General features: G+C 46.4%; 1 protein-coding gene across 5 annotated transcripts; it reads left to right on the top strand.

Annotated features, from left to right (window-relative positions):
- Positions 1–29,487: 29,487 nt before the first annotated feature.
- ENPP6 (ectonucleotide pyrophosphatase/phosphodiesterase 6) lies at positions 29,488–114,784 on the top strand. Of its 5 annotated transcripts, none has more exons than XM_074353310.1 (9): positions 29,488–29,663; positions 36,330–36,457; positions 78,066–78,245; positions 90,113–90,224; positions 93,908–94,049; positions 94,795–94,974; positions 97,875–98,012; positions 106,689–106,812; positions 111,311–114,784. In XM_074353310.1, the coding sequence occupies exons 2-9, from the start codon at positions 36,394–36,396 to the stop codon at positions 111,523–111,525; spliced, it is 1,155 nt and encodes a 384-aa protein (XP_074209411.1). In that variant the 5' UTR covers positions 29,488–29,663; positions 36,330–36,393; the 3' UTR covers positions 111,526–114,784. The 5 variants fall into 5 exon arrangements, with proteins under 5 accessions (XP_074209411.1, XP_074209410.1, XP_074209412.1 ...); XM_074353309.1 differs by lacking the exon at positions 29,488–29,663 and adding an exon at positions 31,489–31,871; XM_074353308.1 differs by lacking the exons at positions 29,488–29,663; positions 36,330–36,457 and adding an exon at positions 48,692–49,006.
- Positions 114,785–115,066: the final 282 nt, after the last annotated feature.

The raw sequence follows: 115,066 nt of genomic DNA, 5'->3' as shown, positions 1-115,066 counted from the left end.
CCACCACAGAGAAACGAGCCGCATAATCCACTGAACTCAGTCGCCCCGCTGGATTAGCAAGGCTCTCAGGTGGTGTTTTTCCATTCACCGTACCCAGCACAGTGCTCCAGAGAAAAGCCTGGGAGCTGGCACGAGTACAATACAGTACAGGCTGGCGGGGATGGGGAGTGGAGAGGAAAGAAAAGAACTTATATGTTTTTGAAAATCGCTGCCAAAAGATAAGGTTGTTTATTCAACTTCCAACACGGATGGTGGGGGTGTGCGGAGGACTCTGTGCAACCAGGACAGAAAGAACTTCAGTCAGCGTATAAATGCACAACTCACATCAGCCAGCGAGCGGGCAGAGAGGTGAGGGAGGGACCGAGTCCGTAAATAGTCAGCCAGTAATAATTTTTGAAGGCATATCTGGGGCTAGGTGTCTGATTTAATTTTGTTTGCACGGAGTGATGATTTGAAGTCTACATTCAGAAAAATAATTTATCTAATGAAGTACCAGACAAATAGAAGTCTCTTAATAGACCCTGATGGGTGGAGTCAAGTGACTTTCCATGTCCCGGGGGCCTGAGGCTCTGCCGCTGGCCTTGCACTGACCTCTGGGTCACAGAGCCTTGCCACCAGGGAGGAGGAGCTGGGCAGGCACTGAGGGAATTATGAAAGGAGTCAGTCATCTCTATGAGTCCTGCCTGTTACTAGGAAGTGATCTAAAAAAATTGAAAATAAATGTGCATATTAGAAACTGGAACAGGTCTTTTACTGAAAAACTGTTTGGAGAAGTTCACTCATTTCAAGGTATTAAAACCCACTTTCTCTCAGCGTGGAGACACCCCTGGTTGCTCTGCGCTCTGAGTGTGACCAGACCCTGTGACCCGGGACCTCTACCAGGTGGGGTGGGCTCCAGAGGAGGAAGCCTTCCTTTACAAAAGAGCAGAGACTTTGATGAAAGTTTCTCAATGACAAGCTCCTTCATCTATCACTGGTGTCCGGGAGGCAAGTTCCAAAATTCTCCGTAATCGGAACTTAAAGCGATCCAAGGATGTTGTCATGAAGCCTGGGCGAGTCATCCCTAGGCAGACGGACATGGCAGCAACAGAGGAGACTGTGGATGTGGGACGCAAATCCAGCCACGGACAGGCTTTTCCAGGACAACACGCTGCTCTGCTGGGGCAGCTCTCCCAGGAAGATCCCAGCCCAGAGCAAATGGTCTGAGGCGTCCGAATATCCTTGTGATGTTCATTGACATTGTCTAAAGCTCAGGGTGGGGACACCGTGAGACTCAGGGTTAAGATTTAAATGTTGGCAGAATGCTTATGTATGAGTTTTATTTTTAAGTTGTGACTTCCTTCCTGCATGTTGTGGCCAGTGCCTGAGCTAGAGGGGACAGAGTTCTTATCCCCTTACAAGGGATGTTGCCCCAGATTTCTGGGTGGATTCTTGAGTCAATAGAAACCTGACACTGCTGAGAGGTAAGATAGCCCCCCAGGCCCGGGCTCGGGGGCCCCGAGACAGAGTATCACGCTCATTCTTCCACCCACTTCTGTCTGGAGCCGAAGACCCCAGAACAGTGGGAGAGGTTGATTTCTGCAGCGGCATTTGCTGTTCCACAGCTGAAAGAGGAACTAAAATTGAAGGCAGGGAAGTGGCATTTTGAAAATGCCTATGGAATTCACTGAGCATTATAAGGCAATCTGTCTTTAAAACCTCCTGAGAAATCACTACTGGGGATATATTTTTTCGAACTCTTAAGAAGATCTGTTGTGTAGCTGTTGTAAAATGGAAAAATTGCCCAGGACCATTATTGCTTTTCTGATCACCTGCTGAAAATATGGTGGACGTGAAATAGTGGAGTCAGCACCAAATTCCTGGCCAGGAGGAAACCCCTTGTTAGTTGCTTCCCTGGAATAGTTTTTCATAAAAGGATGTTTAAGACCATTTTTCTAGACATGATAATTCACCTCAAACTGAAAACTAGGCTAAAGGAGTTTATTTTGTGGCCTCAGATTATCTCATTTTCTTTCCCTCCTCTCTCTTTCTGAGTTCTTTTCTTTTCTTTCTTTCTTTTTTTGTGAACTATTTTTATTTTTTTTAACACTATTTATTATGGTATGATTCCTTGTTTCTGGGATATGTTTGACATAAATGTATAAAGCTTTTGAACATTGAGATCTTTCATAGAACTAGGTTAAGAGGACAAAATGTTGAGATAGAAAGAATTTTTAGCCAGCAATTTTCCTATAACACAAGATTTTCTTTCTTCTTTCCTTCCTCTTCCTTCCTTCCTCTTCCTTCCTTCCTTCCTTCCTTCCTTCCTTTTCTTTCTTTCTTTCTTTCTTTCTTTCTTTCTTTCTTTCTTTCTTTCTTTCTTTCTTTCTTTCTTTCTTTCTTTCTTTCTTTCTTTCTTTCTTTCAAAGCAAACTTCTTGTTCTTCTTTAGAGGAAAGCAGGGTATCTGGGGTGAGGACATGACTACAAGCTCCCCAGGCAGGAAACACTGTCTTGCAACACCAAATTTTAAGAGGAAGAGATTTTAGAAAATGGTATATGTTTATGGTTTACTTCTATCATTTTGTTTGATGCCACGGACTCCTTTAGGCTTTGTAGTCGCTTGGAAGGTTGCAAATCTCAAAGTGAGCCCAAGAAATTAAGTTTCATAGCCATTCTTTTCCTAAAATGCTGGGAATTTTTCCTTTTAAAGGTTAGTGTGTTTTTTCAGTTGGTCAGAAGATATTTATAGGCCCTCCCCGGGGCGCAAAGTGATGTAATGGGTCTTTAGGGATAGCAGTTAGAGAGCAGGATTGGGCCCTGCCCAGCTGTGTTTACAGCCTTTTGAAAGAGGAGGCCTCGTATGTAATGTCAGATGCTTGCCCCGTGGGGCCCAGCGGATCAGATCGGGGTGTGGGCACAGGGGCTGGCCCAGGGTGAGGGGAGAGCAGCAGAAACATTTGACTGGGACCCCAAATTCAATCTTACCCTGGTTTCTGGAAAAAAATAAAAGTAAGTGGCTCAGGCCTCTCTCGGCCTCTGAGAGACACAGGCAGGGAAGAGCGGACGACTGTGCCAAATGCGTAGCTGTCCCAGCCCCTTCTCCCTGTTTCTACACATTTCTGTCCAAACCAGCCATTCAGTTCCTGCCCTCTTCTGCCCAGCACTCTTCCTGGTCCTTAGATGCTTGTATCTTAACTCCCAAAATAGACTGGGAGGCAGCTGGTATCAGGGAAATAATATGGCTTTGGAATATGTCAAACCCGGGTTCCAATCCTCTGTACACACTGATCATGTTAGGCCCTCTGTTTCTACTCTGAGAAGGGGGAGCACCAGTACCTATGAGTCAGGGCTCAAGGCCAGGTAGGTAATGTGTGTCAAATGCACAGCATGGAGCCTGGCTCATTACAGAGCTCACTGAAGGTCCCTTGTCCCTCCACCCCTTTGGGGAGCCAGTCACAGGCTGGCCCACACCAATATGCACGGGTGGAATAGACAGGCGTGCAATCTGGCGCTTTGCTGACCAGATGTGAGGTCCCCCAGTTTCCCTGTTTCTAAAGAGGGTAGAAGGATTCCACTGGTGTTTTGCAAAGTGGAGTGTGACATGCAAGCTTTTGCCCACATTTACATACCCCCAGCCAACTCCAAAGGGGTCGATGGCCAGGAGGAGGAGGGGTTTGCTCATCTGATGGTTAAACGTGGGCTGATAGAGTTCTGGTAGAGGTTTTGAAACATTCCACGTATGTTCCCTTTGCTTCAAACAGACTCGAAGAGAAAACATTTGGAGACACGCACACAACGACGTGCCACATCCATGTGTAAGTCGCACACGGTGCTGGTTATTCGTCTGTAGTCTCTCGACGCCACCTCCACTCTCCCTACCCTTCTCAATAGGGGGCTGGAAGCCTGCAAACTACTTTTCCCAGACTCCCCAGCCAGCTGTCTTCCAACTGAGCTCTACCAGTGGGAGACACAGCTGACAGATGCACAGGTGGGTGGAATGGAGAAGACGATGTTTTTTTCTAATTCTGCTGAAGTCTTTGGCAATGGCCAGGGCCGCAGCCGAGGCAGCAGTGGGGGATGTGGGCTTGTGCTCAGATAGTTGAATTTCCGCAGCAGAGGCCCCTGGCTCTGGTTCTGGCAGCAGCTGCATCAGTGACAGAAAACCATGGGTGGGAGGTCAGCCTCTTGGCTTCCCCAAATGACGTTCCAACAAGAGCAGTGGCGTAGCGGGTATGCCAGCAGCCTCAGTAGTAGAGCAGTTGTGAATTCTGGATAACATCGACTTTTTTTATTTTTCTCTGCTCAACGTCATTTTCTCTTTTGCTCTATCAGCCCTAGGATGATGGTAGCTTCCTGCAGTTACTAATCTCTGAGTGATCTCAGCTTCTCTCTGTCTCTTTTTCTTTTTTGGCCAACCCTTCAGCATCTGTGTAGCCAATATCCTATGTTAATGCTCCTTTATTTGAAAGTCCTACAGCGGTTTCTGTTTTGCTGAATGGGCACTGACCAATACCCACACATATAAGCTGCACACAAAAATGGAAGGCAAATCAAATTAAAATTTTGACATGTTTCATCTCCTACTCCCCTTGCATTTTATTGCTCACAGTAAGGAAGGGATAAACAAGACTTTATGGGAAGATTTGACAACAAAACTCAGTTCCTTGTCATGTCTTGCAGGCTCTACCAAGGAAAAGCACTAAAACTTGAACCGACGCCTGTCCCGTCCACTCTCCACTGATCCAGGTTAACTCCCTAATTCCTTCCCAGTCTAGTTTCCTCACTCTGTTTAGCATCTTGAAGATGCCTGACCTTTCTTAACAAGCACTGAGAAGAGCCAGGATCTAGAAAGCCTCATTAATGGGTATGACCTTCCAAATGCTATCCCTGGCTTAGGATTTGAGACAGACCTGTATCCAAGCTCGTGGGAGCATTCTCACGGCGGACTCTGACTAGACGTGCAGCTAAATCGTGGTGTTAGACTACTGTCACATCCACCTTAAGTGCTTCTGTTATGCAAGGGGTTTCTCAGAGCACCAGGAGGATGGGTAGCTGTGCTCTCATTGAGTTTACAGAACTGGTTGTACAACTTTTTGGTGCCTGCTGGCTCCCAAATGTTCATTTTATGGCCAGGTTCAGTCTGAGACTTGCTTTCATTGTAACACAGCACCTGATAATGAGCTTGAGGAGAGGAGACCTCAGCCGTCCCCTCAGTTCTGTTGCAGGCACATAGGCCCGCATATGAATGTTCCCATCCCTTAGTTTAAGGAAGTTCTCAGAGGCTCTAAGGGTTGAATGAAGCATGAATCTATTGTTAAGGATGCCATTGCAGCAGCAGACATATTCTTTATTTCTATGACCCCTTATATTTCTACATACTGGTTTTCCACCATCAAACCCTTCGTTGTAAGCTGCCTCAGTTCTTTTATCAGAAGGACTTATAAAATGAACTAAATGGCATTGAGCTAGGAGCAAATTAAGGAGCGCCCTGCTGTTCCAGGAACCATTTTTCAAATGGGTGTGTTTGTGTTTCTAGGATAATATTTGTGATGAATCCGTTTCAGATACGTAAGATACTTAAGGCAGGGCTGACATCCTGGCAGCCAACAGAACCCCCTAAAGCTATAATTTCTCCCTCTTGGGCTCGTTTTAACTTCAAAGGCTCAGAAAACCTGCCCCACTCCAACTCAGGTTTGCACTGGGTCCGTTATTTTATTTATTTGTTCTTTTGCTGTCTCTCAGCACCGCCACCCGGGTGGTGTCCTTTTTTCTGCTCCCAGTGCCACCTCTCTGTACCATGCACACGCCCTCGAGTGGCTCTTCCCTTCTGTGTCGGTCCACCTTTGTTTTGGTAAGTGAGAGCGCGCTTACGTGGACTATGGTGTGAAATTCCTTGCGGGAACCCCACCAATAAAATAAATAAGACCCTCAGGAGTCCTTCGACTCGCTAAAATTCCAGACTCTCTAAAAACAATATTTCCTGTCTAATCCTAATGTTAACGAAATGATCATTTGAGAGCCAAAGCATGATTGTGGGATGAGCTATTTTGGACATTAACGGCGTGACGTTTAGAGCGGCCAAGTCACTGTCTACGTTAACTTGTCAGCGTGAAATGTCTGTTTCTCTGATATGAGCTCATATATACCCCCACGCCTGTGTGTGTGTGCTGTGTAAGTGTGCACCCCCAAACGGTAGAGGAAGCTGATAGTTTCGTGTCACTGCAGTGAGAATTCACGTTGAAAATCTACCACCCATTTAACTTTTTTTCACCCCTGGCCTTGAACTCAGCTTCGTGATCACTCTGTGAAAACAAAACCATCCTAGACACAAATCGGCATATGTTAAACGATTCTGCAGCGGTGTTCCTGGGCGGCAAACCGCGTTTTCAGAAAGGGCCTTTGCTCTTTGTTAGAGGCACAAAATATGTTTCCCTAGGACACTTACTTCTTTTTTAAAGGCCAGAGGATGGGAGCAGGGGACCGGGGGTGACTGTCGGACTGGGACCGGTGCCAGAGGAATGCAGGCAAGTAAGGGTTTGCGCTCACCCAGCTGGGCGCGGCACTGTTCAGAAAAGCCAAGGAGATTTTTGGATGCATCAGACTACAGTGATCTTTCTTTCATAAACACTTGGACTATTTATCATTAGGTCTGATGAAGTAGAAGGGTTCCTGGATGTTTAACCAGAATGGTTAAGGACAATCTCTGTTGTTGGATCCGCTCAGCTTGGGTTTGGCAAACAACTTTTGGCTCAAAGACTGTCACCCCCTCATCTGTCTACTTATTCGATGACTCCACCGTTTGCTGTGTTCCTACTGTGTGCCACTCACTGAATTTTATCGGTGAGCAAATCAAAGCTCAGTCATTAGATAATTTCCCCGATGCCAAGAGCTACCAAGAAGCAGAGCTGGGCGTTGAAAGCATTTTTAAAGTTCCTTAGACTTTAAGCCCCATGCTTTGTATTCAGTGCCTCTAATTTCAACATCTAGCAAATGTTTAAAAACTGGTGACAATTGACCTCTAATTATGAATGGATCATTTCCCCCTTAAATGGACTTTTCCAGCCATTCTATCCAATTGGCTATCAGTGTTACCTTCTTAAATATCTTTATCTTCTCTAGGCCAATAGGCAATCAATTCAGGAGGAGAAAATTAGGTTTGAGATTGGAAATTGGGAATATTGGTGCAGAGTGGGCTGTAATTACAGGGTCTCCTGCACCTTGGATGATACTGTGGGGTAGGAAAAACTTGTTTCCTCTACCCTCCTACATTCAGTAGCCAGGAGCCCTGCAAATTACATTAACAAAAGATGGGTTAACAAGAGAGGAAAAACAGATTTCATTATGCGTGTATGCCTGGGAGTTCATAAATCTGACTTGAGATGTGGATCAGAATTTGGGGGCTTATATACCATCTTAGGCTAGACCGAGAAAGGGGGTTCAAGCTTCTGGTGTAAGTTATGGGACGGTGGGGGAAGGACAAGGAATAGGGTGGTTTCTTAAGGTTTGTTATGCAGATAAGAGGCATCCAGTCCAGGGGCTGGAGTTGTCTCTGGAGTAGCTCCCCTTTCGGAAGGGAGGGTGACAAGCCTCTTACAAATGGGAATTTGTGTCCTGCTTTTAGACAGAAAGGGAGAGAGCAGAGAGCTAATTGCCTTCAGCTCAAAACGATTTTTCTGCTAACGTGGTATATGTTGGTGGTATATTCACACCCAAGCGCGCGAATCTGTAGGTATTGGTACCTATCGCCTGCGTTGCTGTTTCTCTTGCAAGGATATCAGCTACTCTAGGAGATGAGAAGTGGTTTATTTGGTTTTGTGTTTGTCACACTACCCCTTAAAAGCTACCCTTTGTTCAGCACCCGTGCTATGCCGCGTACTTTATACGCACTCTCCCCCAAACACCTCAAGGTAATTTTAAAATCTTCCTTTTACAGGTGAAGAAATCGGAGCTCAGAGAGATTACTTAATTGATTTATTGAAATTGTTCTGCAAATATGTAGCAAAGGACCCAAGATTTGTCCCTAGATCTGTGTATTAGTCAGGGATCTAGAGAGAAACAGAATTCTGTGAGCAAATTCCTCAAAATAAATCTCTTTCTCTCTCTCTAACATTTTAATGTATATAAAATATGTTAATATACAATGTATTATAAGAGATTTGCTCACACAATTATGGAGGCTTACAAGTCCAAAAATCTACAGGGTGAGCCAGCAGGTGAGAGATTTAGGAAGGAGCCAAGGCTGCAGTTCAAGCCCAAAGGCGGTCTTCTGCAGAATTCCCTCTTGCTTGGGGGAGGTCAGTCTTTTGTCCTATTCATGCTGTCAGCTGACTGAATGTGCCCACTCATGTTATGGAGGGCAATCCACTTAACTCACAGTCCACTGATTTACATGTTAATCTCATCCAAAAACACCCTGACAGAAAAATCTAGAATAATGTCTGGCCCAGCCAAACTGACAAATAAAAGTAATTATCACCATCTGTTAACAGCAGATTCCACACTCCTTTTCATTGTGCTGAGGCTCTTCTCAACATGGGTCAATTGGTGACCGTGAGTCACATTCAAGCTGTGCGCACTAATCTTGGGCAAAAGCTTCCCCATCTTATATGAACTGTATAATCAGTTAAAAGGTCTTCATTTACAAAGAAAGTCCTTAAGGGATTCTCTGCCTCCTGAAACTTAAAAGGCGAACCTGACATGAATGGGTATAGAGAATGCAGACATCCTCTAAGCATGCTAGCTACAGAGCCAGCTTTGGGGGTCTCTGGGTAAATTTTGGAAAATCATCTAATACGAGGAAGTAAACAAGATGAGAAGTTAGGTTCTTGTATTTAAGCAAAGCCATTAAAAATTTTTTAATCGAAATTTTTAAATTTTTAAAATTTTACTTGGGTTGGGGGTAATTAGATTTGCTAACTTATTTTTAGAGGAGGTACTGGGGATTGAACCCGGGACCTTGTGTGTGCTAAGTATGCGCTCTTCCACTTGAGCTATATCCTCCCCTCAAAGCCTTTTTTTTTTTTCACTATTTTTTTTAAATTGAAGTATAGTTGATTTACAATGTTTTAATTTCTGGTGTACAGGATAGTTATTCAGATATATATATATATATATATATATATATCTGAATATAGATATATAGATATATTCCTATCATATTCTTTTCCACTGTAGGCTATTAGAAGATATTGAACATAGTTCCCTGTGCTATACAGTAGGACCTTGTTGCTTATTTATTTTATATATAGCAGTGTGATTCTGCAAATACTGAGTAAGCGAAGCCACTTTATTCTTACTTTCTGAAATAAGAGAAAAGGAAAATAAAAATAGATTGATCATAGGCTAGGAATTGATACCAGGTGGAAGGAAGTTTCCTTAGAGTTATATTTTAGCCTCCTTTAAATAGAAATTCTGCTTTTAAGGTATTTTTAAATTTTTGATTAAAACCAAAAACGAAGGCTTCAAGCAAGCCATTCTCCTGAATGTGTCTCTCTGATTCCCTGGAAGCCTCTCTCGGTGAGGCTGATAGGAGAAGTGGTGTTGCCGGGTTGGCAGAAGTGGTCCGGGAGGGACGTCCAGCCAATAGCAAGTGTTTGCAAGTGATCTGTGATGGGAAAGCCTTGGACACGTGGCCTTGACTGTCCTTTCAGCAAAAGGATCCTTCTTGGAACTCAATGCCCAACTTATCTCAACTTTTAACTTATTCCTATTTTTGTATTTTTTTTATTGTGATAAAACATACATAGCATGAAATTTACCATTTTAACAACTTCTAAGTTTACAGTATGGCGGCATGAATCCCATCTGCAGTGTTGTGAGACCATTACCACTAGTTCTAAAACGTTCTCATCATCCCAAAAGACTCTGCACCATCACGTAATAACGCCCCACTTCTCTTCCCTTCCATCCCTGGTGTCCTCTAATCTTTCTGTCTCTGTGAGTTTGCCTGTTCCAGGTCCCTCATGTAAGTGGAATCTTACGATTTTTATCCTTTTGTGACTGGCTTCTTTCTCAGCATCATGTTTGCAAGTTTCCTCCAAGTTGTAACCTGTGCCAGAACTTCATTCCTGTTTATGGCTGAATAATATACCATTCATTTCTCAACCTGACTTTTTTGGGGGGAGGGGGTATTTAGGTTTGTTGTTTTTTTAATTAATTATTTATTTTTTTTATTTGATGGGGGAGGTAATTAGGTTAATTAATTGATTGATTGATTGTGTATTTATTTTAATGGAGGTATTGTGGATTGAACCCAGTCAGTGTTGGAGGGGATGTGGGATTTCCCAAAGCTGGTCCCTTTTTGTGGTTCCTTGAATATTTCCAGGTCAAGCAAGAGAGATACCCTGTGTATCTATGCAAAGAGAAGTTAAATAATTGCGTCTCCTTTCGTGGTCTCTCTAATGCTCAGAGTGCCCCAGGTGTTCTCGTGCCATGGGGACCACCCCTGCCCCTGCCATCTTTGATTATCCAAGTCTGAAGTTTTATTGTTTAGCTGTTATCATGCTCCACCTTGCAGTCTTTCCAAACACCAGCATAGACGACCTGATGTTAACAGGTGCTCAAATCTTAAGATTAAAAAAATAATAATTTTATGGGAAACATTCTGGAAAACTGACCACTTAAAAATCACAAGCAGGTGTTTCTGGAAAGATTGAACTTCAGTTGCCTTTGGGGCAGACTGTTTCCGTGTGACTACTGGGTCCTGACCATAAACCAGAAGTAGCCGTGTGCCCACTGCTAAGGCTCTGTCTCAGCCGCTGTTTTGGTGGCACTGAGGGAAGGAGGCCCAAGGCTGGTAGAAGTGCTTCCGGCTTCCCACGGACTTAGGTTGAGTTGTCCAGAGCTGCGCTGGACAGCCTGCACTGCACCCAGCCGGTTCCTCTTGTCGTGAGATTGTGGTCCTCTCTGAACAGGTGTCTGGAAGGGCTGGGAAGTTTCGAGAAGTCTTGTACAGAAGGTTGAGTGGATGGCTCATCACCCATATCAGAGGAGTGGGTGTCACCAGCACTGGCTTTGGCCCAGCTCTCCCCTGGATTGGGTTTCTGGGGGCCACTGAGTAAGTGTGGTCTCACCGAGTCAAATGCCTGCAGGGGCCAGGCAAGTAGAATCAGTGATTAAGAGACTGGGTGGGATTCTGGCAAATTGGAGACTGTGGCTCTAAATGGAGGGAGGAGCTGCTTCTGAGCTGGATCTGACTGCTGGCAGGCACATGTGTGGGTGCAGGTTGCTCTGCCTTCCTGTCGTTCAAGAGAAGATGGAAATCTTGATTTTTAAAAAGCGTGACTATCTCAATTGGAATATTGATAACAAGGCATAGTTTTAAAAAAACTGCATTGCAAGTGTATTACACTGAAGTGGAAAGTCTTTTATCTCAACACTCTGTTCTCCTATACTGTCTACAGATCCATCCCGGACAACAGTAAGAAAATTGACCTGAACTGCCCCTTTCCTTTTAAATTTCCCAGGGCTTGGAATACATGACTTCAAATCCATCAGTTCTTTCAAATGTCCTGCTAGGTGGGCCGGGGTGAGACGCCAGCAGTCTACCCACGAAGCAGACTCCCGGCCCGGAGGGCAGGCCGGGTGTGCCACTGCCCCGCGCTGCTCCCCCTCGCTCCCATTCAGCGCCCCCGGGGGGTGGGGCAGACACCTCCCATTGCCGAAATGCAACCCCTACAGAGTGAGATGGGGCCTGGGGTTTCTACTGCATCAGTGATAACGCCATCTAAAGGTCAAAGAGAGGAAGTAAAAGAAAAGCTCATCAAAACCTATCCAGACCAGCAGGGAGATTCCATGTTGTCGGGTTCTGCCCACACAGGTGGCAGCCCTGCTCTGCGGTGACCCCAGCTCTGTGTCCTGAGGGGTCTCTGAAGCGTCAACAGGAGGTTGACTGATTGAGGCGTGCTCCGGGCTGGCTGAACGTGCCCGTGCAAATGTCACCACCAGCCCCGTCATAATGTCATAGTCTAAAGGTCAGCAGATGGGTCCCCTGGCATCTGGGGTCTGCAGGGGGGCGAACGAGCACTGGAAACCCCCGCAGTGTGCGGACCACGTCCATCTGATTGGCTTCCACGGGGCCTGGGGCCAGGTGGGGCGCCCGTGGCGACAGGTGAACAGCGTTTCAGGACTGATGGGTGCGGAGGCGGCGGGGCATTCAGCCAGCCCAGCCGGCGTGCTGCCCTCCCGGCCCCAGGATGAGTCCTGTTCCTGCAGAATGCACTCTCTTCGCCTGCTTTCCTGCCTACCTTGAGCACAGTGTTCAAGGCAACCTCGCGTCCTCTGAGAGGTGATAAAAGCAATGAGACCGAGATGACAGGACTGAAATAGATGTTTTTACTTTGAGCAGATCCCCTATGTGTGTCCTGAAGCGGAGGACCGGTCTGGGGCCTGGGGGCCCATCCTCCGCTCCTGTCTCCTTTAGGGAAGGTCTGTCTGGAGACTTGTTCCTTCGGGATCCTGTCTGCCCTGATTCTCCCTGGGGTCTTCATAGCTCTGCACACTTTTGCTTTACTCAACCAGAGAAACAGCAACGGGAACAGAAACACGACACAGATGTCCACGGTCTCCTCCCCAGCGTCACAGAACTACGCACTCCCTGCTAGCGGTCTTGAGGAATGATGAAAAACATGTGGTTTTACCCCAACTTCCAAGAATTAGAGGCAGATTCTAGGAGGGTGGGGATTGTCTGGGCTTAAAAATGGCAGTACAACACATCTGGTGAGGAGCCACGGTTGCCCATTCAGAGAACAAAGCAAAAGTCAGCCTGGGGGGCAGTACCTGTTCCTGCAGGCCAGCCCCAGCCGGGCCCAGCCCTGGGGGTGCCGCCTGCCCTTGAGGCTGAGGGCGGATTCAGATTTCCCTCCACTTCTAATGTCCACAAGCAGTGAGCATCCTGGTGGTGAGTCATAACCCCCTGTAATCGATCCCCACTTTGTCAGAGAGAAGCTTCTAGAACTCAAGCCTGACCAGCTAGTCACTCCCTGATTTAAATTCACTTTATTGTTTCCCAGACTCCGTAGGTTATACAAGACCCTTCATGATCAGACTCCAGCTTATCTTTCTACCAGATGACTCACAGGTCCACAAATAGTCCATGTTCTCACTTGCTGTTGATTTGTCCTGTTTCTTCCAATTCTCTCACATTTCAACACTCAGGCACTGGCAGATTTCCTGCCTGGCACTGCCCACCCCATCCCAGTAGGCACTCAGGACCCGCAGGAGCTGGACCACCCGTGGCTCTGACCCGGTGTTAAGCATGCACTTTGAATTGTCTTTTTCCGTCACACCATGAGATCCTCAAGTGCAGAGCCACATCTCCTCTTTGTGCTCCAGAGTACAAATATTTCTCTCAGTAAACACCCCTTGAGCTCCTGTTATGCTAAGCCCTGTAGACACAGTGGCAAAAAAAAAAAAAAAAAAAAAAAAAAAAAGCAGAGATAAAGACATGACAGCTGTCTGCATTAGTTTGCTGGGCACCGTAACAAAGCCCCTCAGACTGGGCCGCTCAACAACGGAAGTCTGCTGTCTCACGGGCGTCGGGAACGTTGGCTCCTTCTGAGAGCCCTGGGGAAGCATCTGCTCTGGGCCTCTCCCCTGGCCTCTGGGGGTTTGCTGGCCCTTGGTGCCCTTGGCTTGCAGACGCATCTCCCCCATCTCTGCCTGCATCTCCACATGTGTGCCTCTGCCTCCAGATGTCCCCGTTCCGTAAGGACGTGTTACATTGGATTAGCGCCTACGCTAATGACCTCATTTTAAACTGCTTAGCTCTGTGAAGAGTCTGTCTCCAAATAAGAGCACATTTTGGGGCAACAGAGGGTAAGCCTGCAAATATGAGATGGAGGGACACAGTTTAATGCGTACACCTGCCCTCATGACACTTGTGATTGCGGGGGAGGGCGGGCAGCGCAGTACAACCAGGACCGGCCCACATGTGGCGTGTGCTCACCCGGGAGGCACGCTGAGGTTTGACACGGTCCCTGGGAAGAGGGACTGGCCCCTGAGTCCTTAGGGACAGTGGGAATTCTTCAAGTGAGGGGAAGGAGAGGGGTGGGAATAGCCATTGGGAGCAGAGGGAACAGCATGGGTAAGTCCTGAGGCAAGAGAGAATAGGGCTCATTGTAGAAGCAGAAAGAAGGTTCGTAGGGCAAAAGCACAGAGCCAGAGGAGGGACTGGAGGGGTGAGTGAGGCTGAAGGGACAGGACAGCCAGGTTTCCGCTGTCAGGAAACCAGGACTTTGTCCTGAGGGCAGGGAAGAGCCCTGGAGGGGTTCAAAGCCGTGGAGAGATGTGAGCTGCCTCAGCCCCCAGGAGCCCGCAGCCTCGTGGGGAAAACAGATCCATGAGCCAATCAGTCAGACCAAGTCATAAGGGCCACGTGTGCGAAGGCAGAGGAAGCCTCCAGGCCGGAGGAAGTCCTGCCTCTGCAGAGGGAGGGCTGAGTCAAAAGGGACCCAGGTGGGAGGGGGGCCCATCAGGAGAAGTGCAAAGTAGATTTGGTTCCAGAACTTCTGCCATGGGCAGAGGGGCCCCAGGAAGCTGCTCCTGAAGGTCTTTGCACAGAGGGGTTTACTGGGGGGCTGTGTCCCCACCTACACTGGGGCCACCCTCCGGCAGGTTGCGGCTGAAACACCGAGTCCTCGCCGAGGGGGGTGGTGTAATTATTGTTGGGGTGGGGGGTGGACGTGGACTGAGCAAAACTGCGTAATCTGATAATCATCCAGGCCAGCCCTGGTGGCCCTCGTGGGGTACCCAGAGGAAAGGGCATTTGTTCCCAGTCACCAGGTCACATCACGTAAACATGTGACTTGAAATCATGGCAGGTGGTGGGGGTATGTGATGCGCGGGTGCTCCTCCCTGCAGAGCCCCGGGAGGGTCACACCCGAGGGGGTGAGGGAGGTGACTAGGAGAGGCCAGGGGTGGGGTGGTGCTGAGGACGTAACTGAAGGGACTGTGCAGCCCTGAGAGCGAAGGTCGCACAGGGAGGGGCACGTCTGCTTTCCCCGTCACCAAGCTGGACTTGGGCGCTGGCGAGAGGGGCCGGGTGCGGCTGACTTGCCTCTGTGTCATTAGGAACGCGATCCAAAGCGTGTTTTCTCACCCACTGCTTCACTTAAGCCTCAGCTGGCCCTCTGGGTGGGTGGGGCAGGGATTATTGATTCTGCTGCAGGTGAGAAAACAGAGCGAGGCCGGGGCCAAGGCCTCGGGGATGACAGAGCTGCGGCCACACCCGGGCTGACCTCTCTCTGACCTCTGCCCGCCTGCGCAGGGCTCGCGTCCCCTTCCGGCCACGGTCAAGGACACGCGGGGCGTCCTCGTTTCCCCAGTCATGGAAACGGGATTGCTCAGACCGGCCAGTTACTTTCAATTGTACCTTAAAAAAACAAAATGCAGAGAAAAACAGGGCATCTGTGTGGATGTACCCAAGGAAACGGTGGCTTGAAAACAGTGAACAGAACTGCATGGGTGCATCTTAGGAGCGCAGGGCTGAGAGAAAGGCGAGAAGCAGCGAGAGATACGGGGACACAATAGACTCCAGGTAAATTAAACGCGTGCAGAAAGCCGTAATATTCTTAGAGAACTGGCACAAGTAAAAATCCACCCTTAAGCACATTCTGATGGTTGTATCCATGGGGAGGTGAGCCGGCGAAAGGTAACGAAGGAATAACCGAGGGGAAGGCCAGTGTGCCACGCATAGGGACCCCTCTGCCCTTAACCTCCACAGCCAGAGACAGAAAACCAAGGCAACCTCCCTCAGAAATACTGCGAAGAGGTACGAACAGTGAACTTTGCTGGCAGTGAATGGAGGGGCAGAGCGAGCAAAGTGGGCCTCCTTCATTTGTTCGCAGAGAACTCGCTCCCAGTGTCTCCTCAGTGAAGGTGTACACCATCCATCCATCCGCACGTTTCTCAAGCGCTCCTACGTGTAAGACCCTCTTCTTGGCACTGGGAGGGGCAAAGAGATAAAGAACCATCTCCTCTCCTCCTTGTTTTCAATCCAGTTTAAGGACTAGGGGAACTTGGGTTTGCCTGTACATACACACGGGGACAGGTACATCGTAGGTTGTCAGGGTGACGACGGGGCTCAGCCAGGGCTCTCCTCCACACGCTGTCCGTGGGGAGCTCTCCCCAGGCAGTAGGCGGGGCCAGTCATGTGACTGCCCTGTCTCAGGTGGCCCTGCCTGTGATGCTAGTCAGTGTCTGAAAATCGTTGCTGTATAAATTTCATCCATCTTTTAGTTGTTTCAGGCAAAAGGGCAAATCTGGTTCCTGTTACTTCATCCTGTTTATAAGCAGATATCTTGGTAAATTGATTTTTCAGTCATTTTCCGGTTCTGTCCTAGGAGCCACATCTGCGTGCTGTCGTCTCTGAGTGCCTGCTTATCTGCAAATATCTTTCTCTCACTGTAACAGGGGATGAGATCTTGGCCGCATCATTTCTTGGGGTGCAGCTCTTTATGTTTAGCATTCTGTCACGTTCCCTAGAATTCCTTCAGATTCCTAGTGTTGCAGGAAAGTCAGACATCAATTCATTTTCCCCTTTGTATGTAACTTGTTCTAAATGTCAAGAAGTTTGTAACTTATTTCATTTAATCCTTGGAACTCAGAGTTTTTTAAAACTAGGATATGCCTCTTTGGATCAATCCAGCTTAGAACATATTAAACTTTTTCAAACTATAGACCCAGCCTTTCTTCGAGCCAGGGACAGCTTTCCTCTACTTCTTGCCTTCATGCCCACCCTTTTCCCTCTACTGGAAACCCTCATATAGGGTCACCATCCCTTAGCTAAAGTTTTTGTTGTAGTTGTTAGTTTTTTAAAAAAATAAATTTGAAGCAAACGCATTTGGTAGAAAAACATAACCTAAACTAATGTGAGGTTGTTTTTGGTTATTAAAAAATAGTGGTATAAATAGTCATATGTTTTACTGCTGAAAATATTTGATTTCAGAGTATGTTCCATATCTTCCTGGGGATATTATATAGTATATATTATAGATATGTAAATACATAGCGTAAAAATATGATGTATATAAAATGATGAATACATAATACATAAATACATATAATACATCTGTATATGTACCTATATACATATAATACACAGTGTTATTTCTAAAAGCTGAAACAATGTAAATTCCATAGTTCTTCTGGCTTCAGTGGTTTCCGGTGAGAGACTGTAGGTCTGTAATCACATGTTGCTCCCCTGGATCTGTCGTCAGTGCTAACCTTTCCCTAAGTATTCCTCAATCTCTGAACTTTTTTCTTGAAGTTTTCATCTCCGTCACTACCTGACCTTTGTCGCTACTCATCAGACCTCAGTTCTTAACGTTACTGACTTCGCGTATCTGTCTTATCCAAACAATTGGAAATCATGACTTTGTTGATGGTGCGGTTCAACCTCTTTTCCGATCTTTCTCTCCCTGTTTTGGATAAAGCTGTTGTATGCTTTCTCCAGGAGTTCCATTTTATGACGAAACTGTAATAATAACAGTCTTGCATAACAAGTTTTATAATAAGTCCTGTAGGAGGAAGTGTTTGGTTTGACTGCAAATGACTGATTCCCTCCCATCCCCAAATAAACAAAAACAGCTACTCAAACACGACTGATGTTTATCTTCATATGCAGACTCCCAGTGATCAAGGAAACAAGTCTTTCTATTTTGTTGTGTCACCGTCTTAACATTCGGTTTCCGTATTGTAGTTGGAAGTGGCCATCACACCTGTAATCCAGCCAATGGGACTGAAGTACAAAAAAGAAGCCAGGCAGAGAGCTTTCCCTTTAAGGATGTTTCCCTGAGGTTGTGCATGTCAATTCTGTTTCTGTTCCATTGGCCAGAACTTAGTGACCAAATTGACTACCTTGCAAGGCAGTCTGAGAAACATTGTCCACATCTGGGTGGTCAGGTGCCCAGGTAAAAATCTTTACAGAATATGGGGAGAAGGCCACTGGGAGACTCCTGGCAGTCTCTCCCTCTGACTACCTGAGTACATTAGTGTCTCTTCCCTGCTCCTTAACTCTATTCACCTTTTGTGCTTAGATCAAGTTGTTGGAGTGTTATATGACACTCTACCTGACTACCTCTTAAGATGTACATCTTCTTTGAAAATGGTAAAAAGAATGGAAGTATAGTTTTGCCATCCATGGAGATAGTAACAGGAAAATATTTAAATACAAAAAGTTTAGAAGCAGCAGACTTGACTTAAATGAAAGGGGAATAAAATAGGAACATTGATGATAATAATCTTCACGTGGCACTTTACAATTTTCATATTTTTTTCTACATTTTCAGTGAACACTGTTGTGCTTGATAATGAAAATGACCACCATTTATAGAAAGGTCTATTAGTTTCCTATTGCTGCTGTGACAAATTGCCACAAACTTAGGGGCTTAAAACAACACAAATGTATTCTCTTACAGTTCTGGAAGTCAGAGCGTCAGAAGTAAGTCTCATGGGTCTAAAATTAAGGCGTTGGCAGGTGTTTTTTCTGGAGACTCCAAAGGAGAATCCATTCTTCACCTCTTCCAGCTTCTAGAAGCAGTCTGCTTTCCTTGGCTTGTGGCTGCATCACGTCAACCTTTGCTTCAGTGGTCACATCCCCCTCTTGTACCGCTTGTTCTGACACCGTACCTCTCTCACATAAGAGCCCTTGTAATCACAAGCAGGCCCATCTGGGTAATCTCCCCGTTTTAAGATTCTTGATGTAATTACACCTGCAAGTCCCTTTTGCCACGCAAGATAACACTCACAGGTTCCAGCAATGAGGATGTGGACATTTTGGGGGTCATTATTCAGTCTGCCACAAAACGCAACTCTGTTCCCCATGCTGTGGTCACTGTTTTCCATATACCACCTCTGATGCTCACGACACGCTGTAACGTATTCAACAGAAGTGTCATATTCAGTCTGCAGGCGAGAAGTTTGAGGTTCAGGGATATTCAATAACCAACAGGTGTCACACATTCTCTAAGGGGTAGAGAAAGGATTCAAAGCCACATCTGCCCAGCTGAAGCTCATTCTCCCCCAATAACTATCAATATATCTCCATTTCACAGGTCATGATGAACTATCACTGAAAACAGCCCTTAAACAGAGCAGGGAGGCATCAGTGACTTCATGAATTCTTTTGCCCATTTCCACCATGCTTGCAATTAGCCCAGAAATCTGGGCTGGTGTGAACCATCCGTGTTCGCTTCTTGAGAAGAAGTGTCCCTGAAAGGCTAAGGACGTGAGCAAGACTACAGAATACAGTGAAACTCGAGACGGAGAATCAGCTCCCATGCTGACAAAAGGGGACCGTGGTCGTACTTCTCTGTGCGGGGAAATGCTGATGGAGTCGGGGATGGCTCCTCTCCGTGTGCGGAGGTACGTCCTGTGATATCCTTGGAAAGGGCGTGGCTGTTTTTCTGCACGTTTTGCAGTCATTCCTGTCCTTTGGTCTCAAGGACAAAGCACAGTCATTAGTAACTACCTGAGCTATTGACTCCCTTTCCTTCAGTAAACACTGCTGGGAGGTCCTTTCTGCTTCCTCCTCGCAGCCATAGTAACCGTTGCTGGGTAAGCCGTGGTTGCCAGACTCTTCAACTGAAGTGAGTTTTAAAAAAAAACCAAACACCTACTGTCATATCCAGGACAAACAAGAAAAGTCCTTTTAATCATCTCAGACTCTTATAGCGACAGTGTTTCAGAAGAATGTGTACACCCCCATATGTTTCTGTCTACTACTTTGGAAAGTATAATACACACACAGAGATCTGTTTTTATTTTGAGATTAGATATATTGTATAAAAAATGCTTGTTGCGCCGGAATCCATGGGTGGACTCTTTCAGTTAATCCTCACAGCTGTGTTAAAAATAGGTACTAACATGATTCCCATTTCACAGATGAGAAAGTTGAGCCCCAGGTCAAAGCTGCGTGTCAGTCGGGGTGGAGCTGGCATTTGAACCTGCCATGAACGATTTCAGGCTAGCGTCTGTGCCAGACAGCAATCTTGTTAGTCCTCCTTCACACACGTTTATTTCATTACCAACTAGCTTTCTAGTTCTAGAACCTTATCTTTTCCTCCTTCAGATAGAAAATAGACTTTCAAGACACAGGTGAAAGCAAGGCCGACCTTCTCTGGGAGAAAGGGAGGATTTTCTGCCCAAAGAGAGAAGTAAAAAGCTGCGGTCGCCCCTCCAGCTTGGGGACCTGCAGTGACCTGGCGTAAGCCACTTGCCGATCCTACAGCAGGACACCGCTGGCGTCTACTCACTCACAGACATCCAGGCTCCGCGGCTCATCGCGACGCTCTGCCAGGCAGCTTCACTGGTTAGGAGACAATACAGAAGCCAAAGGAAGACGGCCATCTTAGAAAGTTCTAGTTATTTATTTGAGTGGTTCTAGTCCCCAAAGTGGATTTTCCAGGGGCCCCTTTAGCGGCAGCCTGTTACTACACTGTAACGAATTTATATTATTATAAGGAATATTATTATATATTATATAATAATATGTTTATGTATTATGTTCTATATTAATACACTAAGAATAGTATTTTTATTGAACTATCTGGACCTTATTGAATCCTCAGATGTACGTTAACATTCTTTATGCGTGTAAAGAAGTCTTATAAATGCACACAGAAATAAAGATGAACGACCTCACACAAAAATGGGAGAAATAAGGAAAGAAGCCACTCACAAAAAAAAAGGAAATATAAACTGCCCCAAATTATAAGGAAGTAGACAATCTCATTCTTAACGAAAACAATTTAAGACAAATGAGATGCTACAGTTACCTACAAAATTGCCAAAACAGCAACAGATTTAAAACTCAGTGCTGGAGAGAGTATGAAAAAATAGAATTTATAGACTCCGAGTGAGAGTTTACATTGCATATCCTCTGACCCAGGAACTAAACTTTCAGGAATGGGACCTAAGAAAGCAAATAAACACAAAAAGATATTTAATCTTTTAGAAATCAGGAAATGCAAATAAAATACCATAAGATCTATTTTTAATCAGAGAGGCAACAATCAAAAATTTAATCATAGAAAGCGTGGGTGAGGTGGCAGGGACGCACATCCCCTCACTGGTGGCAGTGTGACCGTGCTCCTACTTTGGTGGCCAGTTTAACAGGGGCTCTTAAAAAACGTGCCTCCGTTTAGATCCAACAATTCTACTTCTCTGAATCTCGCCAGAGAAACATTTGCACGTGTGCGGGAGGAAAAGATCTAATGCAACATTGCTCGTCTTAGCAAAAAACTAAAAAGAGCTCAAATACGCAGCAATAGGGAACTAACTCAATAAACAGTGATTTGTCCTTATTATGGAATCCCACGCAACAGTTCCAGAGAAGGGTGCAGATCTTCATGTGGTAACGTGGAAGTGTCTCCAAGACATGCTGCCGAGTGAATATATATAGCACGTGAGCATCTGTGCACCACTCCCCGCCTTGCAAATAAAAACCATCCAGCACTATATACTTTATTTAGGTACATGAAAATATATGTAAACACATTAAAAAAGAGAAGGATTCACATTAACCAGTAACAGTAGTCACCTCTAATAGAATGACAGTGACTAGATTGAAGTTGGTCATTAATTGGGACTTTGATCATATCTGTAATGTTTTGTTTTCACCAAGTGCATATGTTCATTTATTACATACGCATTTTAAAAATACTTGAAAGAATGATTGCAAAGATCTTGCTACACAAATATTTGTTGAGGCATTATTTGCAGTAGTGAAAATTTGGAAATTACCTAAATGTCCAACAGCAAGGATTACTTTATGGGAGATCCCATGATGGATTACAACACAACCATCAAAATGATGTTTACAAGTCTACTAAATAACAGAGGGGAAATGTACAGCGTGATTGTCAAGGGGGAAAAGCAGATTGGCAAACAGTGTGTACATTATTAAATACTTAAGTAAAGGGTCCAAAGCAGAGATGTCAGATTACAAAATCTGTGAGTGCTGGCCAAAGGCTTTTTAAAGTTTCACTAATACCAAAGTCAACAATATCGGTGACTGAAATGATGATCCCACTAAGACAGTGGAATAACTGAGGGCTAGAAAAATTGAGGAAGGAAGGAAGCTTGGCCAGGCAGCTGAGTGGAGGATGGAAGCCAAGAGCTAATGGCACCACTGAGGACGAATCCATTGCAACCTCTCCTTGTTCAGGACTCTTCTCGAATCTGGGATCAAACTGGAGTTGGCCCAGCTGTACCCAGAGGGTCTGATCCTTCTTCACTGGAGGTGACCTGGTCATTTCCCTTTAGCTTCTTCAGCAGGGACTTGGTCAGGCCAAGGACACTGGCATCCTCCTGCTGGAAGATCTTTTCAGAGTAGAGAGTGTGACACCCCACCCCTCACCCCGCCCCGCTTTGCTGTATAGTAACGTGCATTCCAGATGCAACTCCATGGAGCAGAGGGCCCCGTGCCAACTTCTGAGGACAAAGCTAGGTGGGTAATACCTTTCTGTGGCTTATCCAGAAACTAGTTCATAGTCATCAAATTGTGAAAAGTGTAACACAGTATGGTGGGCGAGGGTCCCCCTTGAAAGTAAAAAATGAATGTTAGAAAATTACATAGAATTAGCCAGACAGAAAGCATTTAATGGAATAGATTTTACATTATGGAAAAGGAACAGAAAGAAAGAAGAGAGAACAGAAGAAAAGGGTGGATGGGAAGAGGAAACAGGGAGGGAAAGAGGAAATAAGGAGAGAAAGAGAATATAAATATGGAGGAGAAACAGACCAGAGAGGTTTCCATACTCACCAATGACGATGCTCTTTCTAACTGCCTGTGCCCAGCAGCCCTGGAACTTAAATGACCTTGTGCCACTTGGTGGAGGGCAGGAAGAAAGAGGATGGGATAAGGAGTCAAATTTGAAAACACAGGTGGAAAATAATCTGGGTTTTAAGCACTAGGCAATTGTGGCTAAAACAATTAAAATAAGCAACCAACTAAACAAACCCAAATCTCAATGTGAGTCTGGAGATAGAGAAGAGGAAGAATAAACAGGGGAAAACAAGGAAGAAGCATTTCTGATGCAGGAGGTGAATGTCAGGTGGTTGGAATGATTCCAGGAACCATGAGCCTGTGAGTTCAACTCATTTCTTTTGTTGTTCATTTTTCCTCTTCTGTGTTTAAATCTCTTCCCCCCTCTTCTGTTTCTATACTGCATGAAATAGTTACTCTTAGTGGAGGGGACAAACAGTTCAAAGTCCCGGATTGATTTTATAACAAGTGGACCCTTGCATGGAAAGGAAGCTTCTGGAAGGGGCAGATGGGGTGGGAAAGCAGCTATTTGCCCTTGTTCTGTAGACTTGCAGAACTGCAGGTGTGCCCGAGCCAGGTGGGGGAACTGGCGAAACCTGCAATGCCAGCTTCAGAGATCAGAATAACAATTTGCTTTGTTTCTGCGGTCGAGCTTGCAAACATATTTAAAAGCTTTTCTGGGTGATTTGTCAAAGGATTTACTTCAACGGTTTACCTCCTGGCTCTGAGAATAGGTCTGTGTGTTTGGGCAATACTGACACCCAGTGTTAGAATTTTTAGGGCTGAAAGGAAAATAATACGAAGGGAGGAGGGAGAAACACAACAGCTCTCACTCCTGGAAGCTCACCCCACCAGCTTAGATTCGGAAGGATGCAGTGGTGATGAGCCGGGCCGTCTTATTGCTCTACACGAGGCTCGCTCCAGTTTGGTTTTAAAAATTAGTATTCAACTTACTGAAGTTTACAAACATATAAAAAGAAGCTGTTTTCTTTCTTAAGTTTTCAACTTCCGAATCCTATTATTTTATTTATTAGTAAAGTACATTTTCAACAACCATATCATTGACTGAAAGAACAACACAACGTAAGATGTGTGAGTTTCAGTTTTATTCAGGGAACTTACAGCGGGATAGGGGGTGGGGGGACTGTAGCCTGGAAAGCAGCCTCTCCATAGCTCTGAGGAACTGATCTGACGAGATAGGGGAGGAGCCAGTATATATATGAATTTTGGGGGCTAAGAAATACATGTGGTCAAACACACATTTTGGTCGAAGATTACCGCAAATCACCGAGAACAGTCATCTCAGGTTAATGACTTTAGTGCTTTTCTATGTATGGGAAGATGCAAGAATCTGGAGTCATTGAAATTCTTCCTGAGATGCGCATTTTAACTACCTAGGGGCCATCTATGCAAAGCACAGAATGCTTCATCCTGTTTTTTCCACTCATCCATTGTTTTTTTCTACTGCAGTGAGTTGTGACTTAAGCCTTTGTATAGCTGGATGATGGGTGCCACTGTTCTTCCTTTGTGCGCAATATCTACTTATTTGGGAAATCTGTCAATAAGCAGTTGAACTACTTAAAAAGAAATCTGAATATTAAAAAGTAGGGAAATGCACTTAAAATATTTAAGGCAGCTAGTTAAGTTTGTCAGGGGATCCCCTCAAATACTACAATTTCGCTGATAAATGTATTATATTCAGATATCTTTTTTAGCACATCTGACTGAAAAGCCTTTCCAAGCATCTTGCAATAACTTAAAAATCAGATAAAACAACACTCTGAATAAGACAGTCTGTTAAGCTGCTGAAATGACCCAGAATTGTTTTCAAACTTAAAAGGATTATCTCGTTCCTTTCCATTTAAAACCATATGTGTAAACAACTCAAAAGCGCGTTTTAAACTGGAGTCCTAAGGCTCATTAGTTGGATCCTTCAATAGGGCAAATTATCTTTAACACTAGAAATACATTAAATTCCAAGTGATCACAGATTGCCCTGAAATACAATACAATAGTATTAATAGTGAGTTTCATTTACATATGAATCCAAGTCTTCCTGGTGTTAAAAAACAGCCCTACCCTGTAAAGAAGTTGTTATGGCAACCCAGCTCAAGCCCATTCTGCTTCCAATACTGATGCCCCGAGGTTAGTCATCAGACCAGTGGGGCCAGAGCACGGATCCTTGCCGAGGACAGGGATGGGACCCAGGAGACTTAAGTTCATGCCTTCCAGGTGCTCTGGGGCAGGAGTCCACGCCTCTGGTTTTGACATATTTGGTTGTTTTTTTCCTTCTCAGTCCTCACTAAGATTGTAGTTGACTTGCTTTCCTGCCTCAGCTGGACGGCATTTCTTTGACACCCTTGCGTCTCACTGCCAACTTACAATGATTTCTTATCGTGTAGAATTTTTGTCTTAAATTGACTGAAAGTCCTCCCTTGGACCTAATCATTTTTTTAATATTAACCACCTTTGCCATACCTAAAAAGAGAGTAAATGTAAACTGAATCAGTGAAGGCATTCCTAAAACGTCTTCACATTCAGGGTCTAATTCTTCTGAATCCCTTTCCCACTTAGTGGTTGACGCGTATGCTTTTCAAAAAGTTAACAAAAGAATGAACGACTGTCAAAGCTTAACACAGGAACCAGCAGGATGGTAAGCCTGGTTCAGAGGAGAACTCCAGGAACAAGGGTTATATGGCCATTGAAAAAAATATGTTGGAATAAGACTGCTAGGTTAGAAACAAAACTAATCAATGTCCTACAGGGGCAATAAAGCATACTTTGTAGTTATCTTTTCTATTAGCTAAAGATCATTTGCATCGCTACCTGGTGAAGACCTGTAGGTTCACATGCAACTTCACAAAATGTGAACCTTTACCCAGTAGTAGCTAGCAAGCCAACCTAAAGTACCTTCCATTAGACAATCAAGTGGACTATATGAACTTCAAAGGCTATGCCGCTCTCCCTTTGCCTTACTTCTAAGTTTTGGATAATTTTTCTTGACATCACTACCGAAAACACTGGTGATGCAGCATTTCTTAAAATAATCCACTGAGGAACCAAAGCAATTGTTCTGGCTTCTAAACTGGCTTTACAATTACGTAGCAACAGCTCAACTCATGTCTCCTCCTTCCGAAATGCTGCTGAGCACATCTGCTTCACCTCTTCCCCCACCTCCTCCTCTCCACTGTCCGATTCCTGTGGTTGAAAGTGCGTTAGACTGTTATTTCTAGGACTTCCCTCCAGGTTTAAGAGTTGGCACTGAGTGAGGGAGTGAACCCAAGCCCCTGAGTTTGTTCTCCTTTATCTCCTTCCCTTCCTCCTGCAACCCCTCAGTTCTAGAAGGGACGTGCTCTGGGCTTTCCATTTCCTTCATGTCACAACATCCTGCTGCCAAGGATTACAGCCTAACCAGCTCAGCTGTCACTGAAGGATGTGGGGGGCGGGAGGGGGGTAGTGGAATTTCTTTATCTATGTGGGAAAATGATCTGGGTCACCTAATTTGGTTTTTGACCTACTGAAAAATTGAGAAAAATCTCTCCCATTAGAAATCTGCTTTCAAGCTGACTACCTTGCCACAGATACAAACAAAACCCCAGTTTGATGGTCAGCGTGGAGCAAAGATGTCATGGTTATGGTAGATAACTGCCTTTCTCCTCGGGCACTCAGTCCCTGTTGTTAGGGATGGAAGCCTGGAGGACTCACTGCACAGAAATGGGAGCATCAGCCCGGGTATGACCCAGACCTGCCATACTCTTGGGCTGTTTTATGGGTGACTTACTGCGTCTGGGGTCAGGACAGGAAAGAAGGAAAGAAAAGTGAGAAAGGGGGCTCCCACCACCCACACAAACTGCTATTATTCCAACTCATCAAGAGTCTCAAACAGTTGCTGGAAAGTACCTTGAATGATCCTTTCACAGAAGCCAGAGCAGAGAGGAGAGACTGCATGGTGACTGCTGGGCACCAGGCAAACCTTCTCCCATTAACTATCCTGCTTTGTCCTCCCTTTGTCTTGCTTCTCCCACTGGCTGAGCTTTAGGTCCCATTTCTCCTGGATTCTACTCCTCCTCTCAGTGTTTATGAAAACCAAGTCCTGTTCCCAGCGCCTCTAGACAATGCTCCTGGCAACTCAAGGAGGGCACAGCCAGGCGAGGGACCAGGCAAGGGATGGAAGAGGCACAGGATTTGGGAGGAGGCAGGACCCCGTCTGAGTCCCAGGTCAGCAGATGTATGCCCTACATCAATTTATGTAATGTGAGACTCAGTTTCCCCATCTGTAAAATGGGATTATTATCTCCTTAATGGGCTGTTGTAGGGATTAAATAAACGCATGGGGATGGAATCAGCTGTCAGTTGCAGAGACATGTTGCATGGACAATCTAAACCTGCCTCCAACTGTGCAGTTCCCTGCAGCTGCCACAGCTGGGCTCTGGGGGACATGGTGACGGCTTCTTTTGCTGATTTTTTTTTCCTGGCCACTGCCTGTGTAGTTTCAGAAGCAGAGTTTAAGTTCATCCTTGGGAACAAATTGTTTTTACAGTGAATTTCACATGTGAGAGTTGATGAATGTGAGAAACAAGAGGTTCAGCTGCAAAGAGCTCAGAACCAGGAGTTCAAAAGCCAGCTAAAAGCCCCAACTAATATTATGACTTTGAGAAAATCACCCAACTTCCTGGAGGTGAGTTTCTCTATCTGCAAATGGAGGCTGAGAGCCAGATGGTCTCTGAGGTCCCTTCAGCTATGACACGCCTTGATTTCTCATAACATTTAAGAAGGCAGCGGGCAGGCGTTTTTGTCTTCCGAATGTTCTCTGGACAGCAGTTTGATCACCAACTCCGTGGTCTTGCTCTTTACTGACATCAGACTCCTGGTCCCCTGCCCTCAGCCTGTAGGTTCCATAGTCCCCTCCATAGGCTGAACCCTCCAACTTCCCTTTTCAGTTCATATCTGCAAGGGAGGTTATGCTAATGAGAGCCAAGAACCAGATGCTAATTCAGCAGCAAGATGAGCCCAGTGGCTCCCTGTTATCTCAAGACCCTAGCTTTTTCTGGTCTACTGAAAACAGTCTCTAACACTTCTCCTGAGATATTCGAGAACTGTCTCAAACAGAGGCTCCTTGGATCTTCCAAGAAACCCATTCAAGACATTCTTTTAAACGGTAGCCAGATCCTCAGTTCATTAAAGATCCATACAGAAATGTCCCAACTCATGTCTCTGTCAACATGTCTCTGTCTTGGAGACGGCCCCACGTGGTACTGACTCCAACAGACTATCCATTGGCCAGAGAACTCTAGCTCTGACTTCAAAGGCAAGAGGAGATGAAATTACAGGCTGACCAGGATTTCTTATGCTGCCTCGTTGTAAAATGACAAATGTAGTAATGAAAATAATTGTGATACCTGCATTTTAGTGTTTCCAGAGGCATCATAGAAAAAACCAAGGTAATCTAAACCATGCTATTCAAAGCGAGGTCGAAGGATCGATCAGCAGCAGCATCCATCATCTGGGAGGTGATCAGAAATGCAGAGCCCCAGGCCCCACCCTAGAACTATTAAATCAGAATCTGCTTTTTAACAGGATCTGTAGATTTCTAAGGCGCATACAGGTTTAAAAAGCACTGATCTAAAAGGCCCTGAGAAATTAGAGGAACTCTGGGTTGAAAGGTCAAGATGTAAATTGCTAGCTCTTAAAGCAAAACAGTATCTCCTGGGAAGATACTGTTACATGTGCGGTTAGATTCATATATGACAGAGACGGGTATAGAAGACCTTCTGCTCTTCCTCCCTTTCAGTGGGAATACGGAAAGCTGCAAAAATTGAAAAGTTTAGTGCAGGCAAAGAGAAAAACAGGAGGTTCCCTTGGGTGGAAAAGAATAGCTCACAAACTTGGGAAGGGGTTAGGGAGAGAGAAAGATGAGAAATTCTGGTAGAGTGGCTTCTGGGATTAGAGAAATTTAATGAAATTTTGCTGAGGTGGGTGATGACTTTGCTCTCATTGCTTTTACAGTTGGATTTATATTTATTTTGGATGTAATGCTGCAGGGAGATGGGTCATAAGTGGTAGAAAGAGTCCCAGAATTCTCCAGGACTCACATGTAATCTCTCCATAATTCCACCTCTTACGCTACCAATGTCTGCCCAGAATAGTGCTGGGAAAATATAAACATGTGAAATGTTGAAATTTTATTTTAAAGTTTAAAGATACTTTGGAAGTCATAACTCTAATAATCTCACATTACAGATGAACATCCTTCAGTCTACAGACCCAAAGTACATGCCCGAATTCACAAGGAAGAGCCTGGCTCAGATGCTGGGCTATGTATGCCCTTGACGTTCATCACAAACTAAACCGAAGGTACCCAATTCTGCTTCTGAAAACTTGAAAGCAGGAGATATATCTGGTCTTGTGCACAGCTTGGGAGGAAACACTAAGCTATCTGGAAATTACCCAACTCCATGGAAACTCCCAGTTGACACCCCATCTGCAGATACATGAAGTGGTTTTGAAGAGCAGGCAGCTAAGAGTGAAGTGAGGACGCTAGCTCTGAAGAGTCCTCCCCCACAAGGTGGCCAAGAGCCCAGAAGCTCTGCTTCCTGCCCACCCCTCGTCCCCAGTGCTGGGCACCTACCTCTGCAGGGGCTGCTCCAACCGCATGGCGGCTGGAGCGTCCAGCAGCACCTCCTTTCTCTGCAGCACCCAGTTCCTGGGCTTTTAGAAGTATGCTGCTTCCTCCCAAACCCCTTAGTAACTGCTCTGTAAAATTTGAAAGAGCAGGGCTCGGATGGGCCATTTCCGTGACCTGAACATCCATCTGGCTGAGACACTTTTCTATTTTCATGCCACAGCCCAACTCAGGCAACTCTTCCTCCCAGAAGTGAGAGGCGGAAACCCAGAGAGAGGTGTCGGAGAGACATCAGGTAGGAGGCTGGGGGAAGTGGAGGCCAGGGAGAGTGGCTGCTAGGACTAGTGTTGGGGTTGGGACAGTGGGGGCAGCAGCAAGTGTCAGGGAGGGGGCAGTGGAGTATTAAGAATGGCAGTCACTGAGGAGTAACTCTGCCTGGCCCAGCTGACTGGTGTCAACGACAAAGAAAGCTGGACCTTGCTAAAGTGGTAAGCAAGAATTTTAATCAGTAATATACCACTGTAATAGGGAAGAGTCCAGCGTGAACTGAAGTCAACTTTGATTTGGACAGAAGTCACTGAGTGTTTTAAAGGGAGAATGAGGCAATATGGAGGGGGGTGAGCGGGGGCTCAGAGGAGTCAGGGAAGTGAAAAATTACAAACACTGGGGAGGGGTAGGGGCTGTTGGTCCATATGAAACCCATCTGGGTTTGTCAGCTGGCACTTGCTGAAGTCAGCCTTCCCCAGGGGCTGGGAGACAGGGGCCGTGCCTTGAGGTCTTGGCCTGAAGACAATTCAGTCAATTCTTTTGGAAGCCTGAGTTTCCTCAAGCTGGCACTTTCAGGGGAGGCTCAGGGTCACTGGGAGGGAGCCTTGAGCTGTTAGAAACTAGGTTAGTGTTTTGTTCAAGCCTTTATAGGACAAGGTTGAGGCTTGTTAAGAAGAGGCTCGGAGGAGCCTGGCTAGAGTTTGGTCCAGTAGAGAACCTTTGTCACTGGCCTGAGGTGGTCCCCCTCAAGTTGAATATCATCAAGGGTGGTTTTCCAAGCAGCACTCCCTTGGATTCAGAGGGCAGCCCCACGAGACACAGACAGCTGATGGTCAAGGTGGTGCTGTGCTGGGCACCCTGACCACGTGATTCCTCCTCGCTGGGGGAGCGTTTGGGAGGGTGATGCCCCACTTTCAGGCCGCCCCAGGATGCTCAGGGTGGGGAGGATGCCAGCCCACTCAGAGGAGCCATGGAAACAGCTCGATCTTGACACTGGAACTTGGTCCGGATCCTGATTCTGCCACTCATTGTGCCTAAGCTTCCATTTCCTTCCTAAAAACTGAGGGAAAGGCCTCTCTCCTTGGGCTACAGGACTAGACAGAATCATTTGTAAGGTGGGCAGTGTATAATGAACATTCAGTATGTGCTCATTCCTCTCCTCCTCTTTTAGAAGTTCAGAAAGTGCCTAATTTAACAAAAGGGCTAAAGACCAAAATTCCCCTTGTAAATTAGAAACAGAATACATTATATTTAGATTCCCAGGACCACTCACAAACACTCAGTTATGCTAAATACAGATGGTTCCCTACATCCTGGTAACAAAAGTGCAGAAGCAAAACCCATTTTGGGCCAGCAGTTTCAGTGTGCCAGATGTTTACAAGTGAGGCACCTGTGCTGTGACGGGTGCCCGCGGTGAAGGCTTTTCCTGAGAAACCCAACTCTCGTCAGCTCACCTGGGATTTTCTCTGGAAGTTAAGAGAACAAATTTTAGTGCCTGGCAGACTTGAGTTCACGTCTTGACTCCCCTACTTTAGTAATTATGATGTGGGGCAAGGCATTTAACCTTGCTAAGCCTCAGTTCCCTCGCCTGTGAAATGGGCTAATAGGGGAGGGAGCAAATGAGGAAAGGCAGAAGTGCTTGGTGGAGTGTCCAGTCAGGTGCTAGACCAAGTGCCCCCTCAGAATGTTCATTTTTGTGCCACAAGACCTCGTGTATAGCCGCCGCTCCGGGAAAGTTTGGAGAACTGATCCAAAACGGGAGGGAGGGGCGGGGAACTCACCCCGCCCGCACGACAGCTACACTTCCGGCGGCCGCGCTTTACGACAGCAATACTTTATGACAACCTCACTTTACGACAGCCACTGATCGGGGCAGATCGTGGGGTCTCCGCTGGGCTGTTTTTTACAGACCGAATAGGTGTGGAGGGAGGGACAGAACTCTGGATGAATTACTGGTCTTCCAGGCACGTGTACAGATTCTCTATGGAAACCTGTGCAGGAAGCCGTATAAGCTCCGAGGTCTCCGAGCGCTGAAGCATCCCAAGCGTCAAAGCTTTGGGCCTGGCCAGCAGTGACTGAGAAGTGGATGGTACCCGAAAGTACACATGCACAAGAGGAGTTTTTATTTCATCTCACTAAAGGCTTAGAGGAGGGGTGAGATGCTAGAAAACAACTACCCATTGTTGATACCCCTGTGAGGCATCAAGGAAACAAGAGGCTTTGGCCTGCAACCCTGGTGAGCCTTAGAAATGTAACAGTGTCTGCCATGCCGTTGATGGAGTCTGTACCTTCCATTGGATTATCTGTCAAGCCTAGTCCTGGTGATGGTGTCAGTGTTTGTTGTTTTTCCCTAGGAGGCTGAGAAAAGTTGCATTTTAGGGTTACTGATCAGATCTCACTAAAAACCGAAAATATATTGTTATTTTTTTGTACGTGAGACACTGACATGATTTTCTTTGAAGTGGCATAAATCATTATTAAATATATACTTTTTCTCAACCAGCTGTATGTTAGGAACTAGCAGTAAAGGAAATTAGAAGAGAAGTTTTATATTTTCATATCTGGTTGAAACTGTTTAAAGCCTTTTCCTCACCGCTACAATAGACTCCTTTCTTTTCCTCTGTGCTTTCTGTCCTGACTGAAGGAGCATCCATAGCAAATGCCTATTTCTCTCTCTCATTTTTTTTTATTTATAACATTTTTTTAAATTGAGTTATAGTCATTTTACAATGTTGTGTCAAATTCCAGTGTAGAGCACAATTTTTCAGTTATACATGAACATACATACATTCATTGTCACATTCTCTTTCGCTGTGAGCCACCACAAGATCCTTTATATATTTCCCTGTGCTACACAGTATAATCTTGTTTATCTATTCTACATTTTGAAATCCCAGTCTGTCTCTTACCGCCTCCCCGACCCCCTGGCAACCACAAGTTTGTATTCTATGTCTATGAGTCTGTATCTGTTTTGTATGTATGTATGTATGTATTTATTATTATTTTAAATTTTTTTAGATTCTGCATATGAGCGATCTCATATGGTATTTTTCTTTCTCTTTCTGGCTTACTTCACTTAGAATGACATTCTCCAGGAACATCCATGTTGCTGCAAATGGCGTTATGTTGTCGGTTTTTATGGCTGAACAGTATTCCATTGTATAAATATACCATATCTTCTTTATTCAGTCATCTGTTGATGGACATTTAGGCTGTTTCCATGTCTTGGGTATTGTAAATAGAGCTGCTATGAACATTGGGGTGCAGGTGTCATTTTGAAGTAGGGTTCCTTCTGGATATATGCCCAGGAGTGGGATTCCTGGGTCATATGGTAAGTCTATTCCTAGTCTTTTGAGGAATCTACATACTGTTTTCCACAGTGGCTGCACCAAACTGCATTCCCACCAGCAGTGTAGGAGGGTTCCCTTTTCTCCACAGCCTCTCCAGCATTTGTCATTTGTGGACTTTTGAATGATGGCCATTCTGACTGGTGTGAGGTGATACCTCATTGTAGTTTTGATTTGCATTTCTCTGATAATTAGTGATATTGAGCATTTTTTCGTGTGCCTATTGATCATTTGTATTTCTTCCTTGGAGAATTGCTTGTTTAGGTCTTCTGCCCATTTTTGGATTGTTTTTTTCTTATTAAGTCATATGAGCTGCTTATATATTCTGGAGATCAAGCCTTTGTCGGTTTCATTTGCAAAAATTTTCTCCCATTCCATAGGTTGTCGTTTTGTTTTACTTACGGTTTCCTTTGTTGTGCAGAAGCTTATAAGTTTAGTTAGGTCCCATTTGTTTATTCTTACTTTTATTTCTATTGCTTGGGTAGACTACCCTAGGAGAACATTCTATTTCTCTTTAAATTTAATCTCTCCTCCTTTTCTTTTCTGTTTTCATTATATCTGAACAAATATGGGCTGGAGAAGCATAGATTTAAAAAATCTTAAACAGGTCAATAAAAAGGCTATTCTGTTTTTTTAGGGGTTTTGGTGATTATTATGGAGAAAACAGACCCACAGGAGTTAGAAAGAATGTATTTTATCACAGAGAGAAATTTAAATATACATTTAAAAGTATTTTACTGTTTAAATATATATTGAGTATATTACATATAAATTTAATATAGAATATATTTAAAAGTGTTTTATATATAATTGGCATTACAAACTATGTATTTTTACTCAACAGTAGAGACTTAAATATATAATATATACAATTATATATAAAATACAGTAAATATATATCTAAATTTATACTCTATATAATTATATGTAACTATATAAATGTATTTTACATTTTATTTATGTAATATATATTAAATAAATATTTTACAAGTTAGAATATGTTTTAAATATGTATCTTGAATTCTCTGCTGTTGAGATAAATACATGTTTGTAACTCCCCTGTTTCTGTTTTAAATATGTATGTGTGTCTCCATTGTATTTACTTTTTTTTTTAAATACATTGTATTTACTTATAAAATAATAATCTAGGGACTGAACTGGAGAAAGTCCAGCTCATGGCGGTATTACAGACTGTAGACTGTAGACTGGCATAAAATCTGGATGGGAACCAGTGGGTTTGGTGAGCAAATCCTGGCAATAAACCTTCGGTATTGTCAAGCTAAGGCCATTTGAGCTGAGAGCCAGTTCAGAGCTAAGGGTTTGACTTTATTTTGAAAATAGAGCTCCACCTAGTGGCCATTCAAAGGCTGGTGTCTAAAGTTGAGTTCTAAGAACCTGCCGGTTTCTGGAAGCATCTCTCACAATTTGTTTTCTTTCCGCTGTTGTTTTCTACCCCTATACTTGAGCTAAATTTCAGCTTCCACTCGCCCCCTGGGCTGGGAACCCTTCTGTGTTGTTCTTACATCTGGAGGATGAGGACAGACCCTTCCTAGAGTGTCACAGATGGAAGGATGAAGGGTCCCGGCTCACTTTGGCCGCTGTTTGGTGGTTATGAGAGGCCTCTAACACTGGAGGCTGGCGGTGGTGGTATACCTCTAATACTGGGCTGACTCCCAGGACACCCAGGGCTCGGTCCTGGCTGTGCCTTAGCTGTACACGTGTTTCCCCTCCAGGGCTCAGAGCCATGATCTATGTAACCAGAGGCTTGAAGGCCGACTCTCTCGAGAGCGCTGTCCATTCTGAGATTCTGGGTTCTAGGAGGTGTTTGGCGGGGAAGAGGGACTTTAGAGCTCGGCATCTGCTGTTTCTCAAGGGGCCCTCATTCCACAAGCTTGGCTCCCTCTGAGGTCAAGCCACAGGGCTGGCCTGGGACCCAGTGAGAAAATGTCCAGGCTTGCTTGGACAGCTCCCATCACTCCAGGGAGGGGGAGCCCGCGTCCTCTTCACAGGGGACATGCGCCGCAGATGTTGCTGATGGAAGGGTTCTTGGAAGAGGTACCCAAGGGGGAGGAAACTCAGTCTTTAGAGTGGGCAAGCCCGATAAGGGGCTGTATTTTAAATCTATCAAACTAAAAGTTTGGGGTTTTTTTTGTTTGTTTGGTTTTGGCTTTTAATTATGCTCAGTGCAGGCAAGGGTGTGGCAAGATGGGCATATTGATGGGATATAATCAGGTTGACCTTGTATGGGCATCTTGGCAACAAGAGCTGTGAAAATGATTACCCTTTTCTTGGAATTTCAACCATAGAGGCAGAAATGTAGGTAAAGATTTCTTCATACAAAGCTGTTCATGCAGCCTTCCATTACAATAGAGAAAACTGCAAGTAACCTTAATTTTTAGCTTTAGGGACAAGGTTTAATAGGGAAGGATCTGAATGTTATTTTTGTAGTTTACCATGGAGCCTTTCTTCAGGTAGACTATTAGGTGAAATTCTAATATGCAAATGATTTGACCAAAGTGGGGAAGGGGGTTCTGTTCTGACGCCCCACCTGGACTGGAGGACCCAGTCAGTCCCCGCTGTCCACCATGACAGCTCCTTGGTGTCTGCATGGCAAAAGCAGGACTCCACGGCACGGCTCAAAGCCACTAACTTGGTCAAGCTCAGGATATCAGTGCCAGCGTTGCCCTCTGCCCAGGGGAATTCTGGATGGTTCTTCCTTGATTCTTTTACTTTTCTGTACTTGTACCAAATTTTTCATCATGATCGTATTTTTTTGTTGTTGCCACTATGTATTTGTTTTAAGAAATTTAAAAGGATGTCAGTTTGCTATTTTACAATTGGATGTATAATTGTCATACACTTCTATATCCAATTTGTGTCACCCTGGCCACCATACTCTTTTCTCCTTGGCAGATCTTCAGGCTTATGTGAGAAACCTGAATAACAGAAAAAAAAATAGTAAGAAAATAAAAATCACTCACGATCGCACCACCTAGAGAAAACTGTTTGTTAGCTTTTAGTGTATTTCTTTATCACTTTCTTTTCTATGTGATATGTGTATGTAGACGTAACATATGTGTACTATTAAATATATTATGTAAAATAAATATGTATCTTACATAAGACATTTTATTTATTCTAGTTTTGCATCCCATTTATTTTTGTTAACATTATATTATATATTCCCAAAACATTAAGTTTTGATAACATGAGGTTTAATGGTTTCTTAATTTTCAATTCTACTGATAAAATGGAATTCTATAACCAGTATTCTTGCTGTATTAGACTGTGCTAATGTGAACATATCTATACATGAATCTTTTCTCTATATCTAATTATTTCCTTAGATTGGATTCCGGGAGAGAAGATGACTGGGCCAAGGATTATGAATGTTTTCCAGGCTCAAGAAGCATGTGGCTAAATTTCCCTCCCATCAGTGATGATAATACAACACTTAAGAAAAAGTCTGCCCAAAGTAAGTGACCAAGTGACCTTTACTTTGGTGGTCAGTGATTGATTTAGGATTAGAAATGTATATGAAGTGTGGCCTGTTTATTAGGAAATAAGTTTGTTTAGATAATTATAAAACTACTAAATTGATTTACACTTAAATGTTTTTCATTTGCTTCAAATTGAGCTATAATCTGTTGAATGTCAAGGAATCCTTGCTTTTATCAGTATATGGCCCATTAATGTTACATAGGTCGTTAAAGCTATGTAATGTTTTCTATGACTCGCTGCAGTCAAGCGAAGACTGACAGCATTCAATATTGGACAGAGAATTAAGGCAGAAGCAAACAGACAAGCCTGCCCAACTCACTGAGTGCAGTCTTTTGCTTCACGAAACTCTGTGTCACCGGCTCTGTTTTCTGACCGCTCGTTCTCGGAAGCCTGCCTTTCCTGTTGCTCCATATTCTTGAGCACAGATTCCTGTAAACGGAAGCTCAGGTCCTGGCTTGTTTCCTTAAAGGCTCCCTCCCTGCCCAGAGGCTCTGCACATCCCTCCTAAAGGGCTTTCTTTCTCTGAGCCCATCGCCCAGGGAATCACAGGAGCTTGACCTCCTGAGTGCCTTGCTTCATCCTGCTTCATCCTTTTTCCAGGCCCTTCATTTGAGGACCATTTCTGGCACTTATTAGCTCTGAGGCTGCAGGAGAGTCTCTTAACGTCTGTGAATCTTAATTCTCTTACCGCAGAGTGGAACTAACAGCACGCACCTTGCAGGGCTGTAAAGGATAAGAAGCAGTGCGTGTAAAGTGCTTTGTGTATGTTTGGTACAAAATAGATGCTCAGTGAATAGTAGTAGTATTTTTCTCACTGCCACTGCCACTGCTTCTGACATGATTATTGCTGCTCCTCTGGTGATGCTCTGTGTCTCACACTCCATGTTTTGGACACATTTCCATTACCCAAGTTCTCTGGGACTTTGACGATTTGGACCTCTGTAATCTACCCTGTAAACTGAGGGCTGTTCCCCAACTTCCCATGCCCATCCTGGCTGGGGGGTGGGGGCTGCAGTGAGAGGTAACCGGTGATCACTCTGCTCATTTTCCAAGAAGGGCCCTGATCAGGAGCAGTGAAACAGCTCTGGGTCCTCAGGCCTGCCCCTCCCCAGAGCCAAGTGATCCAAGGGTGGGCACTGTACCCAAATCAGGCCAATGAGACCACGGCAGCCCTGGTCCCAGTGGTCGGTCCTCAGCATCTACCTGTGTAAACCAGGCCCATGAGAATCCCTCCTGGACTCTTAACTTGGAATGTGGGGAGGGAATCAGTCCTGCTGATTGGAAGAGGGACTCAGGAGCTGACGGGACAGGCTGGTATCCAGAAGAGCCCATTGAAGAGTCTGGAGCCAATGGCAGTGATGAAACTTAGGCGATGGTAGGAGAAGCCTGCTAGGACAGGCGTCACGAAGCCCAGTTGCATCCTGCCCCTGTCTGGGGTACACTGAGATCTCCACGCTCCCGAGGATGGCCTCCTTCTTCACCTAGGCCCCCCCAAGTCAGCTTTCCTTCTCTTGCAGCCACAGCAGCAAAATTCCTAATGAATACTCCTGGAGTCTCCAGTTCCAGGAAGGGGAAATCAGATACTCTCTGTCCCTGCTCCATGTAGAACAGGCCCTCATTTAAGGACAGGCCTAACTCTTAATGGTTTATATCAAATACTCAAGACAAACACACAGGTCCATCGACAGATGACTGGATAAAGAAGTGTGGTATATTTACACAATGGAATACTACTCAGCCATCAAAGACAATAAAATAATGCCATTGGCAGCAACATGGATGGACCTGGAGAATGTCATTCTAAGTGAAGTGAGCCAGAAGGAGAAAGAAAAATACCATATGAGATCACTCATATGTGGAATCAAAAGAAAGAAAAAAAAAAAGACAAACTTATCTACAGCTGAAAGTTCAGCCTCAGGCCGGGGTGGCTTGTCTGGAGCAACACCTATTGTTTTCTCCCCTTTTTCTCCTGCACAGAAGGGATTGGATTCCCAGCTAAATGTCCGGGAAAGCCTTCCTTGTCTTGGTTGGAGGGAACCCATCATGGAACAGATAGAGTTGCCGATGCAGGAGTGTCACGGTTGTTACTGTATCAACGGCTTGAAAGGCTCAGAACTTGCAGAGCCATAGAATCTGGAGAGCTGAAGAGGACCAACAGGATTCTTTAGTCTAACCCTCTCACTTTGCAAGAGGAGAAACAGAGTTCACAGGCCAATGGGCTTACTGCTGGGCCAGGCTTCCAGAAGAGAGTGGGGAGATGGGGAGGAGTGTGGAGTAATTACGCCCTGGAGGGTCCATATTCTTCCGTCTGAATCTTCATCAGATTTGAGTCTTCTGACCCAAGGCGAGGCCTACTGTCAGGTCATTTCCAAACAGAGTAAATTCAAGGTCTAACAGTATTCTCTGTTTCTTCCAAGATAGCAGTTAAGGCATGCATTAGTTCCCTGTTGCTGCTGTAACAAGTTACTACAAATTTGGTGGCTTAAAACAATACAGATTTATTGTCTTACAGTTCTGGATATCAGAAATCCAAGGTGGGGCTCTCGGGGCTGAGATCAAGATGCTGGCAGGACTGCATCCATTTCTGGTGACTCTTGGGGAGAATCCAATTCCTTGACCTCCCAGCTTCTAGAGGCCTCTGCATTCCTCAGCTCACGGTCCTCTTCTGCCCTCCTTAGGGCCAGCAGCAGTTCTTCAAGATCTTCTAGTTCTCATGACACATCACCCTGACCTTCTCTGCTCCCCTCTTCCACAGTTAAGGACCCTTGTGATCTCGTTGGATGCACCCCAGCGATCCAGGATAATCTCCCCGGCAACTTTGCTTGTATCTGCTGTGTTAATTTCTTTGCCACGTAACCTACCTTATACACAGACTCCAGGGCTTTAGGACGTAGACACCTTCGGGGACGGGGGCATTATTCCACCTACTGCAGGGCCCCCAGTTCCCCAGTCCCAAAGGTCAGAAGCAGTCCCTACAGCTGATCTTTGACTTCCATAGTCTCAACTTCCAAAAATTGGAAGGTTCTTGGTTTCATCTATTTGGAAGTGATAATGAGGGCTCATGACACATCATTGTTTTCAATTCGGCTTCTATGCTGCTGCGCTGTCACCAGCACCTCACCAGGGAGCCTCGTCAGCCTCCCAGCTGCAACATCGCGGTCTCCTGTGTTGGTTTCATTTGATGATGCTCAGATTCGTTCGGTAACCCTCTGACATTGGTTTCATCATTCCTGGATTTATAGTGAGAAAACTTAAAAATTACGTGCTGTAATGATGTTTCCAACTAGAAGGATTATTTACATATTTCCCACAAAATGGTAGTGGTTTTATGTTCTTAGTGGACCCAGACTCCTTCGCAGGCTTCTGTCTTTTTAAAAATACCTTTGTCCACTAGAGGGAGATAGCTCTTTGAAGAACTGAGGCCATTTCTCAGGTTGGGGGTATAGGCAGATGAAGTCCTATTCATGTTTTGAAACGGTATCCAGGGCAGACCTAACAGGGGACAATGAAAGGGACAATACCCACGCTTATCTTCAGCCCAGACCTCAGTGAGCAGCTTTCCCCATCACCTCACGGCTCCCTCTTCCACAGTCACCTGTACCACTCAAAGCAAAGGTCCTTTTTCACTTAGCCATTGGCAACTTAACATTTAAAAAAATCTTCTCTTTCTCCCTGACAGTAAACTTGGTGGCGATAAAGCCCAATGGACTATTAGAACTGATGCTATGTGAAAACATAGAATCCCAGAGATTTCAAGAGCTGTCACATAGAGTCTAAAACGGAGGCTGTTACCTACTCAGACCAACCCTGTTACAACTGCGCGTCCTCTGACAATATCATTCTGAAATGGGAACTGGGGTGATTCTGCTCTGTTAGAGTTCTGGGTTCCCTGACGCAGTATTTGCTCCTAGTTTAAAAAATGCAAATTCTGTAGTAAGGAGGTTGCATTCCGTGAGTTCAAATGTCTTTTTTGTGAGATTATGAATGCATTTTACAAATATGTTCAAGGAATCACTCTGTATTTTGGTTGTTTTCAGCAGGCAGTTCAGTCTTGGTATTCAGTGCATCCAATTCCTAGACCTGACACCCATGTCATGCTCTTTGACGGTTTTGTTGACTGTACGTCCATAACCAGATTGAAAATGAAACTTCAATTGCAGGCAGCGTCCATTGTCTTGGAAGATACATCCTCTGATGTGTGTACTTCACTCCTTTAGAGCAGAAGGTCTGAGTGCTGTGCTCATTTTTTTGCATGATAACAGCTTTTGGTGTTCAGAACTAGTCACTGGTTTCAATAAGTTAAAGTGTCTCTGTAATGAATTAATATTTGCAAATTGCTTCACTGCACGTATCTCTTCATTGAGCAGACTCCCAGTAACCAGACATCTGGGGTCAGCCCCTTGCAGTCAGGGGACAGCCTGGGTCAAACCAAGACTGAACTCTTCTGACTGGACATACATGGGTCTGAAGAGTGTATTCCTAGGGGGTCTGGACCGCTTCTGTTTCCACTTGAACCAGTTCAGGCAGATACATAGTTAACATTCATTAAAATTTCTCAAGGAGGGAAACTGGAGACTTCTTTCTGGAACCCTTGAGTGAGACCCTGGGCAGGAAAGAGGTACTTTGTGTGACTTGGCAGCTAGCAGTCTTAGTGGTGGTTGTTGGTGCAAAGATCCATCTCACTGAGACCCCCTTATGAAAAGGGGGCTCACAGAAAGGATACCGTGGACCAGAAATGGAGCTGGCAGGGCCCCAAGGCAGAAGTAGGACTGGCTATACCCCTCCTTTCTATCTTTCTAACAATGTTCTACACAGATGGGCCTCGCCGAGCCCGGTAGACTGAGAGCAAAGTGTGTATCTTTCCCTAGTACATTTAGAGTTTTCTCCCAAACATTAAGCTTACGTCCCTGTCCACCATTCTGGAATTCAAAAACCTCTGAAGACATTTTGATAACGTACTTGAGGAAAATCCTGATCTTACCTGACACTGACTGGGTGGCATACACTCACCTGGGTCTGCTGTGAGGCTATTTATGATCTTTAGTTATCCCACTTGGTGTGCACATGTGTACGTTTTTCTCTAGAAACACTAACACATCTGATTACCGGCCGATGCCTCAGATGCTGCAGGTGCTTATATGATGTACTCTGTGTGCACCGCGTTACCTTTCCCAACTGGAAGAGCGCTCAGCTCAACACAGCTGGCCCCAAGAGTTTCAGATAGGGGATTGTGAACCTGAATCATTGAAAGCAAGTAATAAATATGTGCACAGGCAGATAAGCAGTGAAAGGGGCTGGGGTGAGAGGCAGATTAGATAAAGTTGAAATCTAGAAAAGCATTAATATGGGAGACGATACCCACTCCGAACTCTGCCGTTAATTTCCCTTTGCGATCCTGTGGGCAAGTTCCGGTGCCTGTTTGACATGCAGCTTTCTCTGCTCCAGAATGAACAGATTACGACTGGATTATTTCTGCACTCCCTTTCATATTCACGGCTCTATAATTCTGTGCATCTAGTTCCTTTCTTCAAAGCAGTTCCTCCCATCTAACAGCAACCACGATGTGGCAACTCTTGAGCGCGGTTTACGTGCCACTGCATTTTCCCTTCATATTTTATGTATTTAACGCAAACTCAAATGTATTCCTTCGAGTAACCATTTTTTCAGTTCCCTTACAAAGAAAAACACTGAGGGGTGGGGTTCTGTTGGTTTTACGTGAGGTTTTACATTCAACTTTCATGTAATTATTAAATAATCCATTTTATTTCCCTCTGCACACATGATGATTTCTATTTATCCAGCAAAGACGTAAAGAGAGAACATTAGGTCATTTGTACGAGAGTATTTGAGCCAAGGCTCAGAATTGCTCACTCTTGACGGCTGTGCTGAGATCACTTCCCTAGTTCTAGTCTGAAGATAAAGTTCCTTTGTTACCTTGGATCATGGTTTGAATTAGGTTAACTTCCCTCTTTTTTCCGATTTATACGATGAGGTGATTGCTTAAAGATGGCAATTCTCCTACAGTACCGGTCTTGACAAATGGTACCACTCCATCATCTAAGGCAGAACTTGGGACTCATCCAAGACCCTTCTCTCTCCCTTACCACCCACATGTTCAATTAATCACCAGGCTTGCTGATTTTTTTTTTAAAGTTATAATATGTTTCTGACCTGCATAAAATCCAAGAGCATAATATAAGCAACACCCTTGGACCAACCCTCACGTTTGTAAAATTGTAGCATTTTGTCAGATATATACACTGCAGGTTTTTATTTTGTTTTTTAAATGAATAGAACATTACTGACAAAGTTGAAACCCCCCGTGTACCTCTCTCTCTGATTTCATTCTCCTTTCTCTCTTGCAGAAAAAAACCTCAATCCTAATTTTGGTGTGTGTGATTTCTGTGGTGTTGGTACTATTGTTATATGGTGTATTGTGCTGCATGCTTTTATGTTAAGATTTTATACTGGGTGTATCCATCTGCAACTTGTTTTTCTCGCTTCACGTTGTTCTTGAGATCTATTCTAGAAACTAGACATTTACTTCCAATTCATTCTTTTAAAATACTTTGTAGAGTGTTCTCTCTCTTTTTTGTTTTGATTCAATATAATCATGAAATGATTATCATAATAAGGTTAGTTAACACCACCATCACCTCACAAAGTTCCCTTTGTGTGTGTGTGGTGGTAACATTTAAGATCCACTCTCTTAACAACTTTCAAGTATATAATGCAGGATTGTTAATTACAGTCACCAGACTGTACATTAGATCCCCCAAACTTACAACTGGAGGTTTGTTCCCTTTAACCGGCATCTCCCTATTCCCCCTACCCTCCAGGGCTACCTGGCAACTACCATGCTATTCTGTTTCTGTGATTTTGGTTTCCTAGATACCACGTGTAACTGAGAACATACAAAATTTGTCTTTCTCTGACTTACTTCACTTAACATGATGCCTTCAAGGTCCTTGCGTGTTGTCGCAAATGGCAAGATTTCCTTCTTTTTTTATGGATGCTATTCTATTGTATATACCTACCACATTTTATACTTTCACTCATTGACGGACACTTAGGTTGTTTCCATGTCGTGGCTATTGTGAATAATGCTGCAGCGAACATGGGGGAGCAGATATCTCTTCTTGATAGTGATTTCATTTCCTTTGGATATACACCCAGAATGGGACTACTGGATCATATGGGAGGAACCACCATCCTGCTTTCCATAATAGTTGTACCAGTTAACATTCGCACCAACAGCGCACGGTGGCCCCCTTTTCTCCACATCCTGCCAACACTTCTCTCTTGTCTTTTTGATTATAGCTATTCTAACAGGTCTGAGCTGGTATCTCGTGGTTTTGAGTTGCATTCTTCTGATTAGTGACATCGAACATCTTTTCAGGTACCTGTTAGCCATTTGTACATCTTCTTTGGAAAAATGTCTATTCAGACCCTTTGCCTATTTTTAATTGGATTGTTTAGTTTTTTGCTATTGAGTTGTTGAGTTCCTTACATATTTTAGATATTAGCCCCTTATCAGATTGATGGTTTGTGAATATTTTCTCCCGCTCCATAGGTTGCCCTTTCACTTTATTTATTGTTTCTTTTGCTCTGCAGAGCTTTTTAGTTTGATATAGTCCACTTGTTTATTTTCCCTTGTGTTGTTTGTGCTTTTGGTGTCCTATCCAAAAAATTAGGACCAAGACCAAGGTCAAGAAGCTTTTCTCCTATATTTTCCCCTAGGAATTTTATGGTTTGGGGTCTTAAATTTAAGCCTTTAATCCGTTTCAAGTGAATTATTGTGAGTGGTGTAAGACAGGGGTGCAGTTTTTGTTTTGTCTTGTTTTTTGTATGTAAAGATACAGTCTTCCTATCATCAGTAATTGAAGAGATTATCCTTTCCTCATTGAGTATTCTTGGCTCCCTTGTCAAATATCAGTTGATTGCATATGTGTGGGTTAATTTGGAGGCTCTCAATTCCTTTCCATTGGTCTGTGTGTCTCTTTTGATGCCATTACCATACTGTTTAGGTTATTATAGCTTTCAAGTAAGGTTTGAAATTGGGAAGTGTAGTGCTTCCAGCTTTGTTTTTCTTTCTTGAGATAGCTTTGTCTATTCAGGATCTTTTATAGTTCCATATAAATGTTAGGAATGTTTTTCCTATTTCTGTAAAAAATGCCATGGAAATTTTGATAGGGACTGCACTGAATCTATAGATAGCTTTGGATAGTATGGATATTTTAACAATACTCAGTTCTTCTGATGTATGAATATAGTATATCATTTCATTTATTTGTGTCTTCTTCAGTTTTTTATCAGTATGTTACGATTTTTAGTGTACAGATTTTTCACCTGCTTAGTTAAATTTATTCCCAAATATTTTATTATTTTTGATGCTATTGTATATGGGGTTTGTTTTTTTAAGATAGCTTTTTCTTTTTCAAATAATTCATTGCTAGTGGATAGAAATGCAACTGGTTTTTGTATGTTAATTTTGTACCCTGCAACTTTACTGAATTCATGTATTAGTTGTAATATATTTAGTTTAAAAATTTTTTTGGAGTTTTTAGGATTTTCTATATATAGTATCATATCATCTGCATACAGACAATTTTTCTTTTCCTTTCCAACTTGGATGCCTTTTATTTCTTTTTCTTGAGTAATTGCTCTTGCCAGGAATTCCATCATTATGTTAAGTAGGAGTAGTGAGAGTGGCATCCTTGTCTGGTTCCTGGTCTTAGTGGGAAAGCTTTCCCATTTCACTATCAAGTATGCTGTTAGCTGTGGGCCTGTCGTTTCTGGCCTTCGTTATGCTGGGGTAGTTTGCTCCTCTGCTGGCTTTTTAGCTGTGCCTCTTTGTGCTATTTCTTAGTGGTTGTTCTGGGCATTACAGTATATATCCTTGTTATGGTTTACTTAGAGTTAATATTTGACCACTTTAGTTTTATTTTTTATATCAGACTTTTCCCATTTCATAAATGAAAAAAAAGTGACAACAGTTTAATTCCATTTAAATGTCCTACACCTGTCTTTTAAGCTACTGTGTTTTATATCTTTTAATTCTTCATAAGTTATAAATTATACATCCCATATAGTGTTTTTTTACTTTAAATACTTTTTAATGACATTAAGAAAAGAAAAATATATAGCCTTTTATTTTATCCATCTATTTACCAATTCTGATACTCTTATTTCCTTCCTATAGATCTAATTTTTATCTTATATTATTTCCCTTCAACCTGAAGGCCATTCTTTAGTATTTCTTGTAGTATGTTGGTGACTAATTCTCTCAGCTTTTGTGTATCTGAAAATGTCTTTATTTCGTCTTAGTTTTAGAATATTATCCTGGATCTAAAACATATTCTGTAAGATTTCAGTCCTTTAAAATGTATTAAGGCCTGAGCAGAGAGAGGGCAAATGGGACACTTGGCATGGTCAGGGTTTGGGGCAAGAACTTTGAGGATCTAAGACTGCTGATTTCTAGGGAAGGTAAGGGTTGACATGGACCAACATGGACTGACGAAAATGGGATGGATTAACAGGATCAATGGAGTTTGATGTTACCGATGTGGATTGACTTGGGTCACAGCTTTTGAATCTGATTGATTCTATAGCTGGAAAGGACCTTAAAGCCTCTGTCACTTTTCAGAGGGGAAATTAAAGCATGGAAAGGCAGCAGCTTTCTCAGAATCCCACAACTGCTTACTGCCAGAACCCAGGCTCTAAGAGTCATGTCCTCTTTCTCTAAACCCAAGACTCTTTCCTGCCATCTCACCTGCCTCTCCATGGAGGCGAGGCACCAGAGTGCTGACAGATCTGGACAGCACATTCCTGAGAGCTCATTCCTGTCCCTGGCAAGACCTGGAGCGGTTTTCAGGGCAAAGGTCGTACCAAGTTCTGGAGGAAGCTTTTTACTTTTCTGCATTTTCTGGGTTAAACCCCTGTGGATAATGACCTTAGAGCACTGTTAACCCTTGAAAAACAAGTGGCAAGACGTGCTTTTAAAAAGTATTAGACGCTGATAACCACCCCCAACTGAGGACATCCAATAACAGACATGTTAGGTCTTGGACCACAAGACTTTGGGCACTTCATATTAACCACATTTTCTGATCTGTTGCATTTTAGCTTTTGTATCCAACCTTTTCTAGGCTGCAAGATATAAGACCAGGAGTCTGACTACAGGCAGTGCTGGTATTTCCTTGGTTTGAATTCCATCCTTTCTTTCTTCATATGTTGGTGTATATATTAAAGGTGCTTCTTTGCAATAATTTACTGATCTAAAATTTAGAGAAACTCTCTAAATATTGTCATAAAACACTATGGTCATCATATAACAATATAGCACACATCAGCAGTGCTCCCCCGCCGGACACATCACAGCACTGTCTCTGGAGCTTTGGAAACCTCTGGCGACCTGTGGCCACTCTAATTTGGAGCCTGTTAGCTAAGGATCGCCCTCCTCAACAGCTGGGTAAGGCTCTCAGGGAGCCATATTCCGGGTTGTACCTCCAGCTCCAGCTAGTGACAGAGGAAAGCTGGATGCCACTTTTATATTCATCTTTAAAATCCAATGTCCTCACTCTCTCCCCAGCAGAGCCCAGGGGCCACTCCCGAGGCAACTCGTGGGTTTGCATGATCACACCATCTCCATAGTCCCCCAGCCCCGGAACTGCTCAGGAACTGACAGCACATCCAGCCAGCTTTGCCTGCTGCCCCCTTGAACCCTCCCTGAGGAAGGGAACTGGATCAGGATGTGTGTGATGGTCACTGCCAGGGCGGCCCATCAGCTCGGCAGCACCTTTTCTTTTTCTTTTCTCTTTTCTCTTTCCTTCCTTCCTTTTGTTTGGAATAACAATACAATGCAACTCAAAGAAATAAGAATCACATTGTGTTTGCAAACTAGTAAAAGTTAAGAATAATCTCTCCTATTTCTCTAATTTTTTAATTGTAAAAAGCATTCGTTTTATTAGAAAAATAAAATCTGATTCCTGTCTCAGCCAGCTGAGATGGAAATGGTCATTTGGCCAAGGTGTTTCCTTGTTTTTTCAGCACAATGTAGAAGGTGACCAGCGTTCTCACTTAAACGCAGTAGAACAGGAGAAGAAGAGAGGGCCCAGGCAGAGGGCAGCAGGAAGGGGAAGCATGCTAGAACTGATTGAGGTCAGAGTGGCTGGTGTCTGACTGCTGTCAGTCCCTGTAAAGCTTTGCCCTGAGCCTTGCAAGTTTCACCAAGTTCCAAGCAACGTTAGAATGCTAATAAGTTAGCATTTGTTAAGTGCTTGCTATGGGCCACGCACATTTTATAAGCCTTTACGTTTAATTTTCTGCCAAGGGTAAGTCCCACCCTAGGGGACCCAGGGCTTCTGGACTTGGTGCTTTGTGTCCGGGCCCCCCTTCATCGACCTCCTGCTCAGCCTCTGAGTCCCCCCTCTGCCTAGGCCCTCTTGGCATAAGGCCTGCATGGTGATCTCTAGCCCGGCTTGTCCACCTCCAGCTCCCTGCCTCCAGCTCCGTCTCGTGGGGCTGTGCTTCCTCAGACCCGTCTGCCAGTAATGACCCAGCTCTGCGGTCCAGCTCTGGGACTTTCTGCTCAGAGCCACCTCCTCCTCCAGCTGCGTTTGGACACGGGCAACTTGAAAAATAAGACAATAAATGCTGTTTCTAAATGTATACGAGGAAATAAGTGGCTGAGGCACAGACCAGCAATTTGTTTTTAAATGATATGGAGATGGAGGCCCTGCTGAAAAGTTGACAGATACGCCCACCGAATTTGATTGTCTCTTGTTTCCATCCTGAGTGAAGAGGTTTGCGTTACTAAATTGTAAGTGGAAACGTCCGTGAGAGAGTTTAAATTGGGCAGAGCCGTGGATAACAGCAAATTAAAAGATTACCCTTTTCCTTGGCTCCTCCCTTGGGTTAGCCCAACGGCAAAGTTAGGGTTGACTCCTGTCATCTTCTAAAATTCCACCTCTCTGTGGGTACTTATATTTCTGGAACATTCTCACCAGATAATAAGGTTGCACTTGCTCCCCTCTGTGTTAATTCTGGGTTTGGGAACCTGGCTTCTCTGAAGGAGTCGGTCTCTGGACTTTCTAGTAAAGGGTGAACATGGAGGATTCTAAAAGGGGGTGCTGTACCTTTAAATTCTGAAAGTGAACTTGGCTCAGGAAGGCCAGCAGTCAAGGTCCAGCCCCTAGAAGAGAGAATAGCTACAGATTCTCCATCCTCGGTCTTTGCAAGGGGACGGCTGTGCCAGCCGGGCTCAGACACGCTCCTGGCAGCATGGCCGTGCAGCTCGGGGCCCTCCTGCTGGTCCTTGTGCTCAGCCTGGCGCAGCCAGCCGCGGCCCGCCGGAAGCTCCTGGTGTTTCTGCTGGATGGTTTTCGCTCAGACTACATCAGTGATGAGAATCTGGAGTCCCTGCCTGGTTTCAAAGAGATCGTGAGCAGGGGAGTAAAAGTGGATTACTTGACTCCAGACTTCCCCAGTCTCTCTTATCCCAATTACTACACCCTCATGACTGGTGAGTACCGGATCGTCTTCTAGGTGGGCAGGGGTGGGCTGGAGTCCCAGAAGAACAGTTAGCACCTGGCATTAAAGTCTTATTTAAAAGTTCAAGTTTCCCTCATCCTTTGGGACACCAGAGATAAGTGAGAAGTGTGTGTCTGTGGCTGAGATTTTTTTCATGGGTGTGTTGTTTTCCAAAGTTTTCCCAAGGACCTGTTTCTGTCCTCAGTGTAGAGAACAGAGAACTATGTGAATAGATGATTTTTTAAGTGGTTACTTGTTTTACAAATAAAAAATTCTAGCCAACTCTGCGTTTTCTCAGTTCAAGTTTAAAAGGTCAACAGGTCTTCATTTGTTTCGATCAGATTCCTTGTGTCCCTTTGCTCTGCAGTCGTCTGTCATCCTGGAGGTGTTTTGGCTTATTTGTCATGTGCTAGACTGTGAAAGTTACACGTGGGACCCTGGATGACTCAGAGGAAATTTTCAGGCCATCACCTGAAGTATTACTTAGCAATGCTACTTGCTCCTTCTTTTGCCCTTTTTGAGCCAGATAAAATGACATAGAAAAGAAAAAAATTGGTAGCTCAGATTCCCATTTTTAACTTCTAGCATCTGTTAACAAAACAAAACCCCAACCCCAACCCCAAACCCAACCCCCCCGCCAGATAACCTAGACCATGCCTGGGCTTGGAAAAGCTGGTTTTTGCCTAAAGATGACCTTCACTTAGGATTGCCAGCACGCCGAATGCGATTCCATGAAGTTGATCCCCTATCTGTGCAATAGAATATCCTTTCTGCTCACACAGTGGGATTCCTAGCTTCTAGTCTGTTTCTCAGCTAACCTTTGTAAGGGCCAGCTAGAGGCGCTCAGAAAGAATTTACCCAACTGTCCAGGGAGGCTGTTAAGAATGCACTGTTATTGATGCTTGTGTAGATCTCAGCCATGTGCTCTGAGCAGAGGGAAAATGCTGCAAATCATGTTAACAGGAAGGGGCTGAGAAGTCTCGTATCTCACTCTGGATCTCCACAGGACAGCAAAGCCCAAGGATTCTGGGAAGACAAATGGCTATCTCTGACTTTATGCCTGGGTACCGTGTGCATGTGTACATAAAAATGCCATCAAATTAACAGGGAAAGATACTTAGGAGAATTAGAAATGAAGGCATGGAGAGGAAAAAAAATCCAGACTGCACACAAGCAAGGAATTTATTTGTTCATTTAAAAAATCTCCCCCAACAGACCAACCATCAGCATCCCTAAGATAAAGAGGAGGAACAAGAGCGCCCTGGTCCTCACTTGGCACGGTTCTCCCCCTGCAGGGAAGCCGTTTGCAGGCTGCTGGGCCACACACAGATGTTACTGTGTGTCACAGCCCCACTCCGGCTCTGTGCAAGGCATTTCGCACACACAGACCTCCCCTCTCACCAGTTGTCTTTCAGCTTTGCTGGGAGACTCAATTCACAAGCTGCCACGTGCAGGGTGCTCAGTCTCAGTGGAAGATGAACAAAATTCATTTAAGCAAGTCAGTCTCCAGTGAGCAAAAAGGGACCATTTCAGCCTCCCCGGAGAAACCAAGCCAGTGACACGGACCTTTGTTCATCCCCACATTCCTGATTTCGGCACAAGGACTAATTTGCACAAAGCCTTAGTCACACAGAGACACTTTCTTTTCAGGCTGTGTGTGTTTTCCTTGGTCCAGTCACTACAGACGGGCCCTTTCCATGATGGGACAGAGGAGGTCCCATGAAGGTGTGACAAAGATCTCACCTTCACTTTCAAACCAAGTCTGAAGCCACAAGCTCTCCATATATGTTATGCCAATATAGTTTTAGATGCTAAAATGCATGATCTAATTTGAGAGCTTGCTCGGTACTTAGTTGGCTTTTTCACTTGTGTAGAAGCAGCATTGTACACAGGATGTGTCCAGCGAGACCCGTGCTCATGTGCAGACGCCTCTGGGGATGACGTGTCTCGCACCTACTGAGCGGACCCGGAGGCTGGGGGCGGGCCTGTGGGCCGGGAGATGCCCGGCCGAGAAGCTGCTGTCCTCTCCACTGCCCCGGAACGGACTCGGGGCTACATTTAGACTATTTCCCGCAATGTCCATGCTTATTTTTCTGCCTGAAGTTGAAAAACTCCTCTTTTTTCATACAAGGAAGGATATATCCGTTGGGAATTGTACTTAACTGTGGTTTAAGCATGTGAGCGTTTTATGAACCAACAAAAGGAGCGTGCTAGATCCTTTTGGTCCTAAAAGGTGTGCTGTTTTAGGGCTCCTCAGATCCACCCGGAAGACTGTGATCTGATCCCCTCACGGGGCTCGGTGCCCCCAAGACATGCAGTGTTTGGCGTTCTTCTCTCTGCATATTGAGGGGTGATGGGTTATTGGAAAGAACTTGGCCTTGGAGCTGGGAGAACTCGGTTGGGGTCCTCGCAGGGTCAGGAGGACCTCAGGCAAGCCGTCGCACTGCGCTGAACCTCAGTCTCCTCGGCTTCTGGGTCCTAGTCAGGCCAGAGTCTCTGGGGCTGCCCGATGCAGACATGAACTTAGAAAAAGTTAGGACTGGCACCCCCAGGGAAGCTGACATCTAAGAAATCAAGCAAATGACTGCAACTCTCTGGAGAGGAGAATTTTGTGGGAAGCCCTGTGGATGGTGATGGGAAGGGAACAGTCACAGGATTTGTAAGGAACCTTGGAAATCATCTAGCCTAGTCATTGACATGAAGTCACAGTGGCTGTTTTTTTTTTTTTTTCTCCTTCAAAATGTGTTTGCATTGGGACAGATGTGACCAGAATCCCAATAGTGATCATGTCCCATCCCAGGACACTTGAACTTGCTGTTCCCTTTGACTGGAATGCTTTTCCCCAGAAAGACCCAAGGTTTGCTCCATCACTTTTTTCAGATCTCTTCCCCGGAGTCACTGCAGTGGGTACGCCTTCCCTGGCCACCCTCCAGCCACTCCATCATGCTCTGTCCTCTGGCTCTCCTTACTTTTCATCATGGCACCAATTTGATGATTCTGTCTTCTCCAAATAAAATTTATCCTGATGAAGAAGCATTATAATAATGATTAAAACATTCAGGCTTTCAGGGATCTTGTTGATTATTATTTTGATGTCAGATAGTCCTAAACTAACAAGGAGGGGAAAAAACTGAAATTATGCTTTGCTTTATGAAAGCAATTAGCAGTCATTTAGGTGCACTGATTACCATTTATGCCTAGTAATCTTATATACCTCAGAATACGCTTATCAGTTCTGTTTTACGCTTTGACTGTAAGGTTGGTGGCAGCAAGAGGGTTGAAAGGAAAGTCACCCATGAGGAGGGAGCTGTGTCAAAGCAGGGGATCAGAGGCCTGAGGGTGTTGGGAGGAAGTTTACCCAGAACAGCAGTCATCAGCAGGACCTGAGAGAGAGCCTAATTCTAGCCGAGACTGCCGAAGCCAAGGAGGCAGAGGCAGCAGTAAAGCACGAACAAGGCAAATGGTTCAGAACCACGCGAACAACTGTGAGAGGGCAGTGAGAGCCACGTTTTGTGCGGTCCTGCTGTTGGGCCCAGGGATGGGGCTGGCAACACCCCTGTGTTCTCAGCCTCCACTCCAGAGTGCTTCAGTGGCCAGGCTCATGAGAGGCTCCTTTGATGTTTGGAAACATGAAATGGTTTATGGGCTGAATTGTGTCCCCTTGGGCAACCCACAAATCTGTATGTTGAAGTCCTAACCCCAGTGCCACGGAATGTGACTGCATTTGGAGACAGGGTCTTTGAAGTGGTGATTAAGTTACAGTGAGATCATTAGGGTGCGCTCTAACCCGGTATGACTGATGTCCTTATAAGAGGGGATGAGGACACAGCTGGGCATGGAAGAAAGACCACGCGAAGACTCATGGAGAAGGTGGCCACCTGCAAGCTGACGAGCAGTGGCTTTAGGAAAGACCAGCCCTGATGACGCCTTGGTTTGGGGATTTGGGACTTCTAGCCTCCAGATCGTGGGGAGATAAAGTTCTCGTGTTCACGCCACCTGGGCTGTGGGACTTGGCTATGACGGCTCTTGGAACCTAACGCTGACAGGCCGGGGACACTGGGCAGCCGTTGAAGGAAGGAAGGCTTTTTGGGACAGACCACGTCCATCCCCAAACCTACTTACTGAGAACTTCTAATGGTTTGTGCCCTGAAATTGAGGTAGTCAACAGTGTTTGGTTTCTTAGGGCTTCTGTAACAAATTACCACAAGTGCAGTGGCCTAAAATAATCAAGGTGCCGGCGGGACCATGCTCTCTCTCTCAGGGCTCCAGGGGAGAATCAGTTCCATGCCGTTCTCTTAGCTTTCTTGTGTTGCCAACAATCCTTGGTGGTTTTGCTTTGCAGATACATCGATGCGTCACTCCCTCTGCCTCCATTGTCACACGACAGTCTCCCTGGGTGTCTCTTCTTAAAAGAGCACCGGTGATGTTGGTGTTCTCAACCTCGTCTTAACTTGATTACATCTGCAAAGATTTGTTTTTAAATAAAGTCTCACTCATAGGTACTAAGGGATAGAATCTTCACCACATCTTTTTATGGAACACAATTCAATGTACAACACATGGTGCTGTGGAAGGAGTTATGGATTTACTGCAGAAGATCTAATTTCATCTATTCTCTCACTTTTTGACTTGCAGAATTTGAGCAAGTTCTTTTGAGTTTTAATATTATTTATCAGTGGAATGGAGAAAGTAAAGCTTACCCAATCGGCTTGTGGTGAGGACAGGATGAGAACCATTGTGTCAAACCACCATTATAAAAATTACTCACTTTATCAATAAGATTAGGCTAAATCATGTTGCAGTAACAAGCTGTATAAGAGGCTTACCACAGCTAAGGGTTATTTTTCGCTCACCTACGTGGACTTGAACGATTAACTGCCCCATTTCCTCTTCATTTGGAGACGCAGGCTGAAAAAGCAACTTCTAAATGAGACACACTTCTCACATGGCAGAGGGGAAGGGAAAGTAGCAGAACAATGTAATAAAGCTGAACTGCTCTGCTCGGAGGCGGCACAGGTCACATCCACTCCCATTTCATTGGCCAGAGCAAATCACATCGCCAAGCCTGATGCCAGTAGTTCAGGATGTATAGTCCTCCCATCGAGGGGGAGGAGTTATCTGTAACACGTGTGCCTTGTGTCACAGGCACCGAATGGATATTAGTCGCATTTTATAAGAAAAGAAAAGACATGCAATTGTTAGAAGGCTTTGAAAGCTGAATAGAAGATAATCCAATAGGCTCCACATTTCCCTTTTTTTCTACTTCAAACATTCCAGCATCTCTTCTTTATTATGGGTTGTAAGTGAGGAGCTGAACTTGGGGAGCGCCCTAGAGGCAGGACTTGCTGATTGGCTGACGAATGAATAGGGAAGAACTGAAGGGAAGGGAATCTGAATCAATTCCAAGGCTGCAAGATATTCAGAAGTCTGGGGCTTCTACGAGCAGAGATGGGAAAGTTTGGAGGGCTGTTTATTTGATGCTGTAAATTTTCAACAGAATAGTTTTCAAGTTGGAGTAGGACGCTCACTGGGAGTTCGCCCTTTAGGGGATCAAAGACAGTATCCGAAAGGAGAGTTCCAGAAACATGTAGAATAATCATGGGAGTCAAGGAGAGAAATTGCTCCTGTGGGTCCCAGTGGACCCCACTAAATGTACTTCTTATCTCTTTGCCTGCCCTACAGCTGGTAGAGGGAATACACAATTAACACAAACACACAATTAAATCTGCCTTCTCATCTGCATGAACTTTTGTCTAACTTTTGTCATTGACTTCCCAGGGACATCTAGCAACATCTTTTCACGTTTCCACTTAAAACTCCAGTGTGTGTCATGGGTCCTGATTAAACCGCCTACAAAAGCAGGCTGGGTAGGTGAGGTGTCGGGCAGCAGAAGCTGTGAAGACCCCTCACCGGCTCAAGCTCGGAGAAAAAAGTGTTCCAAGAGGTCAGAAAAATACTCTCTCCTGGCACATCATTATTTCAGCTCCCATCAACGGGCCTCTCTACACTGAAGTGCCACTTTTCAGAAAATATGTTTCTCTTGGCTTCCATGACCATGAGAGGGTGTTCTTGTTACATGGCGTTCAGCTGCTGGAGACCCGCTCCCGGAAGGGAACAGTGAGGGTAGTGGGCAAAGCTAAACACGTGGTGAAAGCTTTTGATTATAATAACAGCAAAGCATTTTCCAGAAGGTTCCCCCGCACGGAGCCACTGTGGTCTCCAAACCATGGCTGGTCTCTCCCTGGTCTCACGTCCCCCCACTCCACCGCTGATTGATAGGACCAGGTGCCTCCTGCCAAGGCTTCTGGGGGTTTGGTTGGACCACGCTGCTCTCGGGACCTGCTTCCTCCAGAATGCTGCGCCTGAAATGGGTTAAAGAACATTTAAAATGGATTTGGAGGGAGCCTGAGTCAGCATGTTAACATTTATTTCAGAGACACTTTAAACAGCACCTACTCATGTTTCAGAGTCCCGGTCTGTGAATGGGGCCATTGTGTCCACGGTCTCCCGGGCGAGGACCTGGGGCAGGTCTGGGGCTCCTCTGGGTCCTGTGTGTAGCTTTTGGCTCTTGCTGGATATTGTGCTTGATCACCACCCACCCCGTCTTCAGCCCTTTCCGTAGCCAGGAGAGAGGGTTTGACAGACAAGTCGTGGAACCAGGTGTGGGCAGACTCACCTGGACAAAGGGCTGCCCGGGCTGAAGTTGTAAGCAGGCTTTTGGGCAGAGATACTGCCCAGACTTTACCCCGCGATGAGGTGACTTCCCCCGGCACCTGCCTCAAGAGTGAGTGCTTCCGTGATGCCGGGTCTGGAGCAGGAGGGCAAGTGGGGTCATGGTGAGCACTCATGTAAACGTCTGCAGCTGAGCATCCCAGCCTGTTCGACCCCAGGGCGGAAGCCTTGTACTGTTTCTCTTTCTTCAAGGTTCTGGAATTTTGTTGCCGAGCCTCATCTGCTGAGGCTCCACTGCCAAGCTCGGTTTCAGTCTCACTGGCTCCTGGGCTCCTCTGGCCGTACCCCGTCGGCCTCTAAGTCCTCTCCTCCATCCCCAGAGTCTGAGGGAGTGCCGTTGCCACCTTCAGCCTGTCATCCGGGACTTCCCAGCACCCAAGGCCTTCCTGGTTTGCTGGGCTGTGTGGGTGGATCTGATTCCAGGTTCTGCTTACTTCCAGTCTGGCCATTCCCCTGAAGCTTGGCCAGCTGGCCTCATCCCAAACCATGACACCCCTCCCTGAACATTTCTGTGGGCGACTTTCATAGTCCATTCTAGTATGCATTCGTCAGTGTAAAAGAGAACTGACTAATTTTTCAATAATATATCTCAAAACGATATCTAAGACTTACACTTTGGGCACTTGCAAGACATCTGGGCAGTGATTTCTTTTCTAGCCTTGAAGGCCTGGAGATACAGATTTCAGAGTCGTCCTCAGATATGGGGGGATTACAAGAGTAGGTGAGGCTTCTTGGGAGGGTTGTGTGGAGAGAAGAGAAAGGAGTCAGAATGAAAACTTGGGGGGCCTTCGTCCATTTGGGGAACACGATGTAGAAGAAGAGACACCAAAGGTGACAAGAGATAAAGACCTATCACAGACCATTCTAGCAAAGACCTGAAATGAAAACCAGGGGTCAAACAAGGTCAGACTAATCAAGGAGAGACAAAGTTTTTACAGGAGATGGACAGTATTATCAAACAGAAAAATTATAAGAAAAGAAACAAAAAAGGGAATCTGCGTGGAGCAGCAGGTTTTGGAGACCAACAGGGAGACGGAAAGGAGGGACAAGGCTTTGCAGGTAAAGCCTGCATTTGGAGGATTTGGGGGCTGGTATTTGGCTGTGTAGCTGGGAATCTGGAGGATCTAACTTAGTTTCCACACACTAATTAGGACCTATATGTGGATCTATATAGTTGTGATGTCAGTTGATCTTTTAAAATTGATAAACAGAGTTGCTGAGGTATAATTTACACATCATAAAATCTATCCATTGTAAGTATACAGTTCCCTGACTTTTAGTATATTTACAGAGGTGTGCAGCTGTCACCACAATGTAAGTTTAGACTATTTCCATCACTCCAAAAAGAAAACTTGTGCCCTCTAGTTTCTCTCCATTTTCACCGCCAGCCTTTGGGTGATCACTAATCTACTTTCTTTCTCTAGAGATTTGCCTTTTTCTGGACATTTCCTATAAATGGAAACACAGAATCTGTGTTCTTTTGTGTATGGCTGCTTTCACTCAGCATCATGCTTTGGAGGTTCATCCATGTTGCATCAGCACATTATTCGTTTTCACTGGTAAGAAGGTTTCCATTGTGTGGAATCTTCACCAGCTGACGAACATCTGGGTCGTTTCCACTTTTCAGCTATTGTGAATAACACTGCTATGAACGTTCATGTGCGAGTCTTTGTGTGGACATATGTTGTCATTTACGCCCAGGGGATACCTAGGAGTGGAAATGCTGGATCATGTAATTCTATATTTAACATGATGAGAAGTTGCCAAACTGTGTTTCAAAATGGCTGCGCCATTTTACATTCCCAATATATGAAGTTTCCCATTTTTCTACGTCCACAAGGACACTCGTCATTGGCTTTCCTTTTTCACTATTGTCATTCTAGTGGGTGTGATGAGCTTTTTCATTGTGATTTTGACTTGTGTTTCCCTAATGACTAAGATGCTTAACATCACGTGTGTATTGGCTATTTGATAACTTTTTGGGAAAATCTATTCAAGCTCTATTATCCATTTTTTAAAATTGGGTTATTTGCCTTTTTATTATTAGTTTCAGGAATTTTTAAATGTACATTTTGGATAGATATTTCATATGGATCTATGATTTGCAAACACTTTTCTCCCAGGTGGTGGGTTGTCTTTTCTCTCTCTTGAAGTGTCTGGAAGTGCAAAAGCATTTAATACTGATGAGCTCCTATCAGTCTTTTCTTTTTATACTTTTTGTGTCATATCTAAGAAATAATTGCCTCATCCAACATCATGAAGATTTACTCCTGTGTTTTCTTCTGAGAGTTTTGTACTTTTAGTTCTTACATTTAGGTCTGTGATACATTTTGAGCTAATTTTTGTGTATGGTGTGAGGTAGTTGCTCTAGCATCTTTTGTTGAAAAAAACCTGTTCCTTTCCCACTGAATTTTCTTAATATTTTTGTAGAAAATCACCAGACTACACATGTTAGAATTTACTCCTGGGCTCTCAGTTTTACTTCATGTGTCCATCCTAATACCAGGGCCACACTGTCATGATTGCTGTGGCTTTGTAGTAAGTTTTGAAATCAGGATGCCTAAGTCTTCTCACTTTGTACTTCTTTTTGAAGATTGTTTTGACTGTTTTGAGTCACTTGTATTTCCAAATGAGTTTTAGTATGAGCTTTTCAACTTCTGGGGGAAAAAAAAACCAGCTAGGATTTTGATAGAGGTTGTGTTGAATCTATAGAACAATTTAGGAAGTTTTGCCAACTCAACAGTATTAAGTCTTTTGATCCATAAACATGAAATGCCCATTTATTCAGGTTCCAGATTCTTTCCACAGTGCTTTTGTAAGCTTCAGTGCACAAGTCTGGCGCTTCTTTTCAAAATATTTCTAAGCATTTTATTCTTTTGGATGTTGTTGTGAATGACATTACTTTTTATATATATGTATAAACTTTTTTTATTGAGTTATAGTCATTTTACAATGTTGTGTCAAATTCCGGTGTACAGCACAATTTTTCAGTTATACATGAACATACATACATTCATTGTCACATTCTCTTTTGCTGTGAGCCACCACATTACTTTCTTAATTTCATTTTGCAGCATATGAAAACACAGTTGATCTGGAGGTGTTGGTCCTGCATCTTGCTACCTTGCTGAATTGTTCTAATAGTGTTTTGTGGGTTCCCTAGACTTCTCCACATGGCAAGAATATACAAGACCAAGTTTCCTGCAAATAAAGACAGTTACTTCTTCCTTTCTAATCTTGAGATCTTCAGCTGACCTTTATCATCACCTTGGGAATTATGGAAGGGAATTCTGCAGGGGAGAAAACTCAAGTCTAGAGAGGGTGAGCAGTTTGGGTGAGGTCACCTAGCCGGGAGGTGAGTAAATCAGGACCAGAACTGAGGACTTCTGCCCCCACCCCCACCATCACTCAGCACTTTTACCACACTGCCTCTGGTTGGTAGAGTCAGAATCCGTGAAGACAATGGAGGCCTGTATCTCTGCAGCACTCCTATTGTCCTCCTTTGCTACGAGCAGCCAGATTTAGTCAAGAGGGAACAGAGTGTACATTTGCCAAACATCTACAGTATTTCTGTGTCTCTGTGTCTACAGTGCATAGTGCTGGGTGCTTTCAAATGCTATTTCAACCAATCCTCAGAAAACCCTGTAAGCTAGGCATGGTTATCCCCGTTTTATAGAAGAGGAAACCGAGGCTGTGAGATATTAAATTACTTGTTCAAGCTCGCAGAGCCCCAAGGAGGCAGAACTGTGAGCACAAAACCCTGTGCTCCTGCCCTGACTTCCTGCTTTCAAGGAAGTAGCTCCCAGAACAGCACCGTGCTGTGCAGCCATCTAAGTGTCTGTCTCACAGACAGTGACGTGGTGGCTGCACCACGCACATGACATGTGCCCGCACACAAGACTCCATAGTGCATGTGTCCCCGCCTGTCCAGGCTTCCTCCAGACTGAGCAACCTCACGGACAGCTATGTTTTAGCCCTCCTTTGTGCATCTCAATGGACAATACGAACAATAAACGCTTCTGGGTTGAGTATGAAAGAGAGGATTCAACCTCACACACTTGGCTACTCATCCCAAACGGCCAAGGCTGAACAGTTGTGAGGAATGGCTTCCACAGGCCTCTCTGATAAGTCACATCTGGGACACTGACCCAGGCCACTGAGGTGCTGCTCTGGACTAGCCGCTTCTAATTACACTTGGCTCTGGGTCTGGGAGGGCATGGTGGTCCCAGTGAGGGCAGGTCCCTACATCCCACTCAAGTGTCTCATGCTTCCTGACACTTAGTAGGAACTCAATAGGTGTCCCTCTGTATGTGTTTTAAAATTACCTGGGAACTGCTTTATCCTAAATACTCAGCCAGTTTCCTTTTAAGCTATTGTCTGCCCCATTCCACCCCCAACTCCTTACAGAAAGCCAGTTCCCACTGCCAGTCCATCAAGGGGGACATTTTTAGTTCAGAGCAGATGAAAAATCCAAGTGGACATGGCAAAGATGGCCTCAGACACAGCCCTACGCCTCTCTCCTCCCCAGCGCCGGTCCACACCCAACCCGGGCTGGGTTTTAGGAATACAAAGCAGAAATGGGTATAATTAAGTATTTTGCAAGCTCCGTCAAATATTTTAAGAGGTAAGTAGACACCCAATTTAAAACTCCTATGGTTTACCTTTTCACTAAATTCCAAATTGGTGAGTAAGCCAATGCTCTGGTGGTTTAAAACAACTTCAGTTGTATTCCCCAGAGATTTTAGGTTTGGGAGTTGAAGCCATTTATAACCGAGAGTCTGGAAAAGTTCTCAGAAACAGCGGTTCCCTTGGGCAACATGGTGTGAGGTAGACGGTATCCGATTTACTCGGCCCCCACCTCCAGGTGGTTTCGTGGTCAGCAGGAGAATATGAATTTCTTAATAATGTGAAATAAAAAGGCTGTGCTTCTGCCAAAACCAGATTACCTTGTATTTGACTTAGCCGTATTTCATAGGTTTTCAGGTCAGGGCCAAAGGCAAGCCCTTCTCCCCGCACACGGGTCCCCTTCCTCTCCACGTTCATGGGCTGATCCTGGGCCTTGACTTGGTCGCTTCTTCTCCGTCTCCTGACGAGATCTGTGCGAGAAGAGAGATGGATTAGAAGCAGGATACACGGGTTCGAGTCCAGCTGTGGTGGTTCCTAACCCTGTGGCCTCAAAGGCTTTCTGGATTCAAGTTTCTTTTCTGAGAAAATGAGAAGGTCGAGGGCTCCTAGGGGTAGATTCAAGTGCTGTGGCGAGGTCCTCTTCCTGAGCTGCCGTCGTGACGCCTCTGGCCTGCTTCCCCGAGACCTTCTCACCGGGGCTCTGGTCGGAGGAGAGACAGTATTTGATCTGTGCCAACTGCTGTCGCCATGAACCCAGCTAGCACTGCCCTGTGGTGAGCTTGAAGACACACGGCCAGACGCTGACTTCCCAAAGCACGAGCGCAGTCTTTACCCACATCCCTCACCCTGTTAGCACTCAGCGCTATAATTCTAAAAAGAGGGAAAATGGCCTGGCTTGACGGAGGATTTGGGGGATCAGAAACCTAGGCCAGAAATTTCTATTTAAAATCACATCCTTCACTACCAGTTTCCCTGAGGAACAGTTTAATTCTTTGGGGGAAATATCTAATGGGCTCCATCCCCCTCTGGCTTGACAGGGGTAAGGCTCACATAGAGCCGCAGCCGGGAAAGGAGGGCGGCGGGGAAGAGCGGAGCCATGAGGAACTGTTTATGATACCAAGTCCCATCCACTTGCCGGCGCCGGGCCTGGCGGCCTGCGGGGCACACAGAGCTGCTGGGCTCCCGGCCTCTGAAACAAGCCTGACGGGCCAGGTGGCCACCCTGGCGGGTCACAAATGGAAAATCCAGGAAATTACATTTTTCAAAAGAATGGGAAATACATTTACTAGCTTAATCACCTTACCTGTCATGTTGATTCCTATCAATCTTTCTAGATCTTTCGGTTTTAAGTCAAAGTATTAATAAGGCCAGAGGGTGACTTCTGCATGGCAATCAGTACCTCTTCCATCACACATGGAGACAAATAAAATGAAAAGTGACCTTATCAGTGGGCCCGGCGCTTATGTTCCTGTGAAGTGCCACAAACAAATAGATGTAAATAATGTCAAGTAGTTAAAAAATTCTATGGAAAAGGTTAAGGAAGGTTAAGGGCACCAAGAATGATGAGAACGCTGTTGTATATGGAAGGGCCTGGAAATGCCTTTCTGATCAGATGGAATCAGAGCCGAGCCCTAAAGTGAGTAAGGGGCTGGCCGTGTAGATACGTGAGAACAGAGTGTTCCAGAAGGGGAGCAGCTGGGGTAAAAGCTCTGTGGCCACAAGGGCTTGGGACACTGGAGGGGCAGCAAGGAGCCAGTGTAGCCACAGCCAAAGTGAGGGGTGGGGAGAGCGGAGATGGGGTCTGAGAGCCGACAAGTGGCGTGGCTGCCACACATTCGCCCGGCTCAGATGTCCTGCTGCAGGGAGTCTGGTTGACCTGTGGTTCCACTGCTGCCTTGTGGGGCCCACCCCTGCGCCGGGGCCGAAGCCCCACTTCTCCCAGGCTGACGGAGCAGGGTCATGCCTCTGATGGGCGACTGTGGCAGAAGGACCCTTATCGATCTGGCCAAACTGTCTCACGATCGCAGGTGTCCTTTCTTCCCCATCTCCTTTCACAAATATCAGACCTTCACAAATGGGGGACTTCCCTGCCCGCTCCTGCCTCTCCCCTTCGCCTGTAACAGGTGCTGCCCCCAGTAAATTTCCTGCCTGTCTGATAAGTTATTTGTCTTAGTGGCTCCCTCCCGAAGGACATGAACTGGCACAAGGCCACATTAGGTCCTTGCAGGTCCTGTAGACTCTGAGTCTTATTCTGAGCGCAGGGAATGCCTTTGGAGGGTTTGAGTGGAGGAGCAGTGTGATAGAACTTTCATCTGAGAAACGCACTCTGGCCACTGGAGCAGGGAAAAGGGAGCAACGGGGGGCGGGTGGAGGCAGGGGGGCCTTCAGGAGGCTCCAGCTCAGACCAGGTGGGCAAATGCATGAACTGCAGCCTGACTGCTGATGGCATCCTTCTGCCAAACTGACCTTCCTGAGTCTACCCAAGACCTTCTACCAGCAAGATCCAATGACATCTTTCAGCCGCTCTCTGTGGAATTTTATCTTTGACCATTCCTGCCTTCTAGAGATGGTCTCTTTATTGGTTTCTGAGTTTCCTCTCTCCTTTCAATCTCACCTTCTAGTACCTTCCACAGACTTCCCTTTTGCCAGCTCCTTGACACTGGGGCTTCAAGAAGAGCTTGGTGCCTGTTCTCTGGTCTTTGCTTGCTCTCTCTTCTCATCTTGGTGGTCTCATCCCTCATGAGGTCTTACCCCTCATGCACATTTGTTGTTAATTCCCATTTTTTACCACCTCTGCCCCAGACAAACACTAATCTGCTTTATGTCTTTTTAGCCTTGCCTTTTATGATTTCACATAAATGGACTCATTCCATATGTGGTCCTGTGTCCTGTGTTTGTTCCTTCTTATTGCTGAATAGTATTCCATCATGTGGATATCCTCCAAGTTTTTATAATAAAAAAAACTCAAAGCTACAGAAACATTGAAATAGCATTGTGAGTATCTGTGTTCTGTGATTCTCTGTTAACATGTGGCACGTTTGCTTTATTCTCACTTGAGAAATACAGGTTTCTGTTTTGTTTTGGTTTTTGTTTTTGCTGAACCAGTTGAAAGCCAATTCCTAACATCATGACACTTCACCCGCTAAATTATGTGGCGTGTATGGAATATTCTCCTATGTGACCATATTGTTTTCAGATTTTCCCTATTGCCAAAAAAAAAAATCCTTTATAACCTTTTCTGAAATAAAAAAATCTAATCAAGATTCAAGCAGGCCATTTGGTTGCCATGCTTCTTTGCTCTCTCTTAAGAGTGATATCCTCGCCTTTTTGTTTTGTTTGGACTTCCACCTTGTTGACATTCTTGAAAACCCCAGATAGTTATCCGGTAAACTGGCTGCATTTTAGATTTGTCTGACTTTTCTTCATGGTTAGATTCAAGTTAACCTTTTCTGGCAAGAATACTACATTTTTTTTTCATCCAAATTAGGACAAGGAGTCATGTAGTTGGGATAGGGTGGTGAGTGCAGAGTGTCTGAGGTGTGGGCACTATTCTAGAAGAGGCTCACAGCAGCCTTCCCTATGTGGCCCCCTGAGACCACGTGGCTGTCACATTGGTAGGGTTGTTCCCACAGGCTTTTCCCTTGAGGTTCACATCAGCTTTGGGTGACATTTTTCATACTTGTCCTATGGCCAGTATTGTACTGTAAGGCCCTTATAGGAGTAGGAGCAGGTCCTACTTAATCTTGTGCTTTTCACAGTACCTAACATTGTGCCTTGAAAATAATACTCTGGAAATGAGTATTCTACCAGAATGTCTCTAAGACATTTTCTAGTGTCCTTTCTTTTTGAACCTCGATGGGCCTTTGGGACAGCTTTCACCAGTAGAGTACAACAGAAGTGATGCTATGTGACCTATGGGTCTGAGTCATACAAATACCAAATATTTTCTCCTTGCTCTCTTGGGTTGCTCGCCCTTGGAAGCCCACCAGTATGCTTTGAGAAAGATAAGCAGCCACGTGGAGGAGACACGTGTTTTATAGCAGCTGAAAGCCCCAGCTCAAGTCCCAGCCAGCATCAGTTTCCTTATTAAATAAGTCCAGCCCCCAGGTGCTAGTCACCCCCAGCCTCTGAGCTGCCCCTTGCTGATGTCACATAAAGCAGAGAAAAACTTTCCCTTCCAATTTCCATTCAAACTGCAGATTTGTGAGTGGAATAAATGCTTGTTGTTGTTTTAAGCCATTGAAGGCTTGGGGTTGTTTGTTACACAGCAGTAGATAACTGATACATCCACCCACTTCAATGCAAGAGATATGCACACCAAACAGAAATTCCAAAAAAAACCTGTTGCCAGAAAATAGTTTCACTTGGGAAGGGAGGAATTTTGCAATCCTTACAAAAGGAACAGATGTAGGTGATGATCATCAGTGGTTGCTAAAACCAGAAGATGAAGGTTGACGGGAAACTTTATAGTCAATGGATTAGCCTGACACCATCAAAACCCACAGATCAAGCTAAACAGAAAGTGAGGCAACCAGATATTATGAGCACATGATGTGATGCAGGAGCAAGTACTCAGCACCTTCTACAATGGATTCTTGCCTTAAAGAAATTGAACCTGAATCTAATCAGACTTCTAGATCAAACTTGTAGATTACAAGAAATACAGGAGCTAAAGGAACACATTAATAACACCATAATGCTAAAATCGGCCACATCCAGAATATGAGACATTTTCAGGACAGAAGGCCCAGTTTTCCATCAATAAACGGAGAATAAATAATAAACAAACAAAACAGAGGAGAACTCTTATAGGTTAAACGAGACTAAGAATCATAACCAAATACACGATCTGAGGCTTGTTAGAACCCTGATTCAAAGAAACCAACTGCTCCGGGACGTTTTTGGGATAATCAGGAAAAACTGAACATGAACTGGGTAGTAGACGATAATGAAGAATTATCATTCATTCTGTTGGGTGTGAAACAATAGTGTCATTTTTTTTGGAAAAATTCTTCAGTATGAGAGATAGGCACAGAAGTGTTTAAGATTTAAGATATTATGTCTGGAATTTGCTTTACAAATATTCCAGTGGGGGAAGGAAAACACACGAAACCAGGGCAGAATGTTCTCTGTTGTTGTTTATCACACCGTTTTGAACATTTGAAAATGTCCACAATAGAGAAGTTTAAAGTTGTATCTAAGCTCTTCAGAAGGGGTAAGCCTAGACTTAGACCATAAAACAAGCTGATGTGTGGGATCTGCTGTGGGTGAGGTGGCTTTGGAGGAAGGAACGAAGGGAGGCCACCAAAGTCTGGTGCTCAGGAGCCGTGCACCACCAGGTCCTGGGCCTCCTCCTCAAGAGGTTCTGCACAGCCCCGGGCGGGGCCAGGCATGGTGAGGGCGGTGCTGGGGGTGGGGTGCAGCGTGGCCTGTGTGCAGGCTGCAGGGAGCTGAGTCCCGGGAAAGGTAAAGGAGGCTGAAGCCCAAGCCTGCAACTCGGCAAAGAGAACGCTCTGGAGCCCCTGCAACCAGAGACATGGTGGGGAGCGGGGAGCAGAACTAAGTAAGGGTGCAACCCTGCCAGGCCTGGCTCCCCAGCTGCATCTCTGCTGCTCCCTGCCCGCACCCCGCACTCGCTCCTGCTGCAGCCTGGGGAGCGTGTCTTCACATGCTGGGGATGTGTCTGCCCAGCCTGGCCACCAAAGGAGTGAGGTCTCCCAGCATGAGTGCCGGGGCACAGCTCTGACAGCTCAGCCTGGATCCTGGAGCAGCTGGCACTGTGTCCAGGGGTGGGCACCCTAACTGGCACAGGTTGGGATGGATGCCCACTCACCACAGCTGGGAAGGTGGTGTCCTATAAGCTCCTGAATGGACCACGTTGGGGTGGGGTGAGGTGGGGGGAAGGAATTTGTCAAGGGGCAGGAGTAGCTGCTCCTGAAGAACAAAGGATGCCAGAGACCTTGAATGTCCCCCACACTGACCATCACAAATTGGGGTAAATAAGATCCCTCACTGACCTTCACCTAAAGAGAAGAGAACCAAGGAGATAAAGGGCTGAGGTCAAGGATAATGAACACCATACAGAAGCAAAAATCCTGAAGAGAAAAGTGAAACGAAACCAGGATTAGGACAGAGGTGGAAGATGGGGATGAGGACGTGGAAACAAAACAGATACTTAAAAATGAGTCAAATCCAGACTAGGGAATCCCTCCTCCTTCCGCAGGTTGTGCGGTCCATGTTTGCGACTAAGGGGACTGCCCTGGGCGTGTTTAGTATTTCACAGGGAGCTCTAGGAATCCTGGGGCGCCTTCACATCGTGAGATGCCAGGACGAAATACGAGGCTGCCATACGCGCGCGCGACTCCCACCCAGCACGACCCTGGGTGAGGCTGCAAGTGGTGGAGAGCATCGTGACCGCCAGTAGAGGGCAGTGTCGGGCCAGGCATTTCCTAGGCGCAGGGGAGGCGCTTTCCCGGCCATCATGAACCCCGTGGTTATAGTTTCTGAATTTGGGATTCACCCCTTGCAAAGCTTCCTGAGCAATGGTAATGAGTGGTAATATTTTTTTTTCCCTTCAAGTGAATTTGAGTGTCTGCTTCAGGAGATGATGTGTAAATACGAGGTAATAAATAGGCTGTCCAGCTTCATCCCTCCCAGAAGCCACAGACCCCTGCGTGCTGTTTGATAGGGTTGCCCTTTAACGGGGGATTTAGGTGATGTGCATTTACCAAATGCCTGCTATGTGCCAGACACCGTGCTAAAGTTAACCCAAATTAACTCTGGCTGAAGGGATGATTATTTCCATTTTTCAGATGAGAAAGCTGAGGCTCACTGGAGTTAAGTGACTTGTGTGAGATCCCAGGACAGGGACAGACAGGTCCATTGGGATCCAAAACACTTCCCACTAGGCCACATGCTTCTCATGGGTCCTCAGTTGCTGCCAGTTTTCATCCTGCCTGATGCTTCTATTTTTAACTCGAAAAGCTCCCTGCTCCAGTGATGTCTTACTGTTTGGAGTGGGAAATATCAGTACATCAGAAAGATACTTCTCACACCTAGCCAAGTGATGAAATTGCTCGTCTGAGTTACTCTTTCATTCCTAAGGTAGAGTATCTTTCAGTACATTTAGATATGCTAAGAGCACCCAAGGAGAATTATGCACACTAATCATTAGGCGATGTACAGTGTCAGCTCCAAACACCAAGTGTTTATATACTGATCGCTGGTGCTCATTGATCGGAGCAGATAAGCTGCGGCTAAAACCACGACCTAAACTATTTTTTCCTCCCATGATGTGGGAGGCTGGTCTCACTCCTCTGTGGCCACACCTGACCCAAGGCAATGAACTTGGATGGGCCAGCATCACACCTCACACATAGGTTTAGATTTGTTTGTTTTTTATAGATTGATTGGTTCACACTAGATTCAGCCATTAAGGTTACTGGTTATCTCACACTCTTGAATAGCTGAATTTGATCATTCTTTATCAATTCCTGGCATTAATGGTTGATATTTTTATCTGGTACCTGTTGTTGATCACCCACCAACCATCCCAGGTTCTACATCAATTGAAAAGATGCATTGGAGAATATGGCTTGGATCTAAGACATAAATGTGCTCCCCCCCCACTTTTTTTTTTAACAGAATTGAACTCCATCCTTATCTATCGCCCCTGCCCTAGTCACAGGTGGAATGGCTGGAAAACCAGAGCAACCCCCTGCCCCGGCACAAGGAGGACTCCTGTCCTGGCTGAATTTATGGGGAGGGGCCTCCCAACCCCCTGCAGGCAGACAGGGTGGGAGGGAGCTGCAGCCTGTTGCATGCCTGAGTAACCACTCCCAGTTGTGTGAGGCATGTGGCCGATCTGCGGTCACTGGGGGAGAGGAGGGTGGCTCAGTGGGTGGGGAGGAGACGGACACTTCATCACCAGGGAGAGCTGGCAAAGCTTCAGGATCGAGGTATTGACTGCATTTCTCTCATGTGTGGAAGCACAAGAGCCAAGAGTAAGGAGTTTCCCCTCCAAACACCCGCCGTCTTTAGAAGTCTCTAGAAGTACTCAGTAAAATGGGACTGTGTCTCAGAAGAGATTCCATCTTAAATGCGGTAATTAATTCAAGCTCTTTTCCAGCTTTGCACGGTGAGGATAGATTAAATTGTCTGGAAATTTCTTTGCGCTTTGATACAAATTAGCTTTTCCAAAATAAAGGGTGTTTAAAACAAAAACGCCCGAACTTACATTTTTGTCTTTATGCAGGAAAATAATTTTTGTTTCTGTCCCTGTATTCTGGTTATTAAATACTTGCACCAAGCTAGAGCACTCTAGGAAGATAAAACAGTGCATCCTTTTGAGTCTAGTGACTTCGAAACTATGAGCATGAATGTCTCTAATCAAAAATAACTCCCCTTTTAACATTTTGGGGTTATTTTTGCTGCAGGCCCTACACTTCACACCATAATCAAAGCCTGTTATCTCGGTCTTGCAATATTTGTGACTCAGACTTCATCAGGACTGTGTCTGGCGCATACATCAGTAGTTGCATTTAAAGATGTGCAGATTGTGAACTTTTCTTTCAACTTGATCTTGCATATTTCATTTGAAACCGCTGCTTTAACATACCAAATTCTGTCTTTGAACAAGTTAAGAAAGTAAGTTGTATTTCCCTGTAAAGCAGATTTCGATTTGTATGTTAGGTAGGTACTTCGAGCAATGCACTGTTAATTCTTCCAGGTCTCTTTGGTATCATATAGTTATTTGAAAATTCACTAGTCTAAACAGGGTCTCAACTCATCTTTAGACCCTCCAAATGCTAAAGGCAAAGTGCAGAGAGGAGGCTAGTGGTGGGAAAGTCTGACTTATGTAATATCCTCAGGTTGCCTGGCCCTGAATCGGGTATATAGTCACTGCTTGGAGCCGGGTCAGCTTGAGGTGATGTATGTACATACGTTCAAGCTCTAAAATGCACCATTAACTTGAGGCCCCCAGATTTCAGTCCTTTGGGAGCCTCTCCTTCCACAGCTGGACTCCTTCCAGAGGGAGAGGGGAGGTAAGATTCCTGGCTGCCTTGTCAGTCTCCCCTGTCTGGCAGCCTTCCCTCCTTTAGAGAGATTTATGGCAAACCCATGTGCGATAACCAGCTGCAAGATACGGGGGCTTCTGGCTTCCTGGAGACCCGCGTACCTCCGTGCGGTTCCCTGAGTGCGAGTCTCAGAAGCAGTCCTGGATCATGGGGCCGTTTCCACTGAGATGACCGAGCCCTGGCGGGCTGATGAGCAGCCTGGTGGCTGGAGGGAGGGGCGCGGCTGCTGGGAGGGGTGCGGGCGCTAGGCCGGTGGGACCTGGCTTGGAGCTAGAGCTCTGCCCTCTGGCCAGCTGCGTGGCCCGAGCCTCGTCACTCGGCCACTTTGAGACTTAATTCTCCCATCTGCAACATGAGGACAATATTATCTGTCTTTGAGAGTTATCTTGAAGACTAAATAAGATGGAAACCCTGAAGTCCCCTGTCCTTGAGGGCGGAAGCTCCCCAGATGGCACAGTAGCAGACACAGCACCGGCAGTGGCTCCCTTTCTGTGGGCTTGTTGTGGCTGCGAATTGTACCAGGTGCTCCGTCACACACTGGTGACCCGGGGTTGGTGGGCCGTGGTGGTTAAGAGCAAGGACTCGGGGTCCAGGCTCCCTCGGTGGAGTCCTGGCTCTGCTGAGAATTCAGCTGTCTCTCTGGGCCTCGCTTACTTTACCTGCAAAGGGGGGCTACCGAGAGTGCTTGTCCCCTAAGGGACTTGTGAAGGTGAAATGTGTCAGTCTCCTGAGGCTGCTGTAAGTACCACAAATCAGGTGACTTAGAACCACACACTGTTACCGTCTCGCAGCTCTGGAGGCTGGAAGTCAGAAACCAGCGTGTGGGCGGGGTCGCGCTCCCTCTGAAGGCTCTAGAGGAGGATCCTTCCTTGCCTCTCCCAGCTGCTGGAGCCCCAGGCGTCCCTTGGCCTGTAGATGGCCACCTTCTCCCCGCGTTTCAAATCATCTTCCCTCTGTGCGTGTCTGCCTCTGGGTCCAAACTTCCCGTTTTATAAGGACATCAGTGTTGGATTAGGGTCCACTCTATGGCCTCGTTTTAACTTGATCTCTCTATAAAGACTCAATTTCCAAATAAGGTCGCATTCTGCAGTGCTGGAGGTTAAGGACTTCAACATGGCCTTTTTGGGAAGACACGATTCAATCCATAACAGATCAACTTAGAACAACCCTTGGCACACAGTAAGCCTTACATACGTGTTAACTATTTTCATCTTTAATGCTCAGCACAGTCCAGCCAGGGAAGTACTATTATTCCCATTTTAGAGATGGAAAAATGAGGCTGCAAGAAGTTAAAGAGTACCCTCAACTCCCACAGCTAGAAAGGAGGAAGACCCCCGAAACCCCAGCTCTAGTCTGTCTGGCCACATGCCTGTCATCTCTCCACTGCCCGCATCACCTCCCAGAGAGGGACGGGCTGCCCGCACCCTGGTTCAGTGTGCCCGGCACACCTTGTTGTAACTCCCGGCAGGTGGCCCCAGAGGCCTGCCTGCAACTCTGGACTCAGAACTCACCGGAGTGCTGCCTCTGGGTGAAAATGTGTATGTTCTAAAAGGCTCATCTCCAACATCCTTTTTCATATTTTGTAACCTGTATTTATATCTCCATGTTCTGGCTAAACTGATGTGCCTAAAATATGACTTCGTTTCTCACTTTTCAGTCGGCTCTTTTGCTGTCTAGTAGACAGAGGCACATTCACCTAATGGAAACACAGGTGGATGTCAGAAAAACACAACAGATGGCTTCAGAAGTTAAAGATTAACGTGACCTTGCAAAAGCGAATTAAGAAAGCTCTTGTATGATAGAGAAGTTCCTCATTGGCTGTGGAGCCTGAGTGTTTAGTGATACAATCCTCCATGTAGTTGCTTCTCTGCGTGTGTGTTTAGAGACATAAATAAATGGTTTAAAAAAAAAAAAGGCAGGAGGGCTCGTCTTGAAACCAGCATAGTTTTGTGTTCCAGAGCACAATTAGAATGTCTAGATCCACTGCAGCTGTGAGAAGTTCCGGAAGTGTCACCCTGGGAGGGAAGTGATCCAAGTTCCCGCTGCTTGAGCTCTCTTTGCTCCTCCAGCACCCCCACCCCCCTGCTCATTAGCACAGGGACCGTGAGCAAATGCTCAGCCCTCTTACAGCTAATATGTATAAATGCAGACAGTCACTCCTTACTTCTGAGTTGACGGCTGGAGGGCTAGACCAGGAGGCCAGCTGAGGTCCCTTCCGTGTCTGAGGTGTGTGTGTGTGTGGGACCACACACACTCACTGTGCCGGCGACCTCGAGCACAGGTGGTTGCCCCTATTTAGTTAAGGACCCCTACCCAAGTGGTCAGTGTGATTTCTCTAGAAATCCACATCTTATGATTTTCTTGGGTGGTTGTGCTGGGTTTTCTCTACTTGTCTCTGCACTCTTCCCCCTTCTTCAGCCTGCCTGGAGCGCCAGAAGACTGACCTCCACACAGTGCCCCAGCTGGACTGTGGGGACAGTGGGGTCAGGGTACTGATACCCTCCAGGCCCCCTGCTGGCCACACCCGCTCCCCTTGCTCTTCACGCCTGGGGCGGCTGCAGGCTGGGTGGACATGGCTCCCCACTGCCAGGAAGCCTGGCCGCTTCACCGTCTCCTAGTGGTTCCCCAGGACCCTGGCCACCCCTCTATAGGCAGCCCCCACGAGGACAGTCTAGACCATCTGTGTATTCTGCCAGGACCTTGACTGAGTGAGGCTACGGCTCTCCTGAACTGTACTCGCCCAGCACACCATTAAGAGCATCTCTCCTTTCAAGGAAAGGGAGCCCTGAGTGATGGAAAGTGAAACGCTACGTTTTCCCTGAGTAAGAACTATCCACCCCTCGTCCTGTCATCACTTTGCACCGGCTGCCACCTCTGTGTGCAGGGCTCTTTGTGCCTGGAAAAGTCCCACTGAGCTTCCAGCTCCCAGCTCCTCTAGAAGTTTCCTTGACTCTTCCAAGCAGCCTTGACTGCGCCTCCTTCTACATTCCCACCGTGTACACTGCCTTGTCCCACTTCTTATCTGTTACTGTTACTGTGAAATAGGAACAAATAAAGGATGCTTCCCATAGCCACAGAGTTGCCAGATAAAATGAAAGCCATCCAGTTAAATTTGAATTTTAGACAACCAACAAATAATTTTTAGCAGAAGTATGTTCCATGGAATATTTGGGACAGACTTAAAGTAAAAAAAAAATTTCCTTGTTTATCTGAAACTGAAATTTAACTGGGACTCTTACGACTTTTTTTTTTTTTTTGCTAAAATAAACCTGGCAACTCTAACTAGAATGGCCTTCTAAAGTGGGTGGTTCCTGTTCAAAGAAACACTTTCTTTTTATTTTTTCCTTTTTTTCTTCCTCCCCCCTTCTTTTTAGCATTCTGTAAACTAACAAGCTAGGTAAATTTAGCAGCTGAGCAGGTGCTCTGGAGGGCTGAATTACTTTTGAGAAAACATTGAAGTTTGGAGAGAAATTTTGGAGGTAGGTGTTGTGGAGCAGGGAATGGAGCAGAGATGAGTCAGTGAATGTACGAGGCTAGGACCTTTTGAGTGTGGGGCCAAGGAGGAAGCCCTGGTGGGGGTAACTGAAAGGACTTTTAAGAACTTGGATGTCTAATACTCAGTTTGAAGATCTGCACCGCTCTGTTTTCCCGTTCGCACCCCACTGAAACCCTGGTGAAGTTCCCCTAGTCATGAATATTTCATGGGAGGGGGTTTCTTTGTGCAAAGCACTGAGCCTCATTTCTGGGGTGCCATATGTTATGGGAGCAGGAGTCTAGAAGTAGAGATGCCTGCAATTACATGAGTGTCATGGGGATTTGCAAGAATCTTGGTGGAAATAGCATTGGGAAAAATCATGTGGAAAGCTCAAGAGAAAGGAGGCTTTGGCTGATGTCTCTATTACATTTATTTATGTGGCTGTCTAATAATATGAATGCAAGTTAATGTCAACAGTGCTTACCATGTGCTATGTATCCCCATACTTAACATGCGTACACAAAGACGCCCCTCCCTTTGCACCATTTGAATAAGCACAAACTCCAGTTACCACAGTTCAGTTAAATAACACCAGTTCCCCAACAACATGATTCTAATTTCAGTTACCACACTGTATTGACTACGATAAATCTGGCAGCCTTGGTTGTAGCTATCGCAGCATAAGGTATAAACTTCACTGCTAGCTCCTGAGTCCACAAATCACTATGCAGATAACACATGTGCATCATAATCAGTGACCAATCACATCACTTCTTTTGAGGTCTGTTGGTGATTGGTTGCTGCCCACCTGCTGTTTAGTTTACGCACCGACAGCAAAGCATATAATGGTGTTGCCTCTTTGTCTCCCAGTGGTAAAGCCATATAACTTAATTTGTAATGGACTACTGCTGTTGAAGAATGCTCCAAGTCACCTTGATTCTCTTGGACACTTGAATGAAGATCTGAAAAGTTTCTTTTTATGTCAAAAACAATTTCAACAATGCGGCAAATCGACAAGGAGTTATTTCAATTTTTAACGCCTATTTTCTTAGGTGGACTTTTGGACAGGCTTTTGAGGCTACAGAGGGATATCATGCAATTTCTTTAGCTGAGTTTTGGAAGAAATATGACATAAAATGTGCAAATGAAAACATTCAAGCATCATGGCAGAAAGTGACAGCAAGTAATACACATGTGGTCTGGCAGAAATTTGTACTGCACGGCGCCAATAACTTTGCAGGATTTGAATCTAAAGGAACTGGAATCAGAGAGGAAATAGCTGTCCATGGGAATGTTGACACCGGCACCACTAGAGACTGACTTTGCAGCCAGAGGAACCTGGTGAGGTGAACTTATTGATGTAAATGAGGAAGATGGTTGTGATGAAAAGGATAAAGATGTCCTGGAGGAAGTGACACCAGCAAAAACCTTCACATTAAAAGAAGTCTCAGACAGATTTCACAGCATTGAAAACATAAAGAGGGAAATGTTTGAAGATGAGCCACACTTAGAAAGGGTCTGACCATTTGCCTCGGCACAGAAAAGATGCTCCCTTGGGTCGTTTTGTATCTCAGGACAAAGACGGCGAGCACTGTTTTTAAAAAATAAATAAATAAAACTCTAACTCTCAATATCTGTAATGATTTAAATTACAATCTACTAATAAATACTAATTTTGCTATTTTCTTCATCTCTCCATACAGTTCTAACTTACAGTAAGAGAGTTTTTAAATATTTTGACAACAATTTTTAAAGGGCATAGAAGGAACAGTTGTAATCTTCCCTACTGATTATTAAGATAGCTTTGCACAGTTTCAGCTAGCGTAATTTTTATGGCCCCACGATGCCAAGCAGAGGGTGAACAGCATATCTCTGTATCTCACAGTAACTATTATTATGCCCATTACTCAGATGAGGAGATTGAGGCTTCAGGGAGTCTAAGCTACCTGTCCAAGGTCCTGCAGATAGTAAACAGTAGAGCTAGGATCTGAACCTATGCACTCTGACTCCAAGACCTGTCCGCCTAACCCATATGCCACACTGTTCCCCCTACCAGGCTATGAGCACATCAAAGACAGGGGCCACATCTTTTGATCTTTATACACCTGGTATGTAAACATTATTTGATAAACACGTTGAGTGAATGAAAAAAAAAAGAATTAAGTGAAGTAAGAAACCATAAAAGGAAATAACATTTACTGTTTGAAAATGGTAAGAACAGATTAAGACTGATTTAAGACTAAGTAACAGCAACCCTCTAGATGTCCAGTGACACATAAAATAGACAGATCCTCCATCATTTCATTTGGTGTGAAGGCCAGCCGCTTCTGAGATGTTTGGAAATATATAATGTGGTGCAGAGGATTATGAGTACTTGCTAAGAAATTCTGGTGATGGTCGTTACATCAGAACACACTCGACTAAGACTCTGGGGAATAAAAACCGAAGGTGTCACATCCTGCTCCTTTCAGAAGGCAGTTGTAGGTGTGGACAGTACTCTGCGAGCTCCCACAGAGAAAGACAAGCAGCAGGCCCCGCCCTGGCCGCTGGCCCGAGAGCCACCAGCACGTTGCAGTCAAATGCAGCGGCTCTTGACGGAGGTGGGGTCTGCAGATGGGCTTCAAGAGTCCGTAGCTCCTTCAAGGATCAGGCTGATTGCCACATTTTGTGTTACTAAGTTGATAAAGTCTTGAGTCTTAGGGCTAAGAGGGAAAGGGAGACAAACATCCAGCTTTTGGGAACTTTTTGTTCCAGGCGCTGCCCCCCCCCCCCCCCCCCCCAGTTTTCACAGTGAGCGCTGAGCCTCCCGGCGTGAATGTTAAAGCCCCACAGAGCTGCGTCTGGGGGAGGAGGAGCAGAAGGAGGCCTTCTTTCCACCGCGCCCGAACACCCACCCGAGGGCTGCGGTTTGTGACAGCGTCGGGAACATCTCTCCTGACGCCTTGAGCAAAGGGAACAAATAATCAAACTACAGCAAAGCTCTGTTTAGAAAGCCCAAAGCCGAGAAAAATCACAAAGAGTTGCAGATGTATAAAAATAGATACAGGTCAGGCAGGAGTGTGGAGACGAGAGCCTGTGGGGTGCAGAGGCCGGTACATTGTGTTCTGTGGTCCTGCTTGTTCAGCCACCACTTTTACCCCAGCAATAAAAACGGAAGAGCGAGAGAGGGACAGCGTGGGGAGGGGAAGCGGCCTGAGTAAGAGCAGACAGGCTGTTACAAACACAGACTGCCAGCCTCAACATATTCACGGGAAGGAAAATCGACTCGGCTGGGGGAAAGGACCTGGAGCAGATGGGGAGACAGAGAGCGTGCGTCCCCTGCTGGCTTCCAGGAGAGGCGGTGCTTCCCAGAACAAAGGGACGCCCCTGGGGACTGGCACAGCATGTGATTAAGCCTGTGAAGAACACACCCTCCCACTTCAACTCAACCCGCTAAAGGAAAAACCCACTTTCTAAACAGGGGTCTGAGAGGCCCTTCTTGTTGAAAGGGCTCAACTCTGCACTTGGAAACCCTGTAATCATATAAGGAAAACCACTGGTTCCAGGATCTCCTTCGGGCCTCGTGCGCTCACAGGAAGAGGGCAGGACCCTCCGTGCTGGTGCATCACGTCCAGCCTTTGGAGAAGGCTGGGTCTCAGGAGCGTGGGAATGGACCACTTGCCCCAGAGGTCCGAGTTCCCCTCAGAGTGATGAGCCGCTCTGGGCCAGCCTAGACCAGCTGGGACGCTAGGTGGGAGCAGGAACCAAAGGCACCCCTGGAGGCCTGTCTCAAAGACACTTCCCCAAATAACACCACAATTAAAGTCTGTGAAGCTTGCTCGAGTCTGTGGATACCACCAACCAGTTGATATATAAAGAAGGAACTGAAACTGATGCTACGTCCTATACAGTGGAGAGGAGAGAAGACCCATTATGGGAAAAGCTAAGGGACTTAGATACCCACAGGAAACAAGGCTTCACCATCTGAGAGTTTAGATTATGGTAGAGCCGTGCGCTAACTGCACACAGAGATCCTATCTCTCTGCAGTCAGGCCTTAGGATGTTTCCCAAAAAACCTGTGTAAGAGGTAAAGAATTTAGATTAGCAGAAATTCTCTGGGAGAATCTCTCTCAGTCTCTGTCTTTGTCTCTGTCTCTCTCTTCTTTAGGATATTCGGGGTCTACAAATTTTCAAAATTATATTTTATGGTTTCTCCTTTTTGTTTGCTTAGAAATAAAGTGTATGTGTTGAGAGGAGGGCGTGCTGGCAAGAAGAAAGAACAACAGCAAACAGACAAGCAAACAAAAAAAAAAACCACTCTGATTAAGCACAGTCAGTGAGCTCGGTGAAGCGTGTTTCATCCCGGTGCCAAATGACGTTCACAAAAATTGCAGCAATTTTTGATGCACTTGCCAATGTTTGTGTTATTTTTACTTTAAAGATGTAACAGATTGCTCCAAAATAAATAATTTAAGCCTAACGTTTCAAAAGAGTCCAAGTGCAGCGTCTTTCACTTCTGGCTTCTCTTTTGGGACAAAGCTGTACCCAACAGAAGCAGCCCCCGTCTCTGTGTAACACTCCATTTGGAGGCTTGTTTCTTGCTTTGTTTTTCCGAGTAGAATCTGTTTTTCACCGTCCTGTTCCAAACGTCATAGGTTCTGTCATTGTTCAGAGCTGAAGCGGTAACTCCTCTTATCCAGGAAGAAAGGGAACAAACCCCATAGCATCTAGATTGGTGATCTGGTGGGAGGAGGGTTTGGAAAAAGTGCAGAGAGAGCTATGGGTTGAGAATATACCCAAGTCCCATGGGAATCTACAGTGTCCGTACTGAGTCTTATTAGGCGTCAAGCCATGAGCAATGGGTCAAATTTTACACACAAGGTCCTTAGATTAACTTAAAATAGCTTCAGACTCGGCAAATTAACTTCACCCAAAATGTCCCCATCCTCGGTCGATATTGGACTTCTTACTGAATCGTTTGCCTTTATGTGCAGTCTAAGACAGAAGAAATATCTATGATTACAAAAAAAATCAAAAGCAAAGCCTTGTGGTGTTCTCTGCTTCCTAAATGAGCCTGAATGGCTTTTCACTTCAGAAGAGAAAGATAAAATATAAAAATACAAGAACAGTAAACCAACAGCCTCGTGTTTTCATTAACACAGGTCGCCATTGTGAGGTCCATCAGATGATCGGGAACTACATGTGGGACCCCGCCACCAAGAAGTCATTTGACATAGGTGTCAACAGGGACAGCCTGATGCCGCTCTGGTGGAATGGATCGGAACCTCTGTGGATCACTCTGACCAAGGCCAAAAGGAAAGTCTACATGTACTACTGGCCAGGTGAGTGTGTTGACATCTAGGTCCCACCAACCTTCCAGATCTCCAAGCACCACGGATTCACTGAGTTTGAAGCATGTAGATGTGTTTGAAGACCAAGCCAGGGTTTGGAAAACGGGAATGGTGTTTGAGAAATGTCTTATATTCAATAACAAACGATTTGAATTTATATCACTGAGTAGCTAAAAAGTCTCAACACTAATTTGCCTGTAAACTAGCTTGTCACCTCCAGAACACCTCCTGAAGGGCAGGAAAGGGCCAGTCGCTTTCTCTGATTCACGGTTCAGCAACTAATGTGATGTGACCAAGATCAGTTTACGGTGTTACGTGTCCGGAGGGCAGAATCTAAAAAGATAGGCCTCTTGAATTTCCTTAGTCACCTAAATGAAGATTAGCTAACCACCTGGCCATGTCGAAGTCTTGATAGAAATCGGATGAAGCATCTCTTGTTTCTTAGACACTGTCCAGTCCTTCTAAACTGGGTCCACAAGTGAAGGCTCCCTGAGAACTAGCTGTCTCTGCAGGCCCTGCCGCCCAGTCTGAGCCAGGCGAGCCCTGGCCCCTCCATTCTTACTGGCCGACAGCTGAGGGATTAATGTCCCTTCTCTCCTTTCTCCCTCCACCTTGGTCCCCCTCCAGCCACAGCTAATAGCCCAGGGAGTGTTCATTTGTCTCTGCAAGATTAAGTGTGGTGGCATTTCTTCTAAACATGACTTGATTTTATTTTTCTTCTCAAATCCTCCTCTTCCCTCTCCACTCCCCGCAGGACATTGTACAGTCCTCTTGATGGGGCCTGGAAAGTCTTCATTGCTCCAGTGAGCTGTGTTATGACACTTTGAGTCTCGCCATTCTGTCAATATTTAGAAGTGCAATTTAGAAATGGCAGTAGTTCAAGTCTCCCTGTCAGGTAGATAAAGCAGCAGACTGAAAAATTGATCACTGGTGAAGAGTAAAAATACCCCACCTCAAGTCTTGAGAAATTTAATCCTGTAAACAGAGCCTTTATTACCCCACCCAACGGTGCGACGGGGCCATGCAGGGGGAAGTGTGCCTCAGGAAGTGATCCCAGGCACTAAATCAAATATTGTGGGGAAGGTCCAAAGAAGTCATCCAGGACCAGCATCACCACGACCTAGGAGTGTTCTGCACAGGATGAGAGCTGAGTGTGTGTCATTCACTAATTTCATTGCCCTCTTCCATTCTTCTGGTTTGAGGTCAAAGGAGTTCTACTGAGGGGGGAAAGGAAGAGGATCCCGTGTTCACTTTATCTTGAGAGCAACCCAGAGCAGAGAAGGATGCCTTGAGGGAGGAGGTGAAATGGGGAACATAGGCGGATAGTAAGATATTCCATGCAAACAGAGTTTCAGCTCTTTGGGCGATCAGTGCTACTTCATACAATGGCAACAGTTTTTAAGTTTATTCTTATGGCTATCACAAAATACAAAAAAGGAACAAAATCAGCAGCCTTTTGAGAGTCTGTGGTTAAAACTCTTTGGGGCAACTGTCTGGAGACTCTAAGTTCTACATCCTCAATCATAGGTTTGCAGTGCTAACTCCACACAGCCACGTAGTCGGGGGGAGCTGGAGGCAGCCATTCACGTGGCCCTGGGCTGCCGTTGGGTGTGGGCCTGGGCTCTCTGCTGGCCTCTCCCTGTCCTGTGCAGGTGTTGAAACAAACCAGACACCTTTTATGTGGGGAAAGACACATTTCCACCTGGCTGCTTCTCCCCTGCTTCCCATAGGTGGGTTGGGTGCCTCAGGGCCAATCAAGTTTTGGTGGTTAAAATCAAGGTGATTTCATTTGGGTGAGTGAGGAGGCAGGTTCTGGCTACTGATCAGGAATTGTGGGTTGTTTACAGCATCTTGCCCTTTCCTGCCATGATGGACGCTTGGCAACCCTGCATTGGGCTGAACTTAGATGAGTACACTTAGGCTCAGGAAAAATCAGGAGCCCAGCATCAGTCGGGAAAATGTATGAGTTAGTATTACAGCCCTGTTCCTGGGCTCTTATGTTCGTGACTCCAGACATCTGGATGAGAACTGGAATTTTTTTTTTCCAAACAAATACTTAATAGTCAAATACGGGAGTCCAGATTTTCACTAAATTTTCCAATAATATCACCAATTTGGCTTTAAACTTTAAGATGTATATAATTTTAGGACCAGAAGACGCGTTAGTCAGTATGTAGTTTGCTTGTTCCTACGCTTATAAATCAAGACCTCTCTAGGAAACTGATCAAACCTCTGGACTTTCAGGGGGAGGTACAGCCCAGTGGTGGAGCATGCGCTTAGCATGCACAAGGTCCTGGGTTCAAGCCCCAGTGCCGCTATATAAATAAATACATACATACATATATACATACCTGCCTACCTACCTAATTACCCACCTCAAAACAAACAACTATGGATTTTTTTTTTTCCAGGAAGACAAATGCATACATACTACACTCACAATTTTGGCTCATGTAATATAAAAGACTACAATGACAAGGATTGCCAAATGGTCTCTGACTCGGCAGGCAACACATATATAATATTTAATTGATTCGATTTTTCCCATGTGATGGAAACATGTGTTAAAAACTCACCAAAGTATCAAGTGAAACCCAGCTCCTCTAGTCAATGTTGTCTGTCAGGAGGAGGCTCAGGTCATAATTCTCTGACTCTCTGGGTTGAATTCACCTGATTCATTTCCTTTGTTTGTCAGTAACTTTGGTAAGACCCGCATCTCTGCTGTTGTCTCCCTGGGTCAGCAAGAAAAAGATCACAAATCTGCATTTCAAGTTAGAGGTTATCTCAGAGAAGAGATCTTCAAAAGCACTCTGCAGAACCTCGAAGCGCCCTCCCTTCCTGCTGCAGAGAAGCCCAGGAGGTGCGGCCTGGCTGGACCGCTGCCAGCAGAGCAGTCCCCCCGCGCTGGAAAGTTTTCACAGCTGTCCAGCCACGTCCAGTCTCCTCTCGCAGGATGGTATCTTGGCCAAAAGAGCCCACAGTTTCTCCGCAGCATCCATTAAGGTAATTAGAAAGCCTGAACGAGAAATCCAGGGACAAACTTCCCTTCTTCACAAATCATGGCCAATCTGTTTGTCCATAAAACATCTTAAAAGGGTGTGACTCAAGGCCCTGGAATAAGCTCTCAGGAGACAACTGTGAGCAAAACCAGATACAGGCTCCCCCCCACCCCCACCCCCCTGCCCGGGAGAACTTACCATCCAGTCAAGGAGACAGATGATAATCTAATACTTGCCCAAATAAATGAAAAGTACACTTGTTTAAAGTATAATCATGAAAAGAATATTGCAGCGTGACCTCATCTAACAAGGGGTCTGGTTTCACCCCAGAGGCTGACATGAGTTAACACCTGAAAGGAAGGGTGAGGTGGGGACCGGCGGGAAGGGGCATCCAGACTGAGGGCGCGACGTGTGTTAAGGGATGGGAGGAGCACGGAAGGTTCAAGAAGCTAAGAGGAGGATGGATGCAGTGTGGATGGGGCCGCGCGCAGTGGGGAGAAGCTGAGGCCAGACCACGCTCCATGGGCCAAGCTGAGGAATTTATTCTCATCCTAAGAGGATTAAGGCGTCACTGGAAGTTTCTGAGGAGGAAGGCGACAGTACCATATGTGACAAGATCACCCCAGCTGCCGCGTGGAGAAGGGAAGGTGGGCAGGCTGAGCGGGTGGGTGAGGGGTGACCCACCAGCCGAGAAGTCACTGCCTGGATCTAGGGAAGAGGTGAGAATAGCAGACAAGGGTAACAGAAGTGGTGAGAAATGGCTGGGTCGGGGACATGGTGAAGCATTAAAGTTGCCGGGACCTGGTGATGGATTGGATTTGGGATGAAGGGATGGAGCAGTGACAGGCATGACACTGGCTTCTGGCTTACAGAACCAGATGGAGGCCTGGGGAGTGCTCGCTGACCAGGGGAATTGAAAGGTGAGTCGTAGGGAGGCAGGGGAACATCTGAGTTGACTCTGAGACGCGCCGAGTCGCATGCCTGTTGCTCAGAGAATAGAGCTGGAGATACAGAGATGTGGTCCGTGCAAGGGTCTGGGGTCGGCGAAGCCGTGGGCAAGATGGTCAGCCTGGGAGAGAGCCGATGTAGGGAGAGGAGAGGGTCCCAGACATGGCCTTGAATCTACCCCCAGATTCTAAAAAGGGAGCTTCAGCCTGTGCCTCCTATAAAGAGTCATATGGGATGGAGTAGGGGTATCTCTGGCCAGGTCACAATTAGCCCAGAATAATGCTGCAAGGCCACATCAAGAAATCAAATAGACACTTGCAGCAAAGATCACAGAGCAAAACATAAGCCATGTTTTAAATCACCAAGAGAATTCTGAGACAGGCCATCAGGACCAGGAAGCACTGGGAAGGGAGTTTCCCAGGAAAGGGGTGGACAGAGGGACCTGGCCACTGGGTCATCAGAGAAGGGAAGGAGGACAGAGCCTGGCTTTTTGATGTCTTGGGCTGGGGGCAGAAACCACGGGCAGGGTCAGCTGCACACAGACCGTGTGCAGAGGTGCGCTCAACGCTGGCTGGTGTGGTCCCGGGACGGGCCACCCAGGCTGTTTGCCCAAGGAGTGCAAAGAATTGGCTTTGCAGGGCCACACCCACAGCACTCACTCCTGGTCCCAGCCATTCCTGGAAGTGGCTTAGAACCACCTGAGAGGTCAGGGCTTGCCGGCATCCTGCACCCTGAGTCGGCCCACTCTTCTGTGAACCAAATACCAGGGAACCACCTGCTCTGAGAGGAAGCTTTGTGGGGAACAGCACATGTGCAGAAATCAGATGCCTTCCTCTGGGGAGCATGGCGTCCCAATCATGGGATCATTTGCAAGATTTAGGTGACCTTGAAGTATGTGCCTCAGACCCAAAGATGCTGCTCACAGCTGATGTGCGAGGCGCCGGGGGCATAATTCTGACGGCAGTCACTCACTCCTCACCTGGGCCCCTGGGGGGCAGCGGGGTCCCTGACGCTGGGACTGAGATTTTCCCCTCTAAAGCTGACTAGCAGATGTAGATTACAACCCACCTTTGGCCTCATGGTGCCTTGTTTCACCACCTCCTTCCTAAGGCTGACCCCAAGCCCGGGTTAGGCACGCACCCAGCTCACCTCGGTTTCCTGTTAGTCACCTTGTATGCCCAGTGAGTCACCTTCAGTTGGGTTTTCAGAATCCGCTCTAATGGATGGGATGAGCGCTCCTCATGTCCTCTGTCTCCCGGCTGGCTCTCTGCCCCTGCACACGAGGCCAGTCTTCGCGGCGTCCTGTGCTCGGGCCAGCGCCCCCACCCCCCAGAGCAGAAGAGGGCCGCCGCCACAGACCTGCGAGCCCCGCGGGCCAGGCCGACCCGGGAAAAGGTCTCCGAGATCAAAGGCCACGCTTCCCCCAAGGACTTGCTCCCACAAGCTCCTGTGCCTCAGATGTGTTTTCCTGGAAAAGGTTACACAGTTCTAAGAGAGTTAATTGGCTTAGCTGTTTTAATAAGCTCTCTTGAGACACGTATTCAGCAGTCGTACACCTGCCTCATAGCACATGAAATGCAGCTCACTGGGTTATTGTTACAAGATGTGTCAAAGTTGGCAAGCAGAGCTGGGCTTGGAAAGTGAGACGTGGGCTCAGAGAAGTCTGGAGAAAGGTGCTTTTCATGGGCTTAACTTGGTGGTCCATAGAGTTACCAGGAAGCAAGGATCATGCAGAGAAGTAGTGGAAAGGTACCAGGGCCAGGAAGCCGATAACTAGCCGGCAGGGAGGCCTCGGGACAGTCACTTTTCCCATCTGGGGCCTTTGTTTTCTCAGCTGTAAAATAAAAGGCATTGATGGAAGGCTGCCATGAAGAGTGGTGGGTACCACATCCCCGGGGGCATCGCCCATGCTGTAGTCATCATAGATGTTCATACTCATTTGGACAATGTTTCAGCCCATGGTAGCCAAATGTTGTTATGACAAAATATATTAAAATAATTTTCTAGTAGATGGAAGTTAAGTGTTTTGAAGAAGAAATGCCTTAAATTGTTTTCTTTTTTGCACAAAGGTGCATGGGGTTGGTGGTGGTCCTCTTTGGTTGTTCCTTAAGTTCCTTCTAACTCTGTATTTTCTACTTGGGACCATGCAGCAGGAAGTCCCTGGGGACAATGAGGAAACAGGATGGAGTAAAGCCAGTGCACGCCCTGGAAGTGTTTGTGAAGCCAAAATCTTGCTCCACAGTTCACAGTTGATCTTTGAAATTCCAAGAGCCAGGCCACTGCCTTTGCTTCCCCACAGAGCCCTGTGCAGAGATTCAGGAATCCCTGCTCTCCTCAGGACCTCAGTCCACCAGAACCACACTCCCTGGAGGCCATGAAAATGGCCTGGAGGCAGCAGCCTGAGAGGTCAAGCAATGTGCCCAGGTTCACAGACTGAGCCCCTGGTAGAATCAGAAAGGGGCCCCCAGACTTCTGGTTGGAGAACTACCTCGAGGGGTCCACACACCACACCCCCTCCAGTCTGCTGATTTCCATCAGATGGACTGAAGGGAACAAAACGAAGCCCCCACACTCATTCTCCCAGAAATAGTGAGCCTCGCTCTCTCTGAAACGACCAGGCACTCATTCCATCTTCCATTGCATCCTGGCTGTCGTTGCTTGCTGGCTGTTCCCTTTGCCAGTCATTTATTCACTCCGGGTTTTAAGATTAGAGGCCAGGTGACTGTTTTTGCCTTTTGCGATTTCACCCAGGAGAGTCCATTCAGGACAGAGAGCGCAGAAGGTTTGCACTTGCCCCAGTTTCTGTGCATGTGGGTACCAGTCTCTCTCTTCTCGGGGGCACATGGCAGTGTATAGCTTTTATCCAAATTAACTCTGTCTGCAGGACTTGCATTCAGGGAATCTCGGCCGGGCTGAGACACAGTCCCCTCACCCTATCATCAGGCTCTCTGCTGATCGGAAGAGCCAGTGAGGGACCATGCCCAATTTGCTGTGCAGCGAAGGTTCCCCCTCTGCTCAGCTTTTAGAGCTTCAGCCGTGCAACAACCCTGAGAACAAATCAGACAACCATCAGTCATATCTTACCTCCAAGTCCCCACACCACTCTCTGCCCCGAGGCTTTCCGAACTTTACATTCCCTTAGGGTAGCCTCGTTCCCTAGTTCAGGGGTCTTCAATTTGTAAGAATTTCCAAGAGCAAGATTAATTTTAAGGGAATCTATCATCAGCTTTCATATATATTGCAAAAATTGTCTTGACTAAAAACATGATCCTTTCCTACTTTACATAAGAAAGGAGTACCCCTGGGCCATCAGGAACCTTACTGAGGTGCATGGCCCCAGTATTTAAAAGCCTCCAGGGCCAAACAAAGGGACCATTCAAACTACTGGTGTAGGTGTATAGAAGACAATGCATCTGGTGACAAAAATAACAGAACTTTTTTTCTTCGTGGATGAGAATATGATCAGTTTTTTCAACTGTTGTGTTTTTATAACAATTCCATTCTTGTAAGAATTCTATAATAATAAGATTCTATAGTAGTAACATTCTATCATAATAAGATAAAATTTTAAATATCTGTTGAATACAGCTTACTGATACGAACATTCAAAGCCTCTGTTTCTTTGTATAGATGTCTCTTACATCTTTTCTTTCTTTATATATTGTGTACTTCACACGTCCAAGTCTTTGTGTGTCTGTGTTATGTGTATTTGTGATATATAAACACTCATTCACATTCTGAACTATTGATGTGAATTTGTAACTGTTTCAGGCTTTTGAGACCATAATCAACTTTAATACCACTGACAGAGCTGATTTTTGAGTTTACTTTGTGGGGGTTGATGTTATTTGGTCTATTTTTTTATATCTAACCTTTCTGTGTTGTTTTACTTAACTGTAAGTTTAAAAAATAGTTTATAGTTACTTCATGTTGACATTCTTTAAGAGTAGAATATAACCCATTCACATTTATTTTTAAACGAATATATTTGATTTTCTCCTTTATTATGCTTTCAGTATTAGTGCTTCCTGGATGTCTCCTTTTTAAAAAAAGCTTTTCATTTACTTTGATATTTGATTAATTTTTTAAGCTTCTTTTTTTTTTCCTTTAGTGATTTGGAAGTTAAGCATACAACTTCTGTATATTCCAATCTTTTTTTTTTTTTAACATTTTTTATTGATTTATAATCATTTTACAATGTTGTGTCAAATTCCAGTGTTCAGCACAATTTTTCAGTTATTCATGGACATATACACACTCATTGTCACATTTTTTTCTCTGTGAGTTATCATAACATTTTGTGTATATTTCCCTGTGCTATGCAGTGTAGTCTATTCTACAATTTTGAAATCCCAGTCTATCCCTTCCCACCCTCCACCCCCCTGGTAACCACCAGTCTGTATTCTCTGTCTGTGAGTCTATTTCTGTCCTTTATTTACGCTTTGTTTTTGTTTGTTTGTTTTTGTTTTTGTTTTTTAGATTCCACATATGAGCGATCTCATATGGTATTTTTCTCTCTTTCTGGCTTACTTCACTTAGAATGACATTCTCCAGGAGCATCCATGTTGCTGCAAATGGCATTATATTGTCGGTTTTTATGGCTGAGTAGTATTCCATTGTATAAATATACCACCTCTTCTTTATCCAGTCACCTGTTGATGGACATTTAGGCTGTTTCCATGTTTTGGCTATTGTAAATAGTGCTGCTATGAACATTGGGGTGCACGTGTCATCCTGAAGTAGATTTCCTTCTGGATACAAGCCCAGGAGTGGGATTCCTGGGTCATATGGTAAGTCTATTCCTAGTCTTTTGAGGAATCTACATACTGTTTTCCATAGTGGCTGCACCAAACTGCATTCCCACCAGCAGTGTAGGAGGGTTCCCCTTTCTCCACAGCCTCTCCAGCATTTGTCATTTGTGGATTTTTGAATGGCGGCCATTCTGACTGGTGTGAGGTGATACCTCATTGTAGTTTTGATTTGCATTTCTCTGATAATTAGTGATATTGAGCATTTTTTCATGTGCTTTTTGATCATTTGTATGTCTTCCTTGGAGAATTGCTTGTTTAGGTCTTCTGCCCATTTTTGGATTGGGTTGTTTATTTTTTTCTTATTGAGTCGTATGAGCTGCTTATATATTCTGGAGATCAAGCCTTTGTCGGTTTCACTTGCAAAAATTTTCTCCCATTCCGTAGGGACCTAATGAAACTTACAAGCTTCTGCACAGCAAAGGAAACCAGAAATAAAACAAGAAGAAAACCTATTCCAATCTTTTAAATCACTGTCTAGAATGAAACACTATATAGTGACCATCCCTTCCCTCCAACAACAAAGAAAATGCTTTTCCTGTCATTTTTGTTGAAATAATTTGGAAATTTAGATCCATATTATTAAACACTTTTAAATATGCACCTTATTTTTTCAATAAAATATTTTCACATAACTACATTAATATGTATTATTAAGACAACTGTAGTTTGTGATTTCATTGTTTACAGCTGTTTATTTTAAAACCCCATCTTATTCATTCTCGGGTTCTTTTATTTTGTCCTACTTCTTAATAAGCTTAGTAAATCTTAATAGTATGGAAATATTTCTGTCCTAAATTTCCATAATTTCTGTTCTTGCATGTTTCTTTAAATAGTCAATAATCTTTTAAAGAAGTTTCTTTCATGTTTACCCTTTCTGGCCAACATTTGTATCATCTGTGGATCTGGTTCCATTGATTATTTTTCTCTTAATTATGGGGCACATTTCACCGCTTCTTAGCATATCTCATGATGTTTTTATTATATGCTGTCATTGTGTGAGAGAGAATGGCAGTGCAGCAGACGATATTTTCCCCTGTAAGTTCCTGCCCCTTCCCATGCCGGGCGTCTGGGTGGAGGCTGAATCAATTTCATCCATAGGCAAGGTGGGTTTGGGTTGTTTTTGAAGCTTTAGTTAGATTCACTTTGCCAGTAGCTTCAAATGTCATGGAGGAAAATAAAGATAATCCTTTTAGCAGGTCTTGGAATTTGTCCAGTGGAGAACTCTCTGTTCTTTACATAGAGAGTTTATGCTGCCAACTTTCTGGGGCACTGGGGAGCTTTATTCTCTGCAGCATTATCCCCAACCTTCTGCAACTTGGAAGGTCTCTCTCGTCCTCGATGTTCTGCCCCTCGCCTTTGATGAGCTGTTGCCTCACAGTGAAGGATCTGTGTGCTTTGGGGGAATTCCTCTCGGTTCTCCTGTCCTACCCATAGCCTTTGGCAGGATGCTGCCATGGTTCTTGACTAAGTCAAAATTCAGTAAAATTTTTTTAATAAAAAATTCTGTAACAGTGTAACAACAGGTCTGTTTCGCCACACATGGCCTCCACTACAAATTTTCACATGTAATTAATCAATAAAAACTCATTTATATCCTACTTCAACCTGAGGCAAGAGTAAATTTCTCAGATGAGCTATATTACTCGACCAGTGTTAAGTCCGGATTTATTTTCATCCAATAAAAGTTGTAAGAGAATATAGGCTCGATAATATCAACAAACATAATTATTATACAAAAAGCACTCATAGTTTGATATTAATGCGCAAAAATAAACAAACAAAGGGTGCAATTTCTTTTGTCTACAGAATCACAGCCCACATTCCTTTATCTGCAAACTCACATGCCCATGTGTCGGATGCACCAGAAGCAGACCCACTGACAGATGTACCCAGGAGGGGGGGGTAATGTGTTTCCTGACAGAGACACTCCCCACTTGTCCCACTTTTACTCACTTCCACCTTGGGAATCACTTTCTCTGGGCTACAAGAAAGCTTGCCATCTGGTCTCCAGACACCGCTTCCCTGGGAACTTTATTGTGCTGGCTGTTCTGCACAAACACCTTACTGTTCCTCGCTTTGAACTTTTGCTTCCGCTGCTCTCTTTGCTTGGGACGTCCCTTTCTTCACACCTCCGTCCCCCAACACAGTGGCCAGACACAGTCTGAAAGACTGAGCCCAACAAGGGGACTCGAGGAAAGCTTCCAGGAGGAAATAACATCTGAGTTAAATGTCCCTCATCTGAGTTCCCTCACCAGCGAAGAAACGTGCACCTCTCTATAAACCTCAACTGTTACATTGTTTTCCTGTAAGTCTCCCCAACTAGACTAGACTGGGGCGCAACAGGGTGGGGACCCTGGCTGATATATTTTTGTTTCCGTTATGTCTGAATAGTGACTAGTTCACAGTAGGTACCAAATAAATATATTCAACTAACTTAAACTGAGCCTGGGTCATTTGTCTCCGGCCCTATTTTCTGATAATAAGGCTGGGTGTCTCTTCTTCAGGGCAACTAACTACTTGTTCAGGGGTCTGGGGCAGAAAAGCTGAGGCCCGGGCAGCTCCTAACATTGAATGCCTTTCATTCTTTGACTTCATTTTGGGAGAGGCAAGGTCATGGCTCAGAACCCTTGCTTTAAGTCGGTGATTTTTAGACAGTACTTCTGAGTCCAGTTAGACTAGTGAAGTATTTATTTTATTATTCCCAGACTAATCAGATACTCCTTAATAATTGATTCTCAAATGGGCAAAGATACACTAGAATTAGCAGTTATACAACATCTATAGGAATAAAAGTCTTGATTTAAACACTTCTGTGTACTAACTCATTTTTGTTGTTTCAAATTGGGAGAGACAACCGTTGACCAGTTTTTGCTGGTCCCTGTCATGTGACATCAGCGTTGTGTAGATATGACATTTAAGAACCTCTGCTCCAGTTAAACAAAATTAGAGTTAAATGCACCGTCAACAATAAGTTCTTTTACTTCATGTAAAGGAACAAAAAACTCTACTTTAACTAATGGTATTTGCTTCCTAAAATAGGCTCATAACCTTATCTCGATTATTGAAGAAAGTAACCATTCACCATCTTTTTCCTTCTTAGGCTGTGAGGTTGAGATTCTTGGTGTCAGACCTACTTACTGCCTTGAATATAAGAATGTCCCAACGGACATCAATTTTGCCAATGCAGTCAGCGACGCTCTTGACTCCTTCAAGTAAGTGTCCCCAGGTCCTAGCCATACCACTGTTCTCCCTTGAAAAGGACCAATAATGAATGCTAAAGGGAATTAAGAAGACTTGGTACAGGGGAAACAATGTCTCAGAGAGGTGGGGAGCCTCTCACACAGTGATTGCTCCCTTCTAGCGGAAGATATTAATAAGTATTGCGCAGAAAGGGAGCTCTGTGGTGGAAGAAGTTTGGAAAAATTGCCCACTCTACCAGCTTCTCGGAAATGTACCACGCACGTTAGCATATTAGAACATAGAACCTTTTTTGCCCTCTCCCACACGGAACTATCACACCCAGTTTGAAAAATGCAGAAATCAGTAGTGCGCTCCCAAAGAGCAGACAAGAGTGTGTCCGGGAAACTGATCGGAAAGACGGGTCGGGACAAAGCCTCAAGTCAGTCTCAGAAGACACCAGAAGTGAAAGTCAAGATGGGAGACCAGGTGAGGGTCTGATGAGAGATCAGCAACCAGGAGGCGAAAGATGTTGAGGTTTCTCACAATCCCGGGGCTGGACGCGAGGTCACCTCGGCTGCCGAATGGGTCTCGTGGGTGGGTTCAAAGCAGAAGACCCACAGTGATCAGCATAGAGACTTGGAAAGGACTTTCATCCTCCCAAGTGAAAGGGCCTGGTTTCAAGCCAGGCAGACACCGGGAGCCAGCATACCCCAGGCACGGTGTACCGGTCACTGGCACTAACCACACCGACTGACCTGCAACTAAGACTGCCTCAGATGTAGAGTTACCAGCTGTGACTCCTATTCTCACCCCTCCTCCTCAACGGTCACAGGGAGCAGCAGTCACCCCCCCATCCCCGCCTCGACACCCCCCACCCCCAGATCTGCAGAAGGAGAAGGCAGCACTCCTGCCTTCACTGCTGCTGAGAATGACTCCAGTGCCCTGAGCACCTGTCAGAAGTGTCCTTCGGGGCACGTGAAGGTTTAGGCTCTGATTGACAAGGTGGAGAGAAAATAGGTTTAAAATACTTAAAAGTTGAGAAGTAACAAATTTAAAAGTTTCATGGGTTTTTGTTGTTTTTGGCTGGGTGGGAGGTGGAGAGGGAAGAGGCAGGGTCTGGAGGAAGTCACCTTGAAATCAATATTCTTTGCACACGGTTTGAGACTCAGGTGTGTCACGTGGTCCTGCCTGCTCCCTACTCTGCTTTCCTTTTTGCCTGCACGTGCTGGGAAACCACGCGTGTGATGAACTGGAGTATTGTGTTCCGTCTAACTTGTGCAAGCAAAGCAGAGCAGCCTAGCCTATACAGATGAGCAAAGCTGGAGCTCTGGAAAAGCTCGATGTTTATTTGATGCTGTTTCCTACGTACCCAAAATGCCAGCCACCCCTATGGCCTGTTGCCATATCAAACAGGAAAATCTGGAATGTAGTCATTGTACAGATACCTCCAAGTAATCCAGTGCTCTGTTTGGCAGTGTAGTCACTTCGCATTCATCTCGCCTTGACAGCTGAGCGACCTCTCACTGTATACCCCACTGTGAGTCACAGGTGGAAGGCTCGGGGTGGACAGTCACGAGGACCCCGGGTCGGCGCTGGCCTGCAGGCTGGCTGGTCCAAGCAGAACCCCCGTCCTGAGGCTCACAGAGCAGGGCGTTCATGCTGGAAAAGGTGTGTGATCATGAGTGGCTCATCTCAGGGGAGGGGGCGCAGCGGCCGCAGTGAGTGGTGGTGGCGGGACCAGCCTGGCTGCCTGGAGAGGACAGACTGACGGATGCAGTCTCTCAAAAGAGCTGGGCAAGTAACATCTGGGCTGCAGGAGTGGTGGACAGAGCTACTGTATTTGTCAAGCTCCGGGCTGGGGAGAACAGCTCGAGGGGATTTCCGCCAGGATCCCAGAACCTCAGTGGCTGCCGGAGTTGATAAAGGAGCGAATGGAGGATGGGGTCCTGGCCTTCGTCCCTCCTCCCTCCCTGTGGACTCGGAGGAGGATGGGGTGGGCATACAGGCTCAGCAGAGACCAGGGTCCCCTCCCTGCTCTGCACACAAGGAAAAGCCACCGGGGGCATCTGGAAGGAAAAGAGAAATAGGAGGCGTTCCCTTCCCTTGGCCTCCCTCTTACAGTGCGTCAAACACTCTACAGACATCAGCTCGTTTAACTTCCAGTTCAGCCCTCTGAGAAGGTTTCTCAAACGGGGAAACTGAGGCTTAGAAATACCTGTGCCATTCATCAGAGACCTCCAGGTTTGTAAGAAGAGAAGCCAGAATTGGAACCTAGACTTGACTAGTTCCAAAGCCCTGACAAAATATAATTTTCAAAATTAAAACTCTGTCATGGGCTCAGTACAAATACATATGAGAATTCTGCTAAAGTTCAAATTAATTTATTACTCGTGGAACCAGGAGATGATGAGGAGAACGTGAGAAACACGCACACATCAGAAGAAAGACAATGATGGCGACTGATGTGACTCCAGTGTTGTGGATGCAGAGATGCCTAGTAACCCGAGGACAAGCAAACCGCCATCTTTGGGACTGCTCCCTCTATCAGATAAAAAGAATTGTCATTTCACTGGTTTCCTACAGGATGACAACTGAGTTTACAGAGTCTGGGCTCTCATTGGTAGTTACGTCTGGTGACCCGTAAGCAGGTTTAGTAGACACGACCTGAGTGTGGCACTGAAGACAGGCAGTTATTTTTTGGCCGTATTAACAGTTAGTAACTTCAACCATTCCTTTTACTGCCTCCATTCTCTCTCCCTAATTTTTCCCTCTTTGAGCCCCACTTCAGTGAGGAAAATGGACGTGACAGTCTCAACTGTTTACACTGAAAAGAAATCTGGACAGAATCCGAAGGTGATGGGGGAGCTGGGTGTCCTGAAACCCCAGGGTGGGGGCCCTTGCAGCTCTCGGGTAACCGGGCCAATGGCCACATGTCCTCCTGGCCTGGTTCCTGGGCTTAAAGCTGTAAGCGGCCAATAACAGGTCTGCAGGCCTCTCCCCCTTCACCCCTCGCCCAAGCACTCCGTTATAAACGAGCTGGCCTGGGATGGAGACCAGATCCGTGTGGAAAACAGCCGGCAACCGAGAATTTGTCAGCCCAGCTCCGAACAGGCCAGAGCACTCAGCCCTCGCAGACTCGGGGCCCTCATGAATCAACGCACCGCGGCGTCGAAGCCTTTCACCAAAGGCTTGCGTGGGAATCCCCTGAGCACAAGCACCCCAGCCAGTGTTCCCGGCGTCCGGGGCTGACCGCTTCCTGACGGCGAGCCTGGCTGGCTTTCTGACCGTACGGAAGTTATGAGCATGGCAAGTAGCCTCAAAGAGCCCAGCCCAGTGGCTGCTGCACTAGGGCAACGGGTCTAAAATGTAGCGACCCGGAGCAGGTCATGGAACTCAGTGCAGCAGCCAACCACGTGAACTGTCGCCGCCTGCTGCTACATCTTCTGACTCTGGGACGTGATGAGCAGAGAGGGGAGGTGACCCATAAACATGACTTTTGTCACCAAGGTGCTGAGGACTGGTACGTCTTGGTGCAGAGTTCCCGTTTCTCCCATGGAGAACCGCCCACCCCTACCCCCATTTGTTTTAAGGCATCGGCTTCGCCTGGCCCACAGGGCAGGGTTTAGGGGCGGCAGGGCCTCCATGAGGACTGGGGGTGAGCCGGGGGAAGCTGGCGGGCCTCTCTGAACCGCACCCCTCTCCCTGCTCCCTGCAGGAGCGGCCGGGCCGACCTGGCGGCCATATACCATGAGCGCATCGACGTGGAAGGCCACCACTACGGGCCCTCGTCCCCGCAGAGAAAAGACGCCCTGAAGGCTGTGGACACCGTCCTGCAGTACATGACCAAGTGGATCCAGGTGACCGAGAACAGGGTCCCCGGGGCTACCCTTCCCTCTCATTCCTCTCCTTCTGTATCCATGACTGTCACACCCCCAACCTCCTCCTCCTCGCTGCCGAGCACGGGCCAGGCCAGCACGGGACTTGAGGGGTCTCTCTTCTTCACACAGCCTCTCTCCAGGTACCAAGAGATCCCCTGGTTTACGGCCGGGCCAGCAGGGCTGAAATGACCCAGATCCGCATGATTGCCCAGCTTAGCTGGCAAGATGGCCCCGATCTTTACCAGACCTATTAAGTCTGGGAACCAGGTTGGTGGGGGCGTGGAAACCAGGCCTGGGTTCTCTCCCTCATCCTGCCACACCCTCCCTCAATGACTGTCAGCAGAGTATTATTTTTAAAATTCTTTCCTGGGCTTAATTTTTCACAGCTGTAAAATGGGCAAGTGACAGTCGTCATGTTTCCACCCAAGGTTGTTGAAAAACCCAGAGAAGATGAAAGCAGGGAGGCCACCTGCAAAGGTGGAGGCCCTGTGTGCATTATTTCTAGCACGAATTGGATAGAGTGGGCTCTCTCTTTCCCCGAGTGTTTCTGCTGCGATTCTGAACTGTGTCTCATCAGGGCAGACGAGGAGGTGATGAAATTCGGAACTGGGGAAGAAGCCTTTCTCCTATAGCTTGTAGTTGAAAACATCACTTTGCAAGACTCGCCGTGTAAGAGGCTCCCCCCCCCCCCCGCGCCATCCTGACTGCCCCCGCCCCCCCGCAGGAGCGGCAGCTGCAGGACGACCTCAACGTCATCATCTTCTCCGATCACGGGATGACGGACATTTTCTGGATGGACAAAGTGATCGAGCTGAATAAGTACATCAGCCTGAGGGACCTGCAGCAAGTGAAGGACCGAGGACCGGTTGTGAGCCTGTGGCCAGCCCCCGGGAAACACTCTGAGGCAAGACGGGCCCTGATGTGGGGACGGGGTGGGCAGGCGGGCCAGGGGAGGGGCTCGGGCCGGGGTGCACCTCAGTGGCCTTTGCTCCAGTTTGGTCTTTGTCCTGTAGCTGGGACTCTGGAGACAGATGGCCCACCTTGTCCCTCCCTCACTGAGTGGCCTCTGTCAGGGCGTTCATCCTCCCATGCCTCTGTCTTCTCTTCTCTGAAATGGGCATCCAGTGCCAGTGGGCGTAACTGACATAGAGGATGTGCGGTGCTTAGCCTGTTAAGTGCTCAGCCCTGAATAGGGCTGTTTTATTCTTGGCCAACACGCGGCACATCTGGGGGATCCCGGATGCACACAGAATGCTCTTCTCTGCAAGGAAGCCACCGGTCCGATCTGTCTCCATCAGGGACCTGGAGATAAGAAGGTGCCAGATGAACACGGCTGAGGCCCTGTGGGGCGGGGGTCAGGTCCTGATCTCGGGAGCCACCCGGCTTGGGTTTCCATCCCAGCTCTCATCAACTGAACAGCTGGCTGGCCCTTCTGCTTCTTCACTGTCAGGGGTGGTGGTGTCCTCGGAGCAGCCCTCCTGGGCGGCTGTGAAGTGCAGAGAAGTGTGCTGGGCCCTGCAAGGGCTTTGTCCGTGTCACTAATGACGATTATCACCATCCGAGGGGGGCGTTCCCAAGAGGCTGTGGCTGAGCTCCCACAGCGTGCAGGCCATGGGGACAAAGCTCTCTTCCCTGCAGTCACTTCGCTCCAGGAGCACAGCACCCTGAGGTGACGAGGCTGCTACTCACCCTTCCCTCCAAACAACAGCGCTGTCAGGCAGCGGGTGGTCAGTCATGCTGTGAAGACGAAGGAGCAGGCGGCCCCTCTGGCTGACGGCTCTGCCGCACGCTGCCTGGTTGTCTCCCGGACAGACCCTGGGGTTCTGCCCGCTCCCAGAGAAAACTGCTCTGTACCAGGAAGTGAGTCTCTTCCTGGGGGGAGGCCCCGCTGCTGCCAGTCGGGTTGCCAACCCCAGGGAGTCAGGAATCGGCCTTGGCCGGGCCTGGTGCCTCCATCCATCATCACGGCAGTGATGTAGCTGGCGACAGACAGGTGCTGGTATCGCTGGAGCACTGGGCTAGGCTGGGGTCCCTCCTTTTTGGCCCAGAGAGAGAGAGAGAGAGAGAGACCCTCCTCTCAACCGCACCCACTCCCATGTCAGAGTCTCAGCTGTCTGTCTGGGGCTGAGGAGCAGAGTTGCCCACAATGCCACTGCGCCCCAGTCCCCACGTAGGTGCCCCTTTTCCTCAGGCTCCTTGGTCAGGAAGTAGAGGTGCTGAATGTGTTTGCACAGAGTTCCCATGAACCCCTGAAATATGAAACTGGGAAGAATCTTTTATGTATTGGCAGGTCCCAGAGTAAATGGCTTCTTGCATAGAAGTTCTGTCTTCCTGGCAAAGAACACCATCTGTGTCTCCAACTTGGCACCTGGGGGCCATGCCGTCTCCAGAATCTTAGCGCATCAGCAGTTTATGAGCTGGGAAGAGCTGCTTTCCTCCAGCGTGGTGTGTATGCCAGGCAGCTGCAAGCTGCCGAAAGCAGTTGGTAGATTATTCAAAAGTAGGGGCTGTGTTTGGGTGACAGTTTGTCGTGTGATGGACACAACAGTTTGTGAGACCTGTCACGAGCCATCAGAATTTTCACTTATACAAAATCTTCCTGGAAAGGCACCCTACTCTCCTTAAGAACTACGGATTTTCTTAAGTAGGAAACTGTAACTCCTGGGGCTATTGGAAACTCTCTCCTAATCAGCCTAAAGACTGATTATTTTCCAGAGTTGAGTTGATAAACTCAGTTTTATAATCAGGTCTACCCAGGAGTATATGTCCGATTTGGCTAAATCAACATCAGCCGGTTGATTTTACTTTTAGCCATAAAGACTTAAGCTGCTGCTAAATACTGGGCACATGTACCGGGTTTACGTAAAGTCGCCGTGTGATTAGTGGCAAAGGATTACCAGTAGTTTTAAGATCAGGTGTAGGCTGGATATATTCTAGGTCGAGTCAAAGAATAAATTGTTTTTCTTTGATCTTAGTGGTATTTAACATGAGGCAGACAAATGTCTCACTCACCCTTTAGTTTCACTATAGTATTTTTGCCATAAATTTTTGTAATGTGTTCATTAATTATTGAGAGATACCAAAAAACATTATAAGCTATGTGTAAGGTATCAAGGAAAATGTAACAACAGGCACCATGTATCCACTAAACATTTAAGAAATAGAACAAGACCATTGGTGATGGTTCCTCCTGTGTGCCCTTCTCAGGCTCCATCACCTTTTCTGCCCCCTGAGAGGAAACCACTGTCCTAAATTGTGAGTTATTATTTCCATAATTCTCTTTTACCATATATGTTCTTTAGTTTTATAGTTATTCCAGCTTCATGTAATAGGAATAATCTTGTCTGTCTTCTTCTGCAACTTACTTTTTCCCCTCAAACTAAGAGCTCCATGATTCTTCAAGGTGTTCTGTGAAGCTGTAATTCACTCATCTTCGTTGCTGTGTAGTATTCCCCCATGGAAACACACTATGCTTCATTTATCCCTGGGCACTTGGGCTGTTCCAGTTTGCAATGTATCTCCATGTGTCCACAGGTGCACATGTATGAGGGGTTCTCACTATACCCCTGGGGGTTGACTGGTTAGATCGTAGGGCATGTGGCTCTTCAGCCTTCCTAGATAAGGCCACCATGTTTTCTAAGATATGCAAAAGTTTCTCATTTTTATGTAGTCAAATCTATCCAGTGTTTGGGTAATTTCTTCCTTTGGTTTTATAAAGTCCTCCCTCTGCTCCAGTTCCAATAAATATTCACACATGTTTAAGAAAGAAAATGCAAAACTGGTCATTCTTGGTTGTCTTTGCAGATATATAACAAACTGAGAACAGTGGAGCACATGACTGTCTACGAGAAAGAAGCCATACCGGGCAGGTTCTATTACAAGAAAGGGAGATTTGTCTCTCCTTTGACCTTAGTGGCCGATGAAGGATGGTTCATAACTGAGGTAAATGTAAAACAGATGACAAGATATTCATTATACAAATTCTGTCAAACAGCCAAAGGTAATAATTATTCACTTTTTCCACTTGAAAAAATTCCATTTTCACTTAAGTATCATTTGTTGCATTATTTCTTTCTTTGGAGAATCGAAAGGCTTGGTCAGACGACTTTGCAGACTCAAACTGGAGGCCCCCACCTGGAGTCACGGGTTAGACTTCACGGCTCCAGACTTGTTGTATTTTAACCAACGGGCCTTAACTCAATTACCCAGCTTATAATGTAACCTCTTCAGTTTAAACTGGAACAATTACTGTGAACCAAAGCAGTTGCTTTAGGGCAGCAAAAAGGTTCAGCTTTACTTTCACCTTAAAGAGAAATGATTGGCAAACAGAACTCCGTAGATCCAGGTTCCCTGGGTTGCCAGCCTGATTTTACAGAGCTTATCTTGCACTTTGGGCCCAAACCCTAACTGCCTTGTGCCCCAATGACTCTAGCAGCCTCCTCCTTGCCTGCCTGGGCTTCAGGCTCCCCAGGCTCCTGCATCAGCTTCCAGCATGGGAAGGGCCACCCCGCAGGAACCCGTGGTCACGACCCGTTTAGAATCAGTTCCTGGAGAGGGCCTGGGCTGGGAAGATGGGCTGCAGACTGATCAGACTATGGGGTGAAAGACGGTGGCAGATGCTGGCACGTGAGAGTCATTGGTTGAGGCCAACGAAGTACAGTGGAATTTGAGGATGTGCATCTGCAGATTGAACCCACCATGGATCAGAAATATTTGGGAAAAAAATTCCAGAAAGTTCCAAAAAGCAAAACTTCAATTTGCCGCATGTCAGCAACTGTTTACATCGGATTTACATCGTGTTTACAGCTATTTACGTAGCATTTACAATGTCATTCCCATGTAAACACCAACTTTTTGCCATCACATTAAATTGTGCAGACTCTGAGGCAGCTGCTCTAACAGGAAGATGCAACCGAGTTCATTTTTTTTAAATGGCCACTTGGGAGAGCTGTCACCGAAAAAGATAAACACAGGGAAACATTTAATTTGTCACCTGGAATTGCACACTTACTCAGTGTGACTGCTGACGTGGCCTTATGAAAGCCAGCTCCCTGCCCAGTGGCTCCCGCGGTTTGATTCTCACTGCACTCTTTAATGCACAACAGGCTGGATTTCCCACTGCTGCCAGTCCCTTCTCTGGCCTCCCCTCCTGCAGGGGCAGAAATCTGAAAATGTTCATCTTCCCAGAGCACTAACCATGAAGGGACAAAAAAACAAAAAAACAGGCCACCCACATAGGTCAAGCCTTAGCCTGTCACACCTGCCAAGTTCCTTTCTTCAAGGATGGAAAACAGGGCTTCCTAACTGATGCCCCCGTCCCTGTCTCCCTCAGATCTGGTGACTGTCCCCTGGAAACCCTCTCTTTGCTTGTCCTCGCCAGAAGACAAGGGTCACACTCTTCACCGAAACATCTGCGTGGCGCACAAGCTGGCCTCACCCCCCCCCCAGCCCCCACGTGCTTTTCCCACAGTCCTTTTCACTTACTCATGCTCTGCACCCATCCCTCCATCGGGGGGCGCTTGGACAGGGCTGGAGCGGACTGGGTTGTCACAATACGGAGAGTGGGCCAAGGGCCCCCAGGAGGCAAGTCCAGGGATGCTAAATGTCCTTGGCATATGGGACGTGGCAGAATGCAAAGTGGAGAGATTCTGTGGATAGTTCCCACCAAACTCAAGTACATTCTTCCAAAATCCACATGCCTAAAAAAAGTCATCCATCTACTAAATTCAGCACACATTTGATGAGTGCCTACTCCGTGTAACCTACCAAAGTTCTAATTCCAGTTACAGCAAGGAGCCCCTGGGAGCTCACAGCCCATGAAGGAGCCAAATATTAATTAAGCACATGTGCCATACAAACAAATGTGTAATTACCAAGTGCAGTCGGTGTTAAAAGGGAAAAGGGTGTCGTGAAAGAGACCGTCTGGGAGGAGAGGAAAGCCCATTCGGATGAGGGGCAGAAGGTCTCTTGGAGGAAGTGACCTCCACACTGGGACTTGAAGGACTGAGCGGTTGTCAGTGAGGCAGGAGGAGGGGCTGCTTTCCAGGTTGACGGAGCGGCACGCTTGAAGAATCTGAAGTGGGAAAGAGCTTTGAGCACTAAAGGAACTGCAGGAATGGGCCCAGTGGCCGAGTGCGGGGACTGAAGGGAGGGACAGAGACATGCCCAGAGCCGCCCAGGGGAGCAGGGGCCTGAGCCGGCCAGGCCACCGGCAAGACTTCAAATCCCATCTTACGTGCAGCAAAAAACCATTGGGAGTTTCAGTGAGGGAGGAGCACGCGCCGTAATCCCCGGGTGCTGTAACTCACAAGTCGGAAGAAGCGCGGAGCTGAGGGACCGAGGCTGTGAGCCGTTCCCCACAAATTCTTACGTTTCTTATGCCGACCTGACCCACTGAGCATGGAGACTGTCAGTGGTATTTCACGCACCTTTAACAGTGACAGTGAGCGCTGTAGAAGTAACCTTCGTTTCTCATGGATCGTTAGAGACTTCAGGGTGGGCTCCCCACGACCAGCCCCCAAAGTTTCAGTGACACGTGCATCTAGTTGTTCACATTTTTCAGATCAAAAGTACATCTAGAAATTTTTCTTTCTAAAATTTTGGTCACAGAAACAACAGGCAGTGTCGGCAGTGACAGCTCTCTTGACTCAAGCGTCTCCTGGTCACTATTCCTGCATCGTGGACGTCTCCCAATTTTGCTGCGAGAAGTGAGGCTCCGAGTTTTAAACGTCCTGACTGAGGTCACAGAGCTAGGAGTGACAAAGGATATGAACCCGGGTGCAACCCTTAACCACACAGCCCCTCCAGGTCTCCAAAGATCCTTCACATCGTCCATCAAAATGTCCAGTGGATTTCTGCTGTCATGTTTTGGAATTACGGACTCACCCAGCGGGGTCTGGAGAGAAGTCTCCGCACCTTCACAAAAGTTCTAACATTGTCATACATTTTTTTCTTGCCTTCGTCACAGCGCAAAAGCGCTTCCTAACCGCCAGCCCTCTGCTTTCCTCTCACCGTCATGGGAGATTTGCACATATTGAACCAACATTTTCATATTTGTGAAAATGGCTTTTCCAAAGCAAGACTGAAGTGCTGGGGACTAAGTGGTTGGTCCCCACGTACTGCACGCTCTCCCGACTCCATACCTGGGCTCAGCGGGTTCCGGTAACATCGATGAGCCCAGTGAGTCACGAGTGGAATCCCTGGTGTACCCTCTCCTTCCCAGTTCCCACCTGTTCTTCAAGCCCAATTCACATACCACCTCTTCCACGAAACACCCAGCTCGTCCCCAATTTCCTCCGTCTTGGAGTTCCCACAAAGCCCCGCAGCACCTCCCAGGTGCAGGGTTTTTCCGTCTGCCTTTGAACTCGTCCTTCCTGGGGTGGAAGCTCCTTGAGGGCAGGTGTGTGGCATCTTGACCTTTGTTTTCCTCTATGGAAACTGGTACACGGCAGAGGCTCATGTTTGTGGAATATGCATGAATAAATGAATTCATAAATATTGAGACAGTCAGTCAGTTCTTGGCTACTTGTCGATGGGTTGTTTACTTTGTAGGTTTGTAAATCAGTCACCAGCTAGAGAGGAAAGCTAAATCACGACTTTAACTTTGGCTAATGATTCGCAGCCCTGGAAGAGATTTCAACAGAGGAAAGGTGTTGAAACCACTAAGAGCAGCTGTCCTGGCTCCAGTCAGCCCGCAGCCGGAGCCCGAGGGCAGACGGACACACCAGCTCTCCCCAGCCACCACTTGGCCTCAAGGGCCAATTCCTGTGGCCTCTCCGGAACGGTGTTCCCCTCATGCCGCTGGGCTCAGAAAGGTGGCCAGATGTGGCCACCTGGTGAAGGACTGTGAGACGTGGTGCTTCGCTGGCCTTCTGGACTCCCGTCTGAGAGGCGGGAAATGCAGCACGCTCGGGCCCAAGCTCCCCAGGGAGGCCACACCTGTCTCCAGGGGAAGATTTATGGTGGAAACTGGTGAAGGGTATGAAATGCCAGGCTCAGCTCAAAGGAAGTTAGTCTGAGACCCAGATTTGGGGAAATCAAGGCAATCTGGAGAACACAGCCCCTGAGTTTTAGTCGCAGCTGGAGTGGTTCTGTCCAGGCCCGACCGATGGTGCATAAGGAAGCTGGGTGTCGAGGGCTGGAGGCTGCTTGCTTTCTGGAGGTGACCAGGGTCAGTCTCCAGAGAGTTCTGCGGCCCTTGGTCCCTGCTGATTCTGCTGTCTGGCATTTTCCATTTCCAGGATTAGGGTGTACGTGGCTGCGGGCCTGCCAGGGTCAGACCAGGGCCTGAGGCCTGAGCAATTAACTTCTGTTCCAGAGAGGCAGCCTTCTAAGATGGAGAAAGAGGACCTGTGGGAGGGACCCGTCTCTGCGCTGGCGTGTGGCAAACGCATATCTGAAGGTTCATAACCGCCACTCCCGGGGGCTCCCAGGGGTCATCCCCACAGGAAGCCCCTCAGGAGAAGGATTTAAAATAGCAACGCCACAAAACTGGAGAAGCGGTGCTTTGTGATGGACGCCATACAGCTCAGCCTAACCCTACAGCAGAACCACCAGGGCCAGCCAGACTGCCGTCACCTCCACGCGGGTTCTAAGTGAAGCCACGTCTGAGACGTTATTGGGTGCCTTTTCAGCCTGAGATGATGTCAGTGTATTGCATTTGGGGGTGTGTGTGTGTGAGAAGTTCCTGTAATAACCTTGCCCTAGGAGAACAATGTGGATTTAATTTTTATTTGGACCCTCACACACTTTAGACAGGTGTTCACATTTTAGCAATGTATTTTAATCTGACCTGATTTCAACTGTGTCTCCCGGTGTCCTAGAGATCAGGGGAGAGGCCTCATCAAGAGAGTAAGAGGGGAGACTCGGGTCCCTGACCCCACTCTCCAGCAGCAATTATACTTTCAGTGGTTGAAACGAGGGGTGATGGTTAAAATGTTTAACCATCAATGTACCCAGGCACCTGCTCAGGAGACTGGATGCCAGGTGGGAAAAGCCAGTCGGGGTGCCCTGGTTCCTCTTTGGAAAGCAGCCTGACAGTGATGCTCACCTCAGGGCTCCTCCCCGCTCCTCTCAAGCCAAAGGCCTCCGCCCTGCGTGAACCTTCCTCCCTGCTGCGGCCTCAGGCGCCCACCCCTGGCTCTGGCTTGCTTGGGAATCAATACAGATTGTTCCTTGCTCACTCAGGATAAGCTTTTTAAGGCGAAGGAACCACTTTCCTCATCTGTGTCCCCCGAAGGAAGCCCAGCAGAGCGCCTGGAGCAGTCAGAGCTCGCTTTTGTCTCCTGAGCTGAATAAACAGGCTCCTAACTCAGTGCCTCCTCCCGCACGCCATCAGGGACACACACGGATGGACGGACACACACGGACACACACACACGGACACACACACACACACACACACACACACACACACACACACACACACACACACACACACACACACACACACCCTCTACCCTCTCTCACCTGCAGGGTCTGGGCACCTCCCCCAGATGTCACTAGGTGGCGCTGTGTGGCAGTCCCTGGGCCTCGTTGGGTCAGGATCGGGGTGGAGAGGGGAGGCTCCTCAGCCAGTATCTTGGGGACCCCCCGCCTGCGGACTCCTGCTCCAAGCTGCGAGGTCTGAGGGCTGCCCTGGATGGTACGTATCCACAGCGGCCGAGGTGGGCACGGGTAGGGTCCTGTGAGGGCACAGAATTAAGCAGTGAAGCAGTGACAGCCACCAGGAAGGGAAAAGGAGGCAGATTATCAGCGCACCTTCTGGAGGTTAATTATGCGATGTGATTAGATTACGTCCAGTAATCCTTTCTGTCACTTAGCTTCTCACGTAACCAGCCAGTTTATTATGACTTTTTAAAATCAGTAAGAATAGTTGTTTCCCTGGAGCAACTTGTCATGTTAATGAAAACTAGAGGATTTACCTACGATCAGACAGAGTCGCCCATTACCTTCAGGGCTGGGATTTTTCATTGCTGTATATTGGTGTTTGTAGAATTTAGACTGGAGTTTTAAAATCAGGTAATCAGCTTCGTCTCCTTGTACCTGTCCCTTTGTCATGGGACACATATGTCCCCCGGGGTTCTCAACTGGCAAAGTCTCTAGTGACAAAATGTGCCACCTAGGGCTTCAGGACTCACTGCCTCATGGGCTGAGACGGGAAGCAGCCAGTGAAACTAGATTGGGACAAGTTGTCCCAATCATCACACAGACAAAGAACAAAAAACTGTGTAACAAGTCAGAAATGCAGTCAGTTAATAAAAACATTCCCACAGCAAAATACAAGCTGCAGCTGGAGAAGGAGGGATAAGGGATGGTGGAGATTCAGGAAACAGAGAGTCAATGAAACAGTGCAATTTGGAAAGCGGTAACGCCAGAAAGCGATTTATGGGGTGAGACTGGACGGCGTGCAATGGGATATGACAGCTAAGTAAGCAAAGGAGGGTTCAAGCCTCGCAGCCTCCAGTGCGCTGCTGCGGGACCTGAGCGCCTCGCCCTGGGGCTGGTGGCATCTGGTGACCATTCCCAGCCATTTATCGAGGACCTAGTGTGTGTCAGGCACTTAGCACACAGTCGGGTTGTCCTCCAGGATCTCTCCGAGGCAGGCATTATTGCATCCAGCAAGAAAGCTGAAGCCTGGGGAAGGCACAGGGCTCATCAAGGATCACAGAGCTAGAAAGTGGCAAACTGGAATTTAACCCCACACCAAGCCTATTCCAAAATCTCAACTCCATACTCTGTAACTGGCCACCACTCAGCAAGCGGAGAGGCAAGGGACAAGGACACCCCACTGCCCAGTGCTGGCAGGAGCCCTGCCCGTGGGGTCCTGGAAGGTGTACAAGGGCCAGGAGACCGACGACCTGGGTTCCAATCCCAGCCTCTCAACAGCTGTGTGACTTTAAGAGTGTCAATTAACCTCTCTGTGCCAAAGCGAGAAAAATAATACCATCCACACTGGGAGGTAATGACAATTAAGTGGATGTCCTCAGAGGCTCCTGGTGAACCGTACTGCACACTAAATACATGTACTATGACGGGTCTTGTGAGCCAAGCTGTAAATCCCCGGTGCTTCAGCTGTTCTGCTTGCATTCATTCATCACGCCCGGTCAGCTTTGCCTCCTGCATTTGGAACACTTGTAACGGTAAAGCCTGCTTAGCAGGAAGATGATTGGAATATCAGGAATGGATGCTCAGTCTGCCATGAAGGGCTCGGGTTGTGTCCAGCTGGCTGCAGCCGCCTTAGGATTTGCAACACCGCCTTCAAGCTTTTTGTCTCCCAAGTCAGCAGCTGCAGTCCAGAAAAATTTAGTTCTGAAGGAAAGAAGGGTGGCCGGGAAGTGACGGTTCTGGGACCCATCCTGAATGCAGAATGGTGGAAGGAAGTGAAGGCACGAGGGCTGGGAGAAGAGGAGGACGAGTGCTACCTTCAAACGTGGATGGAGGTGGGGGGACTGGTGTGTCCTGGCATGCAGCCAGAGAGAGGCCGCGGGGGTGGGGCACACAGGCTGCCCCCGGGCTTCCATGGCTTCACTAGAAAACGAAGTGAGTGGATGAGACGCTGCGTTTTCCAGCAACAGCAATTCTCTGATATCAATTGGGTTCAATTCAGTTCTGACACTGCCCCCAGCTGGAGCAGAGCCCCGCGTTGAGGGGCTCCCTCCCACAAGACTGCCCACACGTCCGAATGCTGGCTGCGGTCCTGGGTCCCTGGGCTACCCACACTTGTCCGACGTGACCACGAATCTGAGGGTTCTCACAACCCTCTTTCAGGTTGGATAATTCACTGGAATGACTCACAGAACTCAGAAAGGGGCTACACATACAATGACAATCTTACTTCGAAGGCTGTTGCTCAGGGACAGCCCGATGGCAGGATGCATCGTGCAAAGCTGGGGTGAGGGGTGCAGAGAAGCCACGCTTTGGGTGCACCACCCTCCTGTCACAGCCACGTGTTCATTACTCCTGAAGCTCCTTGGACCACACTGTTCTGGGTTTGTATACGGAGTTTTATTGTGTGGACCTGGGTAATTAAATCATTGGCCAAGTGACTGAACTCAATCTTAGAGGTCAGAGGATGGGGCTGAAAGTCTCACCCTCTCATCACATGGTTGGTTCCTCTGGTGACCAGCCCCCATCCTGAAGCTATCTGGGGGGCCCTCCTCCCACCCCGTGAGTCATCTCATTAGCATAAACTCAGGTATGGGAGAAAGGGGCTCATTACGAGTAACAAAAAATACTCCTATCACTCAGGAATTTCCAAAGGTTTAGGACCTCTGGGCCAGGAACCTGGGACAAAGGCCAGTTACATTTTTTATTGTACCACAGGTACATGTTAACATCCCTTCTGTCTCTGACATGCTAGATTTAGTGGCTCTAACAGTGATTACGAGGTACGGTGCAGCCCCAAGTAAGAAGATACCTTCAGAACTAGAGCTCTTATGCAGCTGAATGGGCCACCTCGTAAGGTCTGAGCTCCCTGGCATAGGAAGTGATCCCGCTGAGGCTGGACGACCCCAGCCGAGAACGCTGAGCTGGAAATCCCCACACTGGGCAGTAGTCTGGATGCTCATTCAGCACCGCATGGACACAGGGTGATGTACGTGCCTCACTTGATTTCAGGACCGAGAGATGCTTCCTTTCTGGATGAACAGCACCGGCAGGAGGGAAGGCTGGCAGCGCGGGTGGCACGGATACGACAACGAGCTCATGGACATGAGGGGCATCTTCCTGGCCTTTGGACCCGGTAGGCAAGGCATGACCAACCCTCTTATTCACCCGCTCCCAAGGAAGCGTCTGCAGCGGGGGCTCACGGTGGTAGTCAAGGCTGCAGTGATTTCTTTATAGACGCTCTTTATGAGCAGAGCTGAGCAAACCCAGCCGGTCTCCACGCCTTTGGCTGGCTGGCTTTCAAATGCTTCTTGGGTTTGGCAAACGTGGCCAAATACTTCTCCTTGTAAGTTTTAAATCTCAGGCGCAGCGAAGAAAATGTATTCCACATGTTTGCGATTCATTTTTTACTTAATTCATCAAAATGTTATTTCACAGCTATCTGATGTCCAGGGACGCTTGTCAGGCACCAGGCTGCTGACAGCTGTGAGTCTCAAGGTTGACATGAGCACTTCACGGGGTCTGACTCTTCCACAGTCCCCCCGCTGTTTGGAGCACCCACCCCAGTGGGGGCCGTTCGGTGCAGGGCCCAACCAGAAGCCAGGATGTGCTCAGGGGCAGGCGAGGAAGCGGCTTTGTGACTGACTCTGAGAACGAGCCCGAATGACCAGGGCTGTCTTGGGGAAAGCAAATTCATGCACCTTCCTCGACCAGATAAACGCCCAGGCCTGGGAGAGAGGGCGGTGGTGGGGGTGGGGTGATGGAGAGGGCTTGTTTGGTCCTTTGCTTTAATACAGTCCTGTAAATTCACATTTGGAAGAGTTTATCAAACACTCAAAAGGTACTACTACCTGAACACCCCCTTTTTCAAAACAAAAAAATTAGAGTAAAAAGCAGCCAACAGCCATCGACGGTCAGCTGACTGGCTGGCTCATGAGCGCCCCTTTCTGGCTGCTCTGCCCCCTCCTTATCAGATAAAATAAGTTCATCCTGAGGCCCAGATTCCAAATTCCCTTTTCTGGATGTTGCTCAGAATGTTTCAGCCCATGAAAGTCCACACTTCCCTTTCAGATTATAGGTTAGAGATCACGGCTGGAAGCCCTGCTCTTGGCCTCGATGTAACCGGACAGAGATCTATGTCAGCCCCCTTCACTCCACCCGCCTCGGTCACTCCACCTACCACAGGAGAGCTGCGGAGAGTTACGAGGTGTCAGTTTCTGCACCCTCCACAGGTGCCTCTGGGGAGCACCTCAGGCCCAGTCATCGCCCACGTGTAATCCAGGTTCCCTTGTCTTTAAGCAAGCATCCCAGCCGGCAGCAGCACATTTTTATACAGCGCCAGCTGGGTTCATGGCACTGGCCTGAGAGAGAGTTCAGAGGATGCCCCAGCCTGAGGCCATCAGCCAGTAACAGTCGTCCAGCGGCCCCTGTTAGCCAAGCCCAGGTGAGGTCCGCAGAGCTCAAAAGCCAAATGGATGCAGGATGGAGCTTTGAGGACATTGCTGAGGTCAGCTGCTAGACTAGATTGGCGACATTCCAGGGCCATGGCCTCTAGACGGGAAAACATGTGACAGCGGAGCTTTCGTTCAAGCCATCACCTCCTCCTTCCCCAGGAGAGAGACGTAAGATCGCGAATCAAAACAGCTGTCAGCTGGAGTGTTTATGAGTAAGAGTCTCGGGCATATTTTAAAGCAAAAGCAAACCTAGCCTCCCACCAGAAACTATAAACAAAGTGCCCAAAGCTGCAATAGCTCCAAGTTAAATTCAGCAGGGAGATTTTGTCCATTAACAAAGGCCTCCCTCATAGGCTCCTCTAAAACGAAAAGCTGAAGTCTTATAGATAAAAAGACAACCCTGATGAAAATGGACTGGGCTAATTGCAGAAACGTTTCCAGGCCGATACAGCCTTGAGAGCCTCCCACAAGCCGTCATGTTTCTGGCTCCAGTTCTCACAGAAGATTGAATGGCTTTACACACTGTTTACTGAGAAGAAAATGTAAGAGCGCAGCCTTTATTAGCTATCTAGCTGCACCTTGAGATAAAGGAACATTGCTCCCGACTAATTGTAGGTACTTCTCGCTTACGGAGGAGGCTGAGCATCGTTGCGGCTGCCCAGATGCAGCTTCAGAAGTCAGTCCGTGAGTCTGGTCCACTAAGAGAAAGGGAGAGAATTCTGGAAGATAGCCTCTCTCTGGTTAATCCCAGTTTCTAATTTGAACAACTAATCTTGCCCTGGAGAACTCCACATTTGAGATAAGACAGCAGGAGTATGATTCAGTGAGCTGCCTGGTGAGCTAGCAGGCCGCACCTGGAAAGCAGCCCAAGGTGGCCAGGCGCTGCGTGAGCCTCCAGAACCTTCTCTCTTTAGAAGAAGCGGTTTTAATGTCCCCCAAAATGTAAAACCCAAGGGAACAACTGGGATTCCCATTCCAGCTTCGAACGCCATCTTGGCTGGGCCCTCCCAATTGGATCAGGAATTGTTTTGCTATTCAGGAATTTTCTAGAAGCTCTCATTCCAGCCTGGTTCACCTCTGCATTTGGTCCGAAGTCCCAACCCTGCAGGCCAGGGAACCGTGAACCAGAGTGGGAAAGAAAACCCAATTCTCCTTCCTGCTTACCTGCACAAAATCTGATTTTGTACTTTCAACACAAACAGAGAATCTTTTCTAACATTTTTGTCAGTAGAGCTTGACCTCAGTTTTTCTTGTCAAATGTTAAAGAAGTAGATGTTTGAAAGGCTGGAGAGATATCTTGGATTTACTATTGTCTATGACCCCCTCACATACCCTGCCACTTTCACAGGTGACAGGGACATGGCCACCAGGCGGTGTGGCAGGATGGCCAGCACACCCAGGTCCACGGCAAGTCAGAAGCAGAGAGGGGAGCTGCTTCTGAGTCACCGGGACAACCCTGCCCCTGATCTCTCAGCTGCAGCTGATTCTTCTCTGGAGAAGCGTAACCACCATCCTCATCTGGCTGTAACGTTCTCCTTGACAGAGAAGGGCTGGCATTCCAGGGCAGCCTCCGCATGCTCCTTTCTAGGGGAGCGTGGGTTTTTTAAAAACTAGTTTTCACCCTGAGGTGATGCTGACCTCCACCCTCCTTGCTCTAAAAGTAAAGTGAACCTTTCGGATTATCTATAGGGTGAAGACGTTCCATCCGTGCTCTGCTGGGCATTTGTTCCACATCAGCAGAGGCAGTGTGCCTGGAGCTGGGACTCAGGCACCATCTGCATGCCCATCCCCTGAGGTTGCCCAGCTAGTAAGGGGCTGCAAGCTGGTTGTAGAGCCCAGGAGCCTTTTAATGCTGAATTCAACTTTAATTCTTCAAAGTGAACAAGACCCATCCCTTGGGAAGTCGCCCTAGATCGAACATCCCCTGCGGCCGAATTTTCGGTGTATAGCTTCCCCCTGTATTTATAATTTCAGGGTTAATATAGAGCAGACTTTGGTGTGGACACTTCTGTGCTCTCTTGCTATTGGTGCCTGTTTGCTTTTTGAATCAAGTATATGTGATCATTTTACAAAGCAACGATAAAGATTATTTTCTAAGATAGAAAACTTGGCTTTACAGCCCGCAAACTACCCTTTTCTAAAAAAAAAAAAAAAATTAAAGGGATATTTAAAGTACATGCACAGGCCTTTATTGATGGATAAAACTCCTTCCCAAACTCAGATTTAATAGTTTTGGATATTTTGTTGGAAGCTCTGGTTTGGAATCTAAACATGAAGGTGCTTATGAATATTACTAAATATTCACTCTTTAAACACTTCTCATTCAGCATCTTCTTTGCCTCCTGTGGAGAAGGAGAGGGTCCACCTTGGATTGAAATCTCTCCTTCAGTGCCCTCACTTGCTATGCTGTGAGCAGCCAGCCCCGCCCGCGCTCACACGTGTCACTGCTGGAGTCTGATGCAGCCTCTGGGCACAACACTCTTCTCTTAGATCGCGGAGCCTTCACTTGGGTGCCTTACTCAATACCAGGTCCCTTACTTCCCACACAGCTAAGTTATTTTATGTGCCAGCGAAAGGCTCCCAAGGAATGTTCAACTGATCTTCCAAACGTATTTAGGAAACCATTGCTGTTATTTGTGAATTAATGATCACACCTAGAAAACGGTACAGTCATGTTGCAGCCAGCCCTGGGACCTCCTTGTGGCAGGAAAATGGGAAACATTCTTGAGTTGGGGGCACCCAGGCTAACCAGTCCCCACTGGACAGGCATTCTGGAAGAGAGGTCTACCATGGAATTGGGTTTTGGGGACCCTGGCAAGATAGTCAGCCTTCTGGAACCACAGCAGCTCTCCAGTGCTTGCAAAAATGAGCAGCCTCGGGTGGCCCTTGTGTCACGGAGAGCTCTTTTGTCACAAGGGAAGCACGGTTATGCAGTTTGTTGGCTGACCTGTCTTTCAAAGGAACTCATCTCCATTAGCCACAGAAAGTGAATTTCTTCATCTCCTAAAACCTTCCAGATTTCCTTCCAGGTTCACAATCCCTTGTCCACAGCCCATGGATGAAGCAGAGTTTCTGCCCAAAGCTGCCCGGCTCCTGAGAGTAATTCCTCCGCATTGTGACAACCCCCCTCTCTGCCCGCAAATGACCATGACAACGTGTTTGCTTGCCTTTCCCTTTCAGATTTCAAATCCAACTTCAGAGCCGCTCCCATCAGATCTGTGGATGTCTACAATGTCATGTGCAACGTGTCCGGCGTCGCCCCGCTGCCCAACAACGGGTCCTGGTCCCGGGTGGTGTGCATGCTGAGGGACCCGGCCAGCTCGGCCCCGGCCACCCCTCCGCGCACCGGAGCGCTGGTCCCGATGCTGCTGGCGCTGCTGGCGCTGCTGGCCTAGCCGCCCGCCGGCGGTCCCCACACCCCCGGCCCGGGGGGCCTCCGCCCCCCAGGGCTGGGGGCGTTTGTTTTCTATCTGAATAGCTTCATTATTTCAATCAAGGCCATAAAAGCTGTAAATATATTATTCTTGGATGAGTCTATACATAAAGTCCCTATTTCTTAAAAAAACAAAAACAGAATTTTGGTTTTTTTGGAGGTAAGGAAAATCCTAGGTTTTCACTTGTTCAACTGTAGGTTATTTTTCTCCCTTTTTTTTCACGAACTCAGATGAGCTGTCTGAGCAGGGCCTGCCCTGGTGCAACCGGACCTTGAGCAGGTATTACATGCGGTCCTGGCCCCGCTCGGTCCTGTTTTGCATGGAGCGGGCCCTTGTCTCTGCCCTGTCTACACCCGGGAGCCATCCTCGGGGTAGAGGACCACCATCCACTAACCTGCTCCTTCCATCTCGGAAGAAGAGGTCCACGTGGGAGCAGTGGCTGCTGTCTGTGACCCAGCTCGTGGAGTCTTCTCACCTTCTATGAAGTCCCAGAAGAGCGTATCTTAGCACGGCTCAACCATCAATCAGAATCACTAAGAACTGCAGAATTCATAGAACAAAGTGAAAGAGACGGGTTCCTTCCCCAAGTCTTGAGTGCACAAGACTTTATCCCTGGCTTTGAAGAGTAGAAAAGCTTACAACAGATGCAGGCACCTGTGAGCCTTCTGGCAGCATACCACGTTATGAACGTGCGCACGGCAGGCCCTGCGTGTGCTGGACGGCCTGCCCGCCTGCCCACCTGCCTATGGGAAGGCGCACTCAGAGACGGCCACTCTTTGGATCCCCCTGACATATCATCACAGGCAGGGAAAGGGCTGACGGTGTGGACAGACTTGCAGGAATCTCAACTCGTTGCTCAAAGTGGTGATGCATTAGTTCGATGCATCAGCGTCCCTGAGCAATGCTTACTCAACAGCCACGGCAGATTGGGCCCTTGATGGCCCAGAGTTCCCAGGAAAGTGGTTGGCGGAGGGGCGGGGAATGGAGGCGACAGGATGGAGCCAAATCCCAGTCACTAACCACGTAGTCACGTGATTGGGAAACAGTTTGGTCAAAGTGCCACCTCGGAGCCCTGAATTCTTAAGAAACCCCAAAGAAGAGGCACTGAGCCTGAGTTGAAATGTGTTCAGTTTTAGTCTTCTACATTTGCTGTAGCTCTTGTTGCAGAACAGGGGATAACTGCATCTCCATCTGCTCAGCGTCATACATGTATCACTGCACTAAGGGGTCTGCACTAAATGAGGCACATCGGCAAGTGAGACATTTTGTCAGCAAAAGACAACGCACCACGTCTCGTCAGGACGATGACGCCTTTCTGTGGTCGTTCACGTTGAAAAATGAGACCCTCCGCTCACCCTGATTCAAGATGCCTGGGAACCGCCTCTGGGCCTTGAGTCGTGAGGGCAAAGGATCGCTGCTTTAAAATACCAAATTTATCTTCACAAAAGATTTCTAAGGATTTATGTAATGTGTTTTTTAAGTGCCAGCAAACCATCGAATCAACTGGAAAGGCACATCAGCCTTTGTTTCCTGGCTGAGAGCAAATTACTGCTTTCAGAACATCGGCAGTGGTTGTTGAAATAGGCATCTATTGTTCAAAATTTTCCTTCTCCTCAAAGAACTGTGTTCTGATGAATTCAGTGGAGCCCACTGTCTTCCCTTGTGAAGGAAGGATGCCTAAAAGATATCCAAGTGATTAAATTAAAAGTGGATGGTCAAATTCAAGGGTGGTACAAATGTACACACAGACTTGGATTCGTCTTTCATGCTCTGTTCTACCATTTTTTTTCCCTTCACTCACCCTTAAAAGCTTCAAGTTACATAATAAAATTTCAGATATTTGTCTGACAAAGTATAGTTACTCAACCAGTGGTCCTGAATAGACAGGTGAGAATACGGTACTTTTGGAATCATGCATATTGGTAAATAATAAAGAAAATTCAGACACCCAATGGAGAAAAAAACTTTTTATCTAAAACAATGCACACATTCTAGTGGCTTAATTATTTGGCTAAAATTTTTTTCTTTTGATTTTTGTTCTAAAGTTACCTTATTTTCCCAAGGAAAATTCTACTTTCTCTAAATGCATTTTGTTCCATCAGAGTAAAACCCACTTGGACTACAGATAGACTATTTTACTTTCCCAGATTATTCTACTACTCCATTGCTAATTCCAGGAGGAGATAATTGGATTGACCTGCAAAGACCGAAGATAAAGGAAAGGAATGATCCTTAAATTAAAGATAGGATGAATGGCTACTTTCCCTGCCCATATGCCCAATCGCCAGAACCCAATTCAATTAAGACCTAAAGACTTAGCGTAAGTTAGAGCAGGCCCAGGGAATTCCTTCTAGCCTCCAAGAGCCCTGAATTACAAAATCCCAGCTCCTTACTTTTAAAGGGATCTTGGAAATCCACAGCAGATCAGAGTCCAGCTAGAGACAGTAGTTTGCAGCCTTTCTGGAATTGTAAGCATCATCTGGCCCATTTCCAGAGAGGCAGGTTCACAGGGTCTGGGGTGCGGCCTTGGACAACACTTTTAAGTCATGCAGTTTTTTGCGCTAAGGAGAGATGGGCTGATTGGACCTTGGCAGACCTGAATCTCCTGACAGCAACTTCATAATCCGCCAGTTTCTCCAGGAGCCCTCAGACTGGCATTGGCTGCTGATCCCAGCCAGGTCAAGGTTCCCACCCCCTTTTAAACCAAAGCAGATCTGTAAGCCCCGGTGATGGAGAGAGACCAGAGAGCCTTCTGCACACCCAAGTCCTTGTGAGTCCAAGCTTCTCGACGGTGCTACCAGACAAACTCCCTGTTCAAGACGCACGGCTCTTTTATGAATTTTCTATAAAAGTGTTTTACATTTTTGTAAATATCCAGAGATTTCCAAATGTGATTATGTGTTTCATCTTTGTAAGCAGTTTGTGATAGACCAAAGTCAGCTCTTGTAAACTACGTGCTAGAAGAAGAGGGGGGCAGCCTTGACAGACTGGTTACAAAACATGGGAAGCTCGGTCTCAGGGCTAAGCCGTGGGAGACATATTTCTACGTTGCCTTGAAATCATAAAGTAGCACCTAGAGCAGTGCCCCGGATGTTTCATAAATGTCCCACAAATGCATGTTGAATGAAAAAAAGAATAAATATCAGTGGGGAGAACTGCTTACACAGCAGACACTCTCTCTGTCTGCAGTTCCTCAGATTAAACAAACTTTTCCTTTTCAGCTTGTTGTCTTTTCTTATCGCCCAACTGACAATATAATTATACTTCATTTCAAGGACTAAGCATGTTCCATCCCAAGCTTATAAACTTGACAGATGGAAGGAAGGAGATTAGATTTTAAAAATACTAAGCATATTTACTTTTAAAAAAATAACAGTTTTATCGAGATTCAATTCACATACTATACAGTCCTCCCTTTTAAAGGGCACAATTTAATGGCATTAGTGTGGTCATCACCACAATCAAATTTCAGAACATTTTTATCATCCCAAGAAGAAACTCT

This window comes from Camelus bactrianus, chromosome 26 (assembly GCF_048773025.1).
Source record: "Camelus bactrianus isolate YW-2024 breed Bactrian camel chromosome 26, ASM4877302v1, whole genome shotgun sequence".
Classification (NCBI taxonomy): Eukaryota; Metazoa; Chordata; class Mammalia; order Artiodactyla; family Camelidae; genus Camelus; species Camelus bactrianus.
This window is presented reverse-complemented; position numbering and strand designations above follow the sequence as displayed.

What these genes read in the sequence shown, in the direction of transcription:
- ENPP6 (XM_074353308.1), top strand. Translation starts at nt 48,766, where the DNA reads ATGGCCGTGCAGCTCGGGGCCCTCCTGCTGGTCCTTGTGCTCAGCCTG. An exon ending in CTACATGTACTACTGGCCAG is followed by an intron (nt 78,246 to 90,112) that starts GTGAGTGTGTTG and finishes TTTCCTTCTTAG; the next exon opens with GCTGTGAGGTTGAGATTCTT. An exon ending in ACATGACCAAGTGGATCCAG is followed by an intron (nt 94,050 to 94,794) that starts GTGACCGAGAAC and finishes GCCCCCCCGCAG; the next exon opens with GAGCGGCAGCTGCAGGACGA.